The following is a 144,179-nucleotide window of genomic DNA, read 5'->3' on the forward strand; positions in this document are numbered from 1 at the left end:
TGGGCCTTTTTTGAGTCAGATTGACTGGACTATTCAGCACTTATCAAAATTTCATACAGCTTATTCAAGAAGTGTTCATTTTCCCTTGCTTGTTTCTCATGAGGGAAGTCTGGCTCTGGACTGAGACGTTTTAAGAGTGATGACAGTCATGATCATGATGATGATGGTGATCGTCGCAATTATGATTGCCATGCCACCTGAAGGGGTACCGCGAGTGTCGACAGATGTGTTTTAATGGCATTTATTAATTATAGTCATTCACTCTAAAATTAAATGGCTGTCAAGTGCTCTCTGCAGATTTATGCTTTTTTGCTTTTGCCTTTGCCTTTTGATGCTGATCTGAATGAAAATCATTTATCATCTGTGTCATTGTCGCACCTTTATATGTGCCTTTTGTCTTAAACGTTCCCCTTAGATGATTCAGTCATGTCTTTAATCAAGTATGTCTGATGCACAATTGTCTCTGCTTTGATCCTCTCGGTTTATACAGTCAATCATATTATCAGTGTTGGGCTGGGTTGTTAATGTCAATAATTTATGTATCTTACTATCACAACAAGCCGCTCGCAGCCTGCCCGTGCGAAATATCATTAATCTCAATGTGATTTAACTAGCCTTAAAATCAGGCAGCAGAGTGGAAAAAGTGCAAACAATAACAGACACAAGTGTCGTTACTCTGTCAGCAGCTTAACATTTCTGTACAAGATCTTCATCTGCAACTTGGAGTTTGTAACAAAAGGAGAAAAGTGGCATTTCAGCCAGATATTTATGTATGATAGTGGAGGAGGTAGAGGCAAAAAAAAACCATCCTGTTTACTTCAAAGGCGGGCTGACAAATAAGGATGAAATGAAAGAATGGGATGAGAATGCCAAGAAATGGCAGACGTAAATCAGCCGAGGGGGTGCGAAATACAAAGTAAGTTAACGATTTTAAAGAAGATTTCTTTGAAAAGGTTTTTTTTTTTTTTTCGCCTATGGCTCCTTTTGCACCCCCCGCTGTCGGGGGAGGGAGAATCTCTCTTTGAATAGCCTCCCCTGAGGTTTCCTCTTCTTTCTTTTGTCTGTCTTCTGTTTAAGGATTTCGGGAGGATTTTCATTTTGTTGTCAGTCTAGGTCAGGAACCACCTTTAATGCAGTGCAGGAACACTAGTTAGCATAGTGGGCTCCCAGGGGGCAGGTATGTGTGACTTGCTGGTGTGCATGGCTGCCCTTAATGAGTGGCAGATTAGTAAAGGTTAGAGGAAAATTGCATAGCTGGAGCACGGAATGCTTCATGATGAACGGTTTTTACACTGTGTGTCTGTGTGCGTGTGTTAGTGGGAGCGTGGGTGTGTGTCAAATGGTGAAAATGGCTGTGAGGATCTGGTCAGGTGGGGTGCTTCTGAGCTGTCCCGTTGCTGTATTAACAAAATGACAGGATGACAGAAAATGGTGTGTGTGTGTGTGTGTGTGTGAGAGAGAGAGAGAGAAAGACAAGGAGACTTTTACAGTCTACATTTGCATGATTTTTCTCTTACCTATATGACAGGGTAAGGGCGCAATTAGGAGTTTTTGCTCGCTCTGCGTGACTCATATTTTCAGGATGCAGCCTGTTTCTTCAAAAAAGAATATTGACATGTAGAATTCATGCAGGTGGCAGCTTACGCACAAAAAGGTTTTACTATATGACTGTTACATAAGCATGCACACAGATACACAGAACCAACAATCGCCCAACGCTCAATCATTTCAGTTAATATATGTAACCCGTAAAGGTGACTTTTATGTTGCATGGCTCCTCCTAGTTCATATTAAAGGCACGTGCACAAAGTCAAGCAATAACTGATACACACTAACATGCACAAGGATACACAAGTATATCAACACATGTTCACGCATACACACACACACACACGCACACACACGTCACATCTGACAGTCTTTGAAGTTGTCAAAGTGTTTTCCCTCTTTCTCTCATGTTGTTTTATCTCTTTGTTTCCCCCTTCATCTGTGACACACTTGTATCTGTCAGTCACCCTGGTAACAAAGACACATTGTTACTGCAGCTCATTTAAAAGCATGTCGTCTGGTAAGATGGGTTCCCTTTCAGAAAGTCAGAGAAAAACACATTGATCTATGGACAATAAGATATAAATGAGACTTTCTGTGAAAAGTGTTGGGCCACATTATTTCACTGTGAGGAAAGACGGAACATTTTTTAATGTATTACTTGGAAGAGTTTGTCAGTCTCATCAATGAACTCATCAGTCATGTGAAAATCATGTTTCATATCTAGTTTTAAAGGTGTAATTTGAAAGAAATGACCAGATCTGAAAACATTATTATGAAGAGAATGTGAAGACAGTTTTCACATTGTGTCAAAGACGTCACTGTTTTGTGTTGCAGAGATATTTCCTGAAATGAGCATGCTAATACTACTCGCACCTCGAAAGGCAATAGTGAGTCACTGTAGTGTCCAGTCTGCTCTCAGTCCAACATGAGATGCAGAAGTAGAGCTGACCCAAGGGCTTGTCAGTCATATTGAATATACAGTCCCCAGTTAGCAGCACACACTGCAAATTATTTCCAGAAAGTTACAATATGTAACTGTAATATTTCATGATAAATTACGTTATTATCACCTGGAAGGCTACAACTGTGATATATTTACTGTATTCAGAATTTTATTGTAAAATTCATGCAGGTAAATATAGTAATTTTACAGAAGTACACTGCTTAATCACAGTACTATATGGAGTTTACCTGTAAAGTTACAGTTAAATACTGTTATGCCACAGTAATGTAAGGGGCTTTAACTGTGGGGTTACAATTGAATATAGTAATTTTACAGGAGCATACTGCTAAATCACAGTAATATGTAGACATAACTACTGTGAGATCACAGTTATAGAGCTGTCGTTTCACAATCATTTACAGTAAAAATGATACCGTAACATACTGTGAAAGTGATGCAACTAGTAGCCTGTAGCAAGCAATGATGTAAACTGCAGGGCAGTGCCACATGTGAACATTAACAGGTAGCAGTTTTATGTTGGCCAGCTCTGAGTCTCAGCAGTTTGGCTGAATGTTCTTGTCCTGTGTTTCCTCAGCAATTACGCCGATGCAGTACAAAGCAGGCTTCCGAAGCGATTAATGAGTTCCCACTTATTTACCACCAACTACATTTCTCAGTGGTCCTACATGCCAACAGGAGAGTAAAATTATAATTATAAAGGACTCATAAAGGCTATATTGACTGTGTTTATTAGCGTTATTTTAATTGTACAATGAAAGTCATGGATAATACAAAGTGAAGACATAAATGATATATTTGTTCATCCTTGTAAAGTGAACAGCCGTGTCAGCCTTGATGGACACATCTGCAGCAGCTGGCCCTGCCCCTTTGGCCGCTGCAAGCGCCTGCTGGAGTTGCTGCCAGGCAGCACGATGCCAGCGACCTGAGCGACTGCTAGCGCTCATGACACTTTTGGTGTGAATGCACAGTCAGGCTTTCCTCATTTGCACATTGAGGGGCAGAGAGGAGAGCACTCTCTGCCCTATGCTTTCCACGGAGACATGTGGAAGATGCTTTCCATGTAGGCCCGAGGAAAGGCAGTCTACTGCAACTGGAAATAAAGTTTTCTTTGACTAAAGTGTTCCTGACTGAATTGCCATTGATATTTAATAACTGATGACTGTCAATTGGATTGTATGGACCCAGTAACAGACAAGCAAAATGCTGCCCCCTATTCCTTGCTGTTAATGCTTTATAGCAGTATAGTTGTATGCATAAGTGCTGTTTTTTTTTTCTAGGTATACCAATTTTCTCTTCCAGTCTTTGTTGTTATCTGCTTACTTTTAACACACTCTCACATGCCACAGCTGTTTCAGGTCAAATTTTGTCATAGGCTACAGATTACACTCATATATTTAGACACTAATTCATGCATAAAGAAAGATTTCTTCCTCAAAACGTTTGAGCCAAAAACACATCCAAGCATGTGAGATCCTCTTTATGTCAAAGAAGAAAGCCAGATTTGACTGCTCCATGCTGTTGTCTGTTGAGGTAGTTTATACATGTTTTTGACAGAAGAAGAAGAAAAAAATCACAGGAACAATTTCTTATGATGATAATGTCAGGGGGGCATTCATTATCAAGTTTCTTTCTCCAGCAAGATTAGAGATGTAATATTGTTTTTTCTTATAACAATTGATAAAACCTGAATCCACTAGTGTAGAAATGTGGAGGAACAGATAAAAGATTGTTTCAGAGTTTTCTCTCCTCTCCTCTTCGATTTCTTCCACCAGCAGTGTTATGACTTCGGTATGAATCCAGGAAAAATGCCTAGACAGATCACCTGCTCAATTAGTCCTGCTGGCACTCGTGGGTGGCTGGCTTTGTTTTCAAAAGTCAAAACAGAGAACTTTTTCTTTTCAAAATCACATATTACCTGAAGACAGGGACTGGAATGAATCATCACAAATCTAAACTTTTCAGACAACAATCACAGAAATGCAGAGACACACACACAGACACCACATCCACCATCCAGCGGTGAACCCCCCTGTATGTTTCTATCCGTACAGTGGCGATTAGAGTGGAAATCAATTTGAGGTGCCCATGGCTAAATTGATATCATTACATTTACTGCAGGCTGAATAATGGATGACTGTGTCATTATATGGGGAAGTAATGGGACGAGACAAAGCACAGGTAGACAGCTCGCCGCAGGTGAGAGCTATAATTTGTGTCTGGTTTCTGGCACAACCATACATGTCCAGATGCATATGTGCAACAGTGGGATCACGCAAGTGCTCATGCATACTGAACTTTGCCAACGGCTCGAAATGTGTTTAAAAATTTAAGCTGCACATAATAACCCCATTTTCGTCATTGTCACTCTGTTGGCGACTGGTGTGCTGCAGGGAATCGATCAAGGCATCATGTGTCTCCGGAATCAAAGCATTTCCAAATTATCAAAAGCAGACTTTTTGAGATGTTGCATGTGTTTCCTTCCACCGGTCATTAGCTCTGGCTGGCTGTCATTTTATTATAAACACCTGTTCACTCGTTTTGCACAGCAGTTGGTTGCCTACTGATGCTTCTGTGTGGTGAAAAAAGGGCCAGAACAATTTCATAAAATTACTCCCTCTGCAGGTAATGTGTTGTGGACACAAATAAGGTTAACAAATCTTTTCTCCAACAGCAAATAGATACTGTGACAATAACTGCAGTTGGATAAAATATTCTCAAAGTCTAGAATGTATTACATGTAGTGTAACATTACATTATTCTATTTACTCCCTAAGGGCCCAGACACATCACACTGACATCTAAAAACTAGTTTTGTCTGAGGACTGTTATGTCGTCTGTGTCTTGGCCAACACCTGAACACATCGCAAAGACAACAGCCAACGGCAAACAAGCACTCACATTCTGCACCTGCGTGAGAGGAAATAACTCTTCATATCTGCAGTCTGTATTGATTATTCACAAAGGGAAACCAAAAGACAAGCAGGACGGATTCAAGGCACTAATTAGCCAGTTTGCACATTAACAACACAACCCAGTGCTGAAAGAACAAATTATATTTACCTTGTGCTTGCGAACAGTAACACAAACATTACAAACTGTTTCTGCTAAAGAGCTCAGTGGCTAAAAATATTATCTTGAGACTCAGAAAACAGCAAGCACATCCAAAAGCAATAAATACTGGGTGCCGGACAGAAGATCAAATACAAAAACAGGTCTGCGCACCAGAAACTGCTATTTTAGGAGATTTTAATCGTATCACATGTGATGTTTCAGGCACCAGGCCTTCATCAGACATGAACAAGATAAGGAGACAAACCTCTACAGCCAATGGTGGTCACCCAACAGATCATGTGATTTGATCATGTGACACTGTTTTAAAAATATAATCTTACCAAATATAACAAGTTTGTTTCCATCTCACACCCATCTGACTTCAGTCGTTTATTTGTGCACTGAGGTGAACTGCCAGTCAGATTCATTTTATTTACTGACGGGCTCTGCTGTCTACAACACCAATCCAACATGTTAATTCGGCAGAAAAAAGGCTAACAATGCAAGGCTGGTGCCAGTGCTTTGGATACGCCGCCAAAACTAGGGTGACAGACATTCGCCAATGACAAAGCACTGACCAGTAGCTGATGGCTTGGTGTGTCAGGGCCCTAACAGTGACTAGCATGGGTGCAAGAAACAGCTTTCACAATAGCAACTGGTTCTATTTTCTGAAGTTGTTTGTAACACAAAAGTATTGTTTACATTCACTGTTACTCACCAAAATTTATTCTATTTGTCTTTAAGGTCAAATAAACATGTTGAATACATATCCTTCAATATAAAACACTTGCAAAGCCGAACATTTATAATCCTTACTGGCTTGCACTCTTCTTCCTTCCTGGCTTTGTTGGGTGCAGTCTGACTTTAAGTCCCACTTACCACCCTGTTTATCACTGGGATAGTATTAAACTATTGACAGGACTTGATATTTTAAGTTTTGAACTGATTGAAACACAACACAGTTACCATCCAAAGATATTTATTGTAAAAATATGTCATATATTGGTCTTGATTCTGCCTGTACTCAATCTGATGTAATGTTACTGAAGGTTTAATGGCACAGCAATGTAAAAAAAAATGCTTTAGTTTGGTTGTGACATGAAACCAAATATAGCATTTACAGGTCGGCTCATCAGTGAAGAGAGGAGTACATTGAAATGATGTCATGTTCAAAAAACATTGCATTTACTTTCCACCATAATGGACCATTATGCACAGGTATATTAATTATTAACCAGTAAAAACACAAAAACTGCACTCTGTTGATCAGGCGCCGGTTGTCCAACTCATGGAGAAAGGCTGATCCACACGAACAGACTTTAAAGTAGCATCTACAATCAGCTCCTACAGACACAAGAAAAACAATATGAGCATAAGTATGCACGTTTTTGAGAAACCATTTCAGTATTTTCTCAAATATTGTATCGACAGACATGGAATTCAAGAGACTCTTCTGAAAAGATTCTTTTGAAAAATATAAAAATAAACCGTCAGAGAAAAAGAGGCAGAGATTCTTGACTGTTTAAACCCATGGCTTCTTGACCTCCCCTGTCACATCTGTTTTACTTCTGTTACCTGTTTTTATGTTGTTGTGAAGGCCATGTATAAGTAATGTATGTAAAAAATGTATGTGCAGGAGAGGGATGGAACGTACTGTACATAGAAAAGAGACTAAGTAATTTCTGAGTTTATGGTTTGCTGTCTATACTGGCCCCATTTCCCAAGACATGCAAGTTGGGTGAAATAGTGACTCTCAGGGTGCTTTCAAACCTGCCCTGTGTGGTTCGGTGCAATCAAACTGAGGTTTGTTTGCCCCCAAAGTGTGGCTACTTCCGGCAGGGGTGAACACAGCAATCGCATTCGGGTGTGCACCAATGGAGCCAGACAGAGACCACCTCTTCAAGAAGGTCCTGGTTACAACCAAACTCTGGTGCGGTTTGTTTGTGGTAAGAACGTGTTCCGACCTCGATCCAAACCAACTGGGTTAAACATGAGCATGTTACAGTCCTGGAGGATTATTAATGTGCACCTCCTCCTGTACTGCCTTAATATGCACATTCAGCACATCCAATGCATCAAAACATTGTTTTCTAGTTGGAGCCGCGCCTCGTTTTCAAACTGTATGGTTTGACTAAAATGAACAATGACAGCAATGTAGTCCACGATGAGCAGCGCTAAAATCAACCTGCGTAGTTGTCCCTCCATTGTGACATTAGAAAGTGTCACATTCATCTTGCAAGTGTACTCTTCTTCAACGTTTTGTTCAATTCCTGGATTTTTCCCACATGGAAATTCTGACCAATCAAGAGCAGCTTTCTCACGCAAGGCATTTTATCTGGTCTGCTTGTAAATGCTGCCGTGAGAACACGAACCAACTCTAGGCAATTGTACAATTCTTTAACAAAATTAGTCCCTGATTCAGACCAAAGCAAGACAACTCTAGGTCTGAAAGCACCCTAAATTGCCTGTAGGGATGGATGTTAGTGTAAATAGCTGCCTGTCTATACACTTAACATGTTAGCCTAAGAAAGACTTGTGGCTTGCCCAGTGCATTCTGCATGAGCTAACCACCCTGCAACCCTGAGCAGCATAAGCAGGCACATATAACAGATAGATAAATGCAACATGCTTCTTGTTTTGTAACTTCCTTCACATCTTAAGTCTACTAAATGTGACAAATGTGTGGAAATGTACAGAACTGGTTTACAAGAATCCAATTCCATTTATGTCATATAAACAGCATGGGTCCCCAGAAAAGTTACACAAGCCCGGGCTTGTACATGTGATGTTATATTGTAAATGACAGTATGAATAGATTCAGAACAAAACGTCTTGTACCAGACAGAAATAGCTTTCCCACCTCACTGTATTTAAATGACACAGTGCCAGCTGCTTACTGCTTCTTTCAAGTTGTTACCCTATCAGACAATACTTAAGGAGATGAATGGATTGTCTCGCACTGAAAAACCACTTATTATCATGCGCATACTGTGTCATCCTCGTTCCCTCTCTCTCCTTCCTCTCTGACCCCCCCCCCCCCCACTGCCCAGCTTTCATTCTTCCTGTTTATCTCTTTCACCTCTCTATTTCTCTCTCCATCTGTTTTCTGTGATGCATTCTCTCTCTCTCTTTACTGCTCTCTGTCCTTCCTTCTCTCCTTTCCAAAGATGGACTGTCTTTCTGTCTTTTCATTATTCTCTACCCACCCTTGCATCCCCAACACACACACACACACACAGACACACACACACACTGGCAAAATCCTTCTGTCATTCTGACTTTCTTCATCTGCAATTCTTGCCGTCTCTTCTTGCCTCTCCCTGTCCGTCTTCTCCAAGAACAGTATAAATCAAAGGCTTCCGGGCTTTTTCACCTACAATTATTTATGGAGCTGCTGTAGCTATCATTTTCATGCTCCCGATAAGTGCACTGAGTACAGTACACAACCTCGACAGGAATATTTTATCACAAGCCATATGAGGAGAGGGAACATATGCTGTCTTCTTAAACTTGGCCTTGTCTTTCCGTTGTCTCCTGCATCACATAGTCAGACTTTAAACCTCCATGTCACCCATCCTCCACCCCAAACACTTTAAATATTTTTCATGTTGTACTCTTTTTAAGTTTCTCCTTGTATGTTATAAGCTTTTCAGGATTCGTATGCCTACCCTCTCTGAATAAACTAGCAATGACCTGAGCTCAGGCCCTGTTTTGGTAAACATCCACCTTGCTGAAGTGTCCTTGTGGAAACACTGAAACTCTTCTAGCAGAACGCTGTTGTTGTCCTTGACCCTCGGATCTTACAGAGGAGATTGACTCGTAGACACTTCAGGAATTTCCTTGGGTTGACAATATGCCAGTGTCCTACTCTCATAGTGACGACTAAAGACGGCACTCTGGACAAATGAATCACCATGTAGCAAGTACCGTGACAGGCCATGTGGCTTGGCCTTGTGTACAGAGCACCTTCTGATTCTCTATCACATTTCTTGCCGCTGAACCACTGGAGCAGATGATGGAGTGAGCAAGAGGAAATGACAATCATTTTACATGAGCAGCTTTAACATCGCTGTCCTGAGTCAAGTCTTCAGCTCTGTGTTCATTACAAAACAACAGTGTCAGGGGGAATGCAGAGTTGATTACAGCTATTAGATGACAAAGTGCGGCACAGCAGGGGTTGGGTTGGGAACCTGAGGTTGTTTTTTTTTATGTCTTGTTTTGTTTGTTATAGTGACAGTTTTTGACTGGCAGGGAAATGCTCAATCAGCATGAAGGCAGGGGTGTGTTTATGAACAGTGTGCATGTGATGATGAAACATGCTGACTGAGCTACTGTAGTATTATGTAAAGTGAAGTATTAAATGCAATGACACTGTATGCATGTTATACAGTGATTAATATGTTTATTATGGGGTTATTAGAGCAGAAATGTGGCTGAGTGCACTTGTGGGTTGCAGCTGAATATGTGTGTGCTTGTATACACATTAGTTTATACAAAGTTTTCCATCCCAGAGGCGGATGCCTCAGTCTGGTATTTATGTTCTTAATGATCAGTGAATAAGACTATGCAACAACAACAACAACAAAAAAAAAGTTATTGAATAACAATGTCTAAAGTCGATTTTAAGCAAATGCTGCGAGGCACTTTCACTGTGAATTGGAAAATAGAAACATTTTTCAGTTTTTCTGTGGTTTTAAAGCTGCATTATGATGTCATTTATTTAATTTACCATTAAATAAAAACATTAAAAAAACAAGTAAATTGCAAACACCACATATTTTCAGTCAGTTGTTGTCTGCAACTGTGTGCACAAATAAAACCAAAAACAGCCAGACACTGACATCTGTCTTCACAGATAGGTTTGGTGAGGTTGGCCAGCCGTCTGCTGAGATGTGCTTATCATGATGAGCCTGGTTCAAAATGGCGCAAAGATTGAAGCAATACCTCCAGAATATTTTGATGTTGCGTTCACAAAAATTAATGCAAATTCAGCCAATCCCTGTGTGTAATCTCCGGGACCTTGCAATTTTGTCCAATCATCCCCACTTGACTGCTAATATGACTGTTTTAAACTGGTGAAATCTCGTTTCATCGTTGAGCTGTGTGCAGCGTAATGATTCGCTCAGCCCCTCCTTGCCCCTCTCTCTTGGTTTATTATGAGACTACTGCTGCAGGACCATAAGCTCTACATCAGTTAATGGTGTAACGACAGAGTTGAGAGATTTGGGTGTCGCTGTGAGATTGTTGGGACTGTTTAATGGTTTGGTGTTGGATGTTAGCCGCTGCTGCTGCTGTGTTAGCTCGTGCTAACTGGGCAGAGAGCAGGAGAAAGTGAAGATGACACTTGAGCGCAGTTTCTAATGTTAATGGTGTAACGATAAAGTTGAGCCATTTTGGTGTCGCTGTAAGATTTTTTGGACTGTTTAATAGCTCGGTGTTGGATGTTAGCCGTCGCTGCTGTGTTAGCTCTTGAAGATGATCTTTTGGCGCTATGTTGAACGGCAGCAACAGATGATCGGTGCTGATCAGCTGTCAGCCCCTAACCCCCTCCCCATCACAAATAGATTAGCTGCTCTGAATTCAGGCAGTTCAGGCCTCAACTATCTCAAAACCAGCCCACAAAATCCTGGAGGGATTAATTAACATCTCACTATATTGAACCTATATGAAAACTCAGGTGTTATGTGTATTAGTGCTATGTATTAATTAAATACAGATACACAGACAACTACGACTACAATTACTGACCTCAGTCTCAACGTTGTGCTGTGGGGTCAGTGGATGCACCGTTCCAGCTTCATCTATCAGGGTCACCCCAGTGATCCTAACACTTCCTGCACCCCAAATCTTCACCTCACCCAGAATCAACCGGTTCTCGGGGGTAAGGCCATTGTGGACGACATAACTGGTCAAGTTGTTCTGGTGGTGGAAGTGCAGGAGATAGAGGGGGGGAAACAAAAAGACAGGGTTATTTGAAGTAGACACAAGAAATCATGCACTTGATTCATATTAAGTAATATCTATTCTGCTTAATGCCTCATCTCTTTACTGAGTGAGATTTAACATTTGAGTATCTTTCTCCATATCGTTGGTTTTATATCCACCATATTACAATTTTTACTCCATGCTTTGCTTTAAGTAGATAATCTTCTGCAGGGAGAGTTTGATTGTCTGAATAGTTTTACATCCATGCTTTTATTATGCTCATGGTGTGAGAGACACACACACGGATGTCTAAGGTCGCTGATTATCAATGAACCGAAGTACTGACAGCCCCTTAAGAAATAGGGAAGAGTAAAATGTTCTCACTTTGAAAAAAAAAAAGAAAAAGAACTCACAGTGAAGGTCCAGAACTCAAATGGAGCTACGGGAAGCCACACAAACACACTCACACACACACACACACACACACACACACACACATCTACATTCAGATAGCCATCCAAAGTGGCATACGATCTGCTAATCTGCCAGGCAGCACTGGCCTCATTGCCCAACTTATCCTCATCTTCTCACATCTGCCTGTTCACACATACACCATGCACATGCACACACAAGAGCGCATTCAATCACAAAAACACACACACTTACGCTCTACCCTCTCCCTCTCTCTGTTCTCCCTTTGGCTGTCAGACAGTGTGCCTGTTTTATCGCTGTGTGAAATTGCTTTGGAATGAGCCTGATGGTAGGCAGAGGACAGCCACAGATGTTTGGCCATGGTAGCTCTATGTGGGTATGTGTATACTGTAGATGTGTGCATATATGTGTGTGTGCGCGCGTTTGTGATTAAGCATGTGCTCATTAATGTGTGTCTGTGTGTGTGATTGTGAGCCTTTGCCTGGCTAAGAAGCAAATAGGGCCGGGTTAGTCCCATTAGTCCCAGTGATTAGGGGGTTTCTGTCATGTCTGACTCAAAATGTGATCAAACTGTGGCCTGGTAAACACTCTCTTCTCTGAAATTAGCCATAAGACTTTTGCACATACAACACAAACTCTTAGGGCTCTCGTTTTTGTGCAGCAGAGGCGCAAACACAGGCAATTTTATGTTTGTTGTTCTTTATGCATCTGTTTTTTTAACTGATTGGTAATGTCATGGTTCCACATAAAAAAGCATGTGCCAAGGTCTGTGGGGTGACACAGCTGAGGCTGTATCGATCGGGTTGCATGGTGCAATTTTGGTACCCATTTTGGCATTAAATTGCACATTAATGTCCTGCCTCTAAGACCAGCTCTTTGTACAAATGCAAGCACACAGAGCAATGTTTGTGGCTTTATCAGGCAGATCTTTTTAGGCACTTTAGTGTACCTTTGTCGTTGCACCCCTTGCCATGTTCCACCATGTAGATGGAGCACATATTATTGTTAATGGTGGATGGTGGCTGCAGCTATTCAGTCTACTAAAGGAAGCATCTGTGGATGAGCATCACTCAGTTTTAACCACACTGAAAGCTGTACTTTAACACACCTTTAAATCAGTACAAGCTGAAAAAAGTGGAACATACAAGAAAGAGGTTTTTTTTTTTTTTTTTGTCATTTTGGAATCACTGTTTGTGCTTTTGCCAACTAAAGCCACAAAATTGCTATTTGTGTTTGTGATAAGAGGCTGCCTGAGCAGGCAGAAATATAAGTGCAATTTTGTGCCAAAACAAGTACCAGAAGCGCCCTGGATGATCTGCATAAACACAACCACAGCTGCTCCACTCTAACCACCTCCGCAAGAGCACGGTCTCTTGGAGCCATGCAAGTACCACACAGGTGTGTGCACAACAAAAGCCTAGCACCTGATGACGGTGACACTGTGACTTCATTAGGGCTGTCGGCTTGGTGATGGCGCAAAACAAAAGGCTTTAAACTCTTACTGTTAAATTTGGAATGTCCCAACCAACATTTGTATGTGAGGGCCATGTGCGTAGTGAATGGGCTGATAAATGGGCCCTACATAGGACTGTCCGCAGGTTCCATATTGGCTCCATCCCAATTTCCAATAGAAGTGGGTTTACTCAAGTGGGTTATGCTAGGGCTACCTGGGTTCCAAGTGGGCCAGAAATCTAAGGCCTCTAAGGCAATAACTGATAACTGCTATTATCAACTGATTTGTCAACAGGGGCATGTGTATGTCATGACTTTGAAACAGGTGTCAAAAGGAGATTTTTTTTTACAGTGAGAACTTTTTCTGAGCCAAAATCGGGTAATAGCTGAATTCAAATCACTACCTCAGAGTATGAAATAAATCTGTACTAATGGCTTCCAACAGTTAGCCAGTGACACCTGCCTACCACAGCCCATGATATGGCATGGCATGGTAAAGCATGAGCTTATTCTCCAGCTCGCTGCATTAATAACAATAATGAAAAAAAAAAAAAAAAAAAGACGTGACATGTACTTGGCCCTTGAACTCACCGGTGTGGCTTCGAAGGAGGTCAGCAGATATTGCCCTTGCTCGACTGTGTCTGAGGAGAGAAAACGAGAGTGAATTACATACAGAGCGAGGCATGGAGACGAAGGAGGCAGAGGGAAAATTGGTGTGTGACTACCTAAATAAATGACAGAGATCGGGCACAAGTGAATAAATGAGGGATTGTATGGATGTGTGGGTTTCATTTGAAATAAATACCACCTGATGAGGTGCATGAATGAGTGAAGGTTTGCTTATAAGACTGAATGAAACTTAGAGTAGCTGCCTGGCAGAGTAAGTGGATGGATGAGTTAATACCATACAGTACTGACTCACTAATCATCCACGCATTGACTCATCACACAGCATTACGTCAACTTATTACTGGTTGATTAAATGATCAAATAATGGAATTGGGGTAGTGAAATAAATAATTGAGTAGCTATGCTGCTTAACCATATGAAAGGCTGAATAATTAATTGGCTGCATGGTCGAGTGAACATCGGACTGCTTGAATGAAACTGATGAGTGAGTAACTAGTGCGCAGATGAGCCAGCCTGACTGACAGCAGAGTGAACAGCTAACCCTCTGAAGTGAAACTCAAACATGCAGAACTCAAGAAAAGCAGATAATACAGGTAAGCAGGCGCTGCAGCGAGAGGCAGAGCAAACAAGAAAGACATAGGGAGGCTACGCCGCAGACAGACAGGGAGACGCAGAAGAGAGGAGCGAGGGAGCAGATAAAAGAGGAGTGATGGAGAGCATATCTCCAGGCAGCGACATGGGGAATTACTGTAATAGTTTCTGTCACTCCCCTTCTCTGTCATCCCTCGTTCTCTCTCTCTCTATCTTTCCCTCTCTTCTTTGTCCCAACACAAACACGCCTTTCACAGAGGAGTGCATCTTCTCACAGAAGCACTTCAGAGACGGATTCTGTTCGTATATCAGTGTGTGTGTCTGTGTGTGACGAGTGAGGGAGTGCAGAGAAGACTGTTGTAGTTGTCTGTGTGGATCTGATGGTATGAATGAAGGAATTCATATTCAGTTAAAAAAAATACTGTACATGAGTGTAAGACTGGGCTGTAGGCATTCATGTGGATCTTCCTTTCCTGATTTCCAAAACTTTTCCTATATCAGGTGTGTCAAACTCATTTTAGTTCATGGACCTTATTCAGCCGTATTTGATCTTAAGTGGGCCGGACCAGTAAAACCACTGTATGATAACCTTGAAATAATGACAACCTTCACATTTTTCATTTTCTTTTAGTGAAATGGACAAGTACATTTTAAAAACATTTATCTATTTATGAACAGATGATGAACAGCCTGTGATATCTTAAGGAAAAAAGCGCAATTTCAACAGTTTTTCCACATTCAGTCAGTCTACGACTCGCTGTCATTACATTTTTCCATACGTTTCCATACATCAATCAATCAAATCAGTTGATTTACAACCAAAGAAACCAACTGCAACTGAAGTATTTTAAAAAAACAAGGTTGCAGTAATACTATTAACTTTCCTCACAACATTTAATCAATATTTGGAAAATTTAACAACTGTATTACCCTTTAGATGTTACTTGATTTTTCCAGATTTTATGTTACTGCCAGGCGCTCCGATTACAGAAAGACTGGCAAGGCTTGATTTTTCAAAGATTAGTGTTGCACTGACAACACCTGGCCAGTTGGTGGCAAGGTATAGCATGATGCACTAGGGTCCACTGCAGTGACTTGAATGCAACTTTAACATCTAAACCCTGCATATACAATAACATGGCTTTTAAATAGCTTTCCACTGCAGTGTTCACCATTTATGAAAGGGTTAAATTTGACCACAGAAAGTACTTACTGTATTCTAAGAGAACTGTAATCTGGTCAGGGTGTAAAAGCCTCTGAAGCAGCATTTTTCATGAAGTAGGATACTCATATAACTTGCTCATGAAAGCTGCACCTCTTAGCCTTCACAACTGCTTCAGTGTTAGGTGTACAAAGCCATCTAGTAGGCCGGATTGGACCGTTTGGAGGGCTGGTTCTGGCCCTCAGGTCACATGTTTGACACCCCTGTTCTTTATGGAAACTATTGCAAATTATAACTGCTGCCTCACAACAGTTTGGTCACTTTCATCCAACAAAATTAGTTTGTTCTTAATTTGAAGGCTCAACAGAGGTGAAGCTATATATAAATGGACTTGTAGCGTGTGTGTTAAAGACTGCCAGCTGCTGTTCAGGGTCAGCTACATCATGGTATTTGGTCCAATTCTTTGTCACATGAGCTTCCAGCCTTTTTTGTGTATCACAATGGGCTCCTGACAGCATATCATAAATCTTGATGTTACCTGTTCCTTTATTTTCCCCTCAGAGGTGTTTGGGGCTACATTTTGTTTTGCAAAGCAAATATTTGCAATCAACAAGCTTAAGAGCATACAGTCATGCTGGGGGCTCTGTGACGTTGCACTTACTTAGCTTCAAGCACAGCAATGCTTGGAGCTAAATGCTAACGTAAGCATGCTTACATGCTCACAATGACAACATGCTGATATTAAGCAGGTATCCTAACATTTACTAATCAGTAATAAAAACAGAGTATCACCAATACAGTAAAGTACTCAGTACAGCCGAGCCTGATGGTAATGTCAGTACCTTTCTAGTTATCAATCAATCAATCAATTTTATTTATGAAGCCCAATTTCACAAATCATAATTTGCCTCAGAGAGCTTTACAGCATACGACATCCCTCTTTCCTTTGGACCCAGATAGATTTTTTGACGTGCAATTAACACACACACATTCTGGAATTGTGACCTTCAGCCCACCCCGTACTTTGGACAATCAGGAAGCAATGCAGCAGTAACGTTGTGGATGGCAAGCAGTAACAAACCTCCATGAGAAGAAATGGATAAAGAAAGGGGTCTCTTGAATTGCAAGTTCAGCTTCAAAGCTCTGCCACATGGTTCTCTCCACAAGTTATTTGCATTTACTGTTGGTGTGAACTGAGTTACCACAGAAGTACATTGAGTCTCAAATACCACTTGGTGGCCAACCACACAGCTGATGCAGAGAGCCCTCTGACCCCTCACCAAAAGCAGACCACACTGGATACTTTGCACCAGAGACACCTGGACAACTCTACAAGCAACAAACTTTCACCAGCAGTCTAGCTAAATGGGTGGCTACAGCTTGCAGGCTGGTTGACATCCTGGAGGACGTAGGTCTGCTTGAAATAATTTGCATTACATCCGACGACTGCACGTATGAACTGCCTTCGAGAGCCACTACTGTAACCAAGAAACAACTTCTATGAAGATGAGGAAGCTAAAGTGGAGGAGACGCTGGGACAGAGAAACATGGTTGCTCTCATCTGAGACTATTTGACTTCTCTCAGTAATCACAGTTATCTCGGGGTCACAGCACATTATTTTGACCCACAGTGGGAACTTTGGTCACATGCTTCACCTGGTTTAAAGACAGGCACTTTGCCTATGCATGTAACAACCACAACTAGCCAGGCAGTGGGACAGTGTACATAAAATCAGCACACTGACCACTGATAGTGCACGCAACATGGCTGTAGCGGCCAGGCAGCTCCAGTTCGAGCATACGCCTTGCATTGCACATAGCATCCAACAAGCCATCAGTTTCTCTACAGAACAGTCAGTTTGACAAGTGTGCTTGTTGGGCTTAAATTTGCCATGGTATGTTTTAGCATATGTTTTGAGCATGCAGTACCTTTGAGGTTATTCTGCAGAATATTCTTGACAGTATTTGTCATTGTCCTGGATTGTTGCAATAATAATATAAACACACATTTGCATAAAGTGAGCATATTTGTCCACTCCCATGTTGATTAGAGAATTAGAAACTTGAAAAGTATCCCTATTAAGGTGCATTCAGAACAGATAAAAAATGTGTGATTAATTTGCGATTAATCGCGAGCTAACTAAGGACAATCATGCAATTAATCACAATTAAATACATTAATCAACTGACAGCCCTACTAAAAATCAAAACGTGTTTGTGCATGACAGCCTGTCTACCATCTATCCTCCCTTATAATGCAATGTCTTATAGTCAAGATATTAGCATGTATCACCTTCAGGAAATTACCTGCACTAACTCTTTTGAGGGAAAAGTAATTATCATTAATAATCAGCCCATAAATACAGATGTAAAAACATTGAAATGATTTCCTATTCTGTGGGTGTGTGTGTGTGTGTGTGTGTGTGTGTGTGTGTGTGTGTGTGTGTGGGTGGATGGGTGGATGTTCAAGGGTGACCTTTCACTTACCTATTCCTTCTCCATTGTCCCAGAAGAACGATCCTTGAGCAGTTCCTGTGTCGCTCAGGGCAACGATCAGTCCTAGAGGATTTTTGCGACTGAAACAAAATGGGTAGAGAGGGTTATGGCAGATTGCTAAAGGACAACATCTATTTATACCTGCTGCTGAGGACAAATACATTAACATTCCTGCTGGGGGGGATCCACCTGATCTCACCTCTGCCGGAGCACTCATCACCCTCCAACTGTCTCTCCCTCTCATTCTCACTGCCTCTTTCTCTAACTCACATTGATGATCATAGATGGTATTCATTTTGATGAGTGCTGGTCATACAAAAAAAAGTGCCCCCCTTTCCCCAGCATTCTATCTCGTGTGCAGGCGTTGACACACAAACAGATGGAAAACACACACACTTCACACTTAACACCCAGGATGCTGACTTATAGCTGTGTGCTGTCATGATGTATCAGCCATGATGTGTGTGCCCTTACCTGTAGTACGTGGTGTTCTCTGGTTTCTGCCAGGGTAAGATATACCCCCCTCTGATATGAAGGTTTATATGGTCCAATGGTGTGGGCATGTTGACCATTTGCCCACGCACTCCAACATATTTGGCCTGATGAAAGCAGCAACAATTGAATACTATTAAAATAATTTAAAATAATTTAAATACTATAGGTAATAAACTTTGATTAATTTTATTCAGTAATTCTTTTGTAGGAATTTGGCAATGTTGTGCCAGTAAATCACACAACACTCAGTATAAAGTTTTTTGGTGGGCGGGGCTTAGCTGGAGACAAAACAGTTCTCCACCTACATTAGATACCACAAGCTAGCAAGTTTTGTTGGCTTGTTTTAGACAACGGAGGAAGATGATGCCAGTGGTGCATTAAGAAATACTGAGTGTCGGAGCGCACTCTGGCACAAACTAGATCATTCATAATTCCGGAGTGATGTCGGAATGTATCGTTCAGTTATCCACAGCACCCAATCTCGGCGCTCTGTCTGGTGTGACAAAGCAGCAGAGTGCCGAGCAGAACGTTCATTAATTCATATAGAAATATAACACTGTGTTTCTTCGATCAACAGGACTCTCGTTTTAAAGTAGAGTGTCAGACTGAATTTACAAACGCACAATGTCAGGTCACTCGCTCTCCGGGACCGCGAGTTTTACTTGAATAAGTAAACGCTGACCAACGGGACCAGTCTGGCTGACCTGTATGTCCTCACTCAGTGGATGGATGATGTCACAGCAAGCTTTGTGTTTTATAACTATGTAGCTAATGCACTAAAATGTTAGCATTATGGAGAAATCCAACATTCCTCTTAATACCTCCCCAGTTTCTGATGAGGTGGACATGATACCCCTTAATACACATAACATTATTCATCCCTACAACAGGAAATACTTTCTGTCTAACCTGATATGAAGTGAGCACTGCTCATGTGAGCATTTTTGCTGATCGCCTCCGTCCAGTCCTTTCGTCTTATCACATTTAACTATAGTCTTCGTTTTTGTTGGTGGACAGTAACACAACAAGAGAACATTGTAAGACTCCTATGTAGCCTACAGCTCTGTGGTGGCGAGTCATGTTTCGCCTCCAGCTAACAAACTGATGTCATTGTGACGCTGGCACTAAAAGGGTCTATATATGACATCTATAAGGGCTACATCTGAAACATTTTGGTACTTTATCACAGGCCGAAAGACTTCTTTGCAAACATCTTTCTGCCAGAATTTTCCACTTTGTCCTTGGCCCTTTTTCTAACAGCCTGCACCTCTCTGTGTGCTGAATGGACAGGTTTAATGGAGGCAACCGCTCCTCTCTACCACCCCATGTCCCCCCGTTTAAATTGTTGTTTCTTGAGTTTTGTTTGGCTTTATGATGCTGTCTAACAGATGGGGAGTCCCCTAGCTAGAAAGAGACAGAGCGATTGGATGTTTGTTTTTGTCATCAAGGCGCCTTCTGCCGTTGTTGAGCTGCAGCTCTGTAATGATGTTGTCAAAGATGTCTCTTGTTAATATTGTCATTTGGGTTTTTGTTGTAGATGTGGTCTTGTTGTGGTCTGTCTACGTGTTAATTTCTCTAAGAATCATTTGTAGAACTAATTACACATTATAATACCTCATAGACGCAGTGCTTTGCATCTTCAAGATAAAATGTTACACATAATTTCAGATGTTGTGCGTACACTAATCAGCCAGTCAGATGCGTTATCTCTTTCAATAATAGATAGTGTAATTATTCTTCAGTGTTATCTACTGTACTGGTGCACCAGGGATGTGCTTGAATGTGTAGGTGCATTTTCATGGCGTGCAATGCCTTCGATAAGACTGGGCAGGCTTTGGATTCAGTAAAAACGTTGCTTTTCAAATTGTTTTCTGGTTGTTATGGACTTGAACTCACCGTGTGGTAGTCATACCAGCGTGCATTAGGAACATAGCCATCCACACTCGTGGCTCCCTGTCAATCACAAAGTCAGTTAATCAAGAGAGGGAGTCCAAGCAAAAGGAAGATAAATATAGGCAGATTACATGATGAAAAGTTGCATATGTGATATCTTTTTAAAGTAAAAGAGCACGTAAAGCAGGAGTTTGTGTGTATACCTGGTCGAGGGCAGGGGTGATGAGTAGAGCAGATCCCCAGAGGAATTGCTTGTATATGTCCCATGTGGTTTTATCATCCACAAACCTGTGATACAGCAGCACAGACGCCATTAAACCTGACTGAAAAGAAAAACGTTCCTAACGCTCTCTCCTGTGTCCTCAGCCCAGACGACTGTTCAAGTACTCATTCAGAATTCAATGGTTTGAAGATGCAAGCCAAATATCCCTGCCAGACTCATCCTGCCAGCTCCTTAAATACCATCTGTGACTTTATAAGAGTCTCTTAAAATGAATAAATATGTTGTTTTTTTTCATACAGTTCCACAAATTCACATCTGGGAGCTGCCAAGTATAGCCACAGTCAACTACGGCTGGCCTCCACACAGTCTCAGTGGGATTGAGACAGAAAGTGCCTTGCTCAAGGGCTTCTTAATGGCGGTTGCTGCGGCAGGGACAGCACTGCTCTGTTAAGTTTTTTAAATGAGAAAAAATCACGAACCAGGTTGTTTAACTTCACTGCAACATTTATGGATATGTTTCATTTTTAAATCTCCCATTCAAGTTAACATCTGTAGCTGATAAGGGAGGCTTTGTTGGTAACATTTCAACTAGTTAAAAATGAGTTGGGCATTAAAACAGTGGTGCAGAAAACGTGTTAGAGCACTTAAATAAAAGATCTGCTTAAATTGGTTTTTAGTCCACCACATGTGATATTCTGCATGCTAATGAGAAGCAGCGTGGTATAAAATCTGGTTATCTTGCCAGCGAATCAAGAAAAGATCCATCCTGGTAATAACTAGATGATTTCATTAAGTGGTTACTAGTAATGCTCAAGCTATGATGTTAGCAGAAAAGATAAGACCTGTGTGTGTGTGTGTGTGTGTGTGTGTGTGTGTGTTGTGCTTACTCGTGCAAGAGAGGTCTAACTACTGTGCTTCCTTCGGTATGAGCCTCAAACATCAGTGTGTACAGGTAGGGCAGGAGGGTGTAACGGATGTTCAGGACGTCACGGGATGCCTCTGCGAAGGCGGCATCCCAAGCAACAGGATCTTGTCTCTGAAAGGAAAAGAGTATAGAAGTGTTGATTATGGACGGGTAAATGATAAGCATATTAAAATCTAAATGTGTCTTCATTATTTATTATGACAACTGTGTGTTGAAAGAGGGTTTTGACTTTTTTGCCTTGTGAACTTTTCACTTATTTTGTAGCTCACAATTGACCGTTTGCTAAGCCGAAAACTACTCTGGATCTAGATCAATCCAGCATCAATGTCAATGTCCTTGTGTTTTGGCTTTTTGCTGTAAAATGTGTAAAATATAACCTATCAACACACTGTTTTCATGTAAATTGATTTGTAAATTCATCCCAGCTACATCAGCTGATCTCAAACAGCCCAATCAACTGGTGGAGCAGCTGATTGATGGAAGGGAGTCAGCTGATAGATCACATGATTCCTTTCTATGCAACCAATTGGCAAATCTCATTCAGGGCGCCCTATTTAAACTGCTCTGGCCTGCCGACTGTTGCTGCTTCCTCTACAAGCTGCTTTGCAACCCGCCTCCACCCCAGCTCCTCCTTTTCATGCTGTGTCTGACTTATCAATGTCATTTCTGTTTGTCATTGATGCTGCTCTGTTCTGTTCCCAGGGGGTCTTTGCTGCTGCTCTCCCTGCCTTAAGCTTTCCATACAGGCGCATGGAAGGGCAGGGAGGTGTGCTCTCACTGCCTTATGCTTTCTATGTAGACACGTGGAAGAGGTGTTCTGTGTAGGCTTCGGAAAGGCAGAGCGGCCCCAGAACATACCGCCAAATATAATAATGCGAATGGAAATAAAGTTTTCTTTGACTTATGTGTTCCTGACTGAAGTGGGTTTTACGAATGCATGGAAACCCGCTAAAAATAGGCTATAGACTCCTTTCCCATTACCAGTACACGAGAGCTGGGTGTAGACAAGTATGCCTTTCAGTTTGTTTTGGGGGTTTTTTGTTTGTTTTTTCCTGATGTGTAACATTTGACATAAAGATCGCACAAGATTACAGGTTAGTAAACAGCAGAAAGCAGCATGGAGGCCAGTGAAATTGTTACCCTGGTTACTTCCTTTTGGCTGATTTTAAAGAACTACTTTGATGGACACAGATGGTATTGTTATTGCACTGGAAAACAGACTCAATGTATTCCCTGAATAATTCTGTTTATCAGGTGATCCCCGCATTGACGGTTGTCCATAGGTGGACAACCTGCTTTAGAGAATGCAAAAATATAAAAAGTAAAAATACCTGTACAACACCCACTGACTGAGATTGTTTACTTGTAGCAAGAGACAAGTGCTCAGTGTTTGAGTAAACAGATTCACTGTTTCAATAGATGTACATTTCAAAAGCTCTGTCTATGGTTCATTTCTCTCAGTTACAAGCACAGATACACACAGACGTGCAGGGCTCTGCAGGAAAAAGCCAGCGGAGTATGAATGTATTACTATTACATTTGTCCATGAAATAAATGTACATTTACACACAGCTGCCTCTCTCTTATCTTGTCACTGTGTTTCAAGAGTTGACTCTTTCCTGTTTGGATTTCACAACATGCTGAAAATGAATAACTTTAAAATGTTAGCGGGCATGAAAAGAGACTGACGGGAGCACTTGCTACTTTGCAGCATGCCAGAAATACTCAATGGCCTGCATGCATTTACACTGATAAATGATGCCCAAAGTACTCTGCCCCACACTCTACTGACATTTACCTCATTTTTAATTGGCAACAAGCGTAACGTCCCCTTAAGAGACAAGGACGGAAAACGAGGACACGGTGTACTGTCATTTTGTAGATATGGGCCAATCTAAATGTATTAGCTCATTTTCTGGAACTGTAGTGAGGACAATCATCAGTCTGGTCAAGTACACACACACACACACACACACACACACACACACACACACACACTGAGGATCATGAAGATTTTCAGCTGAAGCGTGTCATCACCATATGCTCCTCCCTATGATACCGTGTGTGTAGTGGGTACCGCATTTGCATAATTACAACTGTGTGTATGCATGTGTTTGCACAGCTTCTCTCAGTGTGTTATGCAGTTAAGTGTAAATCTGTGTGTACGTGTCTCCTGTCTTTCAATTTACAAAGGAAAAAAACACAAGATATTATCATAAAATCATCACAGAGAGCAATAAAAATGACAGACATTTTCTTCCCAGCTGCAATTTAGCTGGGTCAGATTTGATAATAGTTATTAACTGTCGCCCAATGGTTACTAAGTACAGGCCTAACAGCACACGATTGAATACAGAACATTTCCATTATCTTATGACCTGAGGAGTTTACCAGATTATCATTTAATTTTCTCAGGAAATTTACAAGATTGTAATTACCTGGAAACCCAGGAGTTCTTCTACCAGCCTCCCTTTTTAGTAACCCTGCTTTTGCACCCTCATGCCTTACAATCAGATTTGTTCAGAAGTAATTATCATGGTAAGTTGTGGGTGTGTGTGTGCGTGTAAGAAAGAGATAGAAAGAGTGAGACTGATCAAATGAATTTGTATGAGCGAGTATGAGCTTGCGTAGCTTTCACAATTAGAGAGAGGACAGATACAGTCGGAGGTCAAGGGTACGGTTTCACTACCCAACCTGAACTGAATGAGTCCAGAGAAAGTTTCATGTTTCGGGGCCGGCTTTGGTTCTGCTGCGTAGAGCTTCAGGCTCAAGTCAATTTTGGTTATTTTGAAATGTAATCTATTAATACATCCCTCTCTTTTTTCCTCTCATCTCAGTGCCAGTCATCTGTATCCATGTGTGTCATGTGTGGCCTGTAGATACTCAACAACTGGGTAAAGGGGAATTTATTTGTATCCCAAATGATTTAGTGAAGGACGATGCATTTTAGAAACATTCTGACCTTGTTGCAATCACTGATAAATATGACACTGGCTACATACAGCATAGAGATTGCAATGCTATTCTAACACAGCAAGAGAACATATTATCTCTGCAAAGACACCATTGACATTACTGTTGCCGATCAGAAATGGATGAACACAGACAACAACTTTGTCGACTGGCCACAGTGAAATTGCAAGAACCCACATTTTTATTTCGTCCACACTGCAAGAACAGGAACAATAGTGTTTTTTAGAGGGAGTTCAAGTATCTCAGGGTCTTGTTCATGAGTGAGGGTAGAATGGAGCGTGAGACGGATCGGCAGTTTGGCGCAGCATCTATGGTGATGCAGGTGTTGTGCCATGCAATTGTGTTGAAGTGAGAGCTGAGCTGGAAGGCGAAGCTTTTGATTTATTGGTCCATCTACATCCCAACCCCTCACCTATGGTCATGAGCTCTGGGTAGTGACCAAAAGAATGAGGTCGCGGATACAAGTGGCCAAAATGAGTTTCCTCCGTGGGGTGGCTGGGCTCAGCCTTAGAGATAGGGTAAGGAGCTCGGACATCCGGTGGGAGCTTGGAGTAGAGCCGCTGCTCCTTCACATTGAAAGTGGTCAGTTGAGGTGGTCTGTACATCTGATCAGGATGCCTCCTGGGCGCTTCCCATTAGAGGTGTTCCGGGCACGTCTCACTGGTAGGAGGCCCTGGGGCAGACCCAGAACATGCTGGAGGGATTACATATCTCATTTGGCCTGGGAATGCATCGGGGGGGGAAGCGTTGCTGGGGAGAGGGACATCTGGAATACTTTGCTAAGCCTGCTGCCCCTGCGACACGGCTTTGGATAAGCGGTTGAAAAAGGATTGTAGATGTTTTGAGAGACTTTGTAGTTCCTATTTCAGAGTAGGTACTCTCCCAGCACAGGAGGAACCTTGAGTCGTGTAGGTGTACGGTGATCAATCAAACACAGCCAGTGCAGCTCTGGCAAGTGCCATTTTGAAAAACCCATAGGCCATGTAAAAAAAAAAAAAACTGAGGATGCAAAACACAAACAGCAGCTCTTAACAAAAATAATAGACCAACAGTTAAGTCAAGGTTTTACTGAGCATAAATGTGATGTGATTTTAAAATGTAATACGATTTTGACTCATCAAAACAAAAGTGAAGTTACTATGCAAACTGCTAGCTGGCTTACAGTGTGTCACTTCAGCGGTCCTACTGTCTGTGTGAATGCTAACAGAAAAAAAGCCCTTGAAGAACCGGGGGTGGGGGGATCAAACCCCGGGGTGGGGAAGCCCTTCTGTGCAGAGTTTGCATGTTCTCCCCATGTCAGCGTGGGTTTTCTCAGGGTACTCCAGCTTCCTCCCACAGTCCAAAGACATGCAGGTTAATTGGTGACTCTAAATTGTCCGTAGGTGTGAATGTGAGTGTGAATGGTTGTCTGTCTCTATGTGTCAGCCCTGCGATAGTCTGATGACCTGTCCAGGGTGTACCCTGCCTCTTACCCAATGTCAGCTGGGATAGGCTCCAGCCCCTCCGCGACCCCCAACAGGATAAGCAGTTACGGAAAATGAATGAATGAATGAATGAGATTACATGCTAAGCAAATGTGGAAATGTCTACTGACATGGACTGACGGTCATTGTTAGGTCTGCTTCATGGCCATTCCTTTCCATTGTGATACACTAAACTCAAGAAATACCAATGTTAAAAAAAGAATACAGTAATAAAAGCTGTATGGTAGGACATAGCTGTATGGTAACTGATCAAGGATCAAATATGACTGCTGCTCTTGCACGATACTGTCACCTGGACTGCGAGAACTGTATCAGTGCTCAGTCCTGCCTTCGATAAGGCAGAACTCAAACTATGTCTCAAGAGTTGCAGAATGTTTGTTGGCAGCTTATGCACCAGAAAAATACAGTATGTGAAGTAAACAGGTGTGATTAAACAGGTGACATGTAGTTTAGCACTGTGTTCCCCCCCTGCATTTAATCAAGGCAGTCAGATTTGTGAAAAGCTGGATAGTCGTGGGATTGGTTGCGGCATTAATGATGCGTTGCCTCATGTTTGGAATTCATTCATTCATTCATCTTCTAACCGCTTCATCCTCTTGAGGGTCGCGGGGGGGCTGGAGCCTATCCCAGCTGACATCGGGATAGAGACAAACAACCATTCACACTCACATTCACACCTATGGACAATTTAGAGTTATCAATTAACCTAGTCCCCAATCTGCATGTCTTTGGACTGTGGGAGGAAGCCGGAGTGCCCGGAGAGAACCCACACTGACACGGGGAGAACATGCAAACTCCACACAGAAGGGCTCCCACGCCCGGGATCGAACCGGCAACCCTCTTGCTGTGAGGTGAGAGTGCTAACCACCACACCACCGTGCCGCCCATGTTTGGAATTTCCTGTAGGAATTTCTTCATTCTATCACAAAGCTCAGAAGTAAGTTGAGTTTCCTGCTCTCATTAATGTTGATGTTGTGCCCTGTACTGTCATTCTGCCCCTTTCTTTCAAAAGCAAAGCAGTAAGTTTTTAGTTTCAACTTTGCATGTGATGACTAGTTACCTCTGCCAAGGAGGTTATGTTTTCGCTGGCGTTGGTCTGTTTGTCTGTTTGTTTGTCTGCAAAATAACTAAAAAAATTATGAACGGATTTTGATGAAAGGTGAATAATGGGACAAGGAACAGATGATAAAATTTTGGTGGTGATTGGTTGAAGCAAAGTGGATAAAATAATAAATAAAGTCTATCGTCTGACAGCCTCAGCAGCAATTCCAATTTCTAAAGATGGTGAAAATAGCGCCATCTGGTGGCCAGAAAGCACATCTCGTTGTACTTGTTAAATATTGCTGTAATTCTAAAGTTGAAATTAATGTTCTGTGTTGGAAAAAAAAGTGAAAAATACAAAAAAAACCATATTATATTCTGTGTTGGTACAAAATAAAAACTAAATAAATACACCACAGTGTTTCCATGGTGAAGGCATATATAACCTAATAATGATAGTGATGCAAATAACCTAATTGTGATGCAGGCTACAAAATCTGATGCAGAGGGGGAGGGGATATCACCTACTTGGCGGAGGTCTGCACTCTGAGTGCTTTTCTAGCACATAGTCATGTATCTGACTATTGGTCAGATTGAAGACATCACCTTGCGCTCAGGGTTTTTCACAGTTATTTTTTAGGTTTTAAAAACTAACAAAAAGACGAAAAACAAAAGATAAAATCTAATAATATTTTATGATAATTATTTTAAAAGAAATCAGGAATCAATTTATGCTCCTGCAGTGAGTAGGTATTAGTTGATCGATGTATTTGTGGGATGTGGACATGAATAAATAAGGGCATCTGCAATAACCAAAATTATATTTTATTGTTGTGAAGTGCACAAATATGGACATATAGTGTTCTTTTCATCCCATTTTGTCAAATAAATAATGTTTATTAATATTATTTGAGCGTGCACACCAAAATGATTTTGGTGTCGATGCTGTCATTATGTAAGATGTAAGATCACCGCCAGGATAATCTCCCAAAAACTCGCTTTATACTTTTTAATATTCAGTCGCACAAATCCTACATGACTTGACAGTTATACAAGTGTCTGTCGGGCCCTCAAGGTAGACTTTTCATCTGTGAAAAACCAGAGGAGGGATTGATGAAGAGATGAGAGCGAGGAGTGCTGAAGAGTGAGAAGCAGACAGAGAATCCATCTCACGAATTCACCTAATTTATGGCCACGTTGATAGTGGCAAAAGGCCTTGTGACACACACTGATTGTAGACAGATCCGTATGTGTGTGCGTGCATATTTTCGTGCGCGGCTTCAAGGAAAAATGAGGTTATCTGGCTGTGTCAGCCCTGCTCATCTTTTCTCTCCTCCGCTTGGTCTTTCTCTTCATTTATCTGTCTGGAATCTACTCCCTCGCCCCATCTCATAAACCTTTGAGTTTCTGTTTTGCATTGCAGAGCACACATCATAAAAAGAAAATATATTTAGATGAACAATAATATGTCCCTTTGGGTGAATAACACTATGCATGGCTGGAATATGACGTTGCTGCTGAAACAACGATTGGCAGAGAGTATATATCTTGTTTAATTAATATTGCATTGTTCTGATATGATTGTGGACACTGCAGCATATTGCTGGTGCAGTGAAAATTATCTCAAGGTCAACATTGAAAGTTGTCTGAGGGCAAAGAGACACTAGGCGTGACGGAGCTCTGGGAATGACTCTGCAAAAACTCTCCTCTCTCTTTCTCTCTCCGCTGTCTCTGACCTTGTGTACCCTCCGGTCTGGTTTGTGGTGTTAATACTTTGTTGTCAAACGCCTTGTTAAGCAGACCCGAGGTTACAGTCACTAACTGTCTGATGATTGGGGATTTTATATGGCTGACTGAAAAAATAATACAGTTTTTACAGTAGACTACATAAATAGCTGACCTTGAATCCCTTTTCTTCCATCTCTCAGTCCTGGTTTGTGCATTTTTTTCTTTCTTCTCCTCTCGCCGAGCACCCTCCAATCTCACATCCTTCTTCTCTCTTGATCACAGGTGTTTCAAAATCGGGGAATTGTTTATTCAGCCTCGTCCCAGCTCTCAAGTCCTTATCACCACTCTGTGTCACCACCATTTAACTTGTTAAATTGCCATCTTGTTATATTCTCCGCCAGTTTTATCCCTCATCATTTTTTCTCTTTCTCTGCCACATAGCCTCTGAACTCCTCTTCCCCTCCCTATTCCTTTATCTGTATTTGCCTGTCAGTATTTCACCTCTCGATCCCTCTGTTCTTTTTCTCCTGTTTGATATAAATACCTGTACTGCTCTTCCGCCAGTTCTATCTCTATCCCTTTTTACTTTTTGTCTTCCTGACTCGCAAACTGTCATTTTCTGCCGCCCTCTCTCCTGCCGTGTGTGTGGGTGGGTTTTCTTTCTGTCAATTTTCTCCATGTTTAAACACCCATTTGCAAGCCATTATTAAATGATTGGAATCATGGGGTGCATGTGTGTGTGGAGTGGAGGTTAGGTGGTGTGCAGTGGTGCCCAGATCACCTTGAGAATTCAATTATATCCCCACTCCATGCCGTTAAAAAGCACAGGCACAGACACACACACACACACACACACACACACACACACACACACACACATACACACAACTATGTCCTGTCTAGTATTGCAGACTCCAGTGCAGAGAAAGTTCGCCCGGTGGGATCGATCTCCGGACGGGCGTTATTGGATTTCTCAGATGTGTTCCAACGCTCTTAAAGGTCACCGCTAGAATGAATGCCACCGACACTACACCACCAAACAGGTCTATCTGTTTGTGTGTTTGTGTATGTCAGACGCAGATTAAGAGAGAGATGGGTAGAGAAAGCAATTTAGATTGTACTTTTTGCAAACAATAGTAGTGTTGGTAAATGTTTTTCTTTGTGCAGGTATATTCATGCAGACCCTATTTCCAGAGCAGATGAACATGATAGCTAGATCAGATTTTGAAAATCGGTGAAATCAGCTTTTGTACATTTTGAAAGCATTTGACTCCTTTTGCGGAGAGAATGCATACTGGGTTGAAAACATTTGTTTCTGAAAGTATTACTTCTTGGGAATATCCTGTATCAAACTTTCCATGGGATTGCAAGGATGTGGTTTTAAACAGATTTATTGAAACATTTTCTAGTGTTATTCTTTCATATTCACTACATTATTGGGAGCAGAAGAATTCCCCTTAAAAGTGCACTGACTTTGGGGAGGAAAAACATAGTGTCATCCAATCATCCAATTGTTTTTACCAGCCATTACAGCATTGCAACAGCTGGTATTTTTTTTGTCACCATGTGAGTCAGTGTATGTGTCATCATGGCAAAATGTGGACCTGGAGACCGCTATTGTCGCAGGATCAATCACAGAAGCTGTTTTGAGAACCTTACCAGGTGTTTGTATGTCTGATTTTTGTCACTGCAAACCCCTCAAGATGCAGTATAGAAACTTAACAGGTTGGTAGTTGAGATCACAATGGAAGTGAAAGTTGGAGATGGGTGTGGTCTGAGCAAGGGGCTGGAAGTTGGGGGAAGGAAGCAGTGAAGCGACCATTGCCCCCAGTTAATCATAAAGAAACAACTTTCAACCATAAAATGTGATCAGGTTTTTTGGCTGCAGACTGACTTTGCAGAGATGGCTGCTATCTTGTTTTTACATGGATTAGTGTATTGTGCTCTAGATGGCACAAAAAGTGTCCACAAACAAGGACAATAGGTCGAAGTTAAAGGGAAATTTCGGTTTATTTCAACCTGTCTCCTATCGTCCTAAATTTGTTTCACGCCAGAATACACTGCCAAAGAGCTTCGTGAAATTGAAGAACGGAGGAGGAGAGAGAGAGAGGCGCAGCAGGTAGAGGACAAGAGAGAAGGAATGGCTGCTGCAAGGCTGCGTAGCTCTGGAGATTGGTGGTGTATCGTTACCTGTGAATGCTGTGCTCCAGTGCCCACAGAAGAGGAATGCCTCTGTTGCAAGGAATGGGACCGGTTGCAGCCTTATTTTCAAGGTCTGGATGTGACCGAGGACGAGACATCTCCACCTGGAGTAGTATCCAGCTGGGCTTTATCTAGAGCTGGCGAGATATATTTCAGCCACGCTTTGGAAAGCAGAGCTACATGGTAAACAAACATGGCAGCACACCGGTAAGGTAAGACAACACGTTTACATGTCGTTTTCTATATGTCCTCTGACATTTATCCTAACGGTATGAGGCGGTCTTTGTGGAGAAAAAGCTTGTTTAGTGGACTAACTTTGCACTTGAAGAATGCTCGTTCACTTACGTTTTAACAGGTCTGACACTACTATGTGCCCCGGCTGTATCTAGGCTAACGGCTAACATGCTAACTATTATTTCTATGTCACTAGTCACTTGAAACAAATTTAGGACGATAGGAGACAGGTTGAAATAAACCAGAATTTCCCTTTAAGTAGAATGAAGTATAAGGTCAAGTAAACCCAATATGTGATGTCCTCATATGAGGACACAGGGTCTCAGCAGAATATCCTGTTTTACCATTACAAGGTTTAATACAGTGGTGGAAAAAAGTTTTCGGACACCCCGTGCATTTGTGAAATATTGCATTAAGAATCACTCTTAGGTCTTCAAGTGCAATTTCTTTTAGTACAGTCACAGCCAAAATACTAAATAAATCCTAAAAAAGCCATTAAAAACTTAAAGTTGATTGGTTCCATAAAAATACATAAGAAATTTTGAGTATTGGGTCATTTTGGTACCAGTGATGAAGGTCGTTCTTTTTATTAAAAGACACAATTTTTGTTGCCAAGCTTCGTGTCTACATAAAGCCAGCACATTTGAAAGTTCTTCAGACACAAAAATGGCTAAAACAAAGAACCTAACGCAGGAAACACACCTGAAGATAAAGATTCTCAGCCAGGAAGGGTACAGCTGCCGCCAGATAGCCAGGAAGTGCAGATGCAGTCCTTCAGCAGTTGGATACACTCTGCAGAAATACAGACGAACCAACAGCTTGGAAGACAAACCAAGATCTGGGCGTCCAAGGGTTTCTTCAGCAAGAAATGACCGCATCCTGATCCGCATGTGCAGGCAAAACCGCCGAATGACATCACAGGAGCTTCAGCAGCAGAGGTCAAACCAAACTGGTGTCCAGTGTTCCACCCGCACTGTACGTGGCCGACTTTTAGATCATGGCTTAAGGTCCTGCAAGGCTATCAAGAAGCCCCTGATCAATGAGAGACAGAGGTTAGCCCGGCGTCGTTGGGCCCAGGCGCACAAGAACTGGACAGCCAGGAATTGGAAGAAGATTTTGTGGTCAGATGAGTCCAGTTTCCAGCTTTATCTTCCTCCTACTAATGTGAGGGTACGCAGAAGGCCAGGCGAAGCATTGTCTCCAGCATGTACAGTACCTACTGTCAAGCATAGTGGAGGCAGTATCATGGTTTGGGGATACATGAGTGCTGCTGGTGTTGGTCATCTCACTGTCTGTGATGGCACATTGAACTCTACCAAGTAGTGTACCATTCTCGAAACCCACATGCTCCCTTCTGTGCGTGCATTGTTCCGTCGAGGTAAAAACAATAATAATACAATAATACAATAAACAAAAAAATATAATTTGTATTTGTTTGTATCTGTCTAATGCAGCCACACCTTTTGAAACACAAAAAAGATTTTTCCACAAATATTTCATGATAATATTTGAGATTGTGTAAAATTTTAAGGGTGTCCGAAAACTTTTTTCCACCACTGTATGTCAAAGTAGTTATAAGAGGGCGCACTATCTTAAATTTGATTGACGGTTATACTGCATGAAGTCGCAGAAAAAAATCTGAAGCATGCAGCCATTTGGTACATTGTTCAGCCAGAACTACTGAATGAGAATTGCTCTTTGAGGTTCAGGTATTTCTCCCAGGAAATGGGAGTAAAATTTGGTAAGAATTCCCTGACAATAACAGGAGCTGAATTCCAGCATTACAGCAAACCTTAACAAATACTTGTGGCTGCCAAAAATTCACATAATTTTGTTGGTCATTTTGAGCCGAAAGGAAAACTTCACCTGCACAGTGACCTTTCTTTCAAAGCACTTAGTCACCGCTTGTTACCTTGACTTTGTAAAGACATCTTTGCCTTGGGTGTTTGAACTCTGCTCAAGCTGAATTTAAACGCTTGTGCATGCCCAGGTGTGCTACTCGTCTGTGTGTGACGCTGCTTGTGTGGAACTGTTTTAAATCACAAGGTTTAACCAAAAATGTATGTGTTAGGGAGGTTGTGTTTTGATTTAGTGTTGCTGTTATTAAATTAGGACTCGTTTTACCTCAATTCATGAAGAATGTTCATGTTTTTCAGATTCTCTCTTCACTGTGGAGGCAGCGTTGGCTTTATGAATTCAAGGTAATACAGTGAGTAAAAGATAAGCAAATGGTCACTTTGCCGGCGAAGTCTTCTTTTAGTCAAGTTAGCTTGAATGTACAAAACTAACAGAGCTGAAGTACATCTCTTTGTGAGTGTTTTTCTCACATTGTTTTAACTCACTTTGTTGCCCTTGCCGTTGTGGTTGCGTGAGTATGGATAGAAGGCACCCAGCTGCATCCAGCGAAGACACATCTCATACTGAGCTTCATTAAAGAACCCACATATATCTGCACCGGTCTGAAAAAGACGGACAACCAAAAAAGTGTCAGCGTATGTGTGTCTGTGTGTGAGGAAACAGAGATGGACAGATAGATGGGCACCAGGGTGCAGGTGTGACTATAAAGAGCACCCTTCAACCACAGTAACTGGCATCACTCTACTGTTGTTGCAAGCATCATGTTTCTGATGTGTCCTTGAGGAAGACACCGCAGGTGTGACCGATGTTGTGTATCTGACCCTGTGGCTTTATCCGGGCCGTGCAAATGATTTACCATATAGGGATCGATGAGGTGTCAGGTTACAATTATTATTAGACACACTGAGGAGATGAGAGATGACAGAAGGACAGTATGCAGGGGAGAGAGACAGAGGGAAATAAACACAAAGAGACAGTGGGGCAAACTAGCAAAATCAGAGCAAGCCAAGACAGCAGTATAAAAATGTAAGTTTTATTTAAGTTTTTATGAATCATGACGGACTAACGTTGGGCCTCTCGGTTGGGGTGGGGCTTGTAATGACATGCTTCACATTGTATCTCAAGATGTCCTTTGATCAAAGGGTCTAGCAAACAAAATAACATCACTCAGGCCGCTGTAATCTACTTAGAGAGGACAAGGTCACATCAATAAGATTATGTCTTGTCAAAACCAAGATCAGATGATGATACTTACGTAAGAGATGCCAAACAGACTGAACTCCATCATGCCTGTAGAACAAAAGAAATGGGGAGTTATGTAAAAAGAAAAAAAGATTCCTTTTTCTTCTTTACATTGCACAGATTGCAAGCAAGTCATTGATTACATCCAGCCTAGTTACCAGAAGAATGGCATTGTACGTTCCTGCAAAACAAAGATACATTTCTCAGAAATGTTGGTCCATATTGACATGATAGCATCACACAGTTGCTGCAGATGTGTCCATCCATGATGTGAATCTCCCATTCCACCACATCCCAAAGGTGCTCTATTGGATTGAGGTCTGGTGACTGTGGAGGCCATTGGAGTACAGTGAACTCACTGTCATGTTGGAGATGATTTGAGCTTTGTGACATGGTGCGTTATCCTGCTGGAAGTAGCCATCAGAAGATGGGTACACTGTGGTCATAAAGGGATGGACACGGTCAGCAACAATACTCAGGTAGGCTGTGGTGTTTAAACCATGCTCAGTTGGTACTAAGGGGCCCAAAATGTGCCAAGAAAATATCCCCACACCATTACACCACCACCACCAGCCTGAACCGTTGATACAAGGCAGGATGGATCCATGCTTTCATGTTGTTTACGCCTAATCCTGACCCTACCATCTGAATGTGGCAGCAGAAATCCAGACTCATCAGACCAGGCAACGTGTTTCCAAACTTCTATTGTCCAGTGTTGGTGAGCCTGTGTGAACTGTAGCCTCAGTTTCCTGTTGTTAGCTGACAGGAGTGGCACCTGGTGTGGTCTTCTGCTGCTGTAGCCCATCTGCTTCAAGGTTGGACGTGTTGTTGGTTCAGAGATGGTCTTCTGCAGACCTTGGTTGTAACCAGTGGTTATTTGAGTTACTGTTGCCTTTCTATCATCTTGAACCAGTCTGGCCATTCTCCTCTGACCTCTGGCATCAACAAGACATTTTCACCCAGACAACTGCTGCTCACTGGATATTTTCTCTTTTTGGGACCATCCTCTGTAAACCCTAGAGATGGTTGTGTGTGAAGTAGATCAGCAGTTTCTGAAATACTCAGACCAACAACCATGCCACGTTCAAAGTCACTCAAATCACCTTTCTTCCCCATTCTGATGCTCAGTTTGAACTTCAGCAGGTCGTCTTGACCATGTCTACATGCCTAAATGCACTGAGTCACTGCCATGCGATTGGCTGATTAGCTATTTGCATTAACAAGCAGTTGAATGGGTGTACCTAATAAAGTGGCCGGTGAGTGCATTTGCTCCAAAATAACAGACAGTTTTTACTTATCTGTGGTTGCAGAAGCGTACAATGCCAACTTTTATTTTGATGATTGTGTTGTCACATCAACCCCTTCTCATACGTGTTCTGTGTATGTCTGTATGTACCTATAATGGATTTGTATAGCTGGTCCCAGTTTGCAGCGTTGTCTCCCAGCCAGTGTCCAGCCCATTTTCCACTAGAGGGGTAAGTGGACCTTGTCACCACTATGCCTCTTTTACCTGTTACGTTCAGCAGGGCGCTGCAAAGAGAAGAGAGACTTTTGTTTTACTCCTCCAAATAACACAGAGACGTAGATAAACTCACAACACACAGAGTGTAAAAGTGTCTTCTCCCCCCTTAAATAAAGTACATTCATTTTGGAAGTGAATTAGCCAATTAATTGCGATTGTTAAATTCAGCACGGTGCTAAAAATGAAACAATTCCTACAATAAAGCACCTGGGCTCAAGGCCCAGTGGTGCCGAGCATCCCTGGGCACTTCTGTCGCTTACTCTGCAATCTGGCCTCCCTGTGGTGAGAGGAAAATTTCACCACAAGGCCCAGTACAGTTTCACATTAGTGATTATTATCAGAAAGATCTGATGAGACTGTATTTCTGTTGATAGCTGGAAGATATCAATTTCCTGTGGCTGCAATTTCCTCCTAAAAGCTTTTGCGATGATAGCTGCTGCGCTCTTCCTCTTCTCTTTTCTTTTTCTGACTGTACTCAGATGATGTAGGATTGGCTTATTAGGCTTAATCTCACCTATTAGGCAATACAAACACTTTTATTTGGACACACATAGACAGGCACACAAATATAATTCACTTACTCATAGGTAGGCTTGGTGTGTGACCAGCCGTAGAGGTTGTGGACGTCGTAGTGTCTGACTCTCGTTCCATCGCTGAGTATCTGCTCGCTGTTCATGCACAGGGTCTTATGGTTTAAGCCACGATGTTTGGACTCCAGGGCTTTAAGGATGGACGCACACATGAAAACAAACACCTCAAAGTATTTGCAGGCATACTCGTAATGTTGACATCATGGCTTTACATTCTAATCACAACATAAGAAGAACAAAACATAGGATTGTGTGTCTTACGTGGCATATACGGAGGGTTCTCTAGAAGAGGATTGCCAAGACATTTTCCTCCGACTGTGCCGTGGACAAAACTGGCAGGTTCATTCATGTCCTACAGATGACACAGAAATTAAAGTGAAAAGAATATCACGCAGGATGAGGTAATGATTTTATTAAAATGTTTTCTTTCAGGTCACTCACAATCCAAAGGCCGTCAAATGTTGTGTTCTTGTAGAAGTCCTTGATTTCTTGTTGCCACCACGCTGCTGTTTGATCACGGAAGAAGTCGGGGAATGCGGTGTACGCCCTGTACAACTGGAAATGAGACAGTCAAATGAAAACTAAACTGACCAACCAAGTCTTTAAGATCTCATGCACTTTATGAATAGAATATGTGAATAAAGGAAGTGTTATGTGTCAACGTAATATGGAATATATTGTACCTCTACTTGGGTATCCCAGTCCAGATCTTCATTTACTGTGACATTGGGGTAATCTGGCCAAACCTGCCAAAAAAAAAAACCCAAACACATTATGTAGAAATGATACCGTACTACCATACACATTATTTAGTCTGTTGTTTTTGATCTCATCCCACAAAAATCCACATCCAACCCCTCTTACCTTCCCCCACACAATTTCATCACTGATGTTTTGGGGCCACTTAATGAAGACATCCGCTGCTTTACCTCTCACAAAGGCAGGGTAATGACGTGTCTCATTGCCTGAGATGGCTGGATCCTGGAATTAAATACACACAACTCTTTAGTATGTAGTAGAGACTGGCTGGTGACTCAGTAATTTAACATTCAGCTTTATTTCTTATGTCTCTATGTAAAATTTACACCTGCCCTATAGTTGCTGATCCTTGGGTACCCAATCATGTGACTGTATCAATAGTTTATGACATAATGCCATTACCAGAATGAAAATGAACCTCATGCCCTCTCCCCTCATGCGGTTAACCAGAGCAGGCAGTCCATCAAACTCTGGGTCCAGAACAAAGTCCAGCTGACGGTCCATGTAGTCAATGTCAGCATACTGCACATCCTGCAGCAGACAGAAATTCAAACTCAAATTAACTCAAGGTAAACTAGATTTTTTTTTGTCAAAAATATCATCAGGAATTGATACACAGAGGGATAATTTGAAGCGTAATATCTTCATGTATTAAATGAGCCATCAGCATAACAAAATCACTGTAAGAGACATAGATTTTCATCTCCCAGAACTGAGCAGCTGGTAAAGAGCTGGGGCTGGTTGCACCGAACACCATGGACTATATTTAAGATTTTTCTTAAAGTCCTACTAAAGGTTTCCTCCAAATAAAATCAGTTGCATGAAACATGAGCACGGTCTCACTCTGAAGTCATCTAAATCCGGCACTTGGGCAGTGACTTGCGGTGTCAGATACCAACAAAACAAGGCGTCCTTTAACGTTGGCATGATATGCGGCCAGTTGCTGTTATAGTTCAGTGGCGCCCGGCGGCCTCAGGGGGGGCAGGTGGGAGGGGTGGTGGATGGGTTCAACAAACATCGACTGTCACCCGGGGAGCGGTGTTTGTGTCCCGTAACATTCTAAAGCCAAACCCTCCTTCCTTTTTCCTACACCTAAACACTTCCTTTGTTGCTTAAACCTAACCACATGTTTTTGTTGCCTAAACCCAACCATGTGTTTGTTGCTGAAGGAAAAAAAAAGTCAATTAGCTGTGTTGTATCGACATAGTGCGTTTATTTTGAAAGATACTGTATGTTAGCGTTAAATTTCCTGTGAAATTGAAGTGTATCTTGAAAGAAGAGACCTTCACACAGTGTCCCAGAACGTCAACAACCAAAGCACCCAGGGTACCTTTCACATCGTATGTGGACGGGGAAAGTTCATGACCAAAATGTCAATATGTGACGAGGTTGGAGTGAGAATGTGTTGGAAACACTCTTAAGTCTTCTCCTTAAGGTTTCCTTTAAGTGTTCACTGAAGTATTTAGGGATTTCTCCTTGTGTGTTAAACTTAAGGAACCCCTAGACCATTGCACAAAACACCAAAGCAACCAAACCAAGGTGGCAATCTAAAACAAAACCTCTTCACTGCAACATGACCAAGTTTATGACAATAGGTGAACAAATACACGCCGAGAAGAGTGTTCTGTGACCAGGAGAACCCAGTGGACACACTTTTGATTTTACACCATAGATTTGACTGAATTAATTTTCATTGCAATTTCTTCCTACAGTTGCTTTCTGTTTCTGTGGATCAAATTTACTTTGTAGTTTGTGCTTTCTATGATTGTATTCCTCTAGAAGTATAATCTTTCCCTCCCCTAACCTATATGGTTTTCTTGTCTTCTTTTCTTATGCCGTTTTTCCAATATCTAACCATACGCCAACTTTGTGAGACAATAATAGACATCACAAGTGTGAGTCCAGTCAAACAAACAGTCTCCATGGAAACTTGTACCTCTCTATCATCTCTGTGAGTTAACGTTTTTCCTTAACAAAGGAAACCTTTTAAGGGATTCTGTGCAACTGTTACCTCCCACTGCACATTTTGTTACAGTGTTGAGATTCTATCTAATAAATGTGGAAATCTCTCTTAACATATGGTATGCAACACCTGAGATATGAAAGTGGGGAGGTTATGTTCGCACAACACCTCGATGCAGACACATTAGTTGCTCATAAACTGTTTGCACCTCTTTTTTTTTAAATATATACTTTTAGCCCCACGTCTACAGGTCGATGCACTGTATGCTTGCATGTGGTTTAATGCGTTTTGGTGTCTAAATATTGTGGCATATGATTACTGTAAGCCCCACAGCTAAGCAAGTGGGCGTTTTGCTGTGAAAAGGTGAAGATAATAGCTCAATTAGGGGATGCGTGTGTAGGTTTGATTCTGTTTATAGTACTGAAATATAGAGAAGTTTAATAGACACATGAAAAAGAGAAAGACCTGCAAACCAATGTAAACAGCTGTTTCTATGCACCTGCCCCTGCTGATTTCTGAGTAGCCTATTTATTGTGAATGCTCTGTTTAAAATACATAAATAAATAATAATAATGTTGTCCTGTGATAATAATAGTTTTGTTTAGTTTTAACAGTTAGCACCTAGGCGTTGTCCAGTGTGTTCCTGGCACTGTGGATTTTTGGCTGCTAACATCAGTCACAGTGTTTCAGGTGTCGGTAACGGCCAACATCATGTCCTTGCTGGCAGGCCCAGCCCCAGAAATGGCTGGGCCCCTAATAGGGCCTGTGAATAGGCCCTCCCCAAACCTCCTTTACTCATATCAATGCATGCACATGTAAAATATGATTCACAGCAATATTTGGTTGCATCTCTCCAGTGCTCCTGAAGCAAACAGGAGGGACCTCCCGGGTGCTGCCATCAGCCTGGACGAGCTGTTGAAGGCACTTTTGTAAGCTGGTGAATGACATGAAGGCCGGTACTGACTCTCACAACCACACTCAATAAAATCTTCTCTAAAGCTAATTATATCACTGGTACAGGCAGAGTAATTCAAAAAGATTTCCCCAGTCCCAAATATGTTTTTTAATTTTTTTTTCTCCACAACTACCTGACAACCCTAGAAATTATCTTGCAACCCCCTTGGGGGGTCAGGAGCTCCAGGTTGAGAAACACTGGGTAATTCATTCTGTTAATTTAGCTGCCGTGTAGCTTTTGTTAGCAGCTGTATTTTCTGCTTCTTTTATTCCAGTTAATGATGCAGGATTCTTTTTGGCTGGCGTCAGCACCTTGCAAGTTAGGCCTTTGTGAAAGCACATTTAGGGGATCACTTGATTATCGATGGAAATTCTTGGGTTCCGTTCTGCATGATGACGAGGATGGGATCCTGGTCTGTTTCCATGTCAGACACAATGCTGTCCCAGATGAATATTGTTATTCAAATGTGAACCCCAGATTTTACTGTCAGATAAAATTACAGGTTCTGGTACAAACTGGAAACGTCTGGAGGTGCTGTGAAACCTACAGTTGAATGGATTTCAAATGATATCAGAGGTCATATTTTATTAGGTTAAACCAAAGTAATCCATGAAGTCACTGTCTCTATTTTGCTTTATCCCAATAGCTTATTTTATCTAATTTAGTTTTATGTAGTTATTGTCCGCATACAGTGGATTCTGTGGTAATATATGGGTAGATATTGTGTTGGATTGAGCTCAGTCTATTCCACTGAGTGCATGTCTCTATAGTGTATGACCTACAGTGGACAAGAAGAAGCTATCAGATTGCATCTGTATGTATGAGCAATAACATGATTCCTTGTGTTGGGATGAAATCAGTGTTTTAGCATGAGCAAGAAAACATACTGAAATATAAATGTATATGATGCAAGTGGGCAGCATTGGCAGTGTGTCCCAAAATATTCTCTTATTCTTTAACATAAGGGATGAGGACTTGTAGTGGTTTTTTATGCATTTACTTATTTATTATTTATTATTTTTATTTTGTGTTCGGTACTCTTGTGTCTGTTGCTGCTGTTATCTTTAATTTAAATATCCCAAAAAGGTATTTGTCCAGGAACTTACATAGGGTATACCCGCTGCCCTCATGTCTCGGTATAGCTCTGCTATCTCTGTGTCGTTGGCGTAACCATAGCGACAGAGCTGGAACCCAAGGGACCAATAGGCAGGTAGAACAGGTCGTCCAATCAGCTGTTAAGAAGAAAAACAAACAAGGAAGTCAAAACAGTTCAGCACAGAAAAAGTTGTTTTGCAGGAAAACGGGACAGCGTCCATAAAGTGTTTGTTTGATTGTCTGTGTGTGTGTGTGTGTGTGTATGTATGCGTATGTGTGTGTGCGTGTGTGTGTGTTTAGATAGGCTAAATGAGAGAGCGCAATGAAGCGAGGAACTCCCAGCTGCTGCAGTCCATCAACAGCGGCCCAGGGCCAGACACAAAACACACACACGCACACACGCACAGGCGCAGGAGCACACACGAATGCACACACACAAGCAGACCACAAGTCCGAGAAGACTTACTGCAGTGTACTCCTGCACCACCATTTCAGGCGTAGGTCCCAGGACCATGTAGAAATCCAGGATGCCTCCCAGAGTTCGGTAAGTTAAAGCCGGAGTAGGCTGGAAAGTGACATCTGGACACAAAGCAAATAACATTAAAAATGAATACGAAGTGGTATGTACACTGTGTGTCCATGCTCATTTAGGATGTGTGCCATATGCATGTTTTAGCACTTGAAGACTAAGCAAACAGAGTGGGGAGGCAGGAAGAGATGTGGAACAACATAGATATATAGTATGAGCCTCTTTAAGATAACTGCATTAAAAAAAACTTGGTATTTCTTCAACTTTTTCAAGAAGAAAGTTAAATTAGACCACATGAAATTGCTTTAGAAGAGCTTTATGCAGAATGAATAACTCAGCTCTTAAAATGTGAAATGTATAACCACAGCAGTACCTGTGTGTATGTGTAATGCATGTTAATTTGCCTGTTTTTTTAAGTGTGTTACTGTTATGTCTGTAAGGATACAAAGGCAGAGATGAGTAGAAAGTGTGCATTGTGCTGTCTTGGCCTTATATAAGACTCCCTGTCAAATGACATTTGTTCAAACTATGGAAAGTCGTCTCCTTCATATGTAATTATGTGAGGTGCCATATAGGTGCACCTCATTTGAACAAACTGTGCTGTCAGTGAAGGGAAGTACATATTGAAATGGCCTGCTGCTTGCTCAATACGAGTGCTATACACATCCCACGTTTAAGATCCATTTCAAACAATGGCTTAAGGCAGGGGTGTCAAACTCACTTTAGGTCACGGGCCACATACGGCCCAATTTGATCTCAAGTGGGCCGGACCACTAGCCTGGAAATCCAGACCCAAATCTAGAAAGATTTAGGGTCTGGATATGAGTAATGAAAATGGCCCAATTCGAGGGGCGGCACCAAGCATGCATTTGAAAATATCACTGCACGCAATTGGATAACACTACGACCAATCAGAAAAATAGATTAGACTCTTGCTGTGTCCGGTTGGCAAAAAAGCAAAAACATCCTTCTTGCAAAGAAAAGATTTGAGTGCCGTCTTCTGTTCCTCTTTTAGAGAAAAAGCCAAGTCTAACTCGTTCATTGTAGCGGCCAAAGCCGTTTCAAACAACTGGTGTTCATCCGTAGCTATCTTGCAATGTTTACTGACTGATTCTGGACTTCGTCATCACAGCGCTGTCGTCATCTGTTTAGCTCGCCTCTGGCCCGCCTATATCAGATACACCGATGTGATTGGTGCAGCTCGGCTCCAACGGCATGGGTAATGAGCATCATTACAAATTGCCAGAGTGACTCGCTGAACAAATTCAAATTGTGCTCTCGCGAGAACTCTAGACTTCCAGGGTACCGGACCAGGAAAACCATTGCATAATAACCATCCATTTAGAAAACAAATGATGATCAGCCTGCAGTATCCTCAGAAAAATATGTTCAATATCTTTAAATATGACCACAGTAAGTATTCATTGTTATTTCAGAGAGCTGTGTTCTGGTCAGGGTGGAAAAGCCTCTGAAGCAGGATTTTACATGAAGTATTTACTTGCTCCTGAAACCTGGCACCTCTTAAGCCTGATTTATGGTCCTGCGTTAAATCAACGACGTTGCTACGTCGTAGGGTACGTGGCTACGCAGAAGGCTTGCCTTAGCCCCCGGTGTAGCCTGACGTGCACCTCCCCAAAAATGTAACTACACGTCGAGGCAACGCAGACCCAGCGCAGACCAAGAGGGCTGATTGGTTTGCTTGGTAGCAACGCATTTCCGGTTCCGTATTTCCAGATTGCGCCATCCCCGCCATCTTTAAACATCTTCTGTTGCGATGTAGATGTTGCAGTATTAAGGCCCATTTATGCTCAACGTTCAGTACGGATACGGATACGGACGGAGCCGTCTGTCCGTGCTCCACGTTCATTTCTCTGTGACCGGAAAAGCCTGGAAGCTAAACAAAGAATCAACTAGAGACGATGATAACTATTCAGGAAAGGAACGCAGCCCCCTACTGCTCTGGCGGTGAATTGCACCGCGACGAAATGGAGTGACGGAGAATTTCGAAGGGTTCACAATGGCGTCACGGCAACGACGTAGGTACGTCGTAGGTATGCCGCAGGACCATAAATCAGGCTTTAGCCTTCACAAGTGCATCAAAATTAGGTGTACAAAGTCATCTAGTGGGCCGGATTGGACCCTTTGGTGGGCCAGCTCTGGCCCCTGGGCTGTATGTCTGACACCCCTAGTTTACAGCAAACCAGAACTTTGATCACTTTTAACTTGACATGTTGTTTAATGTATTTTTGTCCTTTTTCAATGTTTCTGCGGATGTAAATTAGTATTCTTGCTTATTCTGGCATGTTTACATCTTGCTCTTTAATGTGCTGTGTCCCTATCAAATAAACAAATGAATAAAATAGAGTGTGATCATGTGTGTGCGTGAAAGTGGTTGGTTGCATTTGCATATGGCGTATGTGCATGTACAAGCATGTATGTCTTTGTGCATGTGTTTCTCTCACCCATGGCATTGCTGTTCAGCAGCAGCACCCCGTGAGCATCAGAAGTGGTTTCAAGGCCCATATAGAAGGGATGCACTCCGTAGCAATTCATCTTGTACTGTAGCAGAGAGACAGAGAGTAAGAATGCGGGAGAAAGTGTGAGACGGGTGAATGTTGATTGAAGAATTGGTCTGTTCTCTGGCTCAGACGACTGTAATGTTTGCTTGCGCGCCACTTTGTTATTCATGAGCATTTTTCTCTACACCTGACAGGGCATTTCTCACAGGTATGACAACAACGCTGCTCCAGTGGGCCTGCTCCCAGTGCTGTCGACATTCAACGGTTTCCCCAAAAGCAGGGGGAAAACATATTCGTACAACTATCCTCTATGCAAATGAATGTGCACTGACTGAAACATGTATTGAAATAAACAGTATACTTTCTGTGATATAGCACCCAAAGTACTCCAAAATACCTCAAAAATTCCTCTGGCTTAAGCTTGAAGACATCAACGGAGAACTGGGGCAAGTATTTGAGTTGCAGTTGGGTGCTATAACAATATCAGGAAGTCCTAAATGTAGCTTACAGGTCATTAAAAATAATGACAAAACTGAGGTGTAGAGGTTATCAGGCTCAGCTTGGCTAATGTGCTTTTTCAAAAATAGTTTATAATGCCTCCTTAAAGGTCCAGTGGGGAGGATTTAGGGGGATACAATGGCAGAAATGGAAGATAATATAGTAAGTGTTTTCTTTAGTGCATTATCACCTGGAAATTAGAATAGCTTTGTTTTTGTTACCTTAAGCCCCGTTTTAACTAAACACTTTCAGTATGGTACCTTTGGAACCAAAAGTAACCCTTCAGACATGGTACCTAATGTGGGTGGGGTTGTTGTCACTCACTACTCTGACCAGCACTCACTGTATTTCCTCATCACTTTGTAACGTCTGCACCTCGTTTATTGTCCGCAGAACTTGACTGCTTGTCGACATTTTTAGAACAAAATAGAACAGGCTGCAGTGAAAGTCTCTCTTGATGGGATATTTAAAAATAGCAGGTTTGTGCATTAGATCCCTCTCAGGCAATCGCAGTGGTTTAGTGTTGCCGGAGCCCACAGGAATGACGTTCGCCAATGTTTTGTTTTTTTTTTTCCACTTGAGGATATGAATATGCAGTTCACTTAATCTGGTTGACATTAATATATATTTTAAACGTTTGAAGCTCCACTCATTACTAAAAGTCTGTGTCATCTAAGATACCAAAAAACTCATGCACTGAGTGACATTACAAATAGACGTTCCAGTGAATCTTCATTCCAGTGAATGAAGTTTTTTCTCCGACTACAGCTGCTGTGAGAGGCAGAAAAACATCCCTTATTTTTATAGGTATGGTTTACTAAAGTAAAACTTGCCATGGTGAACAGTGGTTACAAAACCAGCCACAACTCAGCCCTGAGCAGAGTGACCATCTGCCATCGACCAATCAATGGACTGCAGTGTTCACGGCTCCACCTTTTAGTACCAGATCTGTGTGCTAGGTACCCCAACAGAGGGGGACCAAAAATGGGGACGGTACGGATGGTTCCATTGGTACCATCCACAACTTTTCATAGTGGAAATGGAAAAACTGTGTACCAAACCGAACTGAACCGTACTGCTTGGTGGAAACGGGGCTTTAGAATGAGCCATTTATATGCATATGGCGAGCGAGTCCTTGTCCACAGAGATTGCCATGTTGCACACCTATATCTTTACAGTAGTTCAGAACAGACAAATCAAACACTGGTTCTAGATAGGGTCATTTGAATTTTAGTATTAGCCACAGTAGTTAGCAGCCCCTTTGCAACAAGAGTGTCAGAAAGACGCAGATTTTTTCAACGTGAAACTGTTTTATTTAGTGTTTTTACTAAATTTAAATAACCAAACCATTTTTTTTTCTTTTTTGGAGATGAAGAGACCTCTGCTGATAATGTGACTTTGTAAAAACCTCCTAAAGAATAAACATTAACGGAATTTTAACCAGTAGAAATTTCAGTTGGTTGCAATCTGCAATCCTCACCACTAGATGCCACTAAATCCCCCAAACCTTATACACTGTTCCATTTAAACCTGCTGAAGGCAGACATTTTTTTTCTGAGAATTTCTTACATGTTAATAAATGTTTACTGCAGCATGCTTCAGTAATTATGCATATATAACAATATATTGTTCTAGTGGGAATGAGTTGAGTTTCAGAGCTGTGCTCCTTCAGTAACGACTGTGATGGTCCCACTGTTGTCTTCAGGGTTTACATGACGATGGAACGAGACGGACCGGGCTAAGAGGAACAGATAGAAAGGTGGCGGGGGACAGGAAATATGCCACTTTCAGATGTCACCAACCCTGCAACTAAAACTCATGGGCACGTCACACTCCATCAGCCTCCTCCACTTCTGGTTCATAAGAAGTTGTTAAACTGTAATATAATGGCTCTGAGGACTGGCTCTGTCTCTGTGTCATCTTCGTCTGGATGTGTCCTTCTCTTGCTATGTGTGTGTGTGTGTGTGTGTGTGTGTGTGTCCTTGTGGCCCTGCTACATGGTGCGATGGCCTGACTCAAGGGGGAGAAAGGTCATTAGCTCATCTGCTAACAAAGAGTGACAGCCAGTGACAGTGTTCTTGGTCTCTCCCTGTCGGTCTTTCTTGACTCTTCCCTCCCAGTGAACATGTATGGACACAGACACACTCATCGTGGGTACATTTGCATAGATTGTAATAGTTCAACTGTGAACACTCCTCTGAATAAAACAGGATTTGAAATAAGCAATTTAGTCTGTGCCTTCTAAAATTTCATATTTATATTCTCCTTTATATTCTATGGCACACAACCTAGTTAATGACTGGAGATATCCCCCCAGAGTACACTACAAAGTCTAAGTTTTCCTCAACTATCAAGTATTCAACCTCAGAACATATTTCTCTTTCATGTTGCTGCAGTTGTGTATCCTTGTGGCTATGTCTGCAGATTCTGAACAAAAAAGACCCATGAGAGCAGAATCAGATGATATGCTCTGCACTGCATATGTCTTGCGTTCACTTTGTTTAGTATCCTGCTGGGTTTTTGTCTGTTCTTTTGAAATGATCTCTTTGTTTCTGTGTAATTGTTTGTTAGTCAGTAAAGCTAGCAATGGTGTTGCTAGCTTAACAATCAGTGACCACTGCTGTTGACAACGTTACCTAAGCCAATTTTTTAAAGAAAGGTTAAAATGGTTCCACTGCAAGGCCACACCCAGAAAATGTCTACCCATTTTTTGTTTGTACATGTTACTGGTAGAGAGGTCTTGTAAATGGTGAAACAATGTATGTGTTACCGGCTCACCCTTTTTCCACTTTAAAGGCACTATGTGTAACAATTTCAGTTGTTCTTTGAGACAAAGAAATTTTGCAGTCAAACGTGTGTCCTAGCGCATGTGTATTTACCTCCATAAGCGTATCTTAGTAAGTCTGTAAGCTCCAAAATTCTCATTTACATATACATTGCGACCGGTGTCTCCTCCTGTACGTGCACAATCTTGAAAATACAGGTACGTACAGGGACATACTTGAGAAATACGGAATCCCCTTACACATTTTCACTTGTCGGTTTCCGGTTTCCGTCTGCAGGTATAGAGTGATGAAAAGCAACAGCAAGCAGGCTAGTCACAAGTGCCGGTGCATTTGAAAAAAGGCAAAAAGGCAACATAACCGGCGATTTCAAAAAACAAGGGTTAGCCTTTCCCAGGTGGAGAGAGCTGCTGAAGGAGAATCACAGCTAACAGCAGTTAGCGCTGTTAGTGCTGTTAGCAGTGCTGGTCGCTAACAGCTGTTAGCGACGCAGTGTTGCGAGGAGAGGGATGAGGTGTGTGAGGTTGAGCCACTTGACAGTTGTCAAAAGACAAGACGTGATTGGTTCGTTTCGATTTACACCCGTCCCAACAGTCCTACATTGTAAACACAGCCAGCATGGTGAGGAGGGGATTTGTCAACTCGCGTCGCGTGTGTCTGTGTAGGAGCCTGAATGAATACTCCATGAAGTATCGGATGACATGGTTTCATCAATGTTATCATAGCTTTTTGGTACACAGCAGCTACTGTTGTTGCAATACGCGTTTAAAACAGTGAGGCGCTAGAGTGTGCTATCCGTTTGATGTAATATATGATCTCAACACTAGATGGGAGAAATTCCTACCCTACACAAGGGCAGTGGCCTTGTGTGTAACCTGTGAGGGTGTGATGTGTATGGAGGGAAGCAGCTCTCTCGGGGTGTCATGGTGAAGACGCAAGCGGCAAATAGTGATATTAGTCATCAGAATTCAGTGTCTAGATAAGCTCAGGGCTGCTGTTCAACCTTATGAGAAGGCCATGTTAGTTGTTCTGTGGTCAAGACTGCAATAAAGCCATTGTTGTGAATGGCTCCTGAATGCCTTGCCATCCTTCCCTCTGCAGAGTGGCCCAGAGCGCTAGAAGCTAGTTAACAGCTAATAACACGTAAAGCTAATTAAATGCTAATAAGCCAGCGTGTTCCCAACTACGGTTCGGAGCAGGTAAGCTGTCACTGTGTGAGGTAACATATGAAAAAAGGTTCTTATGTCTTCAGGAGGAACGTTTTTTGGCCTGTGGTGTCAGTTACCTGGATAGTGCTTTCTGTCGACTTAAAACAGTGGTCTTTAACCTTTTTCAGGCCAGAGACACATTACAACAGAGATGAAACAGGGGCCCCCTTTTACATATATTGTTTAAAACTAAAAGATTTCAGGTCTTCCCTCGTTTGCACTCGCCCAAGTCAACAGCAGTTGCAGCATGGCAGCATGAGAGTTTCTTGCTCAAAAACGTACATAAGGATTCATTGTGGCTCACAAGAATGTCTGTACACTTGGAATAATAATACAGCTAACTGGTCAATATGTTGCAAAAGTATGTAATTAGTTCACCTTGTCATTATGTATAGGTGCTGCAGAGTCTGAAAAACATTACTGCACAGTAATTTAGCATTAGGTAGCTCACATGATTGTACAACGATTCATGGGTAACAGTTAGCCTGTCATTAATGTTGTGTACCGTAAATTAAATGGGTTTTATGAATAGGTCAATTTATCAGTACTAATAATATGTTGGATTTATGTATCCATAAATCCAACATATCCTCCCTTTTACGCCACTTCATCCAGATTTTTTTTCCATTTTTCGATCCTTCACTCACTGTGGAGGCATGTGAGAAAAGTTTTCTTCAAGAATCCAACATGACACAGGGTGAATAACTGATATACAGATGATCATTATGTGGGTGAAGTGTTCCTTTAAGACACAAGTTAACACCCTGTTTTAGCTTTAACATGGCCTGCGATTCACCCGCACAACCATTAAACGTCTTTTCTTTAAACCAGTCGACACAGTGACTTCAAATGCCCGAGTCTCCACCTTCACTGCCAGGCAAGACGTGAGGCCTTAGCAGGTGCACCAGAGGCAACTGAGAGTGACAGATATGAATGAGCCGTAGTATTTTTATTACTACTACTGTCAGTTGCTCACACTCACTCTTTCCATGTCTTTTCACATTACAACTGCATACTGCTGCCTCGTAGTTTGAGTTTGTGGCGTGCCAGAAACTGTCATAGATTTTTAAGGGGCTCAAGAGGACAATTACTGTATTGTATTTGTAACACTATAGACTACTATATGATAAATTAATATTGTAATAAAGTGACTTTAAATATAATTTGTTAATTTAAAAAATGTGGATTTAGTTATTCTCTGAGTAATGTGACTAGAATTTAATGCTTCACGTATTAGTGTGACTGTGATTTCTCTGACTCTGACCTAAAAATGTATTTAAGTCACAAACTCCTATTTAAAGTGTTGTCTCATCCGGTTTAATATTAGTATATCAAAGACTGTGTAAATACAGAGTCCATGTCACCCTGTCTGCTCTATACTTTTTTTCTCATTTTCATCCGCTTTCCCTTCTTATTTTTTTCTCCTAACTCTAATTCCCTTGCTCTCCGAGGGGCCCCATAACATTTGTCTGAACCCTGTGGAGCTGTCTTGACAGCTCAGCAATTAGGCTTGATAATGCTGATGCAGGTGGAAACCTCATCCTGTCTGGCCTTGACACTAGTAGGGAAAACACGATGACACTCTATAACTGCTGCTCATATCAACGGCGCCACATCAAAGTGACATGAATGTGAGAAAGACGAGTTTACATACTGTGCTGGAAGGTTGTTTACAAGTCACCTCTGCAGTCTCTAGAGGGTGTGATGATAAAGACTTTCAGTGCAAGGCGCTTTGCTGCATATGCAATAACAAGCACAAAATTGGTTTTGATGGAAGATGCCAATGCTTTGAAAAGGATGTGGGAAAACATTTCTAGATCAATGTCAAAATTTGTTCATGGAAATCCTGACCAGTCAAACAGTCTTTTAAACAGATGCCATGTTAGCGAGCTATGCATCAACGGCAGTGTGACACAACAGATGCATCTGATAAGGACGAGTGCTGCACTGATGTTTTCATGTGTGTGCATACATGTGCTTCAGTGTGATACTTACACCAGGAGGCTGGTCCTTGGAGAACATGCCCCAGGTGTGATAGTTGAGATTGTGTTTGTAGGTAGGATGCTCCGTCTCTCCAAAGCCGTAGACAAACTCTGATGGCAGTCGAGTAGACACTTGGATGAACATGTCTGAGAATGTGAAACCTGGCACAGAGGAGTCCCAACTGAGAAAAGTGACAGAGGATTAAATCAATAAAGGATGGAGAGAGAGGAGGAGAGGGAATTATTGTCAAAGGGAGTTATTCACAATATGTTTGACACAAATAAGCATAATAACCCGCAGGAACTGCAGGCATCCCTTCAACATACTTCATAAATTTTAATTAGTAAAATTTCAACTGACACTTCTGAAAAAAAAAAGACGCGGAAGGCTTAACTGCAAAATAATGTCACCCTTGCTTAAAGATATGCTTTGAAAAGACTCTCTGACGCTCCACTGCTTTGTGTGACATCATCGCGATTGCTGAACAAGAGGAAACTACTTTAGGCGTTCATACACTGGGCAACTTTCCTGAGCCTATCTGATTGGGTAACAGTGCCAGAGGAGTTGACTCAGCATTGTTACCTTAATCTCACAGGAAGAAAAGAGTTTCTTGCCTGGAAATAGTTGAATAGAGTTTTTATCCCATGTCTCACTTTATTGCTTGTTAACGGGAGCATGTATATTGCCTAAAATTGCCTGGTGAATCACCACCCTGAAGGGGCCAATTTCAGGGACAATGAGGAGGGATTGCATTGTGCTTGTGGAGACAAAATATAGCATGGGATGCATATCAATTTACCTTAATGATCAGGACAGTCTATCATTTGATTATATATTAAACACCACCATCTTCTTAAAGATGTCCCAATAACAAAGAGTCATTATTGAACACATCAGAATTAATAGAAAATATTAGTTACTAGTCCATACCCATTGGTAGCTTTGTCACCTTCTACCTATGCCAATCCTCAATGCCTATGTGCAGTTTCACATAGGTTGACTACGTCAGTGAGTAGAAAAACGTGGGACAGACAGAATGACTGACTGACAGAATGACACACTGACAGTTTCCGTGATTATCTACAGCATACCATACCATGACTTAGTCATACCAAAAATTTAAAAAAAAAAAAAAAAAAATCGGTCGCATTTTAGCCATTTCTAAGCATTTTTCTGTTGTTATAGCGCCACCCAGTTGCCAATTAGAGTTAAATTTCTCCAGTCACCTTGAGGCGTCCTGTTCTACATATCTACCAAGTTTAGTAAAAATCCATATGGCGGTTAGGCCTAGATAAGAAATTAGCTCTCTAGCGCCCCCATTTTGTTTGATGGGGTCAATAATGGAGGGGTCCCCTCAGATTATGTGTGGTCATATGCCTACAAAGTTGCGTGGTGATGGGTGAAACCCTTGAGATGTTATACACCTTTATGTGATGAGCCACACCCTCCGCAATATTCATTGCCTTATAGAAGCTCAGTTTTAGTAAGTTTTCCAACTTTTGCCAAGAGGGAACTTTAGATATTGGTCCCTAGATTATGTTCACCGAGTTTCATTCAGATCGGTCAAACTTCCTAGGAAGAGATCAATTTGAAGTTTTGTTTTGTTTTTTTTTCAAAAAATTCAAAATGGTGGAAAATCTATATAACCGGAAGTTATGGGCTCTTGAGGCAAATTTGTTCCTCATGAGGAGAGGCATCTCTGTGCAAAGTTTCGTGTCTCTATGACATATGGGGCATGAGATATGCCCGTTCAAAGTTTTCTATTTCAGTCGGTTGCTATAGCGCCCCCCTTTGGCCAATTGATGTAATATTGCTTCATTCGCATCCTCCCATGACGCTCTACCACTGTGCCACATTTCACATGGATTGACCAAGTCAGTGAGGAGAAAAACGTGGAACAGAGACATAGCAGAGTTTTTGTCATTATATAGTAAGATTATTCTTTTTTTTTTTAGAATTAAAAAAATCCAAATGTGAAACTGGAACTTTACAACATTAGAACATTAAAAACAACATTGACATTAAAAGCTAACTTCATGGACACACATTGTTTTTCAGAAAGGTTGAGGACAGATACCCTGAAAACAACAGTAATAAACCCAAAACTCAAAATACAGAATAAAATATCCCGAACTCTTACCAACAACCTCAGCCCACCTGAGCCACTTGTACATCTGAAACACTCACATCTTGGTTCCTGTGCTTTTCCTTATGACCTGGATGCCGAATGGGTTCTTGGTAATTTCGACCCTGTAAAGCCTCCTGCTCTCGTCAGTCTCAGGAAGAGTGGGAAGTGACAGTGGCACTGGAACCTCATAACGATCTGTGGCTGGGTCCCAGATCTGGACAGGGAGGGAGTGCAAGCAAGATGGATGCATGGAAATAAAGCAAAAATAGTCATGATATACAAGAGAATGCACCACTACTGGCACAAACACACACCTTGAACTGCAGCATGTCTCTGCTGTGGTATCTGATCTCAACACGGAGCTTGTCAATGTCTGGTGAATCTGGACGACCACTGCTCCTGTACTTCTTGTTCCGAGTGATATCAACTGTGATGCCTGAGTTGCTTTCTTCGGATGTTGTGATGGAGTAGCCATAGTCGTCTGGATAGAAGCACCATGGAGCACGTTCAATGTTGGTTGGCTGATGGGGACAGAAAGCTTTATAAGATTTTTGCAGATTTCTAAAAACAATCCAGTTGTTTAGTGAGAGAAAACAGAAATATTTATTTATTTATTTTTTTTTTTTTTTTTTGCATGTGAACCTCATCTGTGTCACCCCTCACCTCCCAGATGCAGCCTCTGGCCTTGCACTTAGCCTCATCTGCATGCTCCTCTGGATGGCAGTCAAAGCGTTTGTTCTCCTTCGGCTCCAGTTCCCACTGCACCAGATAGGTCTCCCCAACAGTTAGAGAGAGCCCACGTAGGAACATAACCTGTGTGTGATAAATGGAAGAAGAGGATAAAGGTGGGACCAAGGAGTGATTATTAAATCCAAGGGTGCCAATGTGGGATCATTCTTCCTAAGTTGTCTCAAGAAAGCCAAGATGTGCTTCCTTGAGACAGAATGTGTGCTTGATGTTGCGTGTGCTATCAATTAAGACACAGCTGTTAATTTCTCTTGCTGTCTCAACAGCCTCTGCCGGGAATTGTGAGTCATTCTGACACCATGTCTCGGGGAGCCCCTTTCACTCCAGTCGCCATCTGATACATCCTCAGCCGGTGAGGAGACTTCCGGGATCTTCATCAGTCTTTTTCCTGATTGTCATTTTATTTCAGAATCACGCCTCATCAGTTCTATTGTGTAAAATGCATCTAGCAGGACATGCAATGCTTATTTAGAAAGGAGAAGAGACTGCAGATTGACAGAGGAGGAAAAGGAGGAAGAGAATGGATGAAAAATAGGGCACTCGGACATGCACTGTGAACAAAACAGAAGGCGCTAAGGCTATGTAGCAGGCAGGAAATGGTTTGAAAAAAAGAATAATGCAATCCAGTCAAAAAAATAAATAAAATACAGAGAGTCAACGTGCCTCATGTGTCGTAAAGTACTGTTCTATTTAAGTGCGTATGGAACTAATGATGTTTGGCGGCTGTGAGCTATGTTCAAGGCCCACTCCGACTAGGCATACAAAGACTGATGGACATGACAAGCCAGAGTTTAGGTTTAACAGCACATTTACCCTTCACCCCCAGGAAATGATTACCGCTGAGAGTCATTTGATAAATGCACGCTTGTGTGTGTGACCAGGGAGACCTTGAGGATTTACACAAGCATAGCCCCCGGCCATGCACACATGAACACATGCGTGCACGCGAATATACACAAGAGTGCAAAGGAAGTCTCTATAGTAATACTTAACTGGACCCCTTTATACTTTATAGACTCTTGCCGTTTGCTCATAACCTCAGGCACTTAGTGTAGGACAATTGCTCAGTCATTCTTTCCTACTCTTTCCTTTGCTATCTTACACACACACACACACACGCTTTTACGATCCTCCTAATATAAATTGTTATCATTTCTTACACTTAGAGGCTAACCTTGAAATGTACAGTAATGGTTTCATTCCTGGTTTATTGAAACAAATGGTGGGCACCTGCACGAGTAGCCACTGTAGTACTCATCCACACTGCATCTGTCCTGCATCAGTACAGCAAGGTTTTCCCAGAAGTGGAAATACTTAAGAATATGTATTGAATTTTGTCATATGTTATGACCATTTCGGGCTTATTATTCAATTATTTATTCAGCTTTAAACTACTAATACAACATGCCAATATCAATCATGCAATTCGGCATTCCCAAATATGGTTACCTAAATACTAGGAATGCATGAAAACGACAAAAATAATTTATTTTTTAAGCAGTAATACATTATTGTTAGGCCACTTGGAAGTGGCAGAACAGAGTATAAACATATCACTGACATATTATTACAGTATAAAGCTGATATGGCAAACTTGTTGGCAAATAGTTGCCTATTAACATGTTTTGCAGACATGGAGCAACATTAGCATTGCTTTCAGGTCTTGTTTCAAGTCACCTAAACGCCCAAAATTCACACTCTGTTTAGCTCTGTCGTCACAGTTCTGCATGTCCAGTCACCCAACTCTCAGTCTGTAATTTTCCATTCACTCTGGTTTTCCCAAGCCTTGGCTTCAGTCATGCCACCTCATCAAGGCAACTCAGTCCACCTGTTCCTCCTTACTTACAGTCGGTATGTACGGTATTTGCCACTGCAGACCTGGCCTGCTTCTGACCTGACTGCTTCATCTGATTCCTGGTAAACACTTCAGCCTTCTGTCCCTGACCACCAAACCTGTTTCTGCGCCCTTGGTTTCTGTTTACCTATGCCTGCTTGGTGTTCCCATCCAACAATGACTGAACTGAACTGTGTGTTTATTTGGGCAAATGTCATCACTCACTTGGCCTACCAAACCAACCAGGCTTCTAAGAACTTGGTGGAGAGGCTTTGCTAGAGTGTTGAACTGTATTGTACACTGATATTCTGCCCTGTCTATACGTGCCTTGCTGTGGTGTGCTTACCTTTTTGGCTTCATCATACTGTATGCTGGTGTTCGGCACGGGGGTGGTGTTTCCAGATGTTCCAGTGCTAACGTGAGTCACAGAGACGAAGACTGGAGGATGAGGCACACCAAGGATAGTTATGTCCTCAAACTTGAGGTTGTTTGGGTCCTTGTAGCCGGCATGGGTCACCTGCATCTTCAGCACTCCCTATAAAGCAGAGGACATGCAATTATATTCCTAACTGTCACTTTACCTGTCTTTAAAGTGAACTGTTTGCTCCTCTGTTTAGACATATTCATTTACGCTCATGTTATGTATATACATTTTACAACAGTACATGGCTGTTACATTTTGTCTATTCATGCAACTACTAATTTATAACTCTTACTTAGTAATTTATTTATATTTAATTTAAGTTGCACTACTTTTTATCCTTATATTTAGATTTTTTTGGTTATACTTTGGTGATTTCTAATATTATAATTTTTTTGTTACACATTTATATATAATTAAATATTTTTTTTTATCTTTTTTTTATTGTGTTCTATTTTATTTTTATTTTCATTTTATTTTTTAATTTTATTTTTTGAGGGAGTCTTTCACCCAAGTTTTTCCAACGGCAATGACTGCTCTTGCAGTTGCACATTCAAAAATAAATGACTTTGAACTTTGTGCTAACTAAAATGCTGAGTAAAACTGCTGAATTTAAACTCTTCAACAAGGCAGTTCAACATTTCTTTTCTCTGTGGCTGTTTTGAATAGATAGGAGGCTAGATTGATGGAGTCTATTCCAATTAGCATCACTTGCTGGTATCACGCATTCCTAGTTAAGCAACCAGCTTATAAACTCCCACAACTGTTGTCCATCAGTCAAACAGCTGCTCTGATAGATTTCCTGTCTGTAAACCCCCCACACCCCAGTGTAATGCTTACATACAGGAAGAACATCGCCATCATACATTAAACATGCAAGGCAATTCTCAGCTCTATGTCAAGTAGGAACACAGAGTACTTGATCCAACAAAGCTCCAGCAGCAAAACATGGATCAATTCCACTTGGTGTTATGGACAGGAAAAGTCTGAAGTCTCCAGTGGTTTTGAACTTTGAACTTGAGTTCAGACCAGAAGGAATATGCGGGCAGGATTTTAAGGATGGTGTGGATACATGTGAAGGAAACTTACATAGTCAACGTTGAAGTCGTAGTGGATGTGATTGCCTGTTTCAACAGTTTCTGTGAAAGGAAATTAAAAAAAGAGCAGATGTTAATGTTTGCGACTGCGGTTTGGCATCTGATGTAGTGTTACGCAGCAGAGTAACTGACCTTCACTTGTTAATGTGTGTGAGCTGGCTGACAGTGTTTGAACAGTCACATTGACTCGTGTGATGCTTTGTGCTTAAACAAGATAAGAGCTTCAATTTGATGCTCGTAAAAAAAGAAGCCTGTAATGAGTGGTAATAACAAGATACGGATGATCCTTTCTCACACACACACACACACACACACACACACACACAGACACATTTAGCACACAATACCTCTGGAATCTCCATCATCCCAGAATAGCTCCCCGGCTGCCTTGTTGTTGTCATCAAGAGCGACGATCAAACCCATGGGGTTACGTCGACTAGAGGTATACACATAAACACAGGCTAAAGTACAAACACCATACGCTCCTGTAATTACAATTTAGTGAATCAAACGACTACAATATCTCTGCACATTAATCAAATATAACAGGAGGTAAAATCTGATGCATTTATGATCATGTGCACTTCTGTGGAAAAAGTGTTGATTGATCTGTATATGTATATCACCTTAGCTTCTCTTGTTGAAATCAAAACAATGAGGTGTTAACTGTGTGTGTGTACGTGTGTGTGTGTGTGTGTGTGTGTGTGTGTGTGTGTGTGTGTACCTGTATGTGGTGGTGACATTCGGTCTCTGCGTGGGGAGGATCGCACCACCTCTGATGTGCAAACCAAGCTTGTCAGCCGGCAGATGCATATCAACATGATTTCTGCGGTGCGCCAGTCGTTCCATCTGATTGGTAAAAGAACAGAATCTATTAAATTACCTCATGTGATGCTCAGTGGGCAAGACAATCTCCATGCCACCCATTTCAAGGTTAGGACAGTGACCATAATTGCGCACAAGCCTGGGCTGGAAGATACCGGCTTTGGGCTTGCATGAAATTGCTGTCTCTACGATGGACTTTTTCTGAGGCAGAAGCAACGGGGAAACTTGTGTTTGCCATTGGTGCAATTGGATCAGCTATTAGTTTGGGTCTGCAACCCTGCTAGGACATTTAATGGCTCCAACGCTGCTTTGCAATCAGCCACAGTGAACACAGGATACTACACTTAATCTTGTGTTACAAAAGCATAGTAAACCTATACGCTGATGATGATCTTTGGCCGTCTCAGCTACACACTCCACTCTTACAGCTACTTGAGCTACTTGATCTTGATTGCATGAGTTGTTGAATGATGTTTAATTGCATAAGCAGAATAATTCAAAAAGTTATTAAAAAAAAAAATGTCTCGAAGAACCAGCTTGCATAAAACATTCACTACATTTTTTCTCACTTACCCCCTGTGGTATGTAGCTATGTGGACAGCAGCGGTTTTCTTTAATCTGGACTCTTTGCAGACTTCACTGTGCAAGCTTTTCATTGGAGCAACTTTCTACTGAAACATAGTCCCTACAGTATGATTTCTGTTCACTGTGAAGTCTGTGGATTATGCACATCGCATCATAATCTTAAAACCTGTGAGCTCCACAAATAAAATTCTATTTGCCTTCATTGTGTTGAGGTTGTGGCAGAAATGTCAGAGAAGGCTATCTGAAAACCTAGAGCTCTATTCACACAGGACTAGTGTCACCTGGGGACCTCTGGTAGTTTGAAATAATGGCAGAGGTCGCCTGTGATCTTTATCCTGCACAAATCTGCCATGTCCTTAATTTGTCAGTTGAAGATTTCATCTCAAACTCATCTCACGTTTCTGCGCTCTAGGCACCTGGCATTTTTGCTGGAGCGCTCTGAACTCCTCGGCTTGAAAAGGGTTTTTTCCCATTGTCCAATCGGAAGATCTGAGAGGTGGGCCTTCTGTAGAAGTCAAGACAGCTAGTTTTCAGTTGAGAAACAATGGAGGAGAAACTGGTGGTAGCACTTCTTGGATACCCAGAGCTATATGGCCGGACGATAGACGATAGTGGGTTGTCAAACAGCCCCTGAGTCACCCTAAAATATGCCTGGAGACAGCCATCATGGAGGAGAAGCTCCTGGACCGACTGGTGGTACTCCCCGTGATCCACCCTCTTTTTTAATGGGTTTCATGTACCCACACAGAACTCCGTTTCCCTGTGCCCAAAATTTTGCTGACAGCCTCTTACCCTCAACCAGGAAGTACCCTCTGCCTGTCTGTTTAAGTAACTAGCCACAGATTACTGTCAAATAACTACAATAAATAAACACTAAACTGATAACACAGGAAGGTTAGAGTAAGGAGGTGATTGCATGGTTGCCTGGCAACAATAAAAAGGCACAGCAAGGCATTTTTTTTTTTACTAGTGGCATTCAATTAAAAAGAAGGCAGTGCGGCGCGCCTTGCATTTTGCAGCCTGCAAAACACTTTCTGTGATCAGGGCCGAAAGCCTCATTTAGAACAATGGGTTTAATCACAGTTGGATTTCTGAAATGTTTACAAATAGTTTGGAGAATGCTGTGACTAATACAGTTGAGGGTGATTTCATATGTTATTTTTTTGCATCATAACCATATAATAATCATAATTTTCCGTTCTAATGAGATGCGCTTATTTGAGATGAGGAGACACATTTCTTTCTCCCTTCTTGTGTGTCTCTCACTCTCTGCTCGTTTCTCGGAGGGCCCCGACTGAGCGCAGTTAATTTCTGATCCCCTGAGGACTGAATCCTCAGACCAGCCTAAAATAATTTAAAACTCTCTTCTCTCCATCTCCTCTCATTCTCCTTCTACCTCCTTCCCTCTCCCCGTCATGTTATTCTCTCTTGTGGTGCTCTAATTCTTTTTTTTTTTTTTTTTGTATCCCATTTTCCTCCATTCCCATGGAGGTGTGTGTGCATGTGAGACTGTGTGTGCGTGTACCACTTTATGCAGTACAGTAAAGTATGGGCGAGTGTGTGGGCTGGAGTTAGTGGAGCGTCTACAAGCAATTTCAGATCGTATCACCCCCTCATTGTCTGCCTTAAGGAGGTCTTCTCTAGCCTTGTCTTCTCTTCTTCTCCCTATTCCTCCTGGCTAATCCTCCCATCTTTCCATTCCTTTACATACTGTTATTGCCATCCCCCTTTTTCTTCTTCTTATCTTCTCTCTTGTCCCTGCTCTCCTCTCTCCGTGACCCCCGCCTCCCCAACCCTTCCATCCTCCTACCCAGATAATCACAGGGGACCAACCAGGACAAGGGGCCGGCGGCAAGGCAGCCAATCTAATCGTTCATCTGATCAGTGGGCGCTTTACATCGCCACTGTGACGCCCAAATAAGGTCCCAAAGGAGCTCAACACCTCTTTTATCTCTCTGTCAGGGAGATGGTCTCTCTCCTCTCTTGGCTGTCCCCTCTTTCACTCTATCTTTGTCCTCATGCTCGCTCTGTCTTATCGCTCTCGTCTCTCAGTCTCAAACAAAGAACTCGAGGCAAAGACTTTCATGTGATACATGCTCTTTGTGTGTGTGTTAATTCCGCTAATGTAACTTAACAATTATAAGGCCTTCTTGCAGTGTTTTTTGTTGAGTGCTACACATTTGTGTTACCAATTTATCAGGTGCTCCTTTATAAAATAATGCATTCTCACACAGCAAGCCTGCAATTAATCCTGTTCAGCCTATTTGTCATGCCATTTCCTGTTTATCTATTTATATTTATAAGGCTTATGATGTTCAATTTCTTAAGGCTGTATCAGAGAGGTGTTGATTCAACTCTGGTATTTTTTTGCACCTTGTGGTTTTGAATCGGAATTTACTTTATTGAAATGTGTTTTTAATATCCTGTCTTCTTCATGCATGTAAAATGGATAGAGAAAAAACACAAACTCACAATCACATATTTTCTCTCTATGGCCATCAAAGGAAAGAAAAATGGTATTCATATTAGGTGCACTTTACTTGGAGAACATTCATTGCATTGTACATTAAGGTCCTTTTCAATTAAATGAAATATTTCAGCAACAATTGGAACCTGAAGAGCTTAAGTGTTTGCAATGTCTGCGGTAAGGATATGAATTAATCTACATGTAAAGCAACTGTTGATAATTTTTCACCTGAAGAGGAAAAGGATGTGCTTTAGAGGAAAGTATTGAACAAAAATTTAAAAGCAACACCTTGGTTTAGTCTCCATCTATCAAATGAAGTCTACTGAGAAGTAAGCCAGGAAAGACACTCTATCTGCAGCCAGAGTGTCAGTTAATTAAGTGTTCATGCATCTGAACATGTGTACAGGTCAAGTTATATGTGTCTGTGTTAGCAAGTCCAGGTAGGTAGATCTATATTTCTCTCAAAGTTTGGTCAAAATGTTTTAAAATCTGTTAGTGATCGCATTTTTTTTTTTTCAAGATAATCCACCTGACAGGTGTCGCATATCGAGATCAAGACAGTATTATTACTACACAGGTGTGCCTTAGGATGATCACACTAAAGGGCCACTCTAAAACATGCAGTTTGATGACACAACACAATGCCACAAATGTCATAAGTTTTGAGGGAGTGTACCATTGGCATACTGACTGCAGGAATGTCCACCAGAGCTGCTGCCTGGGAACTGAATGTTCTTTTCACTGCCATACGTTTTCTCCAATAATGTTTCCATGATTTCGGTAGTACATCCAACCGGCCTCACAACTACACAAGTTGTTTACGATGATGAACTGTGGTCAAGTCAAGATCCTGGTGAGGACAACGAGCATGCAGATGAGCTCCCCTGAGATGGTTTCTTAAGTTGTGCAAACCAATAGTTGCATTAGCTGGTCAGGTGGGTGGTCTCAGATTATCTTGCAGGTGAAGACGCCAAAACATTCTCACTCCAACCTCCACATGCGACATGCAAGGTATCTTGGATGCACTGGTTGTTGACTTTCTGGGACACCATGTCCATGTCCACCATGTTCTCTTCTTTCAAGATACACTTTCGTTTTCGCAGGAAATTTACCATTTACATACAGTGTCACTGCGTCAGTACAACACCCAGAATTGACATTTGTTTTCTTTCAACAACAAACACACATGGTTGAGTAACAAATACACGTAGATAGGTTCAGGCAACGAACGAAAGTGGTTAGGTTTCGGAAAAAATACAGGGTTGAGCTTTAGAATCTTATGGGACGCCAACACTGCTCTTCTCTGGTGAAAGTCGGTGTTTGTTGGACCCATCCACCACCCATCCCGCCCGCCCTATTTGGACTTTCACTACTTTCGTCCTTGTCCTGCTGTGTTTCCCCCTGAAGCCGGCCGACGCGATAAACTATAACGACAACTGTCTGCATATCATGCTGACGCTGAAGGACAGCTTTTTTCGTTGGTTTTCGTTGGTGAGACCGAGCTCAAGATGCTGGATGTGGAGTCCCTGAGCTGGTGTCATTACATGTGGTCTGCTGTCATGAAGTCGATTGGATGTACTACCAAATTATGGCTTATGGTAGTGAAATCAACATTCACTTCATGGACAACAGCACTGGTGGGCATTCCTGCAGTCAGCTTGCCAATGGCATGCTCCCTCAAAACATGTGACATCTGTGGCATTGTGTTTTAGAGTGGCCCTTAACTGTGATTATCCCAAGGCACACCTTATGTAGTGATGATGCTGTTTAATGGGAACTGCCTATTGGTCCGACAGCCCATTGGTCCGACATCCCATCGTTCCGACCATATTAAACCCATTGTTCCGAAGTCCGTTCCGAAATCATCATGATGCCCTGTGGTTAAGGTCTGGTTAGGTTTAGGCACAAAAACCACTTGGTTAGGGTCAGGAAAAGATCATGGTGTGGGTTAAAATGAAAAAGAAAGTGGCAAACACATAAGCCGTGAGTCTGCTTCGCCTCAAGCCTTTCCCAGCTGACCCAGAGCCGGTCGCGGCGCACCATCAAGGTAGAAATACGCCCGCCGGGAGCTGTTCAGCACCACGGACCATCGGACTAATGGGATGTCGGACCAATGGGCTGTAGGACCAATGACATGGACCCCTGTTTAATCAGCATTTTGATTTGCCATACCTGTCAGGTGGATGGATTATCTTGAAAAAGGAGAAGTGCACATTTACTCACATCTGTGACGAAAATTTGAGAGAAATATAAAAGAAAAGAAGCACATAAAAGAAGTCTTAGATCTTTCACTGGAGCAAACGGCAGCAAAAACAAAAGTGCTGCGTTCAAATTTTTGTTCAGTGTTTTCTTAAAGTAAGCAGTATATAATCTTACCGTCTCATAGTCATACCACACAGCATCTGGGACATATGCCCGCACCCTGTCCATACCCTGCAGAGAACAAAAACAACATATGTCTTTAGATGTCTGCATACCTGAACGAATCTAAACGTTTGTTGTTGCCCTTAAATACAACATTATATACCTCTGATTTGTGGAGTAGACATCAAAAGGTGTCAGCTTTGTGTTTCGTGTGAAAGCACGCCTGTGTTTGATTTGTGTTCACAGCCAGTAACACCAGCTTTACCTCACTGCACCACTCCTGACACTTTAATCTCACAAGGCTAAACATGAGGAGAAAAGCGACAATACACCACAAAGGAAAACGTTTCTTGTCGCTATAAATCACTGCAACTTAATCATAAATAAGAAGAAGATAAAATGTTTCCATCAAGGAGAGTTATTTCAAAACAGCCTACCATCTGATATAAAGTTTCCACAAAGCCCTTGTGACATTTCAGTCTACAGTGCTATGAGGCAACAGATGATGGAAAAGACAGCATCAAGCGACGACTGATAGGTGACAGCCTTTGATAGCTTAAGGTGGTGGACAGACAGGAGCAATCAATAGAAGAGCGCCAAGTCTTTGATAGCGTTGTCACTTCCCTGCTCTTTCTGACAGGGCAGAACAGAGGGGGAGAGAGAGATAAACACAGAGAGAGCACAGCAAGAGAAAGAGCGAACTAGAGGTCCTTCTCAAAACAGGCCAAATTGTGAAATACACTATGTCAGCCGTGTAGGCCAAGGCCGTCTGTCAAAGGCAACGATGGCACCAACATCTCTCCCCTTTCTCTCTCTCTCTCTCTCTCTCTCTCTCTCTCTCTTTTCAGCACCATGTCCTATTTTGTGGCCCTCTGAGTCCTGTTATTAGGAACAAGAAAGAGGGTTGACAGGAAGCCAGGAAAGAACAAACAGGTAAGAGAATATGGAACAAAGGATAAATAAACAGAGGCAAATGAGAGCAAATTTGAAATGCAAAACACCCGAAAAGTACATGTGAAACTCTGCAAAGAGCACAATACGATGGAGACATATTGCTATAATGGCCTGCTAATCAAATGAGTGTCCTCTTTGGGGGCCACATTCACAGTTTGAGGCGTATCACCTGTCACAACCGCTGCACAGCTTGTGGGATGACAGCCTGGGGAAATGGATGCTCCCCCCTACACCTCGTTTTCTGGTGTCTGATTTGCTCGCGGCGCCTATCACTCACCCCACTGACTAATGGGAAGGGACTGCAGGACTTAGCATGGCTGCTAACTGTGATTGAGAGGGACAAGCCATGAGGCCTGTATCCTCATTTAGACTACTGAAGCTCAGTTAGCCATAAGGTAAGATTTGATCAGGTGGGCTAAAGATTCATACTGGCAGAATGATCAGATGGTAGCTGAGGTAGATGAGAGAGGCAGTGAGAGAGAGTGAGGGAGGGAGGGAGGGAGGGGGAAGAGAGATGGGATGAAATGAAATGGGATCACAAGGGTGAGTTGACAGCAGCTGATTAAGAGAATGCAGATGAGATAAGGGAGCCAACGTTTGATGAAAGGATGAGCTAAAAAGTAAAGGGAGTAATGGGCAAGAGGGGAGGGGGGGGGAGTGGAAGCATGGATGAAGACCAGAGGGGATGATAGAGAGAGGGAGAGTGCAGGAGATCTCCCCAGTTTATCACAGAGATCAAGGTTAAAGCATCGACTGATCTGAATGATAGAGCGAGAGCATCATTAGAGAAAAGGGAGAGGCGGACGGACACAGCGATAAATAGAAAGAGACAGAGAGATATGAGAATAATGAAAAAAAGAAAAGAAAAGAAAAGTGAGTGTAGGATGTGAAGGGTTGTTAAAGATCAGCCTGTGACCTCACTCAAGAAGCTGACACTATCTCTTCATGGGGCCCTTCACAGCCTGATGCATCTGTAACAGATCGTGGGCGCTCTCTGTTCTTAATGCCTGCCCTTACCCTGGCTTAAACCACATCGCCGCCGCTCAGCAGCACGCTTTCACCACAAAAGATGAATATTCAGCCGCATCAGATCTGTCATTTGGAAAAAAAAATCCTTTTCATGTGACATAGCGGTGGTCCGAAATACTTCTGAAAGCTCGTGTCAGTGTGCGTCACTGTGCTGCTATGGTACTTTTTACAGATTAGGGCTGCCATGTCAAAACACAACAGGCCAGGTTTTGTAATTTAAAAGAAACATTAAATGTGAAGAAGAAAAGTCATACTTTACAACTTAGAAATATGGATTCATAAACCTAAAATTGATCAATTAATCAATCTGTTGGACAAATCGATATGGACAAATATTCATATCTTATCCGGCTGAATTGCGATACATGATATATATATGTATGTATATATATATATATATATATATATATATATATATATATATATATATATATATATCGGTATTTTCTACGAAATGAGCTTCAAGTTCAGTAGTCCATAACTAAAGTCCCCTGTTAATTTGCTGCATGTGTTTTTCCACAGCAGGGCAGGTAAAAGAAGTTTACCTGCTGGAGGTGAGCTGTTTGCAGAGGTGCAGGAAGAGTCTGTTGTCTGCAGCTCTTCGTCAACATCTCACTGTGGCTGTTTCTGCTTTCACTTTCCTCCCTGCTGTATTATTAGACTTGTCTTAATTGGAGAAAAGCCGCTAACAAAGTTCCACTTATTTGGTGATGAGCACATTTAATTTCCTACAGATTCTTCACAATAAAAGTCCCCCATTATTTTGTTATGTAAAAGCTTTTATTGTGAAGCAGCAAAATAAGGAAATGAGTTTTCAAGCAGTGACTTCACACAACTTCTAATACGGCTAATAGCGAACATGAAACAGTGAAATAAAGCAGATATCTAAAGTAAAAACAGGACGCAGGCGAGAAACTAAACTCCGAACCACAGAGATTCAGTTCGAAGCTACAGACGTACTGAGAGCTGAACACACAGGGACTTTTAAGAACACCGTTCTCTCTGGTCTCCTGCAGACAGAGGTGGGTAGAGTCTTGCAACACACACGGCTTGTTTGGGAGTGGGAGAAGCGGGGTTGGCTGCGGTCAGTGAGACATCACAGCTACCCACTTGAGGGCAGGCAGCCTGGGTTTTGGACCTACTCCAGAGAAGGTCCATCTGTGGCACAGCTCAGCATTGCACGGCACTTCTTAACTGATAATGGAAGCACATTTTGGTGCAGCATGGCTTGACTTGGCATGGCCAAAAGTGACAATGGAAAAGGCCCACAGTATTGTACGCATGCTGCTGTAATTTCTAGGGCTGATCCAAAATATTCTAAGCTTCTTTCGATGGCACGGGATTCGATTGTGGAAAAAAAAAAAATTGTAAGCTTCTGCGCTTTTTTTTTCGTTTTTTGGGGGGGAGGCCTTAAACGCAACACTAACCCCCACCAGTCCGATACTGACAACGAGTGCACTCAGAGCTGGCAGACATGTCCAAGAGGTCATCAGATGTGTAGTTGCACTTTAAAATATGCCCGACAACCCCCAGAAAGCAGAGTGCCAGATTTGCCAAAAGCAATTGGCATATCACAACTCAACAACATATTTGGGAAATCACTTGAAAAACGTAAGTAGTAACTAGTAGGCCTAATATGCATTTTCCAGTTCCACCGATCCACTCTGAGTCTGGTGTCAGAGACACTTCTGATGCTCTGAGTTGTGGGTGTAGTGTTGGAAGAAACTACGTTTTCGCCATTTTTTTTTTGAATGTCCATAAATGGATTCGAAGGTCAGCCCTAGTAATTTCATTCATCTGACAGACTGATTTAGTGTAGCACGTGCAACATATAGACTGATGTTGCACCGTAGACTGATTAACAGACAGATTAAACAGAGTAGCAGCTTAGTATCTATCTATCTATCTATCTATCTATCTATCTATCTATCTACTTCTGTCAGACTCAGTTGTTTTTGTTTGCTACCTTGGACCTGTTTGGTATTTTTCAGGTAGCCATGAACTTCTGTAAGCACAAGTGGGAGGGGAGATTCATGTGGGGTCTTGTATGTATCGATTGTTAGTATTGATCAAGCAGCATGGTGCATCTTTGGTGTTTTGCTGGGGTTTGGTTTAACCTAAATTCTGGGCAGACGAACAACTGTTACAGCTTACAAACTCTGTTTGTGGATGATATGCTGGCCAAATTGATTTGAAATTCAAACTCCCTCAAGCAGAGAGAATAAAAAAAAACATGTATTTTCCAACTGTATACTGCACATGTGGCTGCAGTATGACTGACTGGTTTCTAACATAGCTGTCAGAATGGGCCATGGTGCATTAAGTGAGGATTGTAAGGCTGAATGCTTCGTCTGTACTCGTCGGGGACTGGCTATTAGCTGCAGCCATACAACCAAACTGTCTCTGCACATGGTCACAGTGTCATTTAAAGAGTTTCCACATGACAGCAACATGGTGAGCAACATTTCTGAATAAGTTTATCTTAATGCATTGTGAATTCATAAATGCCATTTCTGCACCATCAGAAGCAAGGTCATAATTTGTCTCCTTGGGGATGCATTTCTTTTGCACACATTTCTCGCAATGTAGTTATGTGGCCACTTTGATGATGCCGAGCACATTGTTTTTAAAGAGAAGGAAAACAAGCAATTGGTCATAATTGTTGCCAGCCCCCAACACACCCGCCAATGATGGATTTCTTTTCATCCTTTCCTGTTTCCAGCTGCACTGCAGCTTAGCAATGCTTCTGGCCTTGAAAGGTCCCACTGTAGGTGCACTTTTGACTGCTATTTGTTTGTCATGTTTATATTTCTGATTAGCAAAAATAACAACCTTCATAGTCACCTCATGGCCCTTCCTTGTCCCCACCCTTAGGACAGCTTGAACCCTGAGGCACTGCAAGCATAAACCTCTCCACTTCTCGTATTAGAAACTTTTCCACAATCACACTGATTGAAGTTACTTTATCCCCGGCCCCACTATGAATCCAATTCGCTTTCCACTATTCTGTAATTCACAAGAGGCCATGCTAAATTGCTTATTAATCAGGCCACTTTGACATGACCGCAATCGCTGTGTAAGCACGCATACACTTGCACGTACAGGCACGCACATTCACAAGTACACACAGGCTCACGGATACACACGCACACACACTGAGACAAACATGCACAAACACACATACACACTTCTATCTACACTTCTAATCTGCTAGTAATGAGGTCAGTGCTCTCATTAGAGCTGAGAGAAAAGAGGGAGGATATGAAAGAGAGAAGAAAGAGGGATGAGAGGAGGGGAGGGCAACAAAGAAAATCCCATGTCATGTTTTCCCAGTGGAGGTCAGGGTGTGCGTGTGTATGACTGCTTGAGTGTGTGCGTGAGTAACTGATCATCTCATCTGCATCATCTGCAAGACACATTTCTTTGTGTACTACACGCACGTGTCTATATGCACTGCATACAGTAGTATAGTGAAGTTACTGTGTTAGATATGATACAGGAGCCGCAAGTACATTTTGGTTGAGCGCATACTTGAAGGAGCACATCCATATATATATATATATATGTATATATATATATATGTATACATGTGTGTGAGTGTGTGTGAGAGACAGATCTGGGATGTTTTTTCTTTTCTTTTTTTTGTAAGTGTTGTCTGACCGGGTCTAGTACAGGTGTGATGAGCAGGTGTTTTCCCCACAGGAACTGGCGGTCCACGGTCCAGGTGGCGCTGTCAGAGAAGAACCTTGGGAGTGACAGAGAGAGGAGTGTAATCCAGTAGATATCTTTTTACTGATCCTCTGGCTAACAAAACAAAGCTTAGACTAGATTCACTGAGTAAAAGCACCACATCCTCATTCAGTAAATACCTGTCTGTTTATTGCAGCATGCATGTCAGTATGTAACACTGTTTACATCCTCGTAAATCATTATTGATCCAAGATTTTTCAAATTGGAGTTGATAAAAAAAACCAAAAACACATATAGCACATTTTCTATTGAATGAATTGTGTTAAACAGACTTTTCCAGCAAGTGTTACAGCTAACCCACTGCCTGTTATAATTAACCCCACCCATAGGGTACACTGCAACATTTTACTTCCACCACTTCTTAATGCAATTGTAGAAGAAAGGTCAGTTCTGGAAAAAAAAAAAAAAAACAATAACTGTCCATTTGTTGCAGAGATGTGCATGTTCTTAGAATAAAACAAAAATTGTAAGGATGTTCAAGGATTGCACCCCGCTCTCCCTAACTAAATCTTATTTATTTATTAGTTATTTAGTCATTTATTAATTATTTAGTTCGTCTAAGCTGAGCACTGAAGTCACGCTCGTATTGCGTGATTGGCGTCAGGTGTTTGACGTATGCTTTACAATGATTGGCTCATCCTGTGAGTGAAGTCCAATCATATTCACGCAGGTGCACAGCGCGGACATTACAACCTGTTTGAACGTCACTGCTCGTTATGTTCATGTCAACGCGTTTGGTGCCGCAGCTGACCCCGGAGACTTTTTAACGGAGTAAATACTGGCCGTGCGTCTTCTGCCGCTGCTGCCCGCGTGCGCTCAGCTGGTTGTCAAACAGCTTCTCCCTCAGGTGCCGCAACAGAAGGGTTTCTGTGTTTGCTGTGGGACCGTGACGACTCTGTCAGCAGGCTGCTCATCACCACGATACCGGGGTGGAGGTAAGTGCCTGCTGCTTTGTGGTCGCTTCAGCTTGTGTTTGCTTAGTAATGCCAGTAAGCTAGCTATGACTGTTGTTGGCTGTGTCTGGGTCCAGCTTTGCTGTTGTTGCTGCTGGACATTTAATTTGTGATGTGCATGAATTATTGGCATCCATGTCCTCTGCATGTGAGCACGTGATGTTGTGCTGCTGGCTGTTTGCAATCTGCTATGCTGCTGGATATGCGCATTTGAAATCTCTGTGTATTTATTTGCAATGAGTGTGTACTAATTTGCATTATTATTATTATTATTATTAATCAAAAAAGAAGTTTAGATGAGTTAATGTGTTGTGGTGTTGACTTGTGACTGCCTTCCTGGTGCTCCTGTATGGCCTGAGTTGGTTTTGGGCTTGTCTTCCCCTGGAGCTTTGAAGCGTTTTTACCTCATGCATGCCACAAAGATCATTTGGGACTTGACAATGGTCATTTATTTCATCATGGCATATGCTCCTTGAGGCCTGGCTTGCCATTGCTGTTTGCTACTACAGCCCCACCACCCCAACATCCTCCTGTGTGACATTGTATATTGATGATTTAACAAAGATTGATGTCCATGTATGTATGTATTATTGGGAACTAGCCAGTGGTGTGTGGTAGTTATGATGGACGGTGGTGGGATGCTATCATGGACATAGTGACCTCAGATATAATGCCAATAAGTTTAACATTATGGGTGTTAGAAGTAAAGAAGACAGAACATTTCCTGAATTCTTCTTATCTGGAATTGCTCTTAAAGTTTTTATGAAGTTAAATATCTCGGCCAACGATTTATCTGATAATAAAGATGTCCACAAACAGTGCTGTAAGTTGTATGCACACGCTAGATGGCTCTTTTTAGAGCATTTTGTACCCCGCTGTATACTGCCCACTTATGGTGCTCCCATAAGAGGAGCAACATGCAAAGATTTAATGTGGCCTATAATGATGGAATGAGACCGCTTCTTATACTTCCATGATGGTGCAGTGCCAGCCAAATGTTTGTAAATGTTGGTATGTCTGCCTGCCCTGCTCTTATATCGATATATGTGCAGGCTCTCTGTTTGTGGGTGCAGTTTATTGAAATTTGTCTTTTTATATGAACTTGCATAATGTAGTGTTGGGCATTTCTTGTCTTTTTTTATATACATATTGTATTTATTATACTGTACCTTTTTACGTAGACGATTGTCTGTTTTTATGTGGTATGCTATGGACCTTTCTCTGCGTCCTCGAGTCATTATTATTATTACTATAGCGTCTCATCACATGATCAGAGACTTGACAGTGGATAACATTAACATACATATTACCTAGCAATCATCATTGCATATCTGTATATCAAAATGAAGGAATATTTTGCACATCTGTTTTCAAACAGGTGTGTAGGAGAGGGACGAGAAGAATGAAACTTGTAGAAACAGTGTGTTTGCCTGGTCACCGAAACATTGCAGCAGCATTAAAATCATTATTTTCGCAAGTTAGACCATGTGCGGGAGTCTTTTCTACAAGTTTTATATCTGTATATCACAAAAACTACCAAAGAAAATGAGACATTATTGATTTAATTGAACAATTTTAAGAGTTTATTATAGTTTATTTGGAATAAGCATTTTGTTCATTGATGCTACTGACTATTTTACAAAAAAGAAAATCATGGCAGAGACAGGTTTGCCTTTTTCAAGTGCATATATAGGAAATGACACTATATCTCCAAGGTGGCACCTACTTATAAGGGCCCATTCTCAACCCAACACATTGTTGGAGGACCCATTCTCTCTCTGAGTTCCCCCACCTCATGCAACCACACTGCCTACACTGTCTATATCTACGCCCCTGGGACTAGCTCCCTCAGATGACTCCTTGTCACTGCTCCGATGCCGTGACAGCTCCCTCGATCAGTAGAGCCCTTTCCACCAAAAATAACGTTCGCTATAAATGGTCAATTCCTTAATGCGAGTGTCCCTGTCTGAACTGATATTATGAGGACAGTACACTGACACTGACAATATTTTGAATGACTTACTCATGCATGACAGGACGTACGACGGTCTCCCCTGTGGTGTGGGCTTTGTAGAAGAGTGTGTAGAGGTAAGGCAGAAGTGTGTATCGTATCCTCAGGTAATGTTTAGAGCTCCTCACCAGCGTTGAGTCGGGGCCGTACGCAGCTGGATCCTGGGGCTGGAGACAGAAAAATGAGGCTGATGAACACGAGAGAAGAAAAAATCTGATTTGTCTGCATGCGGGGAAAGAGATGGAGAGATGAAACGGAGAACTTGAATTGGAGGGACGGACTTGAAGAGAGAGGAAGAAAGGTGTGATAGGAAGGAAGACAAACTTTCTTTTTCCACCACCAATTTATTCATGATGAATAAGTGGACATTAACCTTATTTATAAAGATTAAAATGGGAAATTAACTTTACATAAGACTAATCTAAAAGCAGTGTTTGCAAAGAGAATGAGAATGAGAGAACTTGAGAGAAAGAAATAAAGGGGGGAAAGTGTGTGAGAAAGAAACAGAAGTATGATTTAATTTCTATGATAGTGGAGAGTGAGAGGGTGATTAGCTGCTAACAGGCCGTGCTCCTCTCATCTGGCTAATCATTTATGCCCTCAGCACCTCTGAGAGTGTGATGAGGACTGTGTGTGTGTGTGTGTGTGTGTGTGTGTGTGTGTGTGTGTGTGTTTGGACTGGCCTGCATGGCCGTGTGATGAGAGCCATGATTAGGGCAAAGCAAAGGTCACACATTAGCTGTCTCGTTTAGTGGAAATCGTACTTCAGATTCATCATCATCATGTCCCTGTCCTCCAGCAAATACAACCCGCTTCCCCCTTCCTCCTTCCAACACACACCATGTCTTACTCACCCCCACCCCGACCCGACAGCATTACCTCAACGCTGTGCTATTTTTGCAGCAGTGATGAGCATGGAAATGTCACATGAAGAATGTTGCGAGGGCATCAATTTTCATGCTATTCAATGCTGCAGACTGACTTTTCTCCATCGAGTTATTTGTGTTCATCTGCAATAATAGCTCAGTATGTAGCATCAATATAAACACTGTTGTAGGCCCAGTGGGCGCTTTCCCTGTGTCTCTCTGTGACATTTGATCTGATCTGACATTTACATTTATAGTGTGCTTGTTGGAGATAAACATAAATATCACTATCTTCATCATGATCATCATTTTTATTATTATTATAATGCATGTTTAGAGTGTTTGTCGTGAATCTGGTCTGCCACTTAGCATTCAGATTTTGCTTGGCAACCTCAACTAGTTAAGGCAGGCTGCTGCATTATGAAGCAGAGGGCCCATGGTTGTACTAATAGCAATACTGTAAAGAGTTTGTTTTGCCCTTTCCAAAATTTAAAAGTAAAAGATCAACACTGTAAGAAATGATCTGTCCCAATATAAGCTACAAATGTGAACATGGCTTCCTGTCAGCTTTACTACCTGCAGAAGTAACCCAGCATCACTTCTAAGGACAGATGAATTTCATACGACATTATTTTGTGGAGTCTTATGGTGCTTTCAGACCTAGAGTTGTCTTGCTTTGGTCTGAATCAGGGACTAATTTTGTTAAAGAGTTGCATAATTGTCTAGAGTTGGTTCGTGTTCTCACGGCAGCATTTACAAGTGGACCAGATCAAATGCCTGCGCGAGAAAGCTGCTCTTGATTGGTCAGAATTTCCATGTGGGAAAAATCCAGGAAGTAAACAAAACGTTGAAGAAGAGTACACTTGCAAGATAAATGTGACACTTTCTAATGTCAACTACGCAGGTTGATTTTAGCGCTGGTCATCGTGGACTATATTGCTGTCATTGTTCATTTTAGTCAAACCATACAGTTTGAAAACGAGGCACGGCTCCAACTAGAAAACAATGTTTTGATGCATTGGATGTGCTGAATGTGCATATTAAGGCAGTACAGGAGGAGGTGCACATTAATAATCCTCCAGGACTGTAACATGCTCATGTTTAACCCAAACAATGTGTCATGTGACTGCAGTTGGTTCAGATCCAGGTCGGAGCACGTTCTCACCACAAACGTTTGTTTGTAACTGGACTGAGACCACCTCTTCAAAAAGGTCTCAGTCCGGTTGTTAAGAAAATTGCTTAGTTCTTATAATTTCTTTTTCTTGTAAAATTTAAAGTGAAATATATTGTTTCAAAATTACAAATCATAAAGTATAAATATGTCTTAATCACCCAAGTACATAAGCTCAGTAGCTTAACAGAGTCATTTTTCTTATTGTACTGATAACACCAGGTCTAAATAGCTCTACTCTGCAGTACATGAAAATGCTGTTTCTTTATTTCCACATCATCAAAAATCATCAACTTTTTAAAGACATTTTTTCATGGGACCTGTTTGCTTTAGCCTCAGTCTTTTACCATGGTGTCATCAAGTGAATATTTAAGACCATTTTACAGAGCTCTTATTTACATTTACATCAAACAAAGTCAGCCAGAGGCAGTGTTTCAACCCACTCATGAGCTAACGTTACATCAGGGGTCAGCAACCTTTACCATCAAAAAATCTGCAATACATATTTATGCTTTATAGTGATGGCAACACAGCCTTTTAAATCTAAATTAGCCTTTAAACATTCCTAAAAGCTCTAAATGAGCATTCATTAATAAGTTTTACATCAAAGTAGCTATTATATATGATTATTTGGTACTTAAACTTTGCAGCGTTAGTGGTGTAAGCAAACGAATCTGTCCACTCACTCTGGAATTCTTTCCTTTTTGGATTGGAATCAATAGCTAGCCTCACTAAGGAGACTCAAGGCTAACCATCACTACTGAGATTTGGCAGATTTTAGGAGAAGGTGCCAGGCCATAGAGGCCATGTATGAGGCACATTTGACGAGATGTTAAAACATTTCTTTTAATTTTTTATTCAATGTATACAGTTGGGAAATGTAAGAATCCCTTAAATGCTATAACAGTGATGGATGTAAACTAAAATATTAAAAAAAAACCCCTGTTATTCAGATCCATATAAGTTTTGGTCAAAGCCACAGGGAGCCACTGGATAAAGGGCCAAAGAGCCACCTCTGGCTTCTGAGCCAGAAGTTGCCTACCCCAACATTAGATTAATTATCTTGCTAGCTACAGCTGATAAAATGGTCTTATAACTGTTGTCTCTTCATTCATCAAGCTCAGTAGTTATTAGGTTGCAGCGGCATACCTTGAAACAGATGGAGAATGTCACCTGGGCATGCATCTTCTGTCCTTGTCTCCTGCCTTCCTTTATTCAACCAAGGGTCATTGTGACTGATAATAATGATTGTGTATTACCATATACCGTAAAACAGTTGCATTGTCGTCAGTTATTGTACCATGAAAATCCTATACTGTTGCAACCCTTGTTGTCCTCTTGAAATGAAAAGCTGCTTTTACCTAAAGGGGGGTGAATAATCAATTACAGGACTACGTTTCTTTTCTTTCTTTGTTTTTTTGTTAACACATCATCACATAACCAGAGCCACAGCTGGAGTTGTAGGAGGTAGTGCTGTGTATGAGTAGAGAGAAATAACGCTACCCTGATGCCTATGGGGGCCACCTAAGCTGAGATTGCCTTGATATTTTACAATATGTTGGCCGTGTATCCGCCATATGGCACATCATATTACAGTAATTTAACATAATTTAGCATCAACGTTATCCTTTTACTAAAATGTAAAATCTCAACCTCTTTGATGAGCATCAGTCTGGCGCTGAGCTTGTGAGCTTCGTTTTACTTCAGGCTCAGATGTTCCAATACCCACTGCAGCTATAATGGATTTTCTACAGCTAACATTCCCAGTGTTAAACCCAAAATCAGAGGTCCCACTGCTCCCATTTTACAGCACAGTTGTACTAGTGCTGGTATGATGACAATCTCCATGGATACTGAAAGAAGTTTCTATTTTTAACCGCTTGGCGTTTTAATGCACCTATGCAATGTTATGAAATGAAGGGTATACCCTGCAGCACTTTAGACCAAACAAAAGCAGTGTGATACATAAATCTAAAACTGACAATCTAATATGAAATTGGAGAACAAAACGCCTTTACAGTACCTTGTAGCCCTGAGCGTTGTGGTTCCGGCTGAAGGGATAGAAAGCTCCCACCTGCATCCAGCGACGGCATAACTCTTCACTGGAGTCGTCAAAGAATCCACAGATGTCAGCTCCAATCTGACACACAGGAGGGGACGACAGCTTGACATTCAGCCAGAACCTACAGTGTATTTCTATTAATGTCTGAAATGTTGAATTCATTGTATTGGGATTGTACAGTTGGCATGCCATTTGACAAACTGATGCTGTGGATTCCAGCTATACATTGTATGTTGAAACCGAAATAAAATAAAGGTCTGTGTGGACTTACATACATTACAAGTGTCAATCCAGGCACCTTCAGGAGGAAAACGCTGAATTTGAGATCGACAAATCTCCTGCAGTCGTAAAAAACTAACAGCGACGTGACAGCCGGCCACATATTTGTCTTTTAAAATGGCTCCCTTGATGTCTGTTCAATTCAGTCAAGATTTACTGGCAGACAGTAGATGTGGGCAGTGATCTTTATTTACATTAATTGCACAATGGACTCCAAGAAAGAGACTTCAGTCAAAGGCCAGTCTGCAGAGACTTCTTGCTTTCTATTGTTTACTACTGGCCACATTTTACAACAGACTCAATGGGAGGGGATCGATCCAAACTCCATTTCTCCTGCTCTCTCTTTCTGTCTCCCTCTGTTTGTTTGTGCGTGTGAGTGTGCGTGCGCGCGTGTGTGCTGAGGTTCCGAAAATCTGCTTGACACAGTCCCACCAGGATGTAGTTGGCATCTATAAGACCACCCGATGTGCACAGCTGGAGGTGTGTGTATGTTTGTGTGCGCTTGACTCCCTGTTGTTTTCTTACTGCTGTTTGCACTACAGATACACACATGTATGCAGTGCAGAGTGCTCTTGGGTACGGACTAGCTGTGTGCTTTTTTTTTGTGTGTGTGTGTGTGTGTGTGTGTGTGTGTGTGTGTGTGTGTGTGTGTGTGTGTGTGTGTGTGTGTGTGAACGTGGTTCCCACAAAGAGAACCTGTGTTCTACCAGACGTTTTAATGGATCTTGTTCCAGGCACACTTTTTCTTGCCTGCCCTTCTGTCTTTATGCTTATGCCTGAACATAGATCTCAATTAGCAGCTGAATCCTCTGGAAAAAGGCAAAAGGGGAAATCTTCTTAATGCCAGAACTACGTGTTAAGTAAACTGAAACACGTAATACGAGCTACAACTGGCTGTGGCTAACTTTCCAAGCTTTGTTACAAGGTCTTTTTGTATGATATAAGTGTTCTACATACCTAACAGCATTTCTGTCTCTTTCATGAGACGTATCTGGGGGGGGTCTGAGCCTCAAGTGAAATGTGCCTGTGTTAATGGATATTTGCTAAAGAGCTTTTGGGTGCATGGAGTTTTTTCCCTTACATTTATGGGCAATTGAAATCAAACAAAACATGACTTTTTCCTCTGCATGCGTGCTGTGACGATCTCGGTAAAAAGGCTTGAAATGAGGTCCAAATTAAAATGTTAAACCTGAATTTTGCGCCGCCGTGTTTGAATCTGTAGTTCAAGTGAAAACCTGAAGAGATTACTCCTTACAGTTCTTTTAAGCCCTGTCATTGCAACCAGGTAGAGGCATTTTTTTTCCTGTCAAACTCACTTACTTTAAGCGTAATATGAACAGTATTTGCCCTTCCGTGAAGGTTTGCTACTCACATAGGGAACCCCAAAGAGCCCAAACTCTAGCATGCCAGGGATGGCCCATTTTATGTCGTTCCAGTTGGCAGCATTGTCCCCCAGCCAGTGACCCGAATATTTTCCCACACCTGGGAAGGAGGAGCGGGTCAACATCAGGGTACGGTTTCCTCCAAACACACGCTGCAGAGCTCTGTGGGAGGGTGAGGAGGCAGCGAGGAGCGAAGCAGAGCGAGAGGAGGAGAGAAAGAAAGAGGTCGTTGAGATAAAAAAGGACACGGGGACAGAGAGGAAGGGTGACTCAAACGGCACAAGGGAGAAACAGAAATCAAGCACATATACACATACATGGTCACAGGGCAGAGCCAGATATAGATATTAGATGGGGACAAAGCCAGAGCTAGTTGTACTTTTCCTTCCCCATTGTACATTATTATTTTGTTTGATGAGGGAAATCGAAGAGGCATTGATTTCCATGACAATATGAAACCCTGATGATGTTTACGAAATGTGTCTCCTGCCAATAATACATTTTAATTAGTGGACAGAGGGAGGAAAGGGAGGGAGGAGAAGGAGGAGACAAAAGAAAGATGAGCTAGCTTCATTACCAAAGGAGTGACTCAGCAAGTCCACTTCAGAGGGCTTGTTTTTAATGGTCCCCAGTGCTTATGCACATGCCCATGTATGTGTTAGTGTGTGAACATGTGTATGTAAGAATTATGCTTTCCTTTTGTGCATATGTCTTTGTCACCCGTGTATGTTGTGATGGGTAATACTATAGCAGGACATTGTGCCATTAGTAAAAGCAAGCTAGAGTTGGGTTTCAGTGACAGCTATTCACCATACTAGGGATATTCTGAATGACCTTTTTTCCCATAAGTTTAAATGGAAGTTTATACTAAGACTAGTCAACGAGTTGAAAAGTTAAAGAACATTCAGAAAACAGTGAGCTCAACTTAGCCCCTGGACGCAGACTGGCCTATCATAATGTAGCATTGGGCCAGATCAGACCACAGTCCGACAACACAGCTTCGCTCCATTGGCTCTAATGCAGTCATTTCAGATCTCCTTCATTTTCAGGCTGGTTTTGTGGATTTGGAGCTAAATGTTGTGGCTGGGGCACGTTGTGTATTAATGATACTCGTTACCTGGAGAGGCTGGAAAAAGACATACGTTTCTTCCCTGTTCCAAAACCAAAATCAGACCCTGAAAAGTGTAGGGTTAGCTAGCTAGCTACTGAAGATATAGCCTACTGAATGTATACACATGCTGCTTTTGCTTTTTAATGATTATAACAGTGAAACAGAGGCCGACCCTGCTGTACAGGAACCAGTGAAGGGAAGCAGGGGAACTTTGCTGATATTCAACCAGCTGTGTGTCATCACAGTGTGTGCAGATGAACATTGTTTGACTTCCCCTGGAGATCCCTGCCTGTCCAGCGACAGAGGTTCGGGTGCTGGCAGCGGCACGGGGACAAAGCCAAACACCATTCTTCTGCACACACGCTGTGATGCCACACAGCTGGTTCAATATCAGCAAAGTTTCCCTTTATATGCATTGTCTTGTGTGGCGATCAGCAGTGATGTGGTGGTTCACTTTTACACTGTGATCTGTAGCCTATAGTTCGGCTTTAGCTTCTAACTATCTTTGTCTTTTTAACCTGTTGTTGCTGCTGAGTCAGTTTGACATCCTGGATATATCCTTCAAACACAGACTGTAGACCCCTCTGTCTGCTTCTCTCTGGAATCACTCTTTCATTTTTCCAAAAATATGATAATATTTCTTCAGGGAGTGCAGTTAGTTACAGTGTGGGCTCCATGCTTACTGCGACAGCTTGTTGGATCATCGGAAAGGGGCGGGGCTTATTGAAAGGTTAATGGTGTGGCACTTTGCATCATGTACAGTACAGGCCAAAAGTTTGGACACACCTTCTCATTCAATGCGTTTTCTTTATTTTCATGACTATTTACATTGTAGATTCTCACTGAAGGCATCAAAACTATGAATGAACACATGTGGAGTTATGTACTTAACAAAAAAAGGTGAAATAACTGAAAACATGTTTTATATTCTAGTTTCTTCAAAATAGCCACCCTTTGCTCTGATTACTGCTTTGCACACTCTTGGCATTCTCTCCATGAGCTTCAAGACGTAGTCACCTGAAATGGTTTTCCAACAGTCTTGAAGGAGTTCCCAGAGGTGTTTAGCACTTGTTGGCCCCTTTGCCTTCACTCTGCGGTCCAGCTCACCCCAAACCATCTCGATTGGGTTCAGGTCCGGTGACTGTGGAGGCCAGGTCATCTGCCGCAGCACTCCATCACTCTCCTTCTTGGTCAAATAGCCCTTACACAGCCTGGAGGTGTGTTTGGGGTCATTGTCCTGTTGAAAAATAAATGATCGTCCAACTAAACGCAAACCGGATGGGATGGCATGTCGCTGCAGGATGCTGTGGTAGCCATGCTGGTTCAGTGTGCCTTCAATTTTGAATAAATCCCCAACAGTGTCACCAGCAAAACACCCCCACACCATCACACCTCCTCCTGCATGCTTCACAGTGGGAACCAGGCATGTGGAATCCATCCGTTCACCTTTTCTGCGTCTCACAAAGACACGGCGGTTGGAACCAAAGATCTCAAATTTGGACTCATCAGACCAAAGCACAGATTTCCACTGGTCTAATGTCCATTCCTTGTGTTTCTTGGCCCAAACAAATCTCTTCTGCTTGTTGCCTCTCCTTAGCAGTGGTTTCCTAGCAGCTATTTGACCATGAAGGCCTGATTCGCAGTCTCCTCTTAACAGTTGTTCTAGAGATGGGTCTGCTGCTAGAACTCTGTGTGGCATTCATCTGGTCTCTGATCTGAGCTGCTGTTAACTTGCGATTTCTGAGGCTGGTGACTCGGATGAACTTATCCTCAGAAGCAGAGGTGACTCTTGGTCTTCCTTTCCTGGGTTGGTCCTCATGTGTGCCAGTTTCGTTGTAGCACTTGATGGTTTTTGCGACTCCACTTGGGGACACATTTAAAGTTTTTGCAATTTTCCGGACTGACTGACCTTCATTTCTTAAAGTAATGATGGCCACTCGTTTTTCTTTAGTTAGCTGATTGGTTCTTGCCATAATATGAATTTTAACAGTTGTCCAATAGGGCTGTCGGCTGTGTATTAACCTGACTTCTGCACAACACAACTGATGGTCCCAGCCCCATTGATAAAGCAAGAAATTCCACTAATTAACCCTGATAAGGCACACCTGTGAAGTGGAAACCATTTCAGGTAACTACCTCTTGAAGCTCATGGAGAGAATGCCAAGAGTGTGCAAAGCAGTAATCAGAGCAAAGGGTGGCTATTTTGAAGAAACTAGAATATAAAACATGTTTTCAGTTATTTCACCTTTTTTTGTTAAGTACATAACTCCACATGTGTTCATTCATAGTTTTGATGCCTTCAGTGAGAATCTACAATGTAAATAGTCATGAAAATAAAGAAAACGCATTGAATGAGAAGGTGTGTCCAAACTTTTGGCCTGTACTGTATTTTGAACATTGCACACTATTTGACAAAATATGACAACTAACTAAATCAAAGTTACTAAGTAAAATGTATTGAAAAGCACATTATTTAGAAAAATAAATATTTCAGGAATTTTCATTGGGTAAGCAGGGGAGCACAAGATAATAATATTTTTAATATTGTCTTTAACTGACTAGTATTGCGTATGCCAGTTAGCAAGGGTTGCAACGTTTAATCTATTAGTCAACTAATTGCCCAGGGTTTCCTGCACATTTATTTATTTGTGGCAGTCTGCCACAATAACAGCATCTCCCATCATGGATTGATTTTCTATTTTAGGAACGCCGTTGGAAAATAGGCCTATATGCTGTTTGGTTATTCATTTCACCACACTCATGAAGCACAAAGCGTAATGCCAGGTGCAGTGACAGTGAAACTTAACCATTCATTGCACTGGGTTGAGTTTACAGCTGCCGCCACACATAGATTCTGATTCTGTGGAAAACACTGCTACACCTACACTGTACCTGGGGAACTTTTAAACTGTCATTTTACTGCTAAAATATGAACAACAGGAGGCCCCACAATATAAGATCTGACAATTTAAACTGCGCACTTTTCCCTTTATATCAATGCACCATGCATGTCTATACGTTACAGCCACATAGAAATGCGAGAAGCCTTCCTCCCTGTATATATCAAAGATGATCAGTGGGCGGTCTTGCAGCCAAATGTCATTGCAACCTTTAAGATGTCCCAAAGAACATAAAAAATGGTGTACAGAATACAGTGCCATAATAATATCTTTGTGGGATAATCTCTTCTTCTGCCTCTGCAGACACTGTACTAAGCAGTGCTGAGGCGACAGTCGAGAAGACGGTAACACCTGAAAGGTTACAGTGGCATTTTATTCAAATGCAGTGATTATTTTATTGGCATCTGAGATACATCTGAAAGCTTGTGGCAGTGATGAATCAGCAGAAAATAGCTGGAGAATATCCCACTTGGGAGGGAAAGGTGTTGGAGTCTCTTCAATAACGATGTGAGATATACTGTAACCTATCGAGAAAGTTGAATGTTATAAATTTTTTGACTTTTAACCTTAACATATGACACTTTTCCGCATCAAGGGCTCTGGATTGCGTTTGTTTAGTTTCACGGGGTGTTATTTTCCATCAGCCAAAAACCCATTAGTGCAGGTATGTGCTGCTTTCTAATTGATGCAATTTCCCATACCATCACCATTAGTGCATATTAAAATTCTGGCAACTGATGCCAACTTTAGCCTTGTGTGAAATGACTAGCTGGGGGCTGAGAGAATATAGAAATTCCTGTACTAAGATAAATGTGACTGCAGTGTTTATACCTCCGTGACATTTAAGTGGTTTGTGTTTTGTGCAGCACTTGCTCATGTGCCAGGCTGCCTATCTTGACTATACTGTTTTGATAATCTTTGAGGGATGAGTCTAATGTGCTCCTCTAAACCTCTTCTGCTATTCTCTTTCCAAATTGCTCTGTGCTTGTTTGGGATTTTGCGATGAAAACAGGGATTAGCTGCATTTCAGACCCATCTCACTCATAATAACATCATCATTTGTGTGGTACCTGAGCACAGTTACAGAGGCGAGGCAAACTTTATGTAGCATACTTAATGTAACTTAATGGGCTTTACATCCATTAGCATAACTTGATTATAGGATATACAAAAACTGGTTTGCCACCTGCATGCACAGAGGCATTATGCATATACTGAACTGGTATAATGAGCCAAATGTTTGCACTCAAGCTCGCGTGTGCTCACAACTTGCAGATGTCCGTGTAGTTCTCTAAATCGACTATAACAATACCAATTTATGAGTTCCCTGCCTATATATGTATGAATAAAGTACAAATCAACTTTAACCTACTTACTGCTTCATCAATTTCCATATTTCAGTGATTATAACCTATAATCACATTGATGCCTCTCTGTAGGCTTGTGTAAGTAATGGGCCCTTAAACCATTTCAGCGCCAGACCCAGATGAGAATTTCATTCACTCACCCTGGGAGCCGGGCTCATTAAAACATATTTCTGCACTTATCACATGGGATCCAACTTGCAAATGGTCCGCAAGAGTCACAAGCTGTGATTTAGCAGAGGACATAAGTCACTGGACTGCATCGAACTGACAGATTTCTCTGTTGCACTTTTTTTTTCCACTCCATAATTCCGTTGCCATTTCTCAATAACCTCTGATTCTACTACACTCGCTTTAAAGATTTTGTGTGCCGCACTGTTTTGACATTACACTGTGAATTCTGAGCGTGCCAGTGCCTCATTGCTCTGAAGAGGTGGCAGCAAGTTGGCCTCCGTAGTACAAGCTGGCCCGAGTTCTTCTATCATTGTGAATGCACTCACTTTTCCGTCGCCAGCACCATGGAGTACCCATACAGACTGTGGACATCATAGTGGTCCCCCCAGGCCTGCTTGGCATCCATACACAGAGTCTTACTGTACATCACCTCATCCAGAATCTCTGGGGGGAGAGAAAAGATGAAGGAGGTAAAGAGATGGGGCGAAGGTTAGAGGAGGTATGGAATGAATACAAAATATAGGATGCGGTGAGGGAAAGGGGAAGAAGGGGACAGAAGGAAGGAGAGACAGTGATGTATACTGCAATAGGAAGTGGGAACAATGAGGAAATGAGAGACAGAAAGAGCAATGGAGGGAGAGGATGACTAAGGAGGAGTGCAATAAAAAGGTGGCATCAGGGGAGCATGCCTTTTCCAGTTATGATCATCCTGTCTGGGACACAGTCGGAATAAAAGACATGGCAGAAGAGTCATTTTCAGAATTCCTCACCGGGGACCCACTACTTTAGATGAATTTTCCTCTGGACCTGAACTTACTTTATGAGCTATTGTGGCGGATTTATCAACTCGTGCACAGCATTCGGGCTACAAGCTGCAAGCCCATCACATCCTCTATTTCTTTGTAAAACGGGATGTAGATTTATGAATGTGTTTAAGCAAGGACAAACTTTCAAAGAATGCTGCCATGAGAAAGTTTTGAGACTCAACCATTTGTCTCTAAAGCAACACAGATATTGCGGATATTAAAACTAGGGATGCACGATACATATCAGGCCAATATTAGGACATTTTATAATTTTGCAATATTCCGATAATTAAGATTATAGCCGATAAATAGTGCTGATAATACGAAGCCAGACTGCTTTCATTGACTTACCAAGGGCAGCATCTACACACCTGACACAGTGGGTGGCGGCACATGTACCTTTTTAAACTTGGCTTGCAAGCCACCAATAAACACATAGAAGAAGAACAGCAACAACTGCAGCATGCTTGCAGTGTGGACGTCTTTCACAGTTCCAGAGAAAGACAACAGGATTGTGCCAAGGGTCTCTGACCGCCCGAGGCGAGTTAGACGCAGTGCTGAAGGATCATCTCCAGAGTGTTAGCAGGAGCTAATTAGCAGCAGCGGCTTGCATCCAATGGCTTGACTCTGTTGTTTAACTTAATAATAAAAACTAGCCATGTGATGCTACAGTTAGCGATTATTTGTACCATTAACTCTTTGGTTGCTTGTCTGTCTGAATTGAGTGTTAATGTGTGAGGTAAATCAATAGCTCATTGCTGTTCTACTTGGTACTTGTTAGCTAGTCTATCATGGGGCGGAGAGACTTTGCCTGGATGTGTTTATAAAAATGCTGCATAATGATATACACATTTCATACAGCAGATGTAACGCTGAGCTGCCAATGTTCATATGAGTAAGCTGTCACTGTTTGTCTCTGTTAGTAGAGCCTCTAATCTGGGCTTCATCATTTACCTCTCTCTTACCATTAATACATTTAATACTGATTAAAAGTCATTCTACTTTCACATCCTTGTATTTACTATGTTGATTTGTAGTGTAGGGTTATATGAGGGTAGTCCTTTTGACAATATCCCAGAATATCTGCCTCTGTTTCACAGCCTAACGTTGGCAGGTATGGAAGAGTTTGAACTGTTGTTTGTTTTTGTTATGTTAAAGGAGCTATATGTAAGAAATCTAAAGCAAATAGTCATAAAATCATCCTAATATGTCACAGAGACTAAGGAATAATGTTCATATAACATACTGATCTCACCGACAACAATAGTACAGCTAGAATATTCGCATTTTAAAAAAAAATTACGGTCCGCAAATCATGTTTATGTTTTGAATTTGTGTTTTGGCCTGTTGCGCCACCCACCGCCATCTACCAGTCACGCAGTCAGTAGAGTCTCAGCATCAGTTACAGTTACGACTGAGCTACAGTGGCTGACGGTGCGACTAAACCCAAACGACCTCGTTATGATTCCCAAAAACGCCAAGACAAAACTCGAGGCGAAGCGAGGGTCTATATAGGAGATGCTTGTGAACGGTGGAGATGGTTGAAAGCGGAGAAGAATTTGAAATCGTATGTCGAAGTGGCTACTCTTCTCCTTGACAGGTAAGCTTTAGCCAAAGTTGGCTAACTAGCACCATAGCTAGACGGGGATGGACATTTCGAATACTTTGAACTGTTATTCATTTTCAATCATACATTGTAGCCCATGTGCAGGTGGGTCATCGACCTGACTGTTTTTTTTTTTTGAGAAACAAACGTTAGCAGCACGGCAAGCAGCATTAGCAGTGTCCCAGTACATAGCATTAGCAGCCAGCTCCTCCCCCGCTGTATCCCGGCAGCAGCATTAGCAGCAGAGAAGCTGGACTTGCTCGAACGGTCCGCTGGAAAACCGAAGATCAAGGACGCGGTGACGCGGCCCTGCCACGGCAGCTGCCCGTGGGCAAACAAATCAGTCTCCAGCGTGCCGCTGTCCAGCAACCTCAAATCTGTAGGGGAGGGGGGGCGGACACGACTCGTGGCAGTACTTTGAATTTGAGTGCAGTAACCGTTTTGGCCACATTCTTACATACAGCGCCTTTAACCAAGTCAGCTTGATTGGTACAGTAGGTCAGGGCTATGGAATATTAGATCATCCATATTTTCTCACTACATTTTCATCTTTCTTACCCTCAGTTGTACATAAACTACAGGTTATACACTTCTCTTTAAAATACAAAAATGCGAAATTATCGGTTTTCGTATCAGTTATTGGCCATGAGAAGCAGGTAATTATCAGTGCCGGTTGACAAAATTCATCAATCAATAAATCAATCAATCAGTCCCTTTATCTGTCCCCAGTGGGGCAATTGGCTGTGCAGCAATGGGAGCAAAACATAAAAGTACATATCATATCAGTGAATCCGTAATTGAAACTGTACAAGAACAGCAAATATCTGGTACAATTGTGGTGCCTAACATATTAAAAATTCTTACTTGGAGTGTAGGGAGGGTAGTTGAGGTTGTTGTCAGCACAGCCCTTATTCGATCCTTTTTTGAAATTTGCCACCTCATTCATATCCTGCAAGTGCATCAGAGGACATCGTTTGATGAAACACAATCAAGTTTAAATGAATCATTTTAACTTATAATGATGATTTTTTACAGCATGCCATAACACTATTGTGAATCCAGGGTTCTTCTATTAAGGTGATCTCAAGCTTAAAAGATTTATTTACGTCCACTATTTTTTTCCCTCGGTAAACAAAAAGTGACCTGGGTTGAGCTGAGGTGTTTGAAGTAAGATGTGAAATTGTGTGTGTGTATGTGTGTGTTGCTGCAAACACCTCGAGTAATGAGTGAGCCAAATCCAAATTTTCAGCTGAGGAACCATTAACAGCATAATATGAATTTCAGCCTGCTTTTTGTGTCCGCCTGTGTTTGGTGCTATTTATTGGACTCCAATGTTCAGCCTGCAGCGAAGTAATTGCTACCGAAAATTACAAAAAAAAAAAAATAAAAAATTTAAGCTCACTGCCCCGGTGTGAGTGTAATTGGCTGCGGAATAATGTCACTTTCCGGATTTTCGGTCGGCGAGCAGCTAATCAGCGAATCCACACCTTCATTTTGTGTATTTAAAATTGACTTACAATCCAGAGGGCATCGTGTTTGATCTCCCTGGAGAATCGCTCATACTCATCAACCCACCAGTTGATGCAGTTTTGGCTGGTGTAGTCTGGAAACACAGTCTCTCCTGGCCACACCTGAGAGGAGAGGGAGAATGTGAGTTACGATTTTACAAGCACTTTTTAATAGTTTTGGAGTAAAACTCTGAGAACATTAGTTTGGCATCACTATGCGAGCCTCCCCGCTGACAGTGTTCACTTCAGGTATTGTTTTGGCAAAGCACAGTGTTGTACTCTTTTGACAGGACGTTTTTTTTTTTTTAAATCCCTTTTTTCATTTCAGTTTGAAAAGCATCTTCAACATGTCTTTAATTAGGCGAGAAGCGAGCCTACACAGTAGCGTACATGTAAACAACATGATGGGGCATGATTGGCTAAGATGGTGTAGGCGTAGAGAGCTCCACTGAAGCAAAAACTAGGCCCATGGAAATGTCAGAAACACAGCTTAGAGATGTGGAAGTGACAAAGAAAGGAGAACAGAAGAGAGATGAAGCACAGGAGGGGGCGGGATTGATGAGGGAGGGAGGGAGGAAGGAGAAAGGGGATAGAGAGACGGAGGAGTTGAAGAAGAGAACAGAGGAGAGGTGAAATCGATAATGCAATAGAAATCTCTGGACGTGACTGTGTGTTAGAAGTCGTCCTTAATGACATGTATTGAGAAAAATGATTAATCCACGGGGAAAGGCGGAGATTTCGTGTGTGCGCGTATGTGTGTGTGCGCACTTCTGTGTGTGTACCCTGTGTAGAGCACAGTAGATATTAAATCTCAAGGTTGCTCCATGCTAGCTATCTTTTACCTTTACCTCCTCTGCCAATAACTTTACAACACACTTTGTAGCAAAGACATGAATCATGCTTATGTACGCTCACGTGCCCGCACACACACACACACACACACACACACACACACACACACACACGCACACGCACACACACATAGATTTACAGGCAGATGTTTTTGGCAGGTGGTCAGAACTCCAAGGTCAGAGCTTATTGATAGTCCCTCGCAGTTGCCATCTCTCCTTTTCCCAGTCATTTCTTCCGTCTTTTAACTCCAGATTTTTGTCTTTTTGACGTCTCCAGCTGCTTACTAATACTGACACCCTGGGAAATGCTTTCAACAAATCTGCTGGCATTTGTAGCTGCATATCTCACTCTATCTTTATGTCTATTTGTCTGTTTTTTTATGCTCTTCTGTCTGTCAGTCTGCCTATCTATGCCATTACCTGTCTGTCTTTTCCTCTGCTTGTCTCTATCTGTCCCTCTGCCTGCCTCCGCTCCAGAGTCTCTTTCTACCTTCCATCTCGTCTGTCCCTTTTTTGCCTGATAATCTGTCTTTTTGTCTCTTGTCTCACTGCGGCTGACTTCCTGTGTACCTCCCCGTCACTCCACCACTCCGAAAGACAGCCAGTCCGTCTCCCTGTACATTGCTCTCTAATCTATTATTTGTGACTGTCTGTCTTCCTGCACCTGCCTGTTTCTCCGCCCATGTTTCTGTCTGTCATGCCTACCTTTTAAAGCCACATAGACTCCTCTCTCTCCCCGCCGCTTTGTTTACTCCCATCCATTTTTTTGCCTCTGTGCTCCGAACAGAAATGTTCGTCTGTGCGACTGAGGTCCTGCTATGATTTCACTAGCACGCTGAAACATATGGGCCACCAGGAAAAGCTTTTATCCTCATCTTTGCGAGCAATTAGCCGTCCTAAAAGCGGAATAACTACCAGCCTGTCTCTGTATCTCCTTTATCACTGACACCACCACCACAAAGGGTCGTTTCACAAAGACCCCACTGTTTCCATAATCAGGACACATATATTCATATGGAAATAAACTGGAATCAATTATAATCCTACAGTACACATGCGTGCACTGACATAAAGCGCAAACAACCAGGAATAGCTTCTCATTTGGAGAAGGGGGTAAACATAGATGCAGGCGTACAGACTGACTTTTTCCCTTCCCTCTCTGTCTCTCCCACACACACACACACACACACACACACACACACATGCACACCTAATCTGTGATGCGTTGATGCAGAACATTTTAAGATTAAACACTAATGCGGAATCAATGCATATGTTTGACCTGTTATAAACAGCATGAAAAAGCGATTAGCCGAGGGACTGCGCCTAATCGTGTGCATAATCAAAAGCAACACTATAAAAGCATGGGAGCAACAGACTTTTACCCCCCACCTCCACCTCTCTGCAGGGGAGAGCTTTTTAAACACATGCTCTGTGGGGAGAAGGATCAAAAAATAACATAGCAGAGGCTTGAACTTCCATTAGGGAATATTACAGTTTGATGGAGACTGCGGAGCACACTTGCATACACACAGCAAGTGCATATATTTATGCTTATGTTGCATGATATATTGTATAATCCAGAGGCTCAGATACTCATTGGTAAAACAGACCTTAAGCGCAGTTTAACTTCTATGAGTCAGGGATTCAGCAAGGTCCTGAATACATTCAGGAGGAATCTCACCAACATCTCTCTCAATTTATGATGATTCTTTGATGGCTATCCTCAGGCTCATTGCCTTGTATTGCATGGATTTTTTGGATTGATCTTAATGCCATGCTCCTGGAATCGTCTTTAGTACTAATTTCACAAAAGCTAGACTTGACCTTGTACCATAGCCACAACATTGATGTACAAAACAAGGCTCAGTTGGTGCTTAAGGCAAAACATGGGGCTCAAAGCAATTCCCATACCATAAAAAAACACTTGCAAGGCCTTTACAACTGATATAAAGTAGAACAACTGATATAAAGTAAGTAGAATTAGGCCGGCACATTATGGTTGGTTGGTCATTTGGTTGGTTGATATGCTCTTGTCAGACCACATCTTCGTCGGTCAGACAATCACAAGTGTTGTCTTGATCATTGATGATTGTGTCTACACCAAAATGGTTTTTTCGAGTCGAAAACCCCAAACGCTCCCCTGAAAAAGCCCACCAAGGAGCACTGTGGAAGCATAGCATACAAGGTAGAGTACTTGCTCAGGCCCTTGCTTAGGATCAAGGGAAGAAGATGGACCCGTCAATCTGTGTGACCAGCAGTATTTACTTCTAGGGTTGTAACCATACATCCATCTGAATTCATATATCTATTCAATAATCAACAATCCATCATCAACACAAGGTGAAACATCAATGCATATCATCATCTTTAAGACATGCCTTTATTTTGAAATTACCATATCTCTGTGTCACCATTTCCATCCAAGCACACCTCCTTTCTGAATATTCAAACCGTGCTATTGGCCTAGCGCCAGGCAGACAATGGCAAGCTGCCAAGAAAAAGACAATGAGGATATTTACTGATATTGTCTTGTATCGATCGCATAGCCTGGTAAGACCATCCTGATGACATGAGCTCAACATTCTGTTTTGCTGTCTGTATCAGTCCGGACTCGGTGCCGCCCCAAACAATTTTAGTGGGCAGGAGTACACCGCTTGACACCCCAGTCAGTGTACCAAAGCACTGGGGAACATATTCATCAACAAACATAGCCAGTTGATAAATCAAGCTTTTGCCAAATCCAGTCGGAAGAACAGTAAAAACGCAAGCTGTGGCCTGCATTTTATGTCATCAGCTAGAACATAATCCCTGATTGGCTGCTTTCATTGTCAGCTATGGTGCATATCCCTGATTGGCCCTGATTAGATTTCAGTTACTGGAAATGTTTTGGGGTGGCACAGAATCCAGACTGACTGCAGTTGTCCAGAGAACCACTATAATATTGTATCATGATGAAACATATTAATTTCTCTTCTATTGTTTTTCAACACCTGTACATGTAGGATGTGATAGTTGCTCTTTGTGGTGTATTTCCACCCCTCCATCACGATTGAATTGATTGGATTAAATGGACATTTTTCAACTCCCTGTGACTAGGAAAAAACGGCAAGGGTCCAGACGCACAGTGCCTTGTTGTGCTGCTGGCGTTTGTATCATAGTGAAACTATGCCATATTCCTATTCTAAGGAATATAAAAAAATATGCAGACCTAACAGTCTGGTGGAAACACAGTGCTATCAGATAGAGTCCACTCAGTGCACAGCGGTTAATTCAATTTATTTAGAGATAACATGCAGTTAAGAGTAGGTAGAATTTCAGTCGACGTAGATTTTCTTTGGTTGACTACAGCCCTAGAGTGGAAGCATGAAGTAATCATCACTGTACTTAGAGTGTCCATGGTGTGCCAAGGTTATAGGGTTTACAAATGAGCCCAAAAGTAATGACCATTTTCCCCTAAACTGTCAGTGAATGTAACAGGAGAATTTATCCAACATTAGTGTTCAATCTGACAAGAGGTTTTAAAGCGTATTCCAGAGCAAGTCTTGGCACAAGCTGCTTTAACACTACTGCTGACTAAATATGTTCTTTTAACCACGTTATTCTGAGTAAAATCCATATGCTGTTGTGTGAAAAAAATCTCATCAGTTTGTCAGTTTCTGACATGCCAGACTTGGTGCATATGGCAACAATGATGTCACATTCAACTTGTGTGACTCATGCCTGATGCCAATTGTATCATTAAGTGAAAGTGAAAGTGCACCTACTCTAAGTGCTCTTACTTTTGCCTTGTGGCTTTTTCTTTTCTTTTTCTTTTTTTTCTTTTTTTTTAAAGTGTATGAATATACAACCATATATAATGACCAACACCCCTCTTACACTTAACCCCTATATTTGACTTGTGCATCGCAACATTAAGCTTTACCATGTAGGACTTCACGACCCAGTGACCAGAACATCACTGTGACAAGCCATTTACACAAGGTACAGACACTGGACATACATGGGATGGAAGCATGGTATTAAAGTGGCATTACCATCTGGAGGAGGGAAGTCTTTGCCTGACTGGAGATAAGTATCTTATCAATGGGCTACTAAGTGTATTGTTTCCAGTTCTCTCTCGCACCCAGATGCAGCTCACCTCTCCTAACAGAGGAGTTTCTCCATCTGATTCAGTGACCCAGGCGTTCTTCGCAGTTCCACGGTCATAGGACTCATATGGAGCATTCCCTACCCTCTTACTGGTAGCTATTGCAGGGTCCTGCAGGACAAAAGAATACAGTCATAAGAATACGAAAGAACACAAATGCTAGGAATGAAGAAAAGCCATCTGATGCATTTGCTGAAACTAAAGGCTGCCGACATAATAAATGTTTGAAAGTGCTGTATTTCACTGAATGGTTTGTGCACCTGACCAAAGCAAAAGAACATAACGTTGCATCATGTTTAAATGGCACCCCTCTGAGTTTTATGCCCGAAACAATAACAAATAAATTGGCAGTGTTTTTTAACTTTCATTGTTTTATATGACAACAAGCTCCTATTGTTCGAAAAAAATATATATCTATGAAGCTTCACTGCAGCTGGAGTGTATCAACCTGACATAGCAGCCAATATTTGGTCAGTAATATAAGATTGAAAATACTGCCAAACAATAAAGGACCCAGAAATGCAAAGTAAAGTGTTGCTTTGCGGTTGCACAGGGATGTTTAAAGGTTGTATCGACTGTTAATATGTCAAACACAAAAATTGCTTGCTTCTTACCAGGATGAGGATGTATCTCTGTCCTTTCTCGTGAAGGTAGTCAGCGAACTGAGGCAGCTCGGTGAACTTGACTTTGTCATAAGTGAAATCTTTCTTATCCTCCATGTAGTCGATGTCAGTGTACTGAATGTCCTGCAAGGGAAGAAGAAAATACTATGAGCACCTCATGCACATAAAAAATCCTCTTAATATTTAGATCAGAGAGGAAATAAATCAAATTATTTACAGAAAAGTAAGTCCGAGCCTTGCTTTGAAAAAACCCTTTGGAATACTGCATGTCACAAGAATACCTTGAAGAGTTTACTTCAAACAGGTTAGATGCCATTAGATATTCAAAGCCTAATTGGAAATGCTAAAATGCTGGCATGGCTTACATGTATTAAAATAATATTTGCATCTCGCATTAATGCAAGGAATTAAAAATGACTCTTAATGTTTTTTAAAGTTACCCACTCATGCCTCCACTTCTGTGCTTAACTCGAACATATCCACTCAAAATTCAGCATCTTCAATATGACTTGAACACATTCTCCAAACACATTATATTCCCATCGCAACATGGCTAATAAACACACTATTAAGCATTTGCACTGAGCCTCACTAGGAGTAAAAAAAGCAAGACAAGAAAAGAAAAACTGCTAGCTTGTCTGACCTGCCTTTGCTGGAATTTTGGAGACCTGACGTGAGTGCTAACAACTTGGCTAATGTGCTGCTAAACCTTGGGAGGACAATGGGAATGTTAGCACATTCTTTTTTTTTACTCAGGGTGTGACTTTATGCTTGCTCTCTGTCTGTCTGTTGTCTGCCAAAATCTACTTCATATCGATAGAGCAGATGGTTTGGAAGGCTCTGCCAGATCCTTCCTCTAATGGTAATCAGCTCCAGACATATTAGGGAGAATGTGATAATGCCCTCTGTGGTCTATCTAATGGTTATCAAATATGTCCCTGAGTAGGGCAGGAGAGGAAGCAGCTGCATCCTAATGTCTTCGGATATGAAGGAGAGATTGGAGAATATCAGAGAGAAATATTGAGATGGGTCGGAAATTTGTTTGCATTTGATCTTTAAATATTACAAAGTTCAAACTGCGCCCTTGATTGGTGCAGTCTTTGCTGAGTTGTGATACTGTTGAAGTGTTTCATTGGGGACGGATAAATATTCAGATCAGGAGTTTACCTTCGTAATTAAGGAATGGAAAGGACATCAAACATCATTACTCTGTTTGGAAGGGACTTCTTACAGTTACTATTCGCAAGCCTAGACAAAGATAAGCGGTGAGGCTCATTCCCAAGAAAATGTCAACCAGAACTGGTATTTATCAAGTGTCTCAGAAGGGAAGAGGTGTTGGAGTAGTTTTAACATTCAGATCAGGATGAATGAGATAATGAAAGGAACTCGGTCGATTGATCTTTGATCAGCGCTAACATTCAGTGACGCTTGAAAAATAGTTGTCCCGGGATTGAACCTATAGAGCCCAGCAGACTCTCCATTATTTGACAGAAAGCTGGATTACCCCGTCTAAGCTAAAGGCCATCCCTATCACTCTGACTGTCTGTCGAACTCCTGCTTCAACCTTCATATCACGTCTTCACAGATAGTGTAGTGGTTAAGGCTCTTGCCTCTGGAACCACACAGTAGTGCATGAGTGGTTCAAATTTAACAAGGGGTGCGCAAGGTGAAGTATTGATTTCCAGCTGTGGTAGCAGCTAAAGAAATCCCCCACTGCATGTACTATGCATTGTCACATGACTAAGACATTTGGTCTTTGAAACGCATCCTTAAAAGACCCCTCAACGTTTGGCATCTAAGGTCAGATTCAAACACCTGCTTCTGTTTTGTCCTCAATTTGCATTCCTTGCTTTGCAAAGAAAATCAATGACACATTTTAATGTCTGTTGTTGATTGATAATAATTGAAGTGCTTCTGGTACTATGGGTGGGTTTTGTCACATAGTTTCTCAGTAACAGATTGCCTGTTTTCCTTTGTCGAGGCATTAGAGCGGAATGAATGGATCGGAGAACTTACAGTCCCACCTTACACCTAGTCTGTTATGATTTTATTGTGCATTTAGATTGTGATAATAAACACTGTATGAATAAAGACTTTAGATGCTTGAGAACTGAACACATAGCTGAGATAATAATTGTGAAAGTGCCGAACGTGAAGAGATTTATGCACCTGAAATCCATGATATATCATGGATACTTATATTTTTTAATGTGTAAAAACAGTCATTTAACATTTTTATCACAAGAATATGAACATAAAATCACACACTGCGATGGCACTTTAAGCATTAAAAGCAATTTCAGATTGACAGATTGTCAGACATGCTGCATATAGACACCCTAGGGCACTGTACAGACAAAAAACAGAAAAGCAAACAGACAGGATCTTACATATGGGAGGGCCACGGCACGGTTCCTCTCCACCGTTTTCTTGACCTCACTCAGGCTGCCGTAATCCCACCGAGAAAGCTGGAAACCCAGGGACCAGTAGGGAGGAATGACGGGCCTGCCAGTGAGCTAGACAACAAAATTGGATGCATTGTTAATGCAGTTTCTGTGCCAAGGCAACTCACAAACTACTTTGGCTCAACAGACCAACCCAGAAAACATTGCCTGTACAGTCTTATACAGTAGGTACTAACATTGTCACAATAACAGAATTTTAAACTTAGATAAAATATTGGCATAGTATAGCATAGCATAGCATATGGCTTGTCTCAAATCACATAGTTCCGTTAGTATACTTCTATGTCATATACTATGTGCAGTATATACTCATTGGCGTAGTGCGCAAATTTCGACAGGGTAGTGTTGTCTCAAACCAAACACGGCTCTTGTGCACTCACCAGAAATGGCGACCGCAAATTAGCGGTGTTTTGGTGGTGTTTTCTTTGTAAATAATATTTAGTGTTGTAAATAATAGTGGTTGTGGTTGTTTTTTGTTTTTTTTTGTTTTTTTTTTAGAGCTTTTGAGTTTTTTTATGCCGTGTTTTTGAGCTTTTTTATGCCGTGTTTTTGTCATGTTTTCACCATAGTTTGTAGTTTTGCCACCGTTTGTTTTTTTTGCAATAGTTTGTGTTTTTATAGTCCATAGATAGTTATAGTCAGTTATAGTTTTGTAAATACTGGAAGAGAAATGTCGAGGAGGTCGACGAGGGACAGGTGAGTCCTGTTGAGATTTGTGAATGAGGAGGATGGACCAGAGGAGACTGGAGTGTAGTCATCTCAACCACAGTAAGTAATACAGTGTGTATGCACTGGATATGTATTCCCAGTTTTATTACAATAATGTTTTTCAATATCTAGTGTAAATTTTCTTATGGCTCGTTTTAGAGTTGAGAATCGTTTTACAATCGAAATCGTTGCCCTCGGAATTGGAATTGAATCGAATTGAAGGTGCCTAGAGATTCCCACCCCTAATAAACGTACTGCTGGCTTATACCAGACAACAGCATAGTGGTGCTCAGTGCAAAAAACACATGTATTTGTACAATGCAGCAATGTACATGGTCACACAGTCCTTGACCGCTATTTCCAGTTTGAATATAGTCATCCCCACAACTTTGTCGCATCAGAGAGGGTATTTGGTTTTGTCTCCCAGTCCTAGCATTAATACAGTGCTTTTGAGGAGATTTAAAAATATTGAGATATATTTATTGTGTATCGAGATACGGCTGAAAAATATCATGATATTTGTATTCATTCACTAGTATTGTATAGCCCATTTCAATACCATGGTTATACAGGTTGAGGACCAGTTGCTTTTCTTCCCCATGATTTAGTCTGTGCAGCCTTGGGTTGAAAATCTGATTGTAGATTACTTTTGAGAAAGTATTGAAGTATAGATATTTTTGACAACCTTAGAACATACCCTTTGAAAAACAAATAAATAAGTAAGAAAAAAGTAATTCTGTGTGCCTCACCCAGGGTATCCGCGGGGTTGTAAAAGGTATTAAAAGGTAGTAAATGAAATTTACCAAAATTAAGGCCATTAAAAAGTATTAAAAGGTAATAAATGTCATCTGAGGTGGTATTAAATTTTCAAACCACAATCCAACTATGAGTTTTTTTTTCCATTTGTGTTAAGTGCAGACTAAAAATCCTAAAAATCCTGTGATTTTATTTATTATATAAATTATATGTGCGAGTAGGACCTGAGTGATATCAAGGATGTGATGTCAGTCAGTGTCAGGAAAAAAAACCCAAAACAAACAATTCGCGCCTCAGTCAGTCTACAGTATGCTCCGTTGCAGATTGCTGCCAAAACAGTCATCATGGGGAAATGTAAGTTTTCGGACCTCTGGTTAGAGGACGCGAGATTCAAAGACTGGCTCAGGCCAGTAGTTGGTAACAGCCAAGAGGCTTATTGCCATGTCTGTAAAAAGACAATAAATATCACCTGGATGGGGGTGAATGCTGTCAGGTCCCACATGGAGTCCAGTGGCCACCAATCAAGAATGCACCGACGTAGTGAGCAACTGCCAATTTCCATGTTTTGCACTAGCGCGACGGCTACATCACCGCAAACCTCCACCGCTCCCCTGCAAGCCACTGCAAGCGGTAGCACCGTGAGTAGACCTACGATGACAGACGTAACTCTATGCCCCACTTCAACATTGCGAGCTGAGGTGCTGTGGTGCCTGGGAACAGCAACGAAACACCACTCGTACAGCTCCAATGAGGGGATAGGAGAGCTCTTCAGGAACATGTTTACAGATTCAGAGATAGCAAAAAACTTTGTGTGTGGCAAAGACAAGACGAGCTGTTGTAGCACATCAAAGTAAGTATATTTTCTAATAATTATTAATTATGCTGTTGAGCGCGTGTGCCATATTTATCCCTGTATTGATTAAAACCAGACGCGGCCCGTCACACGGGCACTGAAGCCCAGACTTGACGGGCCCGATGTAATTCTCGGTTCGGACCGAGCCCATACAGATCCATCACATCTGGGAGCTCAGAAGAACAGACAAGCAGCCCACTCGAGCAGAAAGACAGTAAAGGGACTCTGTGTGTGTGTGTGTGTGTGTGTGTGTGTGTGTGTGAGAGAGAGAGTGAGAGAGAGAGAGAGAGAGAGAGAGAACCAACAGTAAACCCCCTCACCCCCATTCATTCAAAGGAAATTTATTAGTTGTTGGTTTAAGCATTGATGAGGTAATCGCTGTTAGTATGTTATTTTCTTTTCAATGATGTTCCTCGTTACATGTTTATTGCTGTATTTATGAAAAAACATCAACCAATATTGCATATACATCCGTAATTCTTATAATGGCTAATTAAAGAATACTTATTTTTACACTGACATATTCTTAATTAGAAGTGTTACTCAAAAAACCTGCATTTTTACACCTAATTTGAATTTTATTCGAATACAAATACAAATACTTTTTATTTATTTTTATTGGACTCAGTGAGACCTCTGTGGTTTTTTTCTGTTAGAAAATTGTGTTACTCTGTTAATATTTTTGGTGTTTGATTGCAGTTGTTGTACAATTTTATCAAATTGATGGTTAGTTATTGTGTTGCTTGGCAACAGTTACGGATTCCACATTATGCAGAGGTTATGACCTATATGTCAGTTGAGATTAATAGCATGTTTGTCACAGCAGTGTGAATGGTTCGTCCTATGACAAAGGTTCAGACATCCTGGAGACACTGTCAGGATTAAATCAAAGGCTACAGATTTTAGCTTTACATCCAATAAGGGATGATTATTTTCTCAAAGGTCATGTTTCCTCATCAGTGTCAGATATTCGAAGTGTTAAGCTGGCAGCTAAGGAAGCTCTTCATAACCCTCTAGTTTCTCCTTTCCTCGTCTCCTCATCCAGGCTGAGATTCTCAGTGTCCCGAGTCACAAGAACATCATTCAGTTTTATGGAGCTGTGCGGGAATCTCCCAACTACCCCCCCTTTTAATTCATCTCTGATTTTATCTCAGTGTTGGACAGTTTTTCTCTCTCTGTTTGAACTGTGCACGTGTTAAATGTTGAATTCATTTAATTAGACATTTCTGTTTTTAACTTTTTAAACCTTTTCTGATTTTCATTTGTCATTCTGTCTTCATTGAGGTAGAATGATGGTGAAAGAAAGAGTGTAGCACTGGAGAAGTGGTGTGTGCTCTTCCTACACATAACAATGAAATAACTTTTTGTCTTGGGTTAGGGTAAAATAACAAATAATTGTGTATAGGTCAGTGTTTTTATTAAGGCAAAAAAGTAACAAAGTATCTAGTAACTGTAATAATAGGTACTTGATTTGAATTGTAAGCATTGCACTTACTCACTCAGAAAGTTAAGTAAGAAAATGACAGTAATCCGTCACTTTATAATTAGTTACCCCCAACACTGAAGTTCGAAAGGTTGCCACTACAGTTGCACCTTGAAGTCGTGTTGGTATTAAAAAATATTGTGACGGTATTAAAAAAGGTATTAAAAAGTATTAAATTCAACTTAATAATTTCTGTATAAACCCTGCTCACCACAAGGAACTCCTGCACCACTTGTTCTGGCGTGTCTCCGAACAGAATGTAGAAGTCAAGGACTCCTCCAATCGTCCTGTAGGTCACAGCGGGAGCGGGCTGCAAAGTCACCTCTGAAAAAAGACCCAAAAATCAGAAATGCTGCAAACTTAATCCTGGTACCTTTCTCAACAATAAATTGTAACCCTAAAATGCCCTCTCAAACAACAAGCAGAACCTCTATTTTGAGATATATTTTTTAAATTCTGCAGACTTTTGGTTCACACTTAACCAAGCATACATCATCCGTGTATGAGTCGAGACAATCCATGAAAGGCAAGAGAAATCTTTCATATCAGGAGACTATAGACATGAGCAAGAGAAACATGTCGGCGGGCATTCCCATTGCTTTCAGTCATCGCCTTCATGGAATAAAACAGCCATGCAATATTCTCTTTGATTTGTCAGCACAATTTTTTGATTGAAGCAACAGTACATCCATTTGTGTTAGGAGGACGAGGCAGAACTGATGGCTCATGTGTCCTTGAACCACTCTGAAAATGGATTTTCATAATGTTTTGGGTGCTTGTTTATTACATGGTCTTCTTCTTTTTTATTTATTAATACACATTTTAGACACTCTACTGCAGCCCTTTTGAAACCTGTGTTTGGGTATCTCTGGGGACGGTGTTTTTGTGCTTGCACATGGATGTATTCATGTGTTTCTGTCTCCCAGAATGTGTGTTTGTGTGTGTGTGTTTATCCTCACCCATAGCATTGCTGTTCATGAGAAAGACCCCGAATGACTTTCCACTCTCGTCTTCCAGACAGAGGAAGAAGGGATAGTGTCCATAGAGGTTATGTGTTCCCTGCAGGGAAGGCAGAAAGACAGAGGGATGAGGGGCGTGAGAGACTTATTGAAGCTAAAGGGGTGACTTCACTGCCTAATCAGCTTACAAGGCATTCAATTATAAGCCCTTTGGGAAGGAGAATACACATGTTGGGAGCACACGTAAACACGACACATAAACACGGCACTTCAACACACGCACATCCAAGGTAGACCTGTCAAGTGTAAGCCTTTAAGCACACAGTCTGTCCGGTACAACATTTACCAAGAACATAAAAACATTATAGGGGTTCTGTAGATGCAGATACACTGGATTTGTGATATGTTTACGTACATCTGCATGTGCAAATGTGTCTTCAGCCATGCATACCATCAAGTATGAGTGGCATTAAAAACTGATTTATTAATTTAATCATATCCAGCTGTGTGTGCGTGTGTGTGTGTGTCTGTCTGTCTGTGTGTTTCTCACCCCATTCGGGAAAGCGTCTCTAGTGAAGATGGGCCACGTCTTCCAGTTTGTGTCATGGCGATACTGTCTGTGCACATGCTCTCCCAAGCCGTAAATGTTATGGGATGGAAGCTTAGCAGACAGCTGTAGGTACTGGTCTGCGAACACCAGCGGAGCCATTGTGGTGTCAAACCTGAACGTGTTTGAAAAACCCCCAAAAGAGAACAGGAGACAAAAACCAAAGAACAGGTCACCGCGGGGAAGTGAGAAGACGGACTGATGTGAGAGTGCAAAGGGACGTGGCAACATGAGAGCAGGTGAGAGTGAGAATGTGAGAGACGAAGAGGTAAGGAAGGAAGGAAGAGTGAGATGCAACGAGAAGGGAGAGTGGGAGTGGGAACGAGATGAGGACGTGTGGGGGAGTTGAGTTGTAGAAAGAAAAAGGAAAAAACAAGGGGAAGACAGACCATCCCATCAAGCTCTAATAAGCCCTCTGGGTAGCATTTCTCAAGCCCTCAAAAAGATGTACACTAGTAGTTGGAATACTGAGCTTGCTTTAGCTGCAGCCAGCTGACAAAACAAAGATATAGAGACAAAATATACAAGTAAAGGTTGTAAATACAGTAAATACACAATTATTCAATAGTCATGATAACACTGAAACACCCAAATAGACTAAAATAAAGACTGCTGCATTTGTTCTCAATCATATGATCACGATAGTTTAACTTGTCATTGTCAATCAGAGTTGAGTCTCATGCTTGAGGCCCACAGTGGAAACGGTTATCCATTAAACTTTCTTGTGTTAGCCTCAGCAATTTAATTTAAAATGTACTTTGTGCAATGCATATAACCTTTTTATAGATTTGTCTTTAAATGTTAAAAAACAAAGCACAATAAATCACTTGGATGACAGTAGAAGTGGATTGATTCCTGTTCAATAAATGAGTCTGTTACTGAGTTTTTATTATGAGTTGAGAATCTCTGTATGCCGACAAGGAAGGTCAAAGGGCAGCATGATAGTGAGTAGTATTACTGTGTGTGCACTGTCACTCTGTCCTTAACTTTGGGTATCTTGAGTAAGGAAACCTTAATAAACATTTAAGTATTGCTATAATTTAATTTTTATTGTATTAAAAGTAAATCTGTAAACCTTGTTATCTCTATACTTTATCAACTTTCCATTGGCAATGTGCTGCTCGTGTGATTATAAAAATATCAGATCATAAAAAAAGCGACAACTGATAACAACTGCCAGAGCAGGAACAGCACAAAACTTAACATTACATCAAAGCGGGGATGCAGAGGTTACCAAATGTCAAACGGTTTTTAATACAAATAAAGAAAACAATTAAATTAATAGCGTGCACTTAAAAAATGTTGAGCAATTCCATGATTTTACCTTTTGCCACTTGTTAATTATTTTCCTGTAATAGGTTAAATATGATTAAGCACTTCTGCACTCCAGCTCACATCACCATCTGCCCGCTTGACTACCATGGGGGCTAGAGCCTTTAGCCATTCTGCCCCTGCCTCTGGAACTCCGCCTCCACGACATTCGCAATATTGACTCCCTTCCCACTTTCAAATCCCGTCTGAGAACACACCTTTTCAAGCTGGCTTATATGGTCTGATTTAATGGAGACACACACATGACCTGCACTGATGATGATTTTATAATGATGATATAATGATTTATATCTAATATTTATAATTATGCTTTTTGTCTAGTCATTCAATTAACTTTTATTATTGACTACAAAATTGTTGAATTTTATGATCTATGGATACAATACATTATTTAGCCATACAAAACTTACTCAAGGTCATCTGCTAGCCCTCCTTCAGTAGATGCCTGTATTCTACTTAAATGCAAAGGAACACTTGATTTGATTTGGTTAGTGGGTGTCAGTGTAGGTTTTTGTATTCCTGTGACTGGCAGAGACCATCGCACTTATCTCAGAAGTAAAGTGAGTTCCTAGGTGGTGCCCAGTGGGATGAGTATAATGCAGAGAAGAATAAACCCTCTGGAAGTAATTAAATATAATCGTAACCAACACAGAAGCTCATGAAAACCCAAAGTCTGACCTCTCACCTGAACACACCACAAACACACTTAGCGATAATGGTTACTCACATACCATGTGACACTGTAAAGCCAGGGTCATGAAAGGGAAAATAAAGTTAGCGCAGTTTAAATAGCTGCTAATCTCCAGAGCAATCTCAGCACCTCTGGTTCAAGGTCATGTGCAGTGTTGAGAAATATAATGCCTCTCAGTACACCAGTAAGCGAGGCAAGGCAAAGATTGTCATGTGATATAAGAACATTTCACAGTGCATTCTTTCAGTGTAAAAACTAAGATATTTAATCTCATTTAATAGTCATTTTTGGATTACATCTAAGTCCAAGGGGCTCCACCACCATGCTGTCATTCTGAGCCCTTCTGAGCAAAATTTGCATGTTCTTTCAGTGAGTAGGTTTACATGGACAGTTTAATTCCATTTTCATTCGGAATGAAAGTTCATTCCTATTAAAAGTGATCTTGTAAACACCTAATTCGGAAGGAAAATGGCCAATGCGATTGAAAATTCATTCTGATGTAAGGGGCTGGAATATTCTGTAATTCTGTAATTCCGGTCTTTCTGCGCATGCTCGTTTCCTTGCCCTTCTGGCTTGATGACGTATATAGCGTGCGCAACCGGTATGTGGCAACAGGCTGAGATAGAGCAGTCGGACTCGGTCTTCTACCTCCCTTCTCCTCCTCAACAGACGAAGCATTAGCAGAACAAGTCGTACTGCTGCTTCAAGAATATAAGCAAAACACGCCCGACAAGGGCACTAAGAATGGCGTCGTCAAGCATCTTGTTATCCGGAACGAGGACTACAGTGTTTTCTTCTGGTAAACGTAAACACGTAACATCCACACCGCCCCCTGTCCAATCAGAAACCTTCTCTGCCCCAAACCTTGGGCGGACCCGAATAAAGGCGATTAAACTGATCTCTGTGTAAACCCTCATTTGAAATGAATATTTCTCATGTAAGCTACCTGGAAAAACTTTAATTCCGAATGATTTCATTTAGGGCTGGGCGGTATGACAAAATTTTCATATCACGGTTTTAAGAAAAAATCATATCGGTTTCACGGTATTTTGCTCAGGTTCGGCCAACTTGACATGCTGCTGTGTTGTTCTATGGCCTATTCAAGTGCCGGAATTTGTTATTTACCTGACAACGCCTGAACGCAACACACACTCCGCTCCACTAGTGTTCGGTTATAACTGTCTCGGACTCAGGACAGGTTGTCTTCGGTCAGGAAAATGCGGCCTGAGCCGTGCTCTAGCGTGCTCACCTGTATGTGTGCGCTTTGTCTGTGTGTGTATGTGTGTGTGTGTGTGTCTTTATGTGGGTGTGTGCGCATCGGGGCGAAACTCCGCCGTGCATGATACAGAGAGCAGAGGAGAATTGTAAATGTCGGTGCGCCGCTGCTAATTGCATATAGGGGAAACACTGCTCTTATTGGTATGAGTTCTTCTGGGTCATCGTTTACAGTTGCTTCACTTTCAGGACTCACCTCTAAACTTTTCTATATGCTCTCACTCTCGCCCGCTCAAGCACGCCTGTGGTGTGCAGCGGTGAAATGGGTCCCCGCTGAAACACTTTCCTGCCGCGCACGTTTCAGGCGTTGTTTGGGCTATTCACCGGTATTGCGGTATATGAAAAATTCATATCATAATGATAATAAATACCGGTTTTCGGTATGAACCGGTATACCGCCCAGCCCTAATTTCATTCAGATTTTTTTTCATTCCGAATGAGAAGCCATCATGTAACCGCACCCAGTGTCAGTGTGGGTTATCTCTGGGTACTCCGGCTTCCTCCCACAGTCCAAAGACATGCAGGTTAATTGGTGACTCTAAATTGCCCATAGGTGTGAATGTGAGTGTGAATGGTCTGGCGACCTGTCCAAGGTGTATCCTGCCTCTCACCCAGTGTCAGCTGGGATAGGCTTCCCTAACAGGATTTCACCATCCAATAAAACTTCTGGGTCATCTAGATTGAAGATAAATGTTTGCCTTGCAGGAAAAATCCTTGTGGGCCATAAATGGCAATAAGCTCTAATTCACAACAACAGAAAACAGTGATGTACAAAACACCACAGATATGACATTTACCCCTGTGCATCACATCCTGGTAGTAATTATTGCAGTGTTGTTAATGCGCCCTCACAAGCCCTGTGTTTCACAAAGTGCCATATTCTCTATAGCATCAACAACAATAATGTTTTAATGCCTTTAATACTAAGTAAGTGTGTGTGTGTGTGTGTGTGTGTGTGTGTGTGTGTGTGTGTGTGTACAGTTCTGAGGGGTAATTGATCACTGGGTTGTCGCCATGGGCTAACCAAGTAGCCAGCCTGACATGAATGTAATTACTTGTTGCTGTAGGAAACTTACATGTAACGTGGCAACGAGTTACATGTCGTTATGTGGGAATAATGCAGGACAATGAGATTATGTGACCCACTGACCAGTGCAGAGGATTTCTGACATAATTGCTTTAAAATCGATGTTGCTATACTGACAGTTTTCAATTCTAATCATAAGGTGATTGTGAGAAGGCTGATGAGCAACTGGAGGAGGAGAAGGAGGCGAAACACAGAATCAAATATTCAGCAGCTCAGATTGTTTTAGAATATTTTCGGGCACTGTGGCTCTTACTGTGTTTCGCCTCAAGAATTACATCCGCACAGTCCACTGTGAACATAGCTCACAGCATCATCTTAATAAAACTCACCATAACAATCCCCTGCTACAGTACATGCTTCAACCACCATCCTTCCCTACGGGTACAGCCATACAGTATACTGTGTTGCCAGTATTTGCATTATCTAATACTCAGTAAATACACAGTACGTGCCTCCATGCACATTTTATTTTGTTGAATTCACACAGTATGTGCTGCTGTCTTTTCCTGCACTGTCCACATGGCAAACAATGTGATATTGTAGTTCTTATAAACAACCCTGTCCCCTTCCAACACAAATACACAATACACACACACACACACACACACACACACACACACTCACACAGTGTGCACTCACAGGACTTTTTTGTTTTCTTTCCTGCGCACAGTGAGGCCAAAGGGTTTGTGTGTCATCTCCAGTGTGTTACTGATGGGGCTGGAGGGGTTACTGTTGAGGCTGCTGATGTGCTCATGGGGGACTTCAAACCTCCGCCTGTGGGCATCATAGATCTGAGGAGAAGAGAGACAGAGGAGAGAAACAACCACACAGGCTGTGTGAGTGTGGCCTCGTATCTCACGGTCATGTTCGTACTTTGGAGTGCACATCGCTATTTCTGTCCCCTTTTGTTCTGTGCAACATTCGTGTTGGACATGCTTTGATAAAAAAACGACTTTAGGAAGTAATTCAACCCGACTAGATTTATGTCACATTTTGCTCTGTTGATGTCTAAATGTGTATGCGTGGATGTGAGTGTGAAGTTGTGTGCACGCAAAGAAGGTGTTTAACAGAGATGGTGTCTGTCAGTGTGTACCTTGAAATGGAGTCGATTGTTGGACTGCATTTCTGCGTGAAATGACAGCTCCTGTATATCAGCCCCAAATAAGGAAGGAGAGGCCATTCTCTTCAGCTGGGCTTTCCTTACTGCAAAATTAAAGACAACACACAAGGTTATTAAAGGTTATATTACAGGTGAAATGTTCATTTTAAGAAGTAAACCACATTTTGCTTCTTACCTCCCAAAATGAAGATGAAATGACAAAAAAACAAACAGATTTCTTAATATGGAATTATAGTGACAGTGTTATGGTCATTGTTTTAGTCAATCAGCCAATATGATGATCATATTAGCCTGTTTCTTCTACAGCTGGTGGGTTGCTGTCCAAAAGTGGGTCATGGGTCCATTCTGAATGGTGTCCAGTTTTGACGCTCAATATATTTTACTGTGTGGACCTTGAATGAATTACTAAGGAGAAATCTGGACCCAATGGCTGGACCAGTTGGGAACCACTGATTTACACTGTCCAGGTCCTCCACCAAAACTGTATATAAAACTGACTTAAGTCAGTTCTGTGGTTTTATGCATTGTGATAATCTTTATTGTTTTAGGGGTTTAAAGTTTAATGGGAAATAATAATATTCCCTCTCTTGCTGATAGTTAGGTGAAACGATTCATACCTGTATATTACTATATCTGTATCTTGACACTGAAGGGGTCGGCAGTTCGATTTAGGCAGCAAAAGTACTTGGTAATGTTTAGGAAAAGACTGCAGATGTCACTAAAAAACAAACAAACCCTGCTGTGATTGGCACAAACGTCCTGGTAAGAGGGGGTCAACGGTTAGGTTTAGTCAACAAAAAATACCTAGTTATGTTTAGGAAACCATTAGTCACTTGAGGTGACTAGGCCAGTGGTTCCCAACTGGTGGGTCACAGTCCAACAGTGGGTCACAGGTCCATTCTGAATGGACCGCAAGTCACTCGCAAATGTGCCAAGTTTGACAAAAAACACACTTTATTTTGAAGTACAGTGAATTTATGGTACAGAGCTTTTACTTTGAAGTGCCGTTTACTGCTGAGGAGTGAGTGGCTAACAGAAAGCTATTTCACAGAGACAGGAAACTAGCTCAACGACATGGCCGAACATGAGTATGATTTAGAATATAATAAACTGTGTGGACCTTGAACTAATGACTAAGGAGAAATCTGGACCCTGTGGCTGGACCAGTTGGGAACCACTTGTTCAGGCAACAGAAGTACTTGGTAATGGTTAGGAAAAGATCATGGATGTCACTTAAATACACCCAGCTTTGAGTGGTACAAGCATGGCCGGAGAGGCAGTGGTGTGTCCCCAGTGGTGTAGTGGTAGTTGATGAGGTGGGTGTACTACAAGGGTAGAGTGGCACAAAGTGTATGCTGTTCTCGAATACTACTCTCCTGGGCCAAAGTTATGTTTCTTGGACCCATCAACCTCCACTTTATGCCCTTTAAACTATGTCGGTCTTATAATCACGCGGACGGGTTTACACTGGAGTTGGGGGGAAGCCCCGTCTGTCTCACACAGATGCTAAATTGTACCACACTGGGGACACTGGCTAAGTATTTTAGTGTTACAACAACACATTGTGGTCTCACATGCCGATGGTTTCCTGGCAACATCATGGTGACAACAAGACTCCCAGAATGTCAAACTATTCCTTTAATATAACATCTCTGACTGATATTCAGTATTAATATTCAAGAGTTGGTAAACGTGAATGGTTTATTAATGAAACAACAGGACCCGCTGACATCCAAGCTCTAGAGAGTAATTGTTGAATGAGCTGTGCATAAGCGGCATTAGTTATGGCAACATAAATGCAGAAATGTTTTGAGAAACAAAACATTTAATAATCATGACAAATACATGTTCCCTACAACAATTAGTGAACTGCATAACAATAACAATAATAACTGCAACAGTCCTTAGTTCAAGCGCTAAGCTTCAAATTCATCAGGTGAACTGGGATGAGAATTCCTTCAAACGCAGATGTATTCCCAGGTTATCCATTTACCAGTATGATCAAAGGGTGCAATATGCTCACAGAGTCCACAGTTGCCTTGGAGTTAAATGTGGGTAATTTGCATTGTAGCCTTGAGTGATACTATGTCAGGATGCATGTAAAAATATTTGAACACAGTTAAAATTATATAAGAAGGAGCGCTTTCATTTTTCTGTATTGGTTAAAGTCCCTGTTGAGTAACATTTAGCCTATCTCAGGCAGACCGGGAAAAATAATGTTACCTTTCAGTATAAGCATTTGTCACTTATCAAGTTAAACACCTTTGTTACACAAAACAAGCCCCAGAATAGTTTTTTTTTTTGTCTTTAATAAAAAAGTTCTTATGCTGTTTGAACAACGTGATGGAAAATGTCGCCGTTCAGACTTGATATAAAATGTTTCTTCTTTGCTTTTACACAATAAGTGAGTTCACATGAGGCAGTGAAATCAAGCAGAAAATGGAAAAACCTGCATGCTACAAAGTCAATCATGTTTTCTGATATGCCATCCATGTCATATTTCACAGGAAAGCACGCCTCAGGCAAAGTAAGTATAAAAAGAAAAGCTATGTGAGGAAGACAGACAGGTAGACAGACAGGTTGAAGGAATGCGGAGCAGTTAGAATTAGAAAACAAGCTAAATAGAAAGCCGTATGATTCCACCAGTCAGAGACCACATGAGCGGGAGTGCAGGGCACAGAGAGAGGAAATGGGGATTTACCGTAAGGATTTGGCTCCTCCACTGATTGCACTGTGTATCCATGGTTGGTTGAGAAGAAACACCAGGGAACATTTCTCTCGTCCAGTGGGCTCCAGCAGCATCCACGCTGCTCACATCCTTGCTGTTGGAGTAGAGAGGATGATGTTGGTGTCATTATCATCATCCACATTACCATTATTGTCATTGCTGCTACTATCATCATCGCTATCTTACAAATAAATATAATCACGGCAAAAGTCCTGTCACAATTGATAATGTCAAAGATTATGATTTCTAAGAGTAAGAATTAAGCTGTAAGAAGAACCAGTCATTGCGTAATCTTCGACTCCACCTCGATGCCAAATCTGTTTACAGTCTGTGGACAAACCGTCTCCACAAACTTAATTTTTGAATTTTTGGAAATGATGATGATGATGATGACTCATACCTTTGAGGCTCCAGCATCAGGGAAACAGTCCACTCTCTCAGCCAGAGGAATGGTGGGACACTGAGGAACGAATGCATCAGTAGCTTCTGCCAAAAGATGAAATGTTTACTTAACACAGAAAATCAAAGTGAAAACCCAATCTTACCATGATAAACTACTGAATAGACTCATTTAAGCTTCATATCTATGTGAGCAATGACCTGATAGTTCCCCCCCAGTGAGAGAAACAACATGTGTAGTCATTTCAGTAAAGCCCTGTGGTGGCTGTAGTGACGATGAGAGCAAAGGAAGACAAGGTGATATTTGTCATGGATCAACATCCCTCTTGTACAAGGTGGGACAAGAGTTAAGTTGATTTTGGGTTTTGTCAGCCTGGTCTGGTGAACCAGCTTAAACTGGTTTGAATTTAAACCGAACCAGCTGAACTGGCATTTGTTGTGATGACACATTCTGGCACGGCATCATGGCGGTATATCCAACTTGTATTGCTGAGCTGAGCACTGCAACATGAAGGGGATCAAATTTCAGTGGAGGTGGGAGGGGGGAGAGCGGTGCATGTTGTGTTTGCTTACTAGTTAGTTCATGTGTTTTTTGGGGGTGATGGGATGAGACATGGCAGAGTTAAGCACCGTTTAACACTTTCGGTATGGTACCTTTGGAATCAAAAGTAACCCTTCAGACATGGTACCATTAGTCCTTCTCAGGCAAGCTCAGGGGTTTAGTGTCACTAGAGCCCACAGGAACGATGCCTTCAAGTGAGGATTGGGATATATGCAGTTTTATATAATCCAGTCGAAATTAATATATATTTTTAAACAGTTGAAGATCCACTCATTACTAGAATTGTATGTCATCCAAGAGACACAATATAAACCAAAGTAATGGTCAAAGTTGTCACAGTGAAATTTAAGGTATGCTGATGGATTCACGTTGTCAACTCATGCATTGAGAAACATTACAAGTAAATGTTCCTCCTTAAAAGTTGATCAGTTGATTGCCCAGTCAGCTCTGTTGAGGGGGGGACCAAAAATGGGGACGGTACGGAACGGTTCCATTGGTACCATCCACAACTTTTCATAGTTGAAACGGAAAAAAGCGTACCGAACTGTACTGTAGCGCACCGATCAGTGGAAACGGGGCTTTCGTCCTCAAGAAAACTAAAACTGGAAGGCAATGACAAATGATGCTGTAAAGCCGATAGGATTGTCAAAGAAAGCTTCTATGTGTTGTTTTAATCTGCAGTTCCAAACAACATTTTATTTTTAAGAATTGTTTTTTTTTTTTTGGATTCATAGAAGAGCTTCAGTGTGATGGGGAGGATGACATGTAGCAAAGGGCCATGGCTTGGAATCAAACCCTTGGCCGCTGCAGCTAGGACATATCCTTAGTACGTGGGGCACCCGCTCTGCAAGGTGAACTACCGGGCGTACCCATTATATGTTGTTTAATTTGGAGGCATTTTTTCCACAGGCAATTTGTCACATCCAAAATAATATAAAGGTAAGTGCCAGGTTTCTTGAACTATGGCTGAAAATATATTAGCTGCCAGTTGATGTCTGTTGATTACCGACAATATGCAACTAAATATGATGTTGATTTTTCAATGAGCTAGCTTGCTAAGTTTCACAAATACAGGGGGAACATGGTGAAGGTTTAGGGCTAATGTTCTAAGTTTTTTTTTTTTTGTTTACATATGCATTTATGTGTGTGTGTAAGCGTGTTCACCTACCATCTTTAAGGACCCCAGGTTCTCCAGTGACATATAGGACTATGAGAGTGACGGCCGCCACAGACATCAAGGCAAACATGACCATGAGAGTCACCTCCAAACCTGAGAACCGCCTTCTTCCCATCTAACACACACACACACACACACACACACACACACACACGTACACACATACACAGAGACTGATTACAAAGGCCAACATCATTAACACCCAATAATGACACCAAGTTTACTAAAGGCAAGGTCTCAGAGGTCTGAAAAAACTTCCCTGCTTAATGAGGCCCATTGGCGGGACACACACACGCACACATGCACAAAACAGCCAAACTATAGTAAACACACATATATTTTCCTGGCATTAACCTTGGACTCAGCAAAAGCTTTCTGAAGTTAAAAAAAACCTAACTAAATTGAAAAATCAGAGCGTAAAGGAAAGACACGAAAAAGAGCAAGACTTTAAAAACGAGGAACAGGGAGTTGACAAAACTGCCCGACAGGCCGGGCCTGGTCTCTGCAAAGGCACCCATCATATCACTCAAGCAATTAGGCTTCACTCCAATGTACTCTTGGAGACAAAAACAAGGTGAATGTCTGTATGTGTGTGGGTATGTGTCTATCTGGGTGAATGAGAGGCTTATAGCCATCCTGTTTAATGTGCTGTGAAGAGCAGGCGAGGGCAAAGAGAGAGACAGAGAGTCAAACGTGTGCATGCCCCCCTGCACACCATGCAGAAGCACCAAAAAATCGCCTGCAAACATGCAGTGTAACACCGAGACACACAAACAAACACATTCATACAGTACAAACCTTTTAGCCTCTCTCTTCTTCTATTTAGCCTAAGTGCCCAAAAATAGCTTCCACCCATAACGGCATATCGCTTTACTTCTCCCGACACACACACCCACTCTGATTCGTGTACATGAACGCACACTTATAAAAAAAACAGGGGCACTTTATAGCTGCACTGTTGAGGTTCCCATGAGTGCAGGCAGTTTAGAAAATGATCTGATATCTCATTTGAACTTTTACTTAATACCTTGAGTTCAATGGTTACTTTGAGACATATCCTTAAAAGTTAATGTCAGCCCAAGAGGAGGTTTGTCACCTGTAATTATGTCGAGGACTGACATTAATAAAAAGAAGGGAAAAAAAGTGGATCAGTGCAGTGTAAATCTGAACAAAAAAAAAAAATCTACACATCAGTATTCAAAACCCTCCACAGACATCTGTTCCTCCGGGCTGCATTGCAATTGGCGGTGGATTATTTACTCGACTGGCAAAGAGCTACACATAACCAACATTATCATTAACAAACTTGGTCACAGTGTGTCCACAGTAATATGGATAGAGCAGCATAATGCAAACATCTGCAAGCTACAAAAAGTCAAAAGCAAGTCTGAATCTATAACAAGTAGGATTTTTGACTGCAATAGTTGTGATGCAGTTCTCACTAGCATCACAGTAAAAATCTATCATACAACATCATACTGTAAATCATGCTGCATCATCATGATATAAGTGTAATACAAAGTAATGATTATTTTGAGTTGAGCAGGTAGACAGCCCACAGCTGCAGTCTTACCTTGGCTCTCTCCGATGTTCAGGGCAAAGTGCTTCTGAGTTCAAGTGAGATAGCACCTTATAATCCACAGGATGTGTTGTGGTCATAGGGCCTCACCACTCCTTTACTGCGTAGTTTGTGCGTATATGTGTGTGTATATGTGCACGCGCACATTTAATAGTCTGAGCATGCAGACCCGAAGTCATAAAATGTCAGATAACCATCTACAGTATGAGAAAACAACTGCAGCCTGAAATCCCCCATATCAGCTTGTTACAATCAATCCTGCTATCATGTTTGAGTCCACAGAGCCGTGTGTGTATGTGTGTGTTCGTATTTGTTGATGAGCATACTTGTATGGGTGTAATTTATTCAAAGACTGTTTTTTTATTTATTTATTTATTTATTTATTTATTTATTTATTTATTTTTATGTAAGCTGTGACTTAGCACGAGCAATCTTTACCCCACTGTTACCACATCACCAATCATGTACACACACACGCACACATGCTATTTAGTTGGTTGCAATGGAAAGAAGCACCTCAGTGGAGTATCTGAATGTAATATCTTGGAAATCCACTGTGATCAAAGCTTCATAGTTGTTTGTGTATTTTAATATCACATGATTATATAACAGATGATACAGCAATATCTGTATTGTTATAAGTAGCAGCAGTCAGGTGTTGTAACTTAACATGTTTGATCAGAGATCTTCTCCTGGGATTCTAGACAGTGGTGGCATCCTGGCCAGATGCTGAAAAGATGTATTGGTCTCTGCTGGATGCTTATATGAAGTTTTTACCCCTTCTATAGTGTAACTTTTTCAGTCTCTGTAAATAGCCACTCACTTTGTGATTTCCACAATACGTCTGTTGGCTGTCTCCTCTGCCCTTGTGATAACAGCAGCTCAAAAAATGACACAGCAGTTGGTTGTTCTCTCACTCATTAAAGCTGTAAAAACAGCTCGAGCATGTTCTACACGTACAATCAAATAGCTGCCGTGGCGTTTATCTGATCCCTAATCAGTTCAACCACAGATTGATCATGTAGGTGAGGGTGCATTGATCTCTCTAGGTGTGTAAGCAGCGTGAGTTAGAGTCAGTGAAGGCGATAAAGTCCCTTATCTCGCTCATAGTTCAAAAATATGGTCCATTAGTGTGTTTGTGTTATGTGATGTTGCAGTTTTTGGCTAACATTAGCTGAACTGTAAATTGGATAAGCGCAGAGGTTAGGCTTCTTTTAGCATTCTTGGCAATTACCAAACAAATTCAGGTGCATTACTTTGGGCAGACCCTGATTTGCATGCACCAGGAGTAAACCAAGACTGGTGGCAATCAGGTTTGTGATCTGGCCAAAAAGGATTTATATATGCGGCGAAATTAAACTGTGTTTAATCTTATCTGGATTTTATGAGGTCCTTGAAATGACAGGTGTAAATGGGGTTTACAATGACCAGGTTGTCACATCACCTTTAAAAGTGGCCATTCTAAACAGCTATAAACACTTTGAACACTAGCTCTGCCCCCTAAAATAGACCAAATGTTATTCGTTGGTGAGATTTCATTTGTTGCTTAGTTGCACTAAAGAAAAGAAAACAAAAGAAACAAACAAACAAACATGAAACTCTATTAGCAGCTGCACCTCGTCAAAATAAATCGACACCTATATGACTGGACTGTGTGGCAATTTAATTTGACACAGGAAGTGGCCACACTCAGCAGTCAGACAGGAGTCACGTTACAAACCAATCACAGCCAACAGATGTCTTTCCCTTCTTCTGTAAATATTCAGTCTGACAAATACGAGAAAGTTGATCGTGTTAGTGCAGGGCTACCCAGAGCTTTACGTCTGTCCCACAGATGATAGACCTACACACTTATAAACAGCACCTGGAAGAAGATCAGCTCTGCACTCAGGATTTCAGGTAAATAGGCTATACGGTGCTTGTTAAGGGTACTTAGTAACATCAGATACAACCTGCTGCCACACTCCTGAAAGCTGGCACAGAAAAGTCACAAAAATAGCACCCAGAGCCCGACCTCACGTTTTCCAGGCGGTTAAAGATACGATGTGTACAGCCCCTAATTTCCAGGGCTGGTACCTGCGGTTATTCCACAGGCTAGTTAATAACATGTCGGGCAGGAAATCCAAAGTGTGGGATCATTTTGAGAAGGTGAAGGACGAACCCAAAGTGATATGTAAACTCATCTTCACTGGTCGACTACAAACATGACGTATCATCTGAAACATGGAAGTAGCTACATGCCCATTAGCCACTTAGCACAATCATTACTGCTTTGCCCACAGCGTCATTAACAGGCGGCTCGCTCAGTGTGTGACGTGCACTTGTAGATAAAATATAGGCCTATATTAATGAAGGTTCATTAGTATGGTTTGTATTTCTCTGTAATGTAGCACAGTGTTAACAATGTTACTGATACTATTCTTTCTCACACCTTCAACTCAAACCATTGTGTTGCCCCGCCCACAATATATCATTTAATAAATTAAATTAATGTTGTACACATGTGGGTCGAATAATGTCCCTAAGTGAGGACTATTGGTCGACTAGGAAAATTCTAAGTTTGGGGCGTTCCTATTGAACACATGATTTGTTTCGAACATAAGTCTTTAACAAATAGTAAGAGCAGAGTACAGAGCTCTGCTTGTAATCATAGAACTGTAGTCGCTATGTGTAACTGTTGCTCAATTTCACACAGTCTTTGTCTCGTAACAATGCTCTCTCGGCTTTGTGGGTGAAGACAGATGACTGCACCCTCTGTTGTGACACTAACACAATGCCACAATCATCATCATGTAACAGGTCAGCAGCAATGATGAACAACAGTAACCTCCTCTCTGGTCATCACGCATGTGGGAGATGTTGGGACCCACAGCAATCTGAAGCAGGCAGTTGGCTTTCTGCCTTGAATCAGATTTATTTATTTATCTTTATTTATCCTTTATTAAGCCAGGAGGGGCTCATTGAGGTACAAATCTCTTTTTCCAGGGAGTCCTTTTTGTCTTGAAAAGAGATTAAATACGACAGAAGGCAGTCTCCAGTTGTTCGACAGGCATTTCTTTCTGAACATGATATCACAAACATGAAGTTTCCTGGGTCTGGTTTTTGAAGTGCCAAAAGAGAGTGAAGGTTCTGTGGTCCAGCACCACCGGGTCTGTGCTGCCTTCAAAGGCAGAGCTGGATCAACTCTGCACTTTCTGTTGATTTAGTTTGTCAGGCTAGAAAGGACTGCAAAGCTATGGTTTAAAATGTGTACAGTGTCTACGGCCAGACATCCATCCATGCCAAGGCACTCTGTAGTTTGGTGATGGCGTCAGTCCATGTAATCCCAATAAACAGAATGGAGAGGATCAACTGAATGAGCTATTCACTATCTAGAGACACAATCATCTGCTCTTCCAGCACAGAGCTTGATTGCCTTGGACTACGCGATCGAAGAAGCCAAGATGAGCTCTGGTTGAGTGTGTGTGTGAGTGGTTACATCTAGGTGAGACAGCGAAAGACAAAGGGCTTTCATAACAGTTACCATAATTTCGCTAAGATGCACGGGTGCAATGATGACTTAAGATCTTGTGGGTGTGTACGTACATGCACAGAAATGTAGGCGTCCAAGTCCGTCTCTGATCAGTCTGCTCACTCCTTTTCTCTCTCCTTACAAATCCAATACCACTCTGCCACTGCCAATTTCAGGTACTCTCCCTCTAGAATGCAGCGCCAGCCGATTTCAATAGAACAAACTGAAATTGGCAATTCACTCCCCTGTATCGATCCAGTCACTTTAAGACTAGGCACTCAACATTGAGAGCTGCCAACCAACCAAGATTATATAAGTGTGTTCATGCGTGTGTGTTGCTATTTGTGTGCATCAGGGACTGGGAACCCTCACCAGCATTCTGGAGAATCAATACCTGGATTGTCTCCTTGATTTCAGATCTGCATAAACCGAGATGTTATTAACTGCTAAAATGTTTCTCCACTGGTATCATTTACAGTGCCAGGAAAAAATGAATGAAGCACTTTGAGTTTCCTGCATTTTTGCATGATTTAGCTGTAAAATGTTGTCTGATATTCTTTAAAGTCACAATAATGGACAAACTATGTCCCACTGACATAATTACATTAAAACAATTTAATTATTTGGTGTATTAATTCCATTATTTGCTTGAACATTCAGGTCAAGTCAAGTTAAACAAAAGTTTCTTGTATGTGACCAGGAGGAACTTGTTGACCATTTCCCTTTACAAAACTGTTTAGTTATATTCAGGTTTTTTGGAATATCTTTCATAAGAGGCATTATTCAGTTCATGTTATAGAATCTCTGACTGATTTGAGAACATTTTTGTGTTACATCTCACAACCTCTGCAGCTGTCCTTAAAACTTAAGGTGCTTTCAGACCTAGAGTCTGCTTGCTTTGGTCCAAATCAGGCACTAATTTTGTAGCAAAGCTGCGTAATTGCCGAGAGTTGGTTTGTGTTCTCACGGCATCCAGGAAGTATCTTAAGGCAGTACAGGAGGAGGTGCACATTAATAATCCTCCTGGACTGTACCACGCTCATGTTTAACCCAAACAAAGTGTCATGTGACCGCAGTTGGTTCAGATCCAGGTCGGAACACGTTCTCACCACAAACAAACCACACCAGAGTTTGTTTGTAACCACCTCTTCAAGAAGGTCTGCCATTGTTGTGATGCGCACCGGAGCGTGATTGCTGTGTTCACACTTGCCCGAACGAACTACACAAACTTGAGTTGGATCGAACCAAACAGAGCAGGTGTGAAAGCACCCATGGACTTGTAATCAATATGTGTTTGAGTGCATTGTTTTCTTAATTATTAAAGGTTGTTTAAGTCCGGGGGCAGCAAAACAACTTTAAATCATGGAGATCCCTACCCCATGCTTCACTGAAAGGTGATAATGTGTGTTGCTGTACTGACGTAGTGTGTTTACTTTGAAAGAGACTGTGTGTAAACAGAAGACATTGCATGTAACAGGCATAACTTGACACGGTGTCCCAGAACGTCAGCAACTAACACACCCAGGGTACCTTTCAAGTTTTATCTGGAGGGTCCATGACCAAACGTTAATATATGATGAGGTTGGAGTAAAAATACATATATTGACATATGTTATTATATACAACATAAATATGTTATTATATACAACATAAATTGTGACCTCACTGACTTTGAGATACAGTATGTAGACAGATTGTTAAGCCCAGTATAGATTTTAAGAAGCTGGAAATTATATTCAGCCACAAAATAAGCCTGAAAAGCTGGAAATCAGAACTAAAGTACAGGGAGTTGCACAGAGATGATGCACCTTCTCATCTTGTTGCACTGGTGTGAACTGGCACGTTTTTAGAACCTTGCAGAACGGCGCACTGCAAGTAGTTGCCTGTTTCAAGTTGTCTTGTCTCAAATCAAGGCACAACGAACTACTAACTACGATTTCAACTCATTGATTGGAAAATCTGTCTTGTAGTAGCTTTTGTAGAGGTCATTTGTGCAGGGATTCACCTACATACAAATACAAACTTCCTATTGGGATTTTTAATTTGTGTGTTTTACATAGTCTGTATATTTGTTTGTTATAGCGACTACAGACCACATTGTAGTGCTGTTTAATACATGAATAATTCCAAAGGGCTCACTTTATTTGTCTTAGCATTGTAGCGCTTAATCACATATGGATCTTTATTTTTCTTTCTTATTTCATGACTTTTGTAACATTTTATCATCAGCATTTCCGTATTGTAACTGTTCTTTGAAGCACAATAAAACACTCTCAAGGTCTCAATATAATAAATTTGTTTATATTGACTTTTATCTGGCCTCAGTTCTCTGACTATGTGTCTCTACACTAAATTATTTTTCCAGTGATAAATGCCATGTCTATTAATAATTGAGCGGATGAAGGTATAGCAAATGTTCACTCTGGAAGAATACTCTTCTAAAGCACAATCTCAGTCTAATGCTTTCAGAGATCTACATCTGCATTCATCCAAACAAACCCCTCCACAAAGTATGACAAAATAATCACCATGCTTCTGACAAAATTGCAAGTCTTTCTACTGCTCTGCCATGTAGAAAGGCACATTTTGTAATAATTTGTTTGCACAAATCAGTAATTCTTACCCTTGAACTGCTAAATAACAGTGCACGAATCACTCATTTTTTTCCCCTCACATTAATGTTCTCTAAATGAAACTGAGGTTCAAGGTTTGTTTGGCTTGTTTGAACACCGAGAGTATTAGTGGCAGGCGAGCAGCTGTGTTTAAAAGGGGACCTATAATGCTTGTGCATTTTGGGTTTCCACTAGAACATGTTTACTTACTTTAATGGTCAAAAACAATTATTTTCCTCAAGCTGTCTGTGCTGGAACACTTGCATTTACCCTCTGTCTGAGATGCCCTGTTTTAGCATCGATCTCTTTAAGACCCTCCTCCTGAAGAAGTTCAGTTTGCTCTGATTGGTCAGCACTTCCGGGTCTTCTGTATCTCAGCGTCTCTGCAGCGTCATTGCAGCTGGGTAATGACTGACAAGGAGAATTGCAAAACTTTCTACCATGAGAAAAATCCCTCAGTAAAAGCAGCGGTACATATTCCAGTTGGAATACATGTAGTAGTGTACTCGCAGCCAGGAATGACTGTGTATAACGGCACTTTCTCCCCTTAAAGATACAAAATAAAAGCTTCTAATTTAACACTACCGGACATGTTTCAGCTGGAATATGATCCAGAATTGTGGAGAAATTAACGATATTGACAACCAAGATTCCAGGTTTCCTTCATGTTAGCATGTGGCTACATGTAGCAGTGTAGGCTACCTATTTGATATGTATATGTATGTATAATTCACAGCAAAACCAAAGTGGAGGATCTTCTATTTCTAACCTATTATTGGTGTTACTAACTAGGGGTGTAAATCACCAGCTTCATCATGATACGATATTATATCGATTTGTTTGGATGACGATACGATGTTTGCCGATATCACAAAGTCTGTCACGATACGATTTCGATTCGATTCAGGAGCCTGCGATCGCTATGACGCAATATCATATGCCCATCAAACACAGTCATTTACATCAGCTCACAAAAACAACTAGAATATGATTTGACCATTTTATTTCTGAGCTCTTCCAGGTATTAGGCATTTAAATGAAAAACAGTATTCTTCTGTAACAAAAAAATAATAAAAATAGACCTGTTCACTAAAATGGTGACACAGACGTGCTATGTGAATTTCAAAATAAAGGTGTATTTTTAAGATGACGATATGGATCGATGTTTTCATTTTGCATCGATGTAATTGGATCGTTAATCAATGAATCGATGTGGATCGATGTATCGTTACACCCCTATTACTAACCATCTTTCAACAAGCTGTCTGTACAGTGTGCCTCATGGTATGTCTCACTGGAGCAGAATTTTTTAGTTCACTGCCTTAACTTTCGGTCTTGTCCCGCTGCATTTCCCCCTGATACCGCCAAGCACCGTTAAAGCATAATGTTGACTGGCCGCATATCATGCTGATGTTAAAGGACGGATTTTTTCGTCAGAATCTGATGCCACAAGTCACTGTCCAAGTGCCAGATTTCGACGACTTTGGAGTGAGACCAGGTTGGTATATTTTATTTTCCAAATATAATAGGGTAGTTCGATATTGGTATTGTATCTGTATTGTTTGGTTCGTAATGTTTACCAGAGCTGAAAGCCTCATATGTTTCAACACTCATTGTTTGCTCTTTCCTGGCTTGGTCTCTTAAGTTGGCTACACACATACAGCTGTTTAATACAGTGTACTGAAAGTAATGCAAAATGTACATGATGAGCCACAAAGAGTATTAATTGACATTGAGATGTATGGCAGTGCAGTAGTTTTGACCGTTAACCCTTTGACAGCCTGTTTGTACAATACAACAGTCAGTTTCTGCACAAAATACTCTCCTTCAGGGCACAACTAATGCTATTGGCATATTTTTCTGTCCCAGTAATAATATGTGCATGCAAGTTTTAACCCTGTTACCTGCTGGGGTCCGAAGCATTCAGCTGTTGTCTCAGTGCACCTCTCTATGCACTTGATCTGCAGCCCCTCCTTTGTTGATTCACTTCTTCACACTGGGAGTTCCACTTTACACGTGTAAGAAGTCCATCTGTTGAGTCCAGTGCATCAGAAGCTATCCTAAACACCAGCCCATTTTGTTTCCCCCACATATCATTTCCCAAAACTGGTGAATTCACTGCATGGATGGGTGCCATTGCTCAGAGACTTTGTACTGTAGCAGTGTTTTGTTGACTCAAGGTTTCAACACAGCAATCTGCTGAGTCCAGAGCAGTCTCTGTAACCACCAAGAGTGATTCTGCTACTTACCTTTTATGCATTTGCTTAGCAAAACAAAATGTCAATGTGACGATCGACACATCTTTCGATCTCCTTTCAGTATCCTCGTGTTGCAGCATTTTCACATCCAAGGTAACCCCAGTGATAAAGACTCTCTCTCAAGGAATCTGCAAATAACAAGTTGTGTCCTTAAAAACCCTGACCCTATTTTATAGGCCTCTGCTTGAAAATTGCATACCCATAATGAAATGAATATATCTCTGCAACCACAAGGTCTATTTGAATACTTTTGGTGTCATGGTAAAGGGAACACTTGTCAGATTGGTTAAGATGTGTAAATATCAGTATATGTGTTATATGTGAAGAGTAAATGAAGATGGCACACAGCACAAATGAAATATTTTGAGGTTCGCCTAAAAAAAAAAGAAGCATCATTCCAAAGTATCCCTTTGGAATGATGCAGCTGCAGCTCTAAACCTCTATCACGTCATAGTACAATATGTGAACATTAACTCTGCAAAGGTTGATTCTGATAAAGTGAAGCAGAACAATATAACAGAAAATTCAGGCGAGCTCTCCAAAATTGCACCATGTTTGCATGTGATTTTTGTCATGTACAATCCTGTATCTTTCATTTTATGTTTCTGTAAATCCCTGTTGATGTTTAGGGTATACACATACAACTGTTCCTCTATTTCCCACTCCAAACTGACCAATACACCTACTACATTTGAACCTGAGTTTCTATTCTGAGCTTTGGAGGCCTGTATCTCCACGACGGCTTGGCCGATTTAAGTGATTGACACCTTGTTTGATTCGTTAGAGCCAATAGAATGACGCTATAACCACCAAAAGATTGACAGCACTGTAAGCCAATCAGAGTCAGCAGAATGCGTTGTGGGGCGATGTTGGCTGCTGTCAGTGGTCATTGTTTTTGTTCCCCCGGAACCTTTTTTTCTGCCCGGATTCATTTGAATGACGGACAACTTCTGGTAGTGTGAAACAACAGCAGAATGCACATTTTACAGCGAAATTAATAAGGTAAGAGCCATATTACAAATATATTTTGGCAAAGAGATTTCTGTTGTTGTTGTTCTTTGGGCTGTAGCTCTGTGATGATTAAAGGGAGAGTGCTTTGGACACCAATAACGTGTGGTCGAGTTAGAGCCCGAAATATACCTGAGTAGTAAACTGAGTTTGGGGCATGTAAAAAGTTTTTTACAGCCTTGTAAGAACCTCAGCCTTGCCAGCTGAGGTTCTGCTGTTAAATTTGATGGGCAGTATCACTATATTCTTCTGATCAGTGTATTGATACACACCAGGCCTTTATTAGCAGCCCTAGAGGTCCCCCTATTGGGGGACTTTAGGGTTCAACAAGCATCTGTGTGCTGCTGGTGGAAGTTAATGGTGGATGTTGGGGGTAATTATAGTCCATGCAATCATGGTACTCAACTCTCAGATAACACCATATTGATTAACCTGATGCCCTGAGCTTTTTGTATGTGAGAATGAAAGCATGTTACAGGCACATGAGGCTGGTACCATAGACAACAGTATGGATACCATATATTCCAAATGTCTCAATGATGTGATTAGCAACGCTGATTGGTGCTTTTATTGGCTTCTGATTTCCATTAAAGTGTGTCGGGTCTCCCACTGCATCACCCGCACTATGTTGTAGTATGGCTTGTGATGTGCGACGGGATAACCCCCTTCCTGACAGAGTTAAACTGCTGCCACGGGATGAAGTTTAGTGGTGGAAAAAATGATTATCTTTGCTTTCAGCCTCACAGACATCAAACCAAGGGAGTGGCAACATAACAATGAACTGTCTGTGTTGATATAGTCTTTCAACCTCTTTGGAGACAAAGTCATCAAGCAATTACACTGGGATGTTGCAGTTGTTCTCTGTGTGCGATTCTCTCTGTGTGTGTTTATGTGTGTGTGTTTGTAACTGTTATATCACCAATGACTGCACAAGCCATAATATGCAGGTGGCCTATCTAAGTGTTCCCATTATGCAGTATTCCCCATAAGCATGGCACAGATGTTAGACCCCTATGGGGGGAGAAACAGCATATTGAATGAAGAGGAAAATGCATAAGCACAACTCTATTCTCTCTACTCTCTCTATCACACACACACACACACACACACACACACACACACATAAGGCTTCTGCTGCATCATTTCTAAGGGAAATGTCATCCATCCCTGCTGCTGCTCTGCATGCTTTGACAGGAATAGACTCACACACACACAGGCATATGCACACACACTCTCTCACTTTCTCATAAAATAATGAGTTTGCTAACAACTGCCTGTGTTATGCTTTGATAGATGCTTTAAATGCACTGTGCACCCGATCCGGTATAATGATTAACCTCTGTTTATTTGTGTGTGTTGTTATGCACGTTCGGTGCAAAGCTCACCAGTCGCTGCTATCTGTCGAAAGAAGGTCAAAGTGTGAATATTTCTAATATATCTCCTTCTCACTGTCTTATGTCAGCGGTGTTGTGAAACCCGGCAGTGACCTTGTGAACTCGTGAAGGCCTGGAGTTCAGTGGAGTTGTAGAGTATCGCACAGAAAGCCGAAAAGAAAAAAAAAAAAAAGGAGAGGGGGGAAAAAAAGTTCTCGCTCCCCTTTCATGTGTCGAGGTCTCTCATTTACTCCTGCTGCTGAGCTGCTCACGGTCTGCAGAGTATCAATATTTCATTATTTCATATCTGTGTGCTGAGCAGAAGAGGAAAGTGTGCTGTGTGTGCGTGTCAGTGTCTCTCTTTGTGTGCAAGTGCACATAAAAGATTCTTTAGTTCTTGGACTACTCCCCACTTTACCAACATCGTTCTCTCAGATTGCATAGCAGATTTAAAAGCTAATATAATCTGACAGCTAATTATCTTAAATTGAATGTGCTGACGATGGCATAATAGTCATGCCATTAAAGGATAAACAAAAACTCACAGTCATCCGTAGATCATTAATTCATTCTTAGTAAATGCACATTTTCTTCTTCGTTATCCCCACTGCAGCATGACAAACATCACAGTCATTCAGACAGAGGTCAGCAAAAAACACTCATCACCTCCACAACAATCTTCTTATCTGGAGTTATGAGTGGCGCTGAGATTTTCAGGAAGAGTAAACTGACCTTTGTTGGCAGAAGTTTGGAGGATAACATTAGCCATAATTGTTGGGGCACTAATGGACAGGGCTTGTTTTATGCATAATGATTGATTTACATGCATTTAGCGGATGGCAGGCCAGCAGTCAGCGGATGTGAACCTGGGTTTACTTCCTTCCAGGGCTGGGCAATTAAATAAACATTAATCGAAGCCGACAGTCAGAACCTCTAACGGATGTAATCTTGCCCATGCCAGTAAACTTGTTTATTTTTAATTCTGTTAATGCTTTCCCCACTGTGTGTGTTTTCTTGTACTGTCCCCTTTATAACGTACTAACGCATGTGTAGTGACGAGACTCCGCCCCTTCCAGTCCGCAACCTTGAAGCAACATGGAGGAAAACTCAAACACTGGGCCAACTGAGCAACTTGAACAGCTTGTAGAACCCGGTCTAACTCCAAAGTCATTGAAACCCGCCGCTTGGGCAGTGACTTGCAGCATCAGAAACCAACGAAAAAGGTGTCCTTTAACATCGGCATGATACGCGGCCACTTGAGGTATAATTTAACAGGGCCCTGCGCCGTCAAAGGGAACGCAGCAGGACAAGGACAAAAGTTAAGGCGGCGAGACTCCACGTGGGGCGGGCAGGAAGGATGATGGATGGGTCCAACAAAACACAGACTTTCACCCGAGAGAGCAGTGTTTGCGTCCCATAAGACTCTAAAGCCATACCCTGTTCCTTTTTCCTAAACCTATCCACGTGTATTTGTTGTTGAACATACGACACAGTGTCACAGAACGTCAGCAACCAACGTACCCATGGTACCTTGCATGTCGTATGTTGATGTGGAAAGTCCATGACCAAACGTCGATATGTGACGAGGTCGGATGTGTTGGCTTGTACCAGAGAGAAATGCCATGACCATCGCACATCTTGACTTTTGTGAAGATGACACCAAACAGAGGGAAAATAAAATCTTAACACTGTATAAAAACTATTCAGCGACCAAAGGTAATACCACCAGTCTGTTTCAGTACTTGGAGCATAATCATGTTACCAAATATGCCTCCACAAAGCAGCTCTTGATAACACGAGCATTTACAAAGGCTGCACAATATGAAAAAGATTCAAGAAGATTGAAAGAAATAACTGACGCCATTTCCTACTACATTGTGAAGGATATGATTCCCATAGCTACAGTGGAGCACAGTGGGTTTAAACACATTGTTAAAACCCCCGAAAGACGATACTGTGCCATGGTGAAAGTATGTGTTTGACCAAGCGGAGCCAAACATGTACAACTCATGTAAAAAGCAAATGATGCAAGTTTTTTTCTACTTTTGACATGGTATTATCTTAAAAATATATTTGTTTACAAGAAGCAAAAGTTATTGTTTTCTACATTTCACATGACAATATTTAAAGTAATGACTGCGTAGTGACCTTTTTTGTGAGATGATTTCATTTCAAGCAATGTGTGCTTTGATTTCAATCACCAAATATTCAGTAAATAACCATTAATAGTTCATCTGTGTGTGTTTCCTTCAATTATTTTAAATTCACAAAAGTAAGACATGTACTCTTTCATAAGAATAAAAACTATGAGGGCATAAACCAAAAACAAAATAATCATTCATTAATTGTAATCGAGGTAAATAGTTCCCTTAATCTTGATATTGGTTTGAGGTCATATCGCCCAGCACTAGTTCCTTCATTGGCAAATATCTGCCCTGCCGAAGTGTTCCCTCCAGAGGTGCTGTTGTGCTGCTGATCCTCTCCCCCAGCCTGCCTGCAGAGAGGATCCTCCCGCGGTGATCAATACAGCTTGTCATGATTTCACAGGCCTTTAAGTGCAACGCAGCATTACATCTTCTCCTCCATAGTTTCTTTCTGTGTGGAGATTTCTGCATGTAACACCACATGCGTGTGATCTTTTTCTAGCATTTGACAATGTTGCTGCATTGCTGAATTTCGCCGTTGCATCCCTGCAGAGCGTTTTACAGCAACTTTCCCCGTTCATCATGTCTCTGCCTGTCAAGCAAACTCAAAGATGGAGAAAGATAAAAGACAAGCTAAACATCAAAAACTACGTGAACCTTTTAGACAAGTTGCTGAGACACAATCTATCTGGTTCTGTGTGTGTCTTTAGAGGAGCCGCATCTGTTAAAGTTTTACACAAACTTGGAAAATGTGAAGATGACATTGATGTTTTAGATTATTCATGAACTTTAACTTTATTATTGCTGCACAAAGATGTCTAGCAGCCATCTTCCTATTTTATTATTATGTATTAACTTATGTAATTTATCTTCAACAGAACTGTCTTCCATTTATTCTCTCCAGCCGTTGGAGATATGCAGTATATCAGCAAACACAATGATATTTCTATTCTTATGCAGGCTATTAATCCAAGAAATGAATCCTATTTTTACCAGACATAGAAGATATGGGACTGTTTTTAATATTATCTCTAAAATCCATGTTTAATGAAGTAGAAAAAAAGATCAGAACACATTTATCATAAAACAGATTTAAATGAGGAACCAAATTAGTAACATTTGACCAAAACTCTTAATGCATCTATGCAAATGAAACTACGAACAAATTGAATATATTGCCTCCTTTTTTGTGTCAGAATTGGACTGATGGAAAGTTTTAAGTTAAAAGACGTGCCTAAATATAGAACAAATTATTGTAATCATTACTGATGGCGTATTTTTGATCGGGCGAGAGGATGGGCTGCGATGGTATGATCTCTGATTACACTGCACCACAACAGGGTCCAATAAATAATAAATGTGTCCGACAGAACAACAAACAAACCGCAGCGAACACTCGATGTTGTAAAATAACAACATGTTGGTCAAACATTAATTAAAAACCACTCAACAAATAAATATGAATTTTTTTGTACCATGAGATTCCAATTTCCGCAGTTTTCTAATCTAATTAACATCCTCATTTAAAGTTAAATTAGCTGTTTTATCCCCCCCCCCCCCCCCCGACACTTTCTTCTCTCTCATCAGGCTGGGAGTCAGGCTGTACGGGTAGCAACAACGAATCTCCTCGTTGCCATGGCAACTCTGCGCGGGTGATCTTTTGTCAGGTGCCAAGAGCTTGCTGCAATAGAATGGTGTTGGTTATGTGTGCGTGCCCGCTTGTGCACGTGTATGCGAGTGCACGCTCGCACATGGTGCCACCGTGAGTGCGAGGGTTAGCAGGATAGAAAGAAAACCGTGTGCTTATCTTGGAGAAAGACTGCAAATCCCCTTTCGGTCTGTCACTCTCACTCCTCCAGCAGCGTGACTCTCGTTCTCTTTTCTTCCCTCGGCTTCTCTCTGCGTATCTTCCATTATCTTTCATTCAGAAACGTCATTGTTGCATACTTCTCCTTATCACTTAAAACGACTTAAAGGGTCCCCTTAACTTTGTCACCCTCCCCCTCCTGCTCTCACCTGTTCCCGTGGATCTTCCTCCCTCTTTCTCCTCCGAACACAAGGAAACAAAACGTGCAAACTTGCTGTGTGTGTTTCTGTTTTTCTACACCTACTTTCCTCCCTCGCTCGATTCCGTGATATGCAGATCTTTAGCTCTCAAAGTACAGACTGTATCGATCTTTCCCGTCCTCCCTCTCAATCTCTCTCTGTCTCTCACCGCTCCCTCTATCCATTATCCTCCCTTCATTCTGCTCTTTTCTTTTCCTACTTTCTTTCATCCTTTAATGACCTCTCTGCTGAATCAGAGGCCACGGAGAGTTATGGCATATCTCTATTTCTATGTAACGATAATTAGAAAAACCTATTAGTCTCCGGTGAAAGTTAAACAGCATACATCACTGCAGCTGGAGACAAAAATGTCCTTTTCAAAACAGCTTGCGGCGCAGCGTCTGCATGCAGAGCTCTCCGAAAAGATTTCTGGAGTGAAACATGTCTGTGTGTGCGTGTGTGTGTGTGTGTGTGTGTGTGTGTGTGTGTGTGTGTGTGTGTGTGTGTCCTAAATTAGGTGAATGACTTGTTGTTGCTGCGTGGCTCTGCCTGCCAACACAGAGGCCCTCTCTTCGACTTCCCTTAATCAGTATGCAGCTCCTCTCTGCATCACTGTCCTTGTGTTATAAATACGTAGACACACACACACTCACACGCACACACACAATGGCAAATGAACACGCACACTTCATCAAAATTCCGTTCCCGACTTCATCGTTGTCCTTGTGGAAGAAATATCATGTATAAAAAGAGAAGGAGAAAACACAGAACTTGGACTGGGTCCAGAGTCTCAAACACATGTGTTTATGTGTGTGGACACGCAAAGTTTCTCACTCGCCCTCCCTCTCTTGCTCTCTTTGACACACACACACACACACACACACACACACACACACACAGACACAGACACAGACACGCACACACAGACATGCACACACTTCCGTGAGAGGCCAAAATATGTGAACACATACGTACACACAAACACACTCACTTGGAGGTGATAAATAAAGCAGTGCGAGCTCAGCAGTAGCCCTTTGCTATGTCAGGCTTTACTGATGTCTGGTTCAATTCAGGGGAGTGGTTCAGTGAGGTCCCACAAGACCAATCTAATCTGAGACCCACAACATGTGCTCACACACACACACACACACACACACACACACACACACACACACACACACACACACCATTGAGCAAGAATATTTCATCTTTCTCTTCCATAGGCCTGTCAGAAAACATCTTTGACCAAAACTGACTTGATCATATCAACAAAATAATGCTGTCACTGCGAGTCAGTGTATTCAAAATGAGACAACAGCATCTTTTACATTTCAGTTAATTTGACAAAACATGAATGGGAGAGGCCAAACTTGAGAATCACAGCAAAAAAAAGAGTCATTTTTCCCGTAACCACTTAACCTGTTAGGGGTTGCAGAGGGCTGGAGCCTATCCCAACCACCCCGACACTGGGTGAGAGGCGGGGTACACCCTGGACAGGTCGCCAGACTATCACAGGGCTGACACACAGAGACAAACAACCATTCACACTCACATTCACACCTACAGACAATTTAGATTCACCAGTTAACCTGCATGTCTTTGGACTGTGGGAGGAAGCCGGAGTACCCTGAGAAAACTCCGCACAAAGGAGCCCCCCTCCACCCTGGGGTTCGAACCCACTACCCTGGGTGAAAGTGCTAACCACTGCACCACCGTTCTGCCACACACCACCCTATGAGCAAGGATATTTCATCTTTCTCTTACACAGGCCTACAGTGACTTCTCTGTTTCTTTAGCTGACTGTCAAGAAACGACTTTGACCAAAAATTGACTTGATCAAATGATCAAAATAACGCTGTCACTGCTTCTCACCATATTCAAAATGAGAGTAACAGCATCTTTTAAATTTCAATTAATTTGACAATACATGAATAGCAGAGGCCAGAGATTGAAACTTGAGAATCAGAGCACAAATTAAAAAGAATAAAAAAAAACTGTTAAAAAGCAATGACGTAAACCACTGGAGCGTCGTCAAACTTAATATAAATTGGAAACTTGCGAGACAATAATACTGCAATATGAAAGCTGCTCCCTGTGACTTTGATGTTTTCTCGTCGAAGATGGTGCGAAAGGTTAAAAATTAGAAAAGAAAACAAAGCCCTCCCTTCCATTTCAAATCTCCTCCGAGAACACAGGCAAGAATTTGGCTTTGCTGAAGTGTGTGCTGTCATACTGACGAGCAAAAACCCAAATCACAAACAGAGGTCCCAAATCAGTGCTTTGCTGAAACCCGTGAAACAGCCATATCCAATCACCAAGGTCTGCACTTTTCATGACTGAGTGACTCACAGGCAGTCCCTTTACAGTTTGGACTTATTACCTCCACACATATACCCTCCCAGGCCTTTAATACAGGGTTGAGAATCTACTCCTCACGTACACATACATGCGAGGAATCAGGTCTAGGCACCCAGAAGAAAATAAGAACTGTGAGGGAGAGTACACTTGATAGGAACAAAAAAACCCTTGTTAAACGGAGTGAATGCATTTCTCTATGTCTGTCCCAATATCAGGAATAATATTGCACTGATTTAAAAACACACACATGCCTTCACAAACAAAAACTGTTTGACACTCTGCACAAGTCTGCAAGGTGAAAGCATTTTGCTTTGATATGTATTTACACTGTCTTCAAACTTTAAAAGATATTGCGTAATGGTGACAGTGAAGCACATTGAACTGAACTTGATTGGAAAATGTAGGACATGTGAGTCGTTTTAGCTCAGTCATGCTACTTCCTGTCACTGTAAGTCTCCATTTTTCTTTTATTTTTCTTGTAAATATAGAAATGTCCAAAATAATCTCAAGAAAAACACATTTATTTTGTATGTATCCCATCTTGTGACCCACTGTCGCATGCTTAGAGTTCCTCCGCCTGCCATAGATAGCCTACTGCTTCTGGCAACAACAACCTCAGTGTCAGTCCTCTCCAACCTTTTTAAAGACCCTGGCTTTGTTTACTCATGCATGCTTGGGTGTTTATTCATCCAGTTAAGAGTCCAGAATCAGGAAAGAAACGAGAGTGGGGAGTAGGCATTTGTTTGCCCTGCTCCTTCTGCACTCTGCTGAGATGATCAAGATGCAAACACTCGGGACTGCTGAACATTTGTGTGATAGCACGGGCTTAGATATGGTGGGGCAAACCGAAGATAAAAGCCTGAATATAGATGCTAGATATAGCCCATTCTATGACGTTAAAGATCTATTTTCTCTTTCAGGCACAGTACGTGGGTTTAAGCATCCCTGGAGGTAATCAATAATTTTCTGCTCCTCGTTTGACTCACTGCAACATAAATGCTCCACCAAAAGCTCCTCAGTACTGCATGCGAGATTTAGCACGGCGGAGACGGCTGCACTTACATCTCATGCATGAGATTACATGTGTCAAAGGGTTAATTGTGTGAAGTAAGGAGATTTAGGATGAAATTAAAGGTGGAATATATTCCTTTAAAGTAATGTGCTGTAATGTGATTAGCTAACTAGCATTCAGGCCGAAATGAATATTGGGAGGTATCAGGTGGTAATGGTGGGATAAAAGGCCCTGCGTGTTGTAAATGGGCAATACAGCACATAATGACGATACAATAGCTCCCAGCCACACATACTATGACAGAAAATGGGATTCACTCTGTATTTGAACAGGGATTATTCAAAGCAGAGAACTATGTAACATTAAAGTAGGTTATCTTTTTAATATTTTCCTTTATGTACAAATCTGAACACCTAAAGTCATAGTGGCATTTTTTTGCAGCCTGACATGAGAAAATTGACACCCATTAAAGGTCCAATGTGTAGGATTTAGGGGGATATATTGGCAGAGATGGAATATAATAGCGGGTCCCCATCTACAAACATTGTCATGTTTCCATGGTGGCCCAGAACGGAAAAGCTAAACACTGGCTACTGACAGGGCCATTTGCATTTTTGAATCAGCAACCATATTCAGAAGTCCCTTCGCGATGAGAGCATTGGAAAAACACTGACTATTTTGGAGTAAAACTACATTAATCTGTGTTTTTACCAGATTAAATCACAGTCAATTAGTTTTGGATAGGAAGAACCCTCTGAGGATAATTCGGCACCTGGTAAAAACCTCCTGAATGTCTGGATCTTAAGTTATCAGAGAAATAAGGTGAGCATACATTAGCATATGCTAGGCCAGTGGTCCATCTGCGTCCCAACAGCGTAAGAGAAACACTGATTTGTAACATGAAACTGCTTTGTTCTGTGTTTTTACTGGTTTGTGGATGATTTGGCTTCTAGTACAAACCTTCTCTGGATCAGAAACAAGGTGAGCACACATTGAGTTATCAGGGAAGATAGGTTAGCAAACAGTTAGCTGGTGCTGGACGAGTGGTTTATCCGTGGTGCGCCAAACAGTGTTTATTTGGTGTTTTTACTGGTTTTAATCACCTGAGGCCTGCACTATGAAGCAGGATTAGGAGTTAGCGAGATAAAGTGAGGGTCAGTCTCGGAACCCATCGGCTGTATTCGGCGTCTGACTTCCGGCAGATAGCGATACAGCCTCTGGGGGCAGACCCCCAATTTTTTGGCATTCCGGTTTGATTTGGGCGGAGGAGGCGAATTTCCGTGTCCGACTTCCGTTTATATAAAAGTAAATATGCTGAACCATTGCGATGGATTCAGAGTTTGCAGTGACGTCAATTATGTTCCACCTTGTTGGTTCACTGCACGGACCATTTAACTTGGCAACAACTGCAGCTGGCTCAAACGTGATTGGTCAATATCACACGGACTACAAACAGCCTACAACCGGAAACCTGGGCTCTTCCACTCTTCTTCCGGAGGCAAGATCTCTGGGATTTGCCTACAGACTCTACACTGACTGAATGTAGCGTCATGAGCATCGTACTGATTGCCGGAGTGACTTGCTGAGCAAATTCAAATTATGCTCTTGCGAGAACTCTGGATTTCCAGGGTAGCGAGAACATGGAAAAAGATATGTTTTATTAGAAAAATAATCCACACACTGTTAATTGGCTGCCATTATTATAAATACAACATTTCGGTCACAGAGACCACGTCAGTCATTAACTAGGCTACTTTCTCACCCCTTACTTCAATAGCAGAAACAGTTTGGCCTTACTTTAATGTGTTTTATGTGACACATTCAGAGTAGTTTTGTCATCATTCAGTTAGACAGCATAAAATACGCTATACTGATGTCACACATATCCTTGTGATACCTTCACCTAATGTAAGGCTCAGCTGATGGTGAATTGTTGGATGTTTTTTTTTTATTATTTCTACATTTTCTAACATAATATTGCCGATTATCATTTACATCCCACAACACTGACATTTTACTGTCTCACAGTCCGAGAGACATTCAGTACCATTTCATCTCGTATAATATGGAGTAGCCTATTTCATTCACGGTTCTGATGATGTCACTTGTAATTAAGACCCCTGCCTCTTTCACATGAACACACTTGTGGCTGGATGGGTATACCCAGAGTTGACTGAACTAGTTTTTAACCTGCTTTGTAGTTCCGGTTATCCGGATGGCCGATGTTAGGGTTAGTCAAGCCAGATAACGGAAAGATAGCCTGAGTAAGTTGAACTGGCTTCGATCAACAGGCCTCTGGTCCATTGGTTTTAAGAGCAAAAGACCTCTGTGGATAATTCGACTCTCCTGAACTAAGAACACTGAAGGAATCCTAACTGGGAGAAGTTTTAGCTGGTTGCAATCTGCAGTCCTCACCACTAGATCCCACCTAACCCCCAAAAATCTTACACACTGTTGCTCTAAATATAAACCACTGCCAGCAACAGATTAGCTTTGGTTAGCACGAAGACTGAAGACATAACCCAGCACATAAATCTTTGTAGAACAACTTCTTAAATATTTAACATGAATATTTTGATCCTTGGGCAAAAAAAATGAGAGGCTGATTTTTAGTTTTAACTACTTTGAAGCTGTTTCTGCTCCTGGCTAAGCCAAGCTACTTGTCTCCTGGCTGTATCTTTGTATTTACCATACAAACCCAAGAATGGTATCAATCTTCTCATCAAACTCTCAGCAAGAAAGGCAAATAGTATTTCCCAAAATGTCAAACTTCTTTCGGTTAAATGTTATCACCCTTGTGTAATTAGTGAGTAAGTAATAATGTTTCATTCACATTCGCCGCCCATGTCTTCTCTGCCAGGCGAAAGATTTTTTATCTGCAATCTCACGGTCACAGGCCTTTCTTTCTAGCCTCCAGCGACTGCTGCTCCCACACACCTCTGTGAAACCACGATATGATACATAAAGAGGGAGGAAGATGGGCAAAATAGACGGGGTCAAAGTATGAGACGATTGTAGAAGTTCAAAGAATGGGAACAGCAAGAGAAGGTGAAGGAGAAGATGGGGGTAGCCACCTCGCTTTTCTCCCTCTCTTCATTCTTCTCACAAACACACGCACACACACCCGCACGTGCACGCCACGTCTTTCAGTCTCTCTGTCTCTTACATCAACCTGCCTGTCAACCCCACCGACCTGAACGATCTATCAAGCGCTGCTGCTGCTCCAAGAGATGGAGGGAGGGATAAGGATGTGAGGTGAAGGAGAGAAAGGAGACAATGTATGAGAGGCTGGTGAGAAGGAGGGACACCACCTTTGATGCTGCTTCGAAGATGCAACAAAACAATGGACTGCTGAGGGAAAGGTGGGGTTGCTTTTTGTATCTGAAACCACAGAACCAGTCTGCTACACACACACACACACACACACACACACACACACACACACACACACACACACCTCTTTCCCTGACTACTTATCTTGCTCTTTTCCTTTCCCCACTCAGAGGACTGATGCTAGCAAAAATGCTAAATACTCCAATTAAACGAAGCAGCAATCTCTCCTCTGTGACGTCTCTTTTTTTTTCTTTAAATACAAAATAATTTGGTGTAATGACCAGTGAAAATTATGATAAATCAACCCAGCTCTTGCCTCGAGTGCCACTCCACATTACCGCCCAACTCGGCGTTGATAGAAGGTACAGTATTACAGCTTTACATTTTACAGTTCATCCTCCTCACCCGCCTGTCCATCACCTGCTCGGCGCTCCTCTTCACCGCTCAGTCATTCTCGAAAAACCGCATTATTCATGGAGCCCGGAAAATTACCCAGTCGAAGCAGTTAAGCATGCTCATACATCAGACATTTAAAAATAGTTCCTACCCTTTACCTCACTGTCTCCCCCCCTCCCCCCTTCCCCCTCTTCTCTTTTTTTTTAAAGTCTTCTCTTTAGGTGTCTATAATTTCACTTGTCTGCACCCTGTTTATCTCCCATCCTCTCCTCTCTTCTCCTCACCTCTCCATCTCATCAGTCTCCCCCCTGGTTTCTTATCACACTCTGCCCTCTTCTCTCGGGGGCAAGATGGAGGGAAGGAGAGAAAGAAAAGACCAGGGTGGAAGAGGAGATAGCAGAGAGAAGAGTGACAGCAGCTTACGGGGAAGTGGGTGGGGGCTTTTTTCCCTCTCTGGTTTTCTATCTCACTATTCAACTCCCTCTCCCTTGTGCCTTCTCTCCCTCTCTCTCCCTCTCTTTCTCTCTCACACACACACACACACACACACACACATACACACTGCAGGGTTCTCTGTTCTTCTCTGTCTAGTTGTGTTTCCTTAAGGGTTCTCAGCTTCACTCATACGCAGCTGAGATCTGCCTGGTGCTGCCCTCGCTGCCTGACAGCGGCTGTTTGTGCACACACACACTCGCATGCATGCCCGTCTCACATACAAATGCTCACACACACACACCTGCAGGGAAACACAGGAATATACAGTGACAGAAAAGATCTTTAAAAATACACCGTAGACTTGCAAGCAAAGCAGACATGTAAGGCGCATGCTGATTTGCAAAAAAAAAAAAAAAAGGCAGCCTACACCCATACAGTGTGCGAAAAGCAAACCTACTGCTTTTGTCCTGCCTGTGACCGTGAATCAGCATTCTGCCTGAATTATAGGGCTGCATTATGGATTCTCTCCACAACCCACATACTCTCTAGACATTGTTCGGAGAAACAAACACACACACACATACACACACAGAGGCAGCTAGTAGACCAACAGACATCAGTGAGAGCTTTTTTAAATAAAAAACAAAGCGTTTAACGTCAATTTTCTCCCGTTGGTGGGACTGTTTTTTTTTTTTTTTTTTACACGCTGCAGAAATTATACAATCGCTTAGCCGTGGCAAGAAGAAACACATGCTCCTCCTACGTTCACACTCGCAGGCAGAGCTCTATAAATTCCAGTCATGATAATAACCTTTTCCTCTGCAAAATTAGCACATCTACAATTTTGGTTTTCTTTTCTGCCCGTGTTCTGAGGGCCCGTGCTTTGCATGGTATTACAGATTGCTTGGCGACAGTCATGGTCTTATCTATTGTTTTTGGGCTTTGGGGAGTAGTAAGCGAATTAAGGAGATAATTTATGCATATTCCAAACCATGGCAAGGTGCTCGATTGTAGGTGGGAGAAGAAAAGGCAGTGGTGATATGGATTAAACTGTCTCAAAGAAAAGATATAGAGGATCACAAACCAGGGCCATTAGGACAGGTTACATTCCTTTGCATTGCTTTGTGGTACACTCAGGATGTATACGAATCATATTCTGACTCCACTTGGTTGCCATGACATCCACATGACTAATTTTCCTTCATTATCTCCATTAAAAATACATTTAAAAGTAATTCATTTCTTAAATGTGAGGCTATAGATATCCTCAGGTAGCTATGGATTTCTTAAGATACTCATTACCTATAGAAATGCAGAGGCATGTGTTTGTGTGTGTGTGTGTATATGTCTGTGTGGGTGAGTGCTGATCCTCTAAAAGCAGTCAGGCCTTAATTAAGCAAACTCCTGTATTGTTGATCTAATGCTAACAATGCAAGTGATCCCTGCTCATTAGGCAAAAATCTCCATAAATCTCTCCCCACTCTCTGCTGTAGTAGTAGTTACAGAGCACTCTCACCAGCACAACAGCAGATCCACATCATTACACACACTTTGCATACACACGCACATACACAGTCATGACCATACACACTTACAGTATAGGGACACATTACACATCATTACGCTCTCAAACCAAGCAGAAATGTTTGGCTAACATCAGGTCAGTGGGCGAGGACACGCCAGTGGTCTGTCTTGGTGGGCTGCCTGCTCTCTCTCTCTCTCTCTCTCTCTCTCTCTCTCTCTCTCTCTCTCTCTCTCTCTCTCTCTCACACACACACACACACACACACACACACACACACACACACACACACACACACACACACACACACACACAGACGCATGCACGCACAAAATGTTTTCCTTAAAGGTCCAATGACCACAAATTAAAACACAGCCGCGTAGTCAGCTTTCTTTTCAAATGCCATCTAAAACGAGGCTTACTGTATCTACTGTAAGCTGCCTGTACTTTCTGATGCTGTGAATGACTTTGCATCAGTCATATTTGTAAATACAACAATTAAAATCAACAATGCAGTGCAAAAAAAATGCAGATTTAGGGTTTAAAACTCACCCTGAATATATCTGTCACTGATATAAACAATAACAAAAGTAGAGACTGAGCCTCTAAGTAGGGACGCGCCAATATGTATTTTTTTAACCGATACGATAACCCATAATTTCACATTTTTGTATTTACAAAGAAGTATATAACCTGTAGTTTATGTACACTGTAGGGTAATAAAGGCTGAGATGTAGTGAGAAAATATAGATGATTTAATATTCCGTAGCTGTGATCTAACCGAATCAAACTGACATCACTATAACACAACAAAAACAAACAACAGTTTGGACTCTTCCATAGAGTGCCGAGTCACGCCCCTTCTGGTGAAGCTCATGGGACCTTAGATCGGAAAAAATATGAATGGCAGTCCCGTTTGAGTTGTGACATGAAATCCAAATATGTCGTTAATGAATTTAAAACATAAATTTTAAGGTCAAGAAAGTCATACTTTGTGGTAAAACTGTTGAGATATAAGCTTTTGAAAAAAACGTAATTAGAAAAACTACACAGGAGGCAGTCGCGTATGTGACATCATAGCCTTCGCTTGCTTCCTGCAGCTTGGAGTGACTGCAACCTGGCACAAAACACACAGAAATCTTCAATCATCAATCGATTAATCATAAAACAGTGGAATTTCAGCAGGGAGGCCAAGCTGCAGGAAGCGAGCGAAAGCTATGACATCACATACGCGACCTCCTCCTGTGTACTCGAGTCTTTCTAATTAAAAAGCTTATATCTCAACAGTTTTACCACAAAGTATGACTTTCTTGAGCTTACAATTTATGTTTTAAATTCATTAACAACATATTTAAATTTCATGTCACAACTCAAACGGGAACAAAAGATAACTTTGCTCTCCCCATTCACCGCCATTCATATTTTTTCCGATCTAAGGTCCCATGAGCTCTACCGGAAGGGGCATGACTTCGGCACTCTATACCTGCCAACATTATGTCTACCCTCAACACCCCTGCCCCCATATAACCCTACACTACAGATGACTACAATAAATACAAGGACGTCACACTGCATTTTGATAAACACACCCAGGCGCCATCTCACCGTCCTGCAGCTACAGCTACCAAGTAGAAAAGCGATGTGATATTGAGCAACCTCACACATTAACACTCAGCCTGGTGTTGGATGTGAGCCGCTGCTGCTAATTAGCTCGTGCTAACACTCTGGAGACGATCCTTCAGCACTACGTCTAACCTGCCTCGGGCAGTCAGAGATCGGACCCTTGGTGCAATCCTGTTGTTTTCATCTTGAACTGTGAAAGACGTCCACACCGCGACATGTTTTGCCCTCGAGACAGCGTGCTGGAGTTGTTTTTCTTCTCTGTGTTTATTGGCGGCTTGCAAACCAAGTTTAAAGGCACATGTACCGCCACCCACTGTGTCGGGTGTGTAGATGCTTCCCTTAAAAGCAGTCTGGCTTCATATTATTGGCACCATTTTTCAGTTATGATTTTAAATATCAGAATAATGCACATTAAATAAATGTTCCTTTATTGGCCCGATATATATCGTGCATCTCTACTTTTAAGCATTAATGTTTGGGTGTGTTACACAGTTGCTGTTGCAATCACGACATAAAAAGTTCCTTAGATTTTAAAACCATTTTTCACCCGCACAACTAAAACTGTCTAAAACAAAACAAAGCTCAACAAAAGAACATCGATGAGTAATTTTAAGGACATCAATTGAAGTTCAAAGCAGTAGTCTGTGTCATTATTTCAAGATCGATAGTTCCATTATTACAAAATGCATATAGTGTATTCTTACTAATGCAGCCCTGCTAAGTGCACCTCTGTCCTCTCCGTCTTTTGCCGCATGTCCTAACTCACTCCTCCTCCTTCACTTCTTTCCCCTCACTTCCTTCCTCCTGCTCCACTTGCCCTCTCTTTGTGCCACTACTGTAGCCTGGGGCTAACGCAAGTCAGCAAGCTGATCGAACAGCCAGAGCCACACACACACACACACACACACACACACACACACACGCATAAACAGAGGGGATACGCACTGTTAGCAATACAAATACAATTCCACAAAAAAAAAAGTGTAAGTCAGCTTTACTCAGTCTAAAATCCCTGCTGTTTTTTCGCTGTGGAGAAGTGTGTGTGTGTGTGTGTGTGTGTGTAAGCAAATACCCGTATATTTTATTCATATGCATAACCATGTATAAAAGCAATATTTATATAGCTCAAGGTACAATATGACATTACACCTCACTTGACCTCATAAAGCCAGCATTGCATCATGTTGACCCCGCTGAAAACATGAATAATTTATTTCACATGCAAATGTACTTTGCTGTAGTCTGTGCTGCAGTTTTGAAGCATTAGTGTGGGTTGTTCCATCTGCAGGCACACAAACCATCAGAGCAGCCAATGAGTGCGCCACAAAGATCAACTCGTCCTCACCGACAAAGAGCAGAATGAAAGAGACCCAGCCCTCTCCCTTCATATCAACTCCACTTCCCCTCTCTTCCTCTTTTTATCGTCTCGTCTTCAGTCATCACCTCTGCTTCCCTCTTATTTCCTTTCCCCCCCATTCACAATTCCAGTGTCACTCAAATGTGTAGAGTGTGCTGGCACAGCAGTCCGCAGCACTATTCAGGGCTGCTTTTATTGGCATAAATTTAACACATGCTTTGATGCTTTTATTTCTAAATCAGCAGCTAGATCTTGCTTACACTAAATCTCTGAATACCAAACATTCCTAAATCTGCAACGGCACTGAACCCCCTGAAGGCTGTTTTTACATAAGATGCATTATACACTTTAAACAAGCAGGCACATCAGCTACACCAGCCACCAGCAGGTGGCCTTGGCCAACTAAAACCATTCACGATCTCAGTCGAGCAGCTGAATGTCAAACCACTACACGCAGGCACAAAAGAGACACCAGGCTCTTTTATTTTGAGCTGCATTTTCTCAAAATACAACCTCAAACAGTTTAGGCCTAAGGAGAACATTTTGTTCAGCAGTTTTAATTTGAAGCAAAAGGTAAAGGAAGGAACTCATAATGCACAAAAGGTTTAAATGTTTAAGCCTGTCTCTAGAAACTGTAAAGCAGTCAGTATGCTTATTTTGAAAGTGATACTCTTTTTAATTTCTTTGCCAGCATTACAACAAACAGCAGTCTTTTATCAGCATAGATTCAAAACTAGGACTGGGTGATATGGAGAACATCAAATATCACAATATTTCTAACCAAATTTCTCCATAGGTTTCACAAAATATTAACATAGTAAGATGTTTTCATATATAACCATCAGTAATGTGGATATAATGACTAAGTGGGTAAAGGCAAATAATAGAGCAGATGTAACAGTCTCACTTAGGGGTTGGAATCACCACAGGATCCACGATACAATATGTGTCAAGTATTGTGATAAAATATATTGCGATAAAATATATTGCGATATATTGGGATTTATCACAGACAGAGTTTCACTTAGCAGGGCTGCATTAATAAGAATACATTGTATGTGTTCAGAAATAATGGAACTATAGGTCTTGAAATCTTGAAATTAAAATTCTTTATGATTTGGTGGGTTGGACGTCATTGACCACTTGCAGATACAGCAATACTGGGCAAACTTCCGGCCTACCTACCAGCTCCTCCAGGTGGTTGCTCTTTAATGTACCGGGTTTTAACACATCTGGGGAAAACGGCATTCTCCTACTGTGCACCTTGGACATGGAACAATCTTCAAAAAGATCTAAAATTAGAAACACTTATATCCATCGATGAATTTGAGGGCAACATAAGGAATGTGGTCACAGAGACATGTGCTTGTTTTTCGTGAGAGACCACATGTTTGAATAGTTGATGTTATATTGTGGATTTTAAATGTGTTTTGATTGGCTGCTACCTTAGCCAGGTCTCTCTTGTAAGAGACTTTCAATCTCAATGGGACTTCCTGGTTAAATAAAATAAGAAAATGACACAGACTATTGCTTGGAACTTCAATTGATGTCCTTCAAGTTACCCATTCGTGTTCTCTTCTTGGGCTTTGTTTTGTTTTAGACACTTGTAGTTTTTAAAGTGGAAAATTGTTTGAGAATTTAAGACACTTTTTATGTCATGATTGCAACGGGAACTGTGCAACACATCCAGAAATTAATGCTTAAAAGCTCAATCCCTAATTTTGGTGTTGTTTATATCAATGGCAGACACATTCAGGGTGAGTTATAGGGGTGGGAATCACCAGAGGATCCACGATACGATATTATCACGATACTTAAGTCACGATACAATATTATTGTGATTTTAAATATGTTGCAATACGCTTAATATTTTTTCAATTGTTAATTAAGCCCTCAAAGGAAAACTTTGTCAACATCTGCTTTAGCTAATAAGGTAATTTTCTCAGTTTGTTTGTCTCAGCTCAGCCATTTCTTGCAGCAAAATGTATCCAATGGACTGGAAATATACTTTATATATGAAAATTGATACGATGTGACGATACAATATTGCCACACAAAAACATCGCGATATTATGCTGTATCGATACCCCCCCACCCCACCCCTAGTGAGTTATAAAACCAAAATCTGCATTTTTTTGTGCTGCTTAGTTGTTTTAATTGTTGCATTTACAAATAAGACTGATGTGAAATCTTTGAAAACATCAGAAAAATACTGGCACTTTAGTTCTAAAGTATGAAGTAATAATTTATATAATAAAAAAACGATACTTGGTACTGTGTGACGATACGATATTACAAAATAAAAATATCGCAATACTTTGCTGCATCGATTCTTTCCTACACCCCTAGTCTCACTGTAATGCAGCCTTTTAAACCAGGAAAAGACAACACTTACGGTATTACAATATCCAAAATCAAAAACGATACCTAGTCCCATATCATGATATCAGTATAATATTGATATATTTTTCAGCCCTACTCAACCTTGGATGTTCAAGAAAAAAGAGCCACACATATACTTGTCCTGCTCTGTTATCACACTGTTATTCCAACCAGTTTGGCCCATTCTCACGGGTTACTTGTAGATGTCATGGAGCACTCACCAAAAAGCAATGCACCTGACTAACACACACAGATGGCCACACGCACACACACACACACACACACACACGCAAACACACATACACATACTACTGCCTTGTTCTTTGAGACTAGCTGCAAAAGCAGTTGCACCATGTCAGCGAAAGCAAAGCACAAAATACATGACTGAACTAAACTGGTGTCAGTGGAATATTACCCAGCCGAGCACAACATACACACCAGCAGCAAGGTCAGCAGGTCAACAGTTGGCTGTTTGTAAATGTAGTAAATAAGAGATCCATGTAGAGATGGAGATGAGAGCAACTGATGGAAAGACAAACAAGTGTAAAGAGAGGGGAGGGTTTAAAACAAGTGCAGCAGAGGGAATAACTGAAGAGAAAAATATAAAACCACATGAGACTAGGAGTCAGGGGAGGATACAGATGATTGACTTTGTGCAAATGTCACCTCATTTGTAATGGTTACATGGAGGAAAAAGATCAGTGGCCGAGCTCACTGCAGTTTAAATGCAGAGATAAAGACGGAGAAGGGGTAGAAAGAGATGAGAAGAAGAAGAAGAGTCCTCAGGAAATTCATTGCTGGCCATCCTAAAGCACAAAGTAGGCCCCACACTGCGGAACAAAGACAGAGATGGGCTATTCAGAACACCAGCCAGGGACACCATGCTCCATATTTTATTTTACGAAATTATGCCTCCCCTCCCCTTCCCTGAAATGAGTGATAACGACACAGATTGCTAATCTTTCTTACGTACAGGAGCTAAGACTGTAGCGCACTGCTGAGCAGCACAAATGACTCTAACTTTTCCCAAACTTGCAGTATTTTTTTTTAGACAGGAGAGAGGGCCACAATCTCCGGGGACCCAAAAATTCACTAGGCAAACAATACGAATGCAGAGCTTTACAGCGCAGACGGCAGCAGAAGTAGCAGAGGGCTGAGAATCACCCTTTCTCTCCCTCTCTCGCGCTCACACTTTCCTTCTGCACCTCCTTTTCCTCCCTCTCTTTCTCCTCTCCCTCCACCTCCCTCGCTTTCAACATACTGGGTCAGTTGAGCTCCTGCACTGCAGCACAGTCAAGTGATGTGTTGAAGGCTTTCTCGTGATCTCAGGACTAAGGGAACTGTAGCAATCTGAGTGGTTCTGTTTTCTACTATTGGTTTGACTCTCTTTTATTTCTGTGTTGTTGCACAATATTCAATTTGTCCCTGTTAAAATGCTTGTAACATAATTTTAGCAGCAGCTAGGCTAATGTGTGGCAAATCTGTCAAGTGACAGTCGGTCCTCTGAGGATTATCCACACAGTCCAAGTTGTTAAATTGGTGCAGTATTCAGCCTTGTAGTGCATATAACAGGAAAAAACTGCATGCTCCTCTGCCTTTGCACTAAGGTACACACAGCACTTTATGATACCGCAAAGAAAACCAGAAGTTAGTTGAGCCATCAGCATAATCACACAGAACTCAAATAAGCTCCTCGACACACGCAGGCAAGAGAGAGCCTTCCCCCACATTCTGCACCACACACAAACACGCATGCACAAAAAGTGGAGAGTGCCTCTCTGTATGCAGCACCTGCAGTATACTGCAACTTCAGCATCATGGTCGGAGACAGATTGGCTTTTTCAGCAAACTGGAGATAATTCCCTGTTTCCCAAACGGAGAAAGCGTAACACACGCAATGCACACACATGCACGCGTGCACATAATGCAAAAAAAATATAAGTGGTCACAGCCTTCTCTCTCAGTCCCTCCACGGCATGCTCTCTCTGCTTTTTTTGGACTCTCAGTTTGGTTAATTGGACAATTACGGCTTCTTTCAGCGACAAAAGAGCAAGA

At 41.6% G+C, this 144,179-nt stretch overlaps 1 protein-coding gene across 2 annotated transcripts; it reads right to left on the reverse strand.

The window, feature by feature from the left end:
* Positions 1-5,744: 5,744 nt before the first annotated feature.
* On the reverse strand, positions 5,745-120,982 carry si (sucrase-isomaltase (alpha-glucosidase)). Of its 2 annotated transcripts, none has more exons than XM_049576191.1 (48): positions 120,782-120,982; positions 111,167-111,290; positions 109,438-109,523; positions 109,011-109,131; positions 106,283-106,392; positions 105,829-105,980; positions 100,748-100,919; positions 100,198-100,297; positions 99,450-99,562; positions 95,364-95,489; positions 92,965-93,096; positions 92,342-92,461; positions 87,359-87,472; positions 86,706-86,790; positions 83,756-83,873; positions 77,871-78,042; positions 76,181-76,297; positions 72,133-72,287; positions 69,067-69,151; positions 63,436-63,492; positions 57,907-58,031; positions 57,530-57,618; positions 57,175-57,224; positions 56,011-56,199; positions 53,747-53,896; positions 53,398-53,604; positions 53,143-53,297; positions 50,968-51,136; positions 44,427-44,523; positions 41,902-42,014; positions 41,447-41,572; positions 37,825-37,953; positions 37,528-37,644; positions 37,347-37,409; positions 37,105-37,218; positions 36,925-37,015; positions 36,655-36,793; positions 35,948-36,081; positions 34,565-34,599; positions 33,795-33,911; positions 21,753-21,901; positions 20,846-20,930; positions 20,646-20,702; positions 18,729-18,853; positions 18,246-18,334; positions 13,967-14,016; positions 11,315-11,485; positions 5,745-6,910 (listed from the first exon to the last, which is right to left on the reverse strand). In XM_049576191.1, exons 2-48 carry the CDS (start codon positions 111,288-111,290, stop codon positions 6,833-6,835), a joined length of 5,472 nt encoding a protein of 1,823 aa, XP_049432148.1. In that variant the 5' UTR covers positions 120,782-120,982; the 3' UTR covers positions 5,745-6,832. The 2 variants fall into 2 exon arrangements, with proteins under 2 accessions (XP_049432148.1, XP_049432149.1); XM_049576192.1 differs by lacking the exon at positions 120,782-120,982 and adding an exon at positions 112,749-112,865.
* Between the last annotated feature and the right edge of the window lie 23,197 nt (positions 120,983-144,179).

The sequence above is a fragment of the Epinephelus fuscoguttatus genome, linkage group LG5 (genome assembly GCF_011397635.1).
Source record: "Epinephelus fuscoguttatus linkage group LG5, E.fuscoguttatus.final_Chr_v1".
Classification (NCBI taxonomy): domain Eukaryota; kingdom Metazoa; phylum Chordata; class Actinopteri; order Perciformes; family Serranidae; genus Epinephelus; species Epinephelus fuscoguttatus.

Coding starts and splice junctions, on each gene's coding strand:
- si (XM_049576191.1), bottom strand. CDS start 111,290: ATGGGAAGAAGGCGGTTCTCAGGTTTGGAGGTGACTCTCATGGTCATG. Junction 57,619..57,906: donor AATGTCACCACCACATACAG/GTACACACACAC, acceptor GTATACCTCTAG/TCGACGTAACCCCATGGGTT. Junction 14,017..18,245: donor GGACAATGGAGAAGGAATAG/GTAAGTGAAAGG, acceptor TTCTCTCCTCAG/ACACAGTCGAGCAAGGGCAA.